The sequence below is a fragment of the Sceloporus undulatus genome, chromosome 7, assembly GCF_019175285.1.
Source record: "Sceloporus undulatus isolate JIND9_A2432 ecotype Alabama chromosome 7, SceUnd_v1.1, whole genome shotgun sequence".
Classification (NCBI taxonomy): domain Eukaryota; kingdom Metazoa; phylum Chordata; class Lepidosauria; order Squamata; family Phrynosomatidae; genus Sceloporus; species Sceloporus undulatus.
In genome coordinates this window covers 44,728,730-44,872,908 of record NC_056528.1, presented here as the reverse complement: position 1 = coordinate 44,872,908, position 144,179 = coordinate 44,728,730, and the positions used below count along the sequence as shown (strand labels likewise).

Here is a 144,179-nt window from a genome sequence, read left to right as displayed (position 1 = left end):
CTATTGGTATGGATTGTATTCTTGTGTTTGTTTTAAAATTAACAATTTCTTTAAAGAGCGTATCCTGCTGTTTGGGGAATCCCTTCTCTTTATTCAACAGGAGTCATCAGATCATATTAACCATGTTGTAAATCCTTAATTAAAGGCAAGCCATACGTGGATTTGATGCCTTTCAGCTTTGCGGCATGGAGCAATTTTTTTCCTTGGCCAACAGCCTCTTTCTCCACCAACAGGAGACTATCCAGGAGACTGCAATATTGCCCATTGAGAATCCCTTCCATATCTTTATACGCATAATGATAATAATAAATCCTGAAAAGCTGAGACAGAACTTGAGGCATGCTGGTATTAGTTGTTTTGGCCAGAGCTCCTTCTTGGCCAGGACTATAGATATTAAACTTTAAATTTTCATAATGTAATGCTTTTAATTGTTTGAACTAACGCAGAAGAACAAGCAGAACTACTATTTTAAGCAGACATATTCCAGAATTTATATACTGGGTTTAGGAAGGACAAAACCCTGTTCCTGAATCGGTCTCCGATCTGAATCGATGGGTTGATTCAACATCAGATTGTGGTTCCCACTACATTTGCCCCGATCGCATTTTCTGTCATGTAATCACATCAAAATAATCCACTTATGTTTTCCATTCATGAATGAATCGATTCAAAGTGATTTGGTTCCAGCCAGCCGAATGGGAAATTTGAATTGATTCCGATCTGCTTGTCGGTCACACTTGCACGGAATCGAGTTATCGAAAAAGAAGCCGAAAATATCAGCGTCAAAAAGACATGGTTTAAATGTGTCTAGAGCATGGCTCCCTTTCGGAATCACTTCAGTGATTTGGAATAAGTGGGAACCATGGTTGTTCAAACCGAATCACGATCCAGTTTAAAAGATAGTGGTAATGAGGCCCTGGTTCACCAAACATCCACATAGGCTGGCTGAGAGGGAACTACCAACTGATAATGCAGGCAGAGACAGTGAATTACAAGCAGCTAGAAAGCATCCTTGCCTGTGAAAGTCCATCAAGAGAAAGGTGTTGGTCAAGCAGTACAAGTCAAGGGAGGCAAGGTCAACACAGACCAAGGATCAAAGAAGCCAGGAAGTCTAAAGTAAGGAAATGCAGGAGTCTGGAAACAGGAATACTGGCCAGGAAACAGACAAACTCAGTTCTTAAATAGTCTGACACCACCTGGTTCTAATCAGTGCTGGCTTGCTGCTGCTTGGCCTGCAGCCGGGCTGAGCATCTTTGTGTTTATTCTTTTGTCTCGCCTCCTTGTTTGAGGACGTAAGACCCCAACAGTGTCCTCTGCCTCAACAACAGGTGAGTCTTGCCCTTGCCCTACTGGCTGAGGCTGCACTTCTGTAGGATGAGTTTGGCTGAGGCTCTTCAGGAGGGAAAGCTAGCTGTTCTGCAAGAGGGAGAGCTGCAGGCTGTTCCTGGTCTGGAAGACTTGCCTGGGTCCTCAGCTCCTCCTCAGACTTTTCCTCCAGGTCCAAGTCCTGCAACTCCTGGCCCATTACAGCTCCCTCCTCTTTTCTCCCTCCTATTGAGTTAAATGAGTGAAAACTTCTTTCTGGATCTTGGACTCACAACATAAGGGACTACATTAAAGGGTCACAGCATTAGGAAGGTTGAGAACCACTGATTTAATGAGACTTGAGAATCCACGGATTTTGGTATCCACAGGGGGTCCAGGAACCAAACCCCAGTGGATACCAAGGGCCAAACTGTATATGATTCTTGATAGAAGCAAGAGACGAGTGTAGGCAAGGATGAGAAGCAGGCAGCTGTCTTTCCATCTTAACTGATCAAAAGACCTGCCATGTTGGCATGCCTGTGTCTGCAAAAGGAAAGGTAGGGAAGGGAGGCAACCCAAAGTGACAAGATCCTTCAGATGAAGATGATTCACTGTCTTCCCCACCCAGCGCTCAAGGGGAGCTGCAGCTCTTGGCCTCCTTCCTACCTCTCCTTGGCTGATCAGGAGACAATGATAAACTGCACAGTGCCTGGCTCAGATCAGTTCATGATTGTCATTCCTAATTTCTCGACTTTATAAAAATTGTTCCCCAGACATAATTAGGTTTTGACTCCTATTTGAAGAAAGCTGAAACACAGCTCAAGGTGTGCCACTACCCAGATTAGAGAAGGAAGCATTTTCACAGATCAGGTCTGGCGTCGCTGCAGGGGCAAATAGCTATGGAGGGCACAACGGGGGCATTGGAATCCCAATAAGAATTCTGCCCATTAAGATCCAAGGTATGCTATGCCAGTTCCAGAACCCAGAAGATAGAATATGCCAATTGGTGGGGCAGTGGAAATGAGGGCATCACCCTTCAAAATAAGAATTCTACCTTTCACCAATTAAATTTTATTGCTTTCCCCAAATTCCTAGCATTGCAATAACTTTAAACTTCAGCCTAGCATTTAGAAATATAGTTGAAGCATCCAGATAAAGTTATCGAGGGAAAGCAAATATATGAGCTCTATGGGTGAACAATTTTCAGTTACTCAGATCCAAAACACACTGCAGCAATAATCAGTTTGAGACCACTTTAACTGCCCTGGCTCAATGCTACCGAATTCTGGGAACTGTGGTTTTGTGAGGCATTTAGCCTTGCGTGTCGAAGAGCTCTGGTGCCACAGCAAACTACAGTTCCCAGGATTCCCTAACACTGAGCCAGGGCAGTTAAAGCAGTGTCAAACTGGATTATTCCTGCAGTGTGTTTTGGCCTTCGGTCTCTGGTATGCTAGGAAAATTTCACCCAGGGCAAGCAAGATTCTTATTTTGGAGTCAGTGCCCTCATTTTGCAACCTCTGCCTGCAAGAGGTTACTGTGGAATGGTATTACTCTCTTATTACAACTCAGACAGAAGCAAATGTTTGGTTCATTAGTTAGTTGGATTGTTCTGCCTTTCCCCAAGTGAGATCAAGGTGAAAAAGAAGCACTTTTTCTTCACAACAACAATCTTGCCAGGTAGGACAGGCTGGTAGATCAACTGATCCACAGTCAACCTGTGAGATTCTTGACTCAGAGGGCACATGAACCTCTGAACTGGCGAATTCCAGTCTAGCCTCTTACCAACACATCATGCTGGATCTGAAATGTATGCCATTCCACTTCCACAAACAGGGCCATATATGTAGCAGCTTTGTGCTACTGGTCCACTTAGCTCAGCTTCTTTTAGTCCAAGTGGTAGTGGTTCTCTGGAAGGAGTTGAACTTGAACCTTGAGTTTCTGGGCTGCAAAGCTTGGGTTCAATCAGTGAACACCAGTCTCAGGACTGGCAAGAATGAAACAGTTGCCTCAGGCAGCAGTTAAACTGTGCACTCCTCAACCTGCCTTGTGCCCCCAAGGAGGGCACTATTCCACTGTTAGTACTGAAAGGTTCAGCTGCCAGTTCACTTGGCTTTTGCAAAGGGAGGAACAATATCCATCTTCTTCTTTGCCTCACACAGCAAAACAACTTGCTCCAGCCTTGCACAGCTCCTCTCCAGTAAAGACATAGACCTCTTTTCTTGCATGGTATGATCTTGTACACACAAAGCAAGAATCATGACCCAAGACTGGCCCACTCCAAGGTTTGCCTGATGGTGGAAGGACAAGAGGAAAGCAGCCAGCCATCTAGACCTCTCTTGGAAGGACGTTCCACAGCTTGGGAGGAACCAGATCAAATATATCCAAATAAGGGGGGAAATAAGAGAGGCGGGATGATCTAGTGGCTTGAGTGTTCGACTTCAGAAGGCCAAGGTTAAAAGCCCTGCTCAGCCATGGAAACCTACCTTGGGCAAGTCACATTCTCCCAGCCTTAGTGGAATGCAAAGGGCTGGGTGCTGAGCAATGATGCTGGACGTTATCAGACAAGGAAGAAACCACCCAAGAAAACCTCACAATAGATTCCCAGTAGGATCACCATCAGTCAGAAACAACTTGAAGGCACACAACACGAGGGAAATTTATTTCTCCAGTACAAGACACACCTATAAATTATTGTTCATGCTGTGAGAAACTCAGATAAGTTCCAAGTTCTGTCTCCAGCTATTTTCTGAAATTATTGGACTGAACTCAGGAGTAGCGTTTGCTCAATGCTCAGGGTGTGTGGACACAACGTAATGAAATCCGCAAATGGAGGAACATCATTTTTCACCAACATTAGCCAAATCAAAAACCTCTATTTTTGTCTTCTTTTAAAGAAAAAGTTGCCTAAAATCATGGCAAGCAAGTGGTTAGCTACGGTAAGGTAGTTTTTACCATAAGGGTGTGAACCCTGGTTCTGGCACAGCATGACTGACTTGTTGTTGTTGTTGTTGTTGTTGTTGTGTGCCTTCAAGTGGTTTCTGACTTATGGCGATCCTAAGGCAAACCTATCATGTGGTTTTCTTTGGCAAGGGTTGCCATTGCCATCCTCTGAGGCTGAGAGAGTGTGACTTATCAAGGTCACCCAATGGTTTTCATGGCAAAGCCGGGATCTGAACCCTGGTCTACAGAGTCATAGTCTAATCCTCAAATCACTGCACCACACTGGCTCTATGGCTGACCCTACCATCATGCAAAGTGAAGCATAGGTTGCAGAGTTGGATACCAGGAAGTTTTAATGTGTTTTTACTGCCAGTAAGAAATGCCTGAGAATTTTCTGTCTCCGGTGCCTTCCCCCTAAAATCAGCCTTGAAAACTGAGATTGGTGGGAAGGAGGTAATATCTGCTGCTTTGACTCAGGCAGGAAGCTATCTCAGGCCAGCCCTGCACCACAGCATCAGTTGTCTCTCAATTCACCAACTAAAACCTATTACTGTACTCAAATATCTGATAAAACAGGTTGAGTTTGTTAACAAGCATCATTACATCCTCCTGTCATGTAAATGTATAGCTTCTAATTGAATCTTCACCCATTCCTGTGACAGTTCTACACAATGTAATTCTTTTCATATCCTGAGGGTAGCCGCTGGGCTTCTCCTGCCCTTCCATGAAAGAACAGATCAGTAAAAGTATTCTGTTATGCCAGACATTCATTATTCTATTTCATTTTTCTGCTCTGGATGCCAATAATACCCCATCAGTTTGAATTTTCACACCGACCCAGCCCAAAACACCAATAAACGTATTTAGGCTTGATCTTCCATTGAGGTTAATTCTACGGTATCATCTACTTCCAAGAGGAATCCTTAGATTAACTGTAGCTGGTCTGCTGTGTAGTGGTATCAAAGTCTATTTTGAAGTCACAATGATCCCCATGGCCACATTTTGTGAAGCTAATGGATCTTAACTGCCCCTTTAAGACCAATTGCCCATTTAAAACCAATTGGACTAAGAGGGATGTTATAAGATATATTGGCAGAGAGCCTGCATCAAGAGATGAGCTCCAATGATGGAATTTAGTCATTGTGGCTGTGTCTCCTGATGCTATGCCCCCAGATCTACCTTTGAAGCCAGGCAACTTCCCAGCAGAAGGATTTCTGCAGCAATGGAGGGCTGGGTGCTGAAAAATGATGCTGGACGTTATCAGACAAGGGAAATTGGAAGTATAATCCAATGGCAATCTGAACGCAATCATGGGGTTTCACGTTATTGCGTGATAGACTACCACATGCAATTTCAGGCAATGGCAAGCTATTTTGGGGCAATGGGAAGTCAGTTCGAATGCAATTCGAATTCACATAAATTCGTTGAACTAGCGAATTCACGTGAATGCATTCTGGCCCCACCTTCTTTTCATTCAAAATTAAGAGAAATTCCTCCCGTGTGATAAACTCCGCTGTCAAAACCAGCAAGAGGCCAAATTCAGAAATCCAGGCTCCAGTAGTTAAAGCTCGGAAAACCTTTGTTAAGAAACTGTAGATCCAGTCCAATGATGTTCATTGTCAGAACTGACCAGCAAACGTTACAACTGTCTAATTAAACTACATGCAGTTTTAAATTTCTGGCAGACTTGATTCATATTCATTATAAACAGAGTTATGCACACTTTCCTATACTGCCCCTTGTCTTTTCACAGATGCAACCTTGGACAGGCTTGGATCATACCTGCCTCCCTTCCAGTTTTATCCCAGCACCTGGGTTTGAGATCACCACATCCTACCAAAACCATATTTGTCCTATCACGCATCACAACATTTGATCGCAGGCAAATTGTCTGTGCAACCTCTGACAGAAACCTCCATCTCTCTTCTAGCCATGAGATGCAATGTGACAGTCAATGGCTGCTATTATTTGCCGCATCACATCTCACTGCCAGGAGAGGGCTGGACGCATCACTGCTGAACACCTGATTCTCCAGCACTTTGGAAATACTTTAGGAAGGTGTGTGTGATGCCTGGCATCAAAGGAAGGGTTTGGGGGACACTTTTGGTCATCACAATGGTGCAATGACCATCCATGTGAATTCTAATAAGTCTATGTCACAAGAATGTAAATACTGAGACACTGTTTCTAAGCAGATCCCATATCCACCATATAACACCAGTGAAGATGCAGCTAAGATCAGAAGCAACAAGAAAGCAGGTTATAGAATTGACTTAGAGCAATATTTGGAAACACAATGAGACTGATTGTGAAGATACACGGATTGAACCAATTGTAAATGACAAAAGTTGTTTTTGTTTTTGTTTTAAGGTAATTTTTATCAATTTTTTTTAAAAAGCAGAAACAAAGAAGTCTCAATGGGTAGAAGATGGCATCATCATAATCATGGCTAGTCAAAAAATGCCAGCACTCTTAGACACTAGACTTCTGTTGATGGAACCTAGAATCGCATTGACTTTTTTTAGCTGCTGCGTCACACTGTTCACTCATATTCAACTTGTTGTCTACTCAGACTCCTAGATCCCTTTCACATCTACTGTTGTCAAGTCGGGTGTCTCCCATCTCTGCGTTTCATTTTTCCCCTCTCTCTCAGTGTAGTACAGTACCTTACATTTCTCCCTGCTGAAATTCATTTTGTTAGTTTTGGCCCATCCAATCTATTAAGATCATGTTGAATTTTGATCCTGTCCTCCTAATTTGGTATTATTCTGAACAACTGGATTGGATAACCTTGCCATTGGCCAGAGGTTCCCCATCTTTCTCTTCCACTTCAGTCCTTCTGACATCCTGGGAGACTGTGACTAGCCCAGGATTGCCCAACAAGCTTCATGACTGAGTAGGAATTTGAACTGGTGTCTCCAGCAGTACAATGACTATACCATGCTTTGGACCACAACTTTAATAATATTATTAACTTTGTTTTCTTTCCTTACTGAATGTCTTGAAATTCCATGTCAAAGTGTGAAGCTTTTGGGAGTGCCCTGCTGGCTCATCATGTTGTGAAATTGGGTGTGGATGGTTAGGAGTGGCTCCCCAAGGAATCCATTCACTTATTATTTTGCATCTGCACGTTTATTTATTTTGAGTGGGCAGAAGAAGAGGGGAGGAGGTTGTCGGGGTTGAGAAATCAATGAAGGATGTTTTTAATATATAGTATGTGTTATCTAATTATACTGGACTTTAATTCAGTTAACCTCATAGATAAAATAAACTAAAATTCAACCACATAGGTGAAGCCTACTGAGACATATTTCAATACATCTCTGGCTGCGCCCACATTGCAGAAATAATCGAGGTTGGCACCACTTTAACTGCCATAGCTCAATGCTATGGAACTCTGGAAACTAGTTTTGTGAGACATTTAGCCTTCTCTGTATGATATCTCTGGTGCCACAACAAACGACAGTTCCTGGAATTGCATAGTATTGGCCCATGGCAGTTAAAGTGGTGTCAACCTGGATTATTTCTTCAGTGCAGATGCAGCCTCTGATACACAGTACAGAATGGTTACTAATAGTAGATAAGGGGAATGTTGTAGATGTAGGATATCTTGATTTCAGAAAGGCCTTTGACAAGGTCCCCCATTATATTTCTTTCAAACAAGCTAGTAAAATGTGGGCTAAACAATGAGACTGTTAAGTGGATTTGTAATTGGTTGACCAACCAAACCCAAAGGGTACTTAACAATGGCTCCTCTTCATCCTGGACAGAAGTGACTAGCAGGGTGCCACAGGGTTCGGTTCTGGGCCCAGTACTATTCAACATCTTTATCAATGACTTGAATGATGGAATTGTTGGGAGTGTTTTGTGTCTTTCTGCATGGCAGGGGGTTGGACTGGAGGACCCTTGTGGTCTCTTCCAATTCTATGATTCCATGATTCTACTTTTTTGGAGGACGGCTCTCACACTTTAGAGGATTCTACTGAGCCAGCCACTCTGAGAGGTGCAGTCCACAAAAGGTAACTGCCAGAATGCTGTATCCTGTATGATCATTAATTATTACACAGCACTGTAACTATGGCGCTATGTAGTAGATTCTGGCCAGACCCGCCCAAAGCACACTTACTAGTAAGCGACCACTGGGATCAATGAGGGTCCATTTCTCTGTTATTTGAGAAGCATCTGCTTGATGTTCCCACTCACTCCCACGAGCGATCTCTGGTAGGACAGGCAGAAAAGGACCCCTGTTGCAAATTCCTCTTGTGCTGGATATTGTTCACATGAGGGATGGGAGCATCAGGCAACTAGCAGCAGCGTAGAGATCATGAATACACAGTCCTTATAAATATGAACTATAGGTTATATATTATGTAATTGTAAGTTACATATTCATCACTGTTCAACAGGATTCCCGCCAATGTTTCCAAGCTCTGATTTAGATAATCAGAGCAAAACTATTCGGGAGGTCAAAGATATAGCCATGTAAGTCTGAGATAAGGCAGGGATGCTGCCAGACTTCATTCTGACCCCTCAACACAGGCTAGCCACTGCAATCCCCACATGTCAGGCAGTCTTGTTGAGCCACTTTCACTTCATAGAATCGTTGAGTTGAAAGAGACCGCAAGGGCCATCCAGTCCAACTCCTCTTCTGCCATGCAGGAACTCTCAATCAAAGCATCTCTGATAGATGGCCATCCAGCCTCTGTTTAAAGACCTCCAAGGAAGGAGACTCCATCATCCCCAGATTAGAGCTCTGCTTCTGGACTGGTAAGGCTACAGCTTCCACTGCCTTTGCTCACCGGCAACCATCATTAAAAGTGGACTTGCCACTTCATTTCCATACACAACGGATTTTGAATTTGAATTGACAGTCTGACACACCAGTGGCATATATAGGTTCATCCCTGGCTTTCCATTCCACCAAATGCATCTGAGGAAGTAGACTGAAGTCTATGAAAGCTCATGCTGCTAACTTCTTTCTTTCAGTTAGTCTCAAAGGTGCTACAAGAGCTCTCTATATTCTGGCGATCCTAATTATGCACCCAAAACATGGACCGATTTCTATGTAATTAGTACATTTGCACTGAAAAAGAGATTTGACCTCATATTGATTCTGAATGTTCTTTCCCAAGATTTACCAGAGTGGAAAGTTAATCCTCATACATTTAATACATGGCTGGCTGGTGGTCCAGTGGTTAGGCAATGTGTTCTGATATGACCCTAGATTTAGGGCTTTTGCCAAGCCGTCTTGAAGTAAAGGGCCACAGGGTGTGTATAATGGAAATGAGGGCCAGCCTGGGAGAACATTGTGATAAACATCTGTATGCAACAGCAGCAGGATCAAAAGAAAATGTAGAAGCTGGAACAAGGAAGCCTAAGCTCACAAGTGGAATATCAGCTTGAACAAGCTGCAAACGTTAGTTCCCACAAGGTATGGATTGCATGATTGCACCGGTGGGAAGCTCAACCATACATTGATCACACAGCAGTTTAAAAGCTATTGGCTGGTCCCAACTAGAATAGACCCATTGAATCAATTGTTGAATGGTGAGTCCACATGTAGGTAAACCCCACTGATTCAATGGGTCTGCACTAGTTGGGGACTCACAGGAAGCTTTAGGCCAGTGACTGACTGTGGCACACATCTGAAAATGCTGCCAAACACCATTCTGCCATGTGGCTTGACAATGTTGAATCAACACATGAAGGACTAGTGACAAATTTTGAAGTCGTGCGGTATGAAAGAGGTGGTGTCAGTATTATTTCAGTACTAATTTTAGGAGATCATTCTTATCCCTTTGAACTTCATTTTGGCCCTGTTTTTCCAAAGGGTAGGTTTAGGTATAATTTCAGTTTGCGTCACTTCATGTTTGTTCTCCTTTTTAAAAAACCTTTTCTGTTGTGTCTGTCTGTCTGTCCTGATATGTGTTTTTTGGTTACATGCACAAAGTTAATCTTAGTATATAAGCAGCACATATGCATACTGGGCATTATTATTTAGCATTGCTGCTGTGTGCCTTCAAGTCACTTCCAACTTGTTGCAACCCTAAGATGGAGCCGAAGGGGTTTTCTTGGCAAGTTTCTTCTGAAGAAGAAACCACTTTCTTCCCATTGATATCTTCTGAGGCTGAGAGAGTGTGACTTACCCAAGTGGGTTTACATGGTCAGGTTAGGATTCGAACCCTGGTCTCCAGAGTCCAATGCTCAGGTGACTATATTGTGCTGGCTCTCTACACATGCGCATACCTTCCATCATTTCAAGATGAAAATATGTCTTTGCACAGTTCCAGGAGTATATCTGCAAGGAAAGCTCCTCCTAAATGACAGAACTCTTCCCTTCCTTTGCTTTTTACAAGGTGTATTTGTTCCTTTTACTTACCCCAAGAAGCAATTTAGAGTCACATATTATAGGATATTGTGTTCCAAAACTAGAAGAGCTGCAGCAGTTTCCTTTTGCCTGAGCCTACTCTCCTCTCTACTAAGTTAATTGAAATCAAAATACTTTTGTATTTTGAACTCAGTTTGCAACAAGTAAAGTAAGATAAGGAGAAAGGAGGGAAATGGGAGGAAGAGAGAGAAACCGAAACATGTTTACAGCAGTTGAAAAAGTGGGAACATATTGGATTATTAACCAGGATTAACCAGGGCTGTCTTTGCCAAACCTGGACAGTTGTAGGGTACAATCATTAGCAAACTGTAACTAGATTGAAGGAAACTTTAAATGTAAACTAGTTTATAAGGTTACTAGCTTGTAGTTTAGCTTGTCTGGATTAACATGTTTAATGCATCACTTAATCTGATTAAATTTAATTACATAAAGGTGGATAGTAGAAAGATGCATAAACTTACTTGCTTGTAATTTGTCACGGACAAGCCAAATTTCATGCACTTTTGAAGGGAAGGGGAGTTTAAGTCAAAACTACTTATTATTTGAAGGCAAACAAAAATCACTATTTTTCTGCAGTTCGCCAAATTAATCCTATCTAAGGAATCCCCCAAGTTTTCAGATTTCATGCATACAAAAGAAAAATCAAGGGCGGGGGAAGGATATCCATGCACAAACATTCAGATTTCTCAATGTCGATTTGGATTTGGATGCAAGTCAGATCGGAACGGGGATGGATTAGTCTGAATTGAATGAGAGACAAATGTGAATCGCCAAATCAGTGCATTGATTGAATTAGGAGGTCCTTAGATAGTCCCACTGGGTAGCAAACAACAGCAAAACCTGACAGGTAATGTAGATTTTGCTATTAATGGTTTAGACAGTATAACAACAGTATTCTGGAAAAGCCACTTTGAACAAGGACAAGTATATACATTCCAAATATTGATGCTTTGCAACTGTTCTCCATTAACACCATTTTCAAAAGCATGTCCAAGCCTCCTCCCATCTTCTCATTGACCCTGGCGCTTGGGGATTATAGGAATTATAGTCCAACACATCTGGGAATTACCCCATTGGAAAAGGCTGGATTAGACTGACGCTTCCCAAAGTAATGTAGTGCATACTTTCTGCCCTTAGAGAAAAAGGTTGGTTGATACTTGCATGCTGATGGTGTGAATGGATTTTGGCAACAGGTGGTTGGGCTACACTTGCATGAAGCCACCTCTTTGCAGAATTGTGTACACAGTTGTTGTAACCTACACACTATTGGTAGCTTGGCCAGTTTCATAGCAGGCTCACCTGGGATGGGAAAATATGTCAAGTATGTTTCTACTTCATGCCTGCATAACATTTCAAGGGAAGAAAGCAAGTTTATACTGGATCTTGCAAGCATAGCACCATATAAACCCATGGAGTCAGAGGGAAGAAGGAAGATAATGACACTCTTCTAATAGTTACGAAAAGTGTTGGTTTTATAATTTAAAGTAATGCTTTAGAAGTAGATATAGCAATAGTCGCATTCTGAAGAATCATTCAGGGAAGATGTAACCTCCAGGTCAGTATAACCCACATTTGATGCAGTCAGAAACACTTTGGCTATGTACAAGAAAATGCTTTGTAAAAGAAGATGGCTCCCTCTACTGGAATAACATTTTCATCTGTTCCTTTTGGGTTTTTTTTAAAAGGGCTTTTCTGCATTATAGATTTCTTCATGCAATAAAAGATGCATTTGTTTTTTGCTCATTTATTGCATTGGCATTTATTGCATTTTGTTCATTTGCACCACAGATTTCCTCCACTGATCTCCTTCCCAAATGCTCCAACTGCAACTGTCTGCCTGTTTTCCTCGCTTGTTTTGCAGAAATTTATCCTGTCTTGCAGAAATCTGTCATGGAACCATCCTTTTTCTACACCCTCCCAGTTATAATCCCCTACAGATAGCAGATGTGGCAAAATATTCTGTAACTATGCTCTAGTTTAACGCATTCAGTGAGATATACTGTGAGCCATTTCTGATTCCTTTGGTTGGTTTAAGAGCATTTGGTGAAAACAAAGGAGAGAGTAGCTGCTCCAACACTGTGCAACTCCCTCCTGCAAGAGGTTTTGTTGGCCCCCTTTCTACTCTCCTTTTATGCCTCCAGGTTTACAGTGCAAACATAAAAACCCCAAATAAACTACATTGTATATTGTTTTAATTGTACAGTATTTTCTTTTAACCTACACTGTAAACCAGCATGGGATAGTGGTTTGAGTATTAGAGGAGTTCTTTAGCAGACCAGGGTTTGAATCCTCACGCTGCAAAGGAAACCCATTGAGTGATCTTGAGCAAGTCACACTCTCTCCATCTTTGAGGAAGGCAATGGCAGGCCTCCTCTGAATAAACTCCACAACTGGTTTGCTGTAGAGTCTCCTGGGACTGTTTTTAAGATTTGAGGAATCAGCATTGACTGGAAAATTTTTATTCTTGCCAGTGCTTGCCCGGGGAGGAAAAATTACTCTTACAGTAATCCACGGATTCCTTATCCACTTATTCAATCATGGACGGTTTTGTAAATTTCAAAAAGCCAACCTTGATTTTGCCATTTTATATAAGGGACAGCATTTTACTATGCCATTGTATTTAATGGGATTTGAGCATCCATGGATCTTGGTCCTGGAACCAAACACCAGTGGATACCAAGGGTCCACTGTACCATCCATCTTCAACCAAGCATTCTCAAATATGAGCATTTTCCGAAGCACAATGTGTACTTAGAAAGGGCCTCCATGTTGTTAATTTTAGCTGTGTGCAAGTGCTGTAAGCTGCCTCGAGCCCTGAATTGGGATAAAGGTGAAATCCAAAGAAGTATAATAAACGTAACGGTAACAAAAAAGCAGTAACAAATTTGAAAGCAAGCCACCAATAGCTAAAGAAATGGAGTTTAGTTCAGTCTTGAAGTAGTCAGTGTATTTCAGCTCAGGATGGCTTAACCTGAGCCGCATTGTTACAGTTTAAAGTAAATCATAAGCCACAGGTGACAAAGTCAATGAAAAGGGAAGGAAAATGATAATATTTTGTGTTTCCCAGCAGGGGTCAGTAAAAGCGAATTTGAACAGAAACTAAAGACACAAAAGGACAGAGAAAAAATGAACTCTAAAAAGCAAAGCCATAATTGTATTCAGGAATGGACACTAGTTGAGCACTTAGAAATACAGTTTCACCATCCAAAGAAAAAGGGCAAGCAAAGAGACCAATTTATTGTTAATATTATTATTTTATGGGATTTATATTCTGCCTTTCTCCCAAAGAGAACATGAACTCAGTCAATGGAAGAGTTTTAGATGTGAACTATTTTTAACATCTCCTACTTTGCAATGCTAGAAATTTGTGGGCTGGAAGAAAAATTTCATTTGGGGGCAGAATTTTTCTTACCAGGTCAATCATTCTTCTTTGGGACATAGTGCCATAACCTTGTCCCCTGCAGCCCCAAGTGGGGCTGATAGGACTTGAAAATCAAAACGTTTGGAGGGCCGTAGGTTCCCCTCCCCAGACATAAGACAACCTGATGGCCCCTCTTCCAAGATGGATGCATCCTCTGAAGACAGACAACTCCCTTATTCCAGATTAACCAAAACAAATCCTCCACAGCTCTGTGCCAGGCCTACAAACATCTTTGGTTGATCAGTTACATCCACGAATTCCTTCCAGTCCATTCCCAGCCATTGCCTTCCAGTAGACTAGTCATTTGTTAGTCATTAGTTATGTGCCTTCAAGTCAACTCTGACTTATGGTGACCCCCACTGTTGGGTTTTCTTGGCAAGTGTGACACTTATGGGGTCTCCTTTTTCTGCTTCAGCTGAGCAGAATAAGACCTTCAGAGGTGCTGTTGTGGATGTTTAAAAAGCTGCAACATCATTGGGAGGGAAACTTCGTGCGATAATCTAGATCGTTTTGGACAAGATCACCAAAATAACCATATGCCTTGATGCTAGCTGGCTAAACATCTCTTAGCTACTCATGATGCAGATGGGATATGTAGCCCTTGATGTTCATAGGGATAGATAGGAGTCTGGACAATTTTGTCCAGTGCTAAGGTGGGACAGGAGGCCCCAAGCAGCCTTTTTAAGAGTCTATTGTCTCATGGTCACTTGAGGCTTTTATAACCTCTGCTGAGAAAGACCTCGATGGTTTGTGCCCTTCTCCCCAACTGGCCATTGGGCACTTGCTCTTTCCTTACCTCTGTGATGCTGATCCCTATTAAAATGTAACTTAACCTTTGTTACATGGAAAGAAGACTATTCCCAAGGCTGTGTTGCCCAGATAATGGGGTGCCCTTTATCACAGCAAGATTCAGTCAGAGGAGGTTTACCATTGTCTTCTTCTGAGACCGAGAGAGTGTAACCTGGTAGGTTTCTATGGCTGAACAAGGAATTTGCACCTTGGTCTTCAGTAGTCCTGGTCCAACACTCAAGCCACTGCACCAAGCTAGCTCTCATAGATGCATCACTGAAAAAGAGGATGCAATTTTGCATAACATTTGCTTGTGCTGATTTATAGGCAGAGTTGCCAGTTATTTAAAAAGAGTGATAATATATTAAATGAATACATATGTAAAATAGAAATAATTGCTGCATTTGTTGTAGAATTGTTACACAATACAGCTCTCTATAGCATGGGCTTTAAACCAGACACGGACACATGTTTTTTAGTACGCACAAACTGAATGGCAGCAAAATTCAGCGGTGACTTGTGATCCACATATTAATCCAGCCGCCATAAATCAAGTAAGCAAGAGCAGAAATATGTAAAGATCAGATACGTCAAGGATCCTTTGGCAAGGGGATGCTTCCCGATGTTGCCTAACATTTTATCAACAATCCTTCAAAGTCACATTTCAAAAGCTTCAAATATTTGAAGTCCCAATTTGAAGTGTTGCCACCAAGTGGTTTAAAATGTTATCTCAGCTGCAGAAGGGGCTTTCATTCACATTATTAATGTTTGGGTTCCCTGCCTTAAGCACTGTGGGAATGACAACTTCAGGTCAGTGAGAAAAATGAACAAGGTCCTGCCAACATTAAGAACCCTGACAGGCCAATCCTACTTTTCAAGTTCCATCTGCCCACTTTTTATCTCTCTCGACGTTGACATTGGAGCTTTAACGCCGAGGATGCAAACACTGGAGAAAAACAATGGAAAAGCTGAAACTTTCCAAAGGGGATATGGAGAATTTGAGATCAGAGTTCTTTTTCCCACTCTAAGGGGAAACTATTGTTGTTGTTGTGTGCCTTCAAGTTGTTTCCAACTTATGGTGACCCTATCATGGGGTTTTCTTGGCAGGTTTTTTCAGAGGCAGTGTGCCATTGCCATCCTCTGAGGTTGAGAGAGTGTGACTTGGTTCTCCAATGCGTTTCATGGCAAAGCCGAGATTCAAATCCTGGTCTCCAGAGTCACGGTCCAATGCTCAAACCACTACACCACACTGGTGGTCCTCTTCTGGACATGCTTCAGCTTCTCAACACTGAATTGAATTGTGTTGCCGAGAACTGAACACAAGATTCCAGGCATGGGCAGCAGAGAAGTATCCAGCTACAATGGGATTTTAGGCTGCATCAATAGAAGTGTAATGTCTAAATCAAGGGAAGTAACAATGTCACTCTATTCTGCTTTGGTCAGGCCTCACCGGGAATACTGTGTCCAGTTCTGGGCATTGCAATTCAAAAAGGATGTTGAGAAGCTGGAGCGTGTCCAGAGGAGGGCCACCAAAATGGTGAATGGTCTAGAAACCATGGCCTATGAGGAATGACTTAGGGAGCTGGGTATGTTTAGCCTGGAAAAGAGAAGGTTAAAAGGTGATATGATAACCTTGTTTAAATATTTGAAAGGATGTCATATTGAGGATGGAGCAAGCTTGTTCTCTGCTGCTGCAGAGAATAGGACCCGGAACATCCTGACAGCAAGAGATGTTCGACAGAGAAACACACTCCCCCAGAGAATGCTGGAGTCTGCTTCTTTGGAGATCTTTAAACAGAGGCTGGATGCCCATCTGTCAGGGGTACTGTGATTGTGAGTTCCTACTTGGCTGAATGGGGTTGGAATGGATGACCCTTGGGGGTATCTTCCAACTCTATGATTCTACAACCTTATAATTGAATGCACAGCAATGGCATTATCCTCCTGGACTTCAAAATTCCAATCTATACCAATTGTGTCTGTCTTTTCTATGGAAGAGCCATGTAGGTTGCAAGAGGCCAGTTCTGAAATGGCAGGAGTTGCTAGAATTCTATGCAAAGGGTCTCTTACATTTCTCCACCTGATTTGTGAGGAGAAAAATCAGGAGGCCAAGGAACATTTCTCCAGCTTTCTCCAAGTGGAAGAGACATTATCCAGCAGTTTTTCAGTGGCCAGCATTATCAACATAAAACAACAGTAGCCCAACTTACTTACTCTTTCTTTCCTTCCTTGTATCTCTCTCTCTCTTTCCTTTCCCATAACATGTGTACAAATGTGTTTTGCTGCTGCAGCTGGGCCACCATTTTGCATTTCCATAAGGCCCTGGACCCAGCGCCTTTCCACAACATTATCTGAGCAAGAAGGAATTGCATCTGCCACTTGAAAATATTTAGAGACTCTTCTGTAAAGAGGCCTTCGCTTTCTAGGGATGCGAGAAAAAAGAAACATTTCAGAAATATTGCCTTCTGAGAAATTTTGGCATGTTTCTGACTAGCTTCCATCTGTATTATTTTACATGAAGCTTAATTGCATGATAACTTTCCATTTCAATTTAGAGGGTTGGGTTTTTTTTTGTCTCAGAGCGAGCTTGGCTGCCTGTCAGTGCAGAGGATGGATGATACTCAGTGAATGAAGAAGCTGTTCAATAGTTCTTTTCATCTTCATCATTCACCAAGCGGTCTCCACATCTTATCATCCAATCCCTGGGCTGGCTATAGAACCCTTCATTTCCTTGCTGCTGTTTGAAAGATGCTCATCGTCACCATGGTGTCTGAATTAATGAGTTTATCTTCATAGTTTCCCCCTGCTTGCAAACAATGATTTCCCCTCCCAACCATAGCTTACAGATGGGAAAATTGAGAACTCAAAAGAGACCATATATGAATCCAAAAAGCCGAGAGCATGGGGATATTTTGGCTGATGCCCATTCTCAAGGCAGTCTTCAATAAACGTGTCTTCTTTCAGTTTTAGTTATCTGCGTTCTAGAAGACAGGATTGTAATCTATCTATCCATCTCTCTGTCATCTATCTATCCATCTATCTGATAGCCTGTCTTTCTCTCTTGATGGAATTTGAGGCATGGAAACCAGGTTTTACAGGAACCAGAACCAAGGGATAGAAGTTCCAGGAAACCAGATTTGTCTAACATTTAGTTAAATTTTCCAGAGTAATAGCTGTTACACAGAGAGTGTGCTTCCATGGCTGAGTGGGGATTTGAACCTTGGTCTCCAAAGTTTAGTCCAATGCTGCGTTGGGCTAAACTTTGGAGACCAAGGTTCAAATCCCTGCTCAGCCATGGAAGCACATCGGGTGATTTTGGGCAAGTCACATTCTCTCAGCCTCAGTGGAAGGCAAAAACAAACATCTTCTAAACATCTTCAGTTGAGAAAACCCTATGATAGGTTTGCCTTAGGGTCACTATAAGCTGGAAATGACTTGAAGGGATACCAAACACCAAAATAAGGTGACATTTAGTAGCTGCATCCTGCATTGTCCAAAGGGCTTGGTTAGAGTGCATCCAATGCCTCTTCCAACTCTTTGATTCTATTATTTGCTTATATCTGCTCTACTCTATCCCAATAGCAGTTGTGGAAAGGCTCATTAAACCAGTCTCTCTCTCTCTCTCTCTTCTTTATTACTCAGTAAGTGATGACCAAAAAGGATATGGTTTAGAGTACTGCTATTCAACATCAGTCTTGGATCAGTGCTAGTTTTCATGCCTCTACCTCAATGGGTAATTTTTTCCTTAAGATATTAATCACAGGAGTCCTATGTAATTACCAGGGAATATGTCCTACTCACAAGAATATACTGTCTTATCCTATGGATGGATGGCATTCTAGCCAAGGGTTATGAACATCAAAGTCCTTAATATTTTATTACATTTTTCAAAATCTTTGCATTACGTACCCGAGGAGTCAAAAAGTGATGACTTCTTAAAGGCATGCATCCAAAGAAACAAAGAAAGGAGCAGAATCAATTTGTTTGGCAATCCGGAGTCATAACAACTGATTAAATAACGGATCTCCTTTCCGTTAATGGATTTTTATTGCGGCCGCTCCCAAGCATTTAAGTGAATTAGATCGCCTGGTGGTTCACTCTTGGGTATTAATCCAGGCTAAATATTTGTCATAATTATGTAATAGAGATGTTGCAACAGTCATTACATGGCTTTGGGAATTAAATAAACACAATAAACCAATAGTCAGGTCTATAAAGTGATGTTAACACATCCTAACTCGACCCAACTTCTCGGTTGTTTATTTCTCATTTTGAAAACTGGGCTTTGGAAGGTGTAGACTTTTTGCCACATTTTTACTTTCCCCCCATAAATTTGAGATAACTAAGCAGAGCTCTACAATTTATCTCCTTGATACAGTCACTTTTTACATATGGCTAGCATGCAGAGAGCTATGTGCTACCGACCAGAGTTATTTTAACATAGACTAAATGCCATTTTTAGAGCACTGAAGTTATCGTGGACAGATAAAAAGACAAACAAATAGGTCCAAGAACAGATCCTTGATCCTCGTCTATCCTCTAGAATAAGATTGTCATCTAGAAGGAATAGGGACTCTCCAAAGTTATGGAATGGAATCCCTGCAAATTCCTTTTGTGTTCTTCCCTGATCTCTGCTTAGAAGATTGCCTGCACAGTAGCAGGAAAAAACAGCTGGAATCAAGTAAGAGACTTACTTGTCTTATGTGCGCGAGAAATAGAACTGAACAGCACTGCAATGTCTATATTCACCTAGGGGCTGTTGTAACATTACTACCTATAGGCATCCATTGCACAATGGAGTGACTCATGTGCCATGGCCCAGTGTGCAACAGGCCACCAGTGTGCATCTGGACACCAGCTAGAAAGTCCTGGAACAGAACAGATTGCCCAATGCACATCAGAAGTGCCCAGGTGGATCAGAAGAGCCCAATGCACATCAGACATGCCTGATGCATATTGGAGCACTCTTGCCGGTGCCCTAATGTGCATCTCCACAGTTTGCTAACAGGCTTTCCTTGCAGTTCTGCAACATAGCTAATGATTTGCAAAATTATGCAATGTAGACCATGAGGGAGAACCTTGGCCAACGTTTTTATCCCAGCAGTTGTCTGAAAAGGTCACTTGACAGTTTATCCTCAAAATATGATTGACCCTTTTTTTATGATGACCTCCTCTCTATGACATGGTATGATGCTACACTGAGGGCACTGGGGCTCCTGGCTCAACACAGTGTAGGAAAAAACTTGGGAAGAAAAGAAATAAACTGCATTATTGCTAGTGCTAATCCCACTTCTGAGAGAAATTTGGGGAATTTCACACCTTCTCTGACAAATTTAGTGGATTTCCCCCTCCAAATAAGTTGAGAAACATGAAAGAGAGTTTAGAGACACCAGCTGGGATTTTGTATTACTGTCTATATTGTGTAACTTTACACATAGCTTTACACTTCAGCACTCCCCAGCTAGTGTCCTGATGCACACTGGCTCCCCAACATACAGTAGTAGTGCATCATGTCAGTCCCTTGCTTGAATATAGACATTGCAAAACTGCTGACCTCTTTTTTCACAGAGATATAAGTGAAGTTATAAGTCCCACACTGAATACCAGCCACCATTAGTATTTATCCATTTCTTTATGGGCTGCTTCAGAAAGTGAAGGTGTTTCAAAGGTATTGCTGGAGTTATATCCAAAGAACATTTTGATTTTTAAAAGAATTTTTCTGGCAATTCCTGGCACAAGCTGCAACATTTTATTCACACCGTCATGTAGGTTTCTCTTTAATTCCAAAACACAGCAGGAAAAATGTCTCCTCCTCTTTCTCCCTCTCCCTAATTCTCTTAAAAATAGTTATTGGCGAAATAACACATGATCACTTTGTTCTTGTTCTGAGCCTTTATGTTGTTTCTGTCTTATGGTGACCCTAAGGCAAACCTATCACAGGGGTTTCTTGGCAAGATTTGTCAGAGGGGGTTTGCCACTGCCTTCCTCTGAGGTTGAGAGAATGTGACTTGCCCAAGATCTATGGCTGAGTGGAAATTCAAATCCTGGTCTCCAGAGTTGTGGCCCCAATATTCAAACCACACTGGCTATCAAAACTGGATGCAAAATGTAATTATAATTTTATCAGGGCTGGTAAATGCAAATCTTTGTAAACAGTCAAAAAAGCAAAACTTCCCATATATAATTTTAGAGAAATGTTAAACCACCACCCCACACACCTGCTCTGGTTGTGCTTGCAAACTTTCTTGCCTATCTAAGAGCCCGAGCAAGAAACTATACAGTTACACAGCTAGATAAATCATGCACCTCACCAACGGTGCAGTTTCAATATTCTGTTGGTATGCGCAGGACCTGAGAAGGACGTGTTGGTTTTTGTAACTTGCATCTATCACCGCAGCTCCTCTCTTTGCAGGACAGAGAAAAATGGTGCCACAGCAATTGAACATCCTCATTTCTATGCTGCGAGAGCTCATCTTCATTTCTAGGAATGTTCCCAGCTTTGGCGAGGTAGTTTTTCTTAGCAGAGACCATAAGTGAAGCCACAGATGACCTGGTGAGGACACTTCATCAAGGAAATCATGGCTCGCTCTCCGGGCTCCGTATAAGTGATGCCCAACTGTCTTCATATCCGATTAGAATGCTCTGGGAAAATGTGTCGAGGAACTCTTAATACCTTCAGCTTTGGATTTTCACTCCTCTCCTGTCACCCGTTGCGCCTTCTGATGGACGAGCATTTTATGGGCCCAATCCGCTCATAGCTCCATCTCTTGAGCCATAGGCAGCGGACACAGACTTGGAAATGTGGCTCTGCGGGGCTCAAAAGAGGAGAGAGAACAATGCAGAAGGACAAATAAAGGAGGGTAAAATGTTTAAAGGTTGTTTAGTGGGATAAAAAGTGAAGACAAAAGTCAACACAGCTATTTTAGGCTGCATCTGCACTGCAGAAACAATGCAATTTGACACTGTGTTAACTGCCATGGCTCAGTCCTATGGAATCCTAGGATTTGTTGTTTGTTTTGGCATTTGTGCTCTCTGACAGCGAAGGCTAAACAGCTCACAAAACTACAAATCCCAGAATTTCATAGCATCATCCCATGGCAAGTCTTTGAGAGCGGATTATTCTGTAGAAAGGGTGTTTGGCAATGTGCTACATTGTCTATAGCCGTCATGGTGTAGTGGTTTGAGTGTTGGACTAGGACTCTGGAGAATAGGGTTTGAATCCCAGTTCAGCCATATAAACCTATTTGGTGATCTCAGGCAAGTCACACTCTCTCAGCCTCAGAGGATGGCAACGGTAAAGCTGCTCTGAAGAAACTTGACAAGAAGACCCCTATGATAGTTTCGCCTTAGGGTTGTCATAAGTCAGAAACAATTTGAAGGCACACAACAACAATAAATATTGTCTATATTTGTTTTTCTTTTTTAATGGTCCTACTTTTAACTGTGTTTAGTTCTATTGATAGTTATGTTTTTAACTTTTGTATGTTATGAATGCTAAAGCCATATCTTTGCACTTTTGTAAACTGCCTCGACTGGGTGTGGTCAAGGTGGCCAAAAGTTATTATTGGGGAAGAACACACAAGTCAAGAGGCTTCAGTAGTTTGCTTTCGCCTAAGGCTTCTGGAAAGGGCAAGGTTTTGCTCCTTCCTTCCTCTCCTCTTCCCACTGCTGAGATAGCTGAGTGTAAACTACATCTATTTTATGTATTTATGCATTTATGTATTTTACTTTTGTACTGTGAACACAGTTTGCAGCCTTTGAAGTAAGCTGAGGACAACAAAGGAAAGTAGGAGGAGAGAGAAACTGGGACATTTTAATGCCTGCTAGAAAAGTGGGATGGCAGAGGATTCATTGGGACTGTCCCTGCCAAATCAAGACAGTTGGAGGATATCTGACACATAGCCACCCCAGGCCTATGGTTCGCCCTGCCCTCCAGGACCAAAGGTCTTTGTTCTTCTATCTAGCAAAACAATGACGAAAAACAGTTCAGCCAAACCCCATCGGCAGGCTGGACATATTTCTCATCCCTGGGACAAAGAAGCGAACGAGTGACACAACCATCTGGAGGGGGAGAACGAGGGAGAAGGCAACTCTGTAAAAATGAGATATACGCGTCTAAATAAAACATTGATGAATGAAGGCCCTGGAAGCTGAGATGAAAGTGAAGCAGTACAGACAGGTAAATCATCTTGATACTTATGTTAGCAGTGAAATTATGTTCCTCTACTTTTGGGGATGTTTCGTTTGGAAACCTCTTCTCAATTCTGCTGACAGCAAAGCAGGTGACGGAAAATCCTTCCAGTTTGGCTACTGACACACTGAGGGAGTATAGCTTATCCCATCACCCTTCTGAGTTTTTGATGCTGAGAAAGCAGACTCCAGAGCACAACCAGAAAAGAGGAGAGACATAAAAACCTACTGGTCTGTTTGTCATCGCATTCCCAAAGCTCTAATCATAGAATCATAGAAACGTAGAGTTGGAAGAGACCACTAGGGCCATCCAGTCCAACCCCATCCTGCCATGCAGGAACTCTCAATCAAAGCATCCTCGACAGATGGCCATCCAGCCTCTGCTTAAAGAACTCCAAGGAAGGAGACTCCACTACACTCCAAGGGAGTTTGTTCCACTGTCGAACAGCCCTTACTCTCAGGAAGTTCCTCCTAATGTTGAGGTGGAATCTCTTTTCCTGGAGCTTGCATCCATTGTTCCGGGTCCTGTTCTCTGGAGCAGCAGAAAACAAGCTTGCTCCCTCCTCAATATGACATCCCTTCAAATATTTAAACAGGGCTATCACATCACCTCTTAACCAGGCTAAACATCCCCACCTCCCTGAGACGTTCCTCATAGGGCATGGCTTCCAGACCCTTCACCATTTTAATCACCCTCCTTTGGACACGCTCTAGTTTCTCAATGTCCTTTTTGAGACCTTGTGGTCTTGAACATGAGTCAACAGCACGATGCGGCAGCTAACAAGGCCAATATGATTTTAGGCTGCATCAGTAGTACTATAGTGTCTAGATTAAGGAAGTAATAGTGCCCAGGCCATGTTGGCTGATGGATTTGGGCAGCTGTGATCCAAAAAATATGTTATTACCAAACTTTGTTCTCCCTAACTTTAACATCTCGCCTGTACTGTCTTGCTTTTCTCAGGCAGCTAGAACCTCTTGAATGAGGTAGAGGTTGACTACCAGCCAAAAGATGCCGCCAATGCAAACATTTTGAAAGGTTCTTTGGTGAGTCAACAGAACAGTCATGTACATAACGATACACTTTATTTCTGAATGGCTTGACAATGCACAGCAGCGCACCAGACCTGTCATGTTGTATCAAGGCACTTGGCTCATCCAGCAGAAAGCTGTGGATGACATCTCACAAAATCGGTTTACCATGGAATGAATGAGGAGCCAAACCAGAAAGCCATCCATCTAGCCTTCCATCCCTTTATTTATATCCTACTTTCCTCCCAGAGCAGGACAGAAAATTACAGTAAAAACACATGTATTTAAAAACTGAGATTAAAGTAGCTTTAAACAAACAGGAGAATTAGGACCATTTTAAAATCTTACTTTAAAACAAAGATTAAAAACAGTCTCTCTCTCTCTCGCTCCTGACTGATGCTGACCGTGTGGATGAGACATCTCCTAGCCCCTGTCTAAACTACAAATCCCAGGATTCTAGAGGATGCAGCCTTGACTCTTTCCATCCCAAAAAGGGAAGCAGGCTCAATCGGCTAGCTTGGCTCAGATACAGACAACTTGGTGCTCCTTTCCCTTTGAGCTGTTTCTATTCTAGTTTGATCATTAAAAGGATTTTTGACCTAAGACATGATGTCTCTTACTCTTCCCTCCCAATCCCTTTCTCCCGTTGTGTCTGGTCTTTTTGCTTTGTATGGTTGAGGCCGGAGACTGTCTTATTAATGATCTGTATCAGCTGTTTGTTTGAAATGGTTGCCTTGCTGCACTGTTCAGCTAAAAAAGACTCCATGAGAAAGAGCCCCTTGCTTTCTGAGACTCTTTTTCCCCACCAGTTGCATTTAATAACTGGTAGGTTTTGGTAATTGTCAAACTATTCCCTTCACCAAATGAAATGAGGAATTTTGTACAGGAGGTTCGGAAGCATGAGTGGACTTTGAATTGCATTGTCATTGCCTTAACAATCCTTACGTAAAATACAGTATAAATGGCAAAACATTGCATTGGTTATTGCAAGGTGTTCAGAACCCTCTATATAATGTCACAACCAACTATAATTTGGCACAGTCTATCACATTATACAGTACATGTCTGATGGCTTGGATATATTGCTCTCAAAATAAGATTGGAGTTGTAAAGAAAGCAGTAGGAAAAAATGGTTTTTCATACTGTAGAGCTTGGCAAATTTCTATAATCACTTAAAAACTAAGGAAGCTTGGCCTTTAGTTGCATTTCTTTTTGTCTCCCTCCTCCTTTATGGTTATTATTGCCTCATTATACAGTCATTTGTACAATGTTTTGGCAGACATTCACTGTTGCATAAATTAAAGTCACCGCATCTAGTTTTTGCCTACAGGTCTTTGATGAAAATACCAGGAACATTTTTATTTGAATGTCAAAGTTTGTCAACCATTAAACTGATTGATTTTTCATTATACAATTCAATAGGAGAGGCAATCTCCAGTCTGTATGCAACATTACACTGAGAGATATACTCATCTCTGAGGAAGAAGGAAAAAATTATCCTTCCTGCTTATGCTTTTTAAAAAATGATATTCTTGGCAGGGAAGAGCCACATGTTCCTAAACTATCTCTATACATGAATTGTTTTGTTAATATGCCCAAGACAGGTATGCTGCCGTAATTCAATTTTCATGAAAATAAATGAAAAGACATAACATAGCTGTAAAGTTTCACTTTAACAACTTTTCAATTGGCTTCATAGATAAGAGGATAAACAAGGGTTTCCTGAAACGGTTGGAGAAAGCAAGAGATGTGTGTGAGTGTGCATCAGAGAGAGACTCCTTCTATCCAGTTTCTGTATCTGAATTACCGAATGATAGATTATCAATATCTGGCTATTTGAAGGCCAACCTAAACATTACTTCAATATGAGGCATGAAATGATATACAGTTGCTCTTCCACATTTACGGCTTTGACTTTTGCAGATTTGTTTATTTGCAGTTTTGATTAATACTGTATGTTCTCTTTAGGAATCTCTAGGTCCTGCAACACAACTCTGCTGAAAGTCGATCATAGAGTTGTGCTGGAGAACCTAGATGTTCCTAGAGAAGACACTTCTCTAGGCATTTGTAGGTCCTCCACCACGATTCTATGATGAACTTCTGGCAGATGTTGACCACAGAATTACACTGAAGGACCTGGAGACTCCTAGAGAGGTGTTCTCCTAGATAAAAAGAATAGCAATTTTTTATTTCCAGTTTTCCACATTCACAAGGGTCCTTTACTCCTAACCCAAGCAAATGTGCAGGTCCCATTTTATAGTACCGTATTTTCCGGTGTATAAGACGACTTTTGAACCCTTTTAAATCTTGTCAAAAGTTGGGGGTCGTCTTATACGCCAGGTAAGCCTAGCTTCCTCAGGCTGGAAGAGAGCCCCATGGCCCAGCGTGCGCACCCGGCCTCCTCCTGCCTTCCCAGGCCTCCAAGAAGGCTGGAAGACAGCTCCATGGCCCAGCACATGCGCCAGGCCTCCTCCTGCCTTCCAGCGCTTTGGAGACCCGCTGGAGGCCTGGAGCTGCTGCGGGCCCAGCCTGCTCCTGCCTTCCCAGGCCTCAACAGAGGCCGGAAGAGAGCAGCGCAACCCGGCGTGTGCACCCAGCTTGCTCTGCAGCCTGGCGCGATCGCCACCGGCCTCCTCCCATCTTCCAGGGGTAGTCTTATATGGTAAGTATATAGCAAAGTCTATATTTTTACTTGAAAAGTTGGGGGGGGGTTGTCTTATACGCCCCGTCACCTTATATGCCAGAAAACACGGTAACTTGCATGCTCTTCAACATTTCACAGATGAAAACGGGAACACATGACCAAGGAACTTCAGTGTGTGGTCAAACCACCAAAAGTTATTAATGAAGAGCAGACAAGCCAGGAGAGGCTGCAGCAGTTTTCTTTTGCCTTAGATGGGAGGGAGGAGGAGAAACTGGGACGTTTTAAAAGTAGCTGAAAAAGTAGGATGGCAGAGGATCAATGAGGCTTTTCTCTGCCCATTTGGGACAGTCGGAGGGGTCTGTCTACATCTGTGACAAAATGGTTTCTAACAGTGAAAGGGTCAAAAAGTACTCCCCCATACCAGCGTTTGAGACTTACATCTAGAAATCAGCAGGACCCCTTCAGCAAGCCATGTTAGTTAACAACCTCCAAGGAACACCAAAATACAACCTGAGAAAATGAAAGCTTGTGACTACCATTGTCATTTTACTTGCATTTTCCCACCTGTATGGTTTTTTAACACCTTTACCTGATGAAGAAGCCAGTCTAGGTTTGAAAGCTTGCATCATGCATTTTGTGAATTTTGGTTGGTTGATTAAAGGTATCACTGTTTTGTGGATTTTGGATTTTATTGTACTTTGGCATGGCTACCCTTGAATATGTTTCCTGGAGAACAGGGTTCGATTCCCAGCTCAGCTATGGAGACCTGATCACCTTGGGTGAGTCACATACTCTCAGCCTCAGAAAACCCTATCATACATCTGCCTTTGGATAGCCATAAGTCAAATGACTCGAAGGCACACAACAACAACAACCACAACAAAGTGTCTTGGTAGAGTATTAGTGATAATAATATTTGTTTGTTTATTGGATTTATCTCTCATCTTTCCCACAAAGGCGACCCAAGGTGGTTTATTTGACTAGCCACCAAAAACCATAATATTAACATACAATTAAATAAATTATAATATTTAAACCCAACTGGATTAAATGCAGTTAAAAGGAGCAGAAGCACCGGAGCACAGCAACCAACTACAGTTCCCAGAATTCCATAGCAATGAGCCACGGCAGTTAAAATGGTGTCAAACTGGATTATTTCTGCAGTGCGGATGCAGCCCTGGGCAATAAGCCCAAGACACACACACAACCTAATTATTCACTGAGCAAAAACACACACCACACACACGACAACAACAACTATTACTACTGCTTAGCGGGTACAGATGGTAACAATTTGCTTGAACATGCTCAGTCCTTTACAAAGCTGAGAGAGAATATCGGGTTCCATTTAATTAAAAAATCACTTTTAATTAAATCTCACAGTCAGAAGTCCTTTGCAACAAAAAATTATGACTCCCATCATTATTTGCCCATAAATAGCCAACTCTGCAGATTAACACACAAAATGTTAATGACACGAACATTACGTTCTAATTAAACAATGAAGTAATACATACATTATGATTTGTTGGTCGAACATATGCCCAAGTGAGACGCATTTCAATAAAACGTCGCTCCATGTGAAAGCGTCCTTTTGCACGCTTCCTCCATCCCTCCTAAGAAAAGTGCTAACAAAAAAAATAGATACCTGCATCTACACTTTCAAACACAAAATGAAAATATACTGAGTAGGCGTTTGAAGGCGAGGCAGAATTGGCTTGCTAAACATCTGCCACAGTATATCATTACAGTGATATTTGGTTATCCACACTGGCAGTTGTTTGCATCTGTCTTCAGCTTATCTTGCTGTACCTATTTGCAGCATGGTATTGCAGTCTGAGCATTGGACTATGACTCTGGAGAGCAGAGTTCGAATCCCACTGGGTGACCTTGCACAAGTCGCACCCTCTCAGCTTCAGAGGACGGCAACGTCAGCAAACCCCCTCTGAACAAACTTGCCAAGGTTTGCCAGAGGATTGCCATAACTCAGAGCCAGCACAGCATAGTGGTCTGAGTGTTGGACTAGGACTCTGGGAGACCAGTGTTCAAATCCTTGCTTGGCCATGGAAACTCATTGGGTGCCCTTGGGCAAGTCCTACTCTTTTAGTCTCAGAAAAAGGCAAGCACAATTTTCTTGAGAACAAACTTGTGATAAGGTTACCTTATAACTGCCATAAATCAGAAATGATTTGAAGGCACACGAATAACAACAAATCTACATTGCCTTATGTGCATACGTATACACAATATTAATTCTATAATTTCCTTGAGTGAGGAACAATATTTTCTATTGAATTTATTTATTCTTCTCACTCATCTGAATCTGCTAATTGAAGCTCATCCAGTTTACAGTAAAAGGAAATATGGGCGCTTAAAATATAGCTGTAGAGACTCTATTCCCCCAAGTCAGCAAAGAATTCACAGATTTTTTATAACACACATATTAAAACAGAGTACTTAATTCATGATGGTTCCTTTCAAGAGACTTTTTCCCCCACTAAAGAAAAGGAGAGGCATTAATGAACAATTTTTTAGCTTTATTAACCTTGCTCCCTTTTCTAAGCCTATTATTTCATATATCATATCAGTTTCTCTAAGGGTACAAGCCAATCAGATGTGGATAAGGGTATGAAATAGGATATAAATGTACACCCCAGTTCACAAACCCTGTGTGCAAAACCCTGTTTGCAGACCAGGGCTCTGTTCAAACACAACAGGGATCTCTCTGTGTAACCTCCAGATACTGTCTGAGCCACTTTCCCATTTTCCATGGACCTATCTTCAGCACTAGTCACTATTGCCCTCTTTAACTCCTGGTTCCTCTCTACCCAACCTTCCACACCTTTCTTTCTGATAGCCTTCCTGAGGTTGCATTGATTTTTGTAAGTTTGCATGCACCTTTGCATGTTTCTAAATAAAATCTTTTGTTCACTGACACAGGAATGTTCTGCAGTGAGTACTGGTATACATAGGTGAAAAGATCCCCAAAGTTACCCTCCTCTTACAGACCTCCATCTGAGCTATAATTTCCTCCAAAATTCAAAGAGATGCTGACACTGCTGGTGGAGGACCCCTAACCTGCCCCCATATTTTTGAGTAACAAGGGCCACACAATTCCCAGTGATGGGGAGAACTCTGCCTTAATGCCTGGAGAGTTTGGGCCTATACAGACTGGGGGAAAGGGGCAGAAAGAGGATGCCCCTTTCTCACCCAGATTGTGGCCACACCAACCAAACGGCGCAGCAACGATGCGCCTGGAAAAAGGAACCGGAAAACGTGCCTCCTTTCTCTGCCACTGCCAACCTGGAGCAGCGCTGTGATGTCCCTTGTACACCACGCTGTTTGAACATGGCGCACGAGGCACAGCATCGTTGCACATGCCATCTGAACGGGTGCATGCCAAGATGGTGCCCAGATAGTGCGGTAGGACTCGGGAGCATGCTCCACTCTCCCAAGCCCTAAAATTAGCCCAGGTTGGCGCAAGGCACTAGTTTGTACTGGGCCTTACTCTCAGCAAGGAGTGACAACATCACAGTAAAACAGTGATTCCCAAACTCTGGCCCTCCAGGTGTTTTGGACTTTAACTCCCAGAAGCCTCAGCCATCTTGGTCAATGGTCTTGAGAAAGTCTAAACCACCTGAAAGGCCAGAATTTGGGGATCACTGGGCTAGATGGACCAGTGCTGTGATTTAATAATAGGCAGCTGTCTATTTTCCTGTGTTTCATGTTGCTGGACATCAAGTCTCAGCAGCCAGTATAGTCAGTTGCTGGTACCATGTTCTCCATCTATTCCAATTTGGTGAAGACAGTCCCAATTAATCCGTCATGCCACTTTTTCTGCTGCCTTTAAAACGTCCCAGTTTCTCTCTCCTCCTTCCAGTTTCCTCTCTTTTCAATTTACCTCAATTCCTGCAACCGATTTCAAAATGCAAAAGTAGTTCAACTAACTCAACAGAGGAAGAAGTGAAATCTTTCCCTTCCCAGACGGCTCAGGCAAAAGCAAACTCCTGCAGCCTTTCCTAGCCCATGTTTAATCAGCTTTATTAAAAGATATTGCCACCATGACCATATCTTGATGTTTCAAGGCTGCACCTGTCCCAGTTTTCATCTGTGAAATGTTGGGTGGTGGAGTATGCTGAAACTGTGAGAGTTTGTCCACCAGCATAGGGCAAAGTACAAGTTCCTCATGCCTGTGCTACATACCTTCAGATCTGTCTTTGCAGCCTGACGTTTAGAAACTGCCTCTTCTTTTAAAGAGAGAAGAAAAGTTCCTAAGAGGCTTAACCAAAATCCCCGATTCCATGTTAAAACAGCAAACTAGCACATCACTGAAAATGAAGACAAAGCCCCAATCAGGGTTTCTCAGACTTTTGAAGGCCATAAATGAGAGACAGAGAGAGACGGACAGACAGAGGGATCAAATCTATCCTGAGAAGCGTCTTTCTACTAAGTGCTTTCAGGCAAAGTCTTTGGAACTTGCTGGAGTATACACAGCTGGGTTTAATATTCATTCCGCATATTTCCCATCTTTTTCTTGCCAATATATGCAATGGGCATAGAATTTATTGTCTGCTCTGGTAATGACAACGAGAAGCATGGCTTTTTTATTATTATTATTAAAGTCTCCTTTGATCAGACCTCCCATGCAGTCAACAACAAACAGCATCTCCTTGACACTTCACTGTCAACTTTCTAAATCTCAAGTGCCACGGAGATTTACAACATTCCCGTGTGGCTTCCCAGCCTCATTCGGAAGAATCAAGCCTCCGTTTTCAGCCTCTGCCACCAGCCTGTAAATAAAGATAATAGTGGAACTGCTGCTCTCCCACCCAGCAGAACTTTATTGATAGATCTGCTTTTAGGCGCTCATAATTCCAGGAGGCTGGCAATAGTTTTTGAGGGACACCCCGGAACAAGTCTGAAAAACGGCCACAGTGAAATGAAACGCTCTCAGAAGTCCAACTGAAAATTAATTTAAATTAAATTAATAACAACCATGGCCTAGGCAAGAATGAAGGCCTAGCTGGGATGCTTACCTAAGCCAAAGATACTGTTTGCATTGGGCTCAAGTCATTTTGCTGCCTAAGTTAAAGGACAAGGTTGTGTCCTCTCTTGTCTCATGCACTGAAGCTGACCATCCTGGCAGAGGAAACTTGCTCCATCATGGAATTACAAAGGTCCTTGCCATGTCGATAATAATAATAATAATAATAATAATAAGTTTTATTTATATACCGCCCAATCAATGGGAATCCGAGCGGTTTACAACAGAGGGCATAATAGACAGTTCCCTGCCCTCAGGCTTACAATCTAAAAGACACGACACAAAAGGAGAAGGATAAGCCAGATTTTAAACTAGCTTTATTTTAGTGTACAGCCCTGCCTTCTAAGGACAATAAGTTATTTGTTAATTTTAATATTTATTTATAGTAAAGGCTCTCTGAACAGCTTATAATTATTGATATTTTTACTTAGACAGTTCCCTGCTCTCAGGCTCACAGTCTAAAAAGACACGACACAAACCTCGTAGGAACTGAATGACAAATCCTTTGTATCAATGCATGTAATAGTAAACCTATGTGTGGGGAGTGTTGGACTACAAATCTGGTTTGAAGCCAGGGTTTGAAACCAGTGGATGGTCTTGGACAAGTCACACTCTCTCAGCCTCAGAGGAAGGCAATGGCAAACCCCCTTTGAAGAAACCTTGCCATGATAGGTTGGCCCTAATATCACCATAAGTCAGAAACAACTTGAAGAAACATGACAGGTAGGAAGGTGGGTAGGTAGGTAGTGTTCCTCTCCTTCCTCTCACTCAGTTAACTGAGTGGAAACTACTTTTGCATTTTTAATTCAGTTTGCAGCAAATGAAGTAAGCTGCTGACAAAGGTGGAGGGGAGAGAAAGCAGGACATTTTAAAAGCAGCTGAAAATGTGGGAGAAATAGAGGCTGAATCAAAACAGTTTCTGCCAAATCAGGAAAGCTGGAAAGTACGATTTCATCATGTGCTTTTGCGGATATTAATCCATTTAAGGTGGATAAATAGCCACAAAAGCTCATGCTGAAATAAATCAATGAGTCCCATGGTTGATACTAAATCCCTTGTTCCCTCCACTCCATTTTCCATATTAAGCTGTGACAGATCAATGCAGCAATTTCTTTGGAAACTACTTGAAAGTCCTCACTGTTGTGAGCCATTGTAAAATGAAACATGGTGACCGGATTGCGAGAGAATGGGAACCGGCAAATGGTCATTTTCAGTGGAAGAAATTCCACTGTGGCTCTCCGGCCGCTTTGAAATCCCCTCATCCAGAGCATGGCAGATTTCTTTTAGGGGTCAATTCTGCCATTGACACAAGGAGAATTTACACATGCAAGTCCCATTACCATTAATGGGAGTTACCTACATAAATCCCTCCTTGCAATAATAGGAGGGAAAGGTCCAGTTAGTCTGCAGGCATCCCAGTTCTAATGATTACCTGTCAAATGGCCCAAAGCGCAACCGTTGTCAAAGGGGGACGGGGAGGGGAGAAAAAGCTAATGTAGCAGTTTTCTGTCTACAATGGTTTCCAAGAGATAGATGAACTATTACAGGCTGACAGAAGGCATGCCATGCTTGGAAAGTAAGACAGAATCCCAATGCATATTTTGAAGTGTGAATAAGGTTGTGCTATTCAACAGTCGTCAGCATTTTAACAGGTAGAAACAATCTTTGTCGGTAATGCAGCATTCACCTTTATTCATTTACAAATATGTGTAAACGTCTTATGATCTGAAGAGTTTGAAGGAGTATCCAACAGTAAGTAAAGCACTGTACTCTAAGTCAATACGCTGACTTAGAGTACAGTATTTACTTCATTCATGAACACACTGAAGGCTTGCAAAAATAGGCTTGTTTTCAACATGCACCTAAATATAATAATAATAAAAACATTGGAGCATGTCAGTATCAGAACAAAGAATATTCCGCACAGTGGAATACCTTTGGGCTACAATGGGATAGATGTCTTGAGTCGAGACACCTAGAACCGGACTGGACTTCAGAATCCGTAGGGTTTCAACATTTCTTTTGTAGCGTTGCAACATTTCCTTTGACCAATTTGTTTCTTCAAAGCCTCTTTTGATCTATTTTTAAAGTGCCATGTTCTCTAAGAAAATTGCATGTGTTTAATTTGAAGGCATATGCTGTGACCCCTTAATACAGTTTAGATTTGAGATTTACATCCAGAACTATCATTCCCCTCATATTGAGATATATTGCGCAACTGAATCAGATTAAAATACATGCTTGAGATTCATCTCTTTATTTGTTTTCCTGGTGTTTTCTTCCCCCTCTCTGAATAATTAATTTCAACATAGTACTTAAAATCTATAGATGACAAGTGCCTTTTACAGAAAGCATCTCTAGTAACAGAGAAGGAAATAACTCTGAGATGCATCAGTCAGGACTAGTGCTTAAGTAAGCTTATGCCAATTGAATCGACAAAAGCTCAGCGAATTAATCTACTAAAGCTACAATCCTATACACACTTACCTGGGATGAAGCAGACATGCATCTTTGGATGGCATTAACCTTTGAAAACCGGCTGAAGGATGCTGCCCGTCATAATTTCCTTAACTGAATGGGAATCCTAATAAATCCACGTCCCCGTTGCCTTCTTCTTCCTAAGAACAAGTTTTAAAAATGGGGTACAGCCAATGTGTAACTCACCTAAAAGACTGAACCCTCATCTGAAGACTAACAGTTTAATAAACAGAAGTTTATTTTAGAGGGTTTTATTTTAAATCCAAACCTATCAAATCACTTCCAAGCAGGATAAAAAGGTGTGAATATTGAATGAGCCCCAAGGTGCTTGAAGGATAACACTGCCGCTCGTTTAAAAATTCAATTAACCTTATCTTTCTCAAACTTGATTAATAATCCTATAGATGAATTACTAGGGTTTTTTTTTTCTTTCAAAAAACCAGATCATCTTTGGAATATATCCTCTCCAACATGCCTTATTTTTCTCCCCATCCTCTCCAGGCAAGTCTCGCTCTTCTTTCGGAATGGTTGAATTATGAAATTCAGAGAGGAAGAAGAAAAAAGAAACCATACCATTTTGATCCATTGATTCTGGGGACAGGAAAGATCATGCGATTCTGATCTGGAATGAGGTGCAAAGCAAACCAGTGGGTGCTCAACTATCACCATGTGTGATATTCTCATAAGGCAAGTGAACAAGGAATGGAAGATGATGGTGCTTTGTAGACATTCAGCGCAGTGTAAAATCAATAGTATGCATCCTTTGTCCACTCTGGAAAATTGAGTGCTGAATATTAGACTGTTAAAATTTTACACTGGCATGGACACCACATAACATCTGTGCCGCAGGCATTTCATAATATGGATGCCATTTGTAGCTAGACCATCCTGGTGTTGGACTCCATCTTGCATCATTCTTGACCCCGGCCAGCATGTGCAACATGTCTGGAGGGCGCCAGGTTGGGGAAGGTGAAGCTAGGCCAAGAAAAACCTGGATGGAAATGAGAGCAGAAGTAGGGTAGACAACCATCCATCCCCTCCTTGAGGAACAACATGTGGCTGGCATGAGGTTTTCTAGGGAAGGGAACTCTTCCCATCATCTTGTGGTCCTGATACAGGTTAGTTATTATAGGATCAAAGTTGGAAGAGACCACAAGGTCCATTTACTCCAACCCCGTGTCATGCAGCAAGAGACAACTAAAGCACTCCTGAAAGATACCCATCCAGGCTGTTTCAAGACCTCCAAAGAAGGGAAGTCCACCTCCCTCCAATTCAGTCTATTTCACTGCTGAATAATTCTCTCAGTAAAGTTCTTTCTAATGCTTAGGTGGAATCTCTTTTCTTGTGATTTGTTCTAGTCTCTAGGGAATACTAGTCTCTAGCCCCAGCAGAGTTCTAGTTGTGTTCTAATCTTTGGAGCAGCAGAAAACAATCTCACTCTATCTTCTACATCGCATATCCTTCAGATACTTAAGTAATATTCAGAATACAGTCAGCTTTCTACATTTGCCGCTTTGACTTTTGCGGATTTGATTAACATGCTCTCTATATCTAAGAATCTCTAGGTCCTCCAGAGCAACTCTGCTGCAGGTTGACCAGAGAGGAGCTCTGGAGGACCTAGAGATCACTAGAGAGAACTAGACAAGGCCATTTGTAGGTCCTCCAGTTTGATTCTATGCTCAACCTCTCGCAGATGTTGACTACAGAGTTGTGCTGGAAGACCTTGTGAGATGTTATCTCAATTAAAAAAAATGTGTTTTTTATTTGTGGTTTTTCCATATTTACAGGAGTCTTGTGCTCTTAACCCCAGCAAATGTAGAGGGCCCACTGTATATATTGTATACAATCTTGTCCATGCTAAAAATACCCAGCTCCCTAAGTTGTATCTCATAAGGCTTGGTTTCTAGACCAATGATCATCTAGGTCTTCTACAGGACACTTTCCACCTTGTCAATATCTTTATGTAATTGTGGTGACCAGAACAAGACACAGTATGCCAGGTGGTCTAACCAAAGCTGAATAGAGTGGCACTACGACTTTCCTCCATCTAGACACTATCCTCCTATTGACACTCTTAGAAGTGGCAGTGGAGAAAACACAACCAATGGGATTTGATGGTAGGAGTAGATGAGTTGGACCACCCATTGGGGAGTTGCACGTCAAGTGATGTAGAGGGTCTTCAGGTCAAAGGATGTGCATTTGTGATTGAGAGCAACTGAGCAGCATAAAATAAGGCAAGAAGACAATTTCAACTTCTCTCATTCATGTACAACTTTGGTTGTAAAAAGTAGAAAAAATAATCTGGATTTTAAAAACCACCACCAGCAGCCATTCACTTTATATAAACCAGAGAAAGCACTGATGAACTCAAGCACTGATAAAGGTAACTCAGAATGGAGTTGACTTCTGTTAACCTCGGTGCACTGTTTTACCTCCATGCTTCCAATATTTGAAATAACAAAACAGAGTACAGGAATGAGCGCATGCATGTGCCAAGACATCATCCTGCTTCCACCTTCACAGCTATAACAAATCACTGAAATTATCTTGCAAGCAAACTTTTAATTTTCGTACAGCAGCAGTCATTTCCAAATTAAAAAAAATAAATAGAAAGAAAATGTCCAGGTAGAATTCTTGTTGCTAAAAGGTCTTGAGAACATTTAGACTCCTGTATTGATTTTGTAAACATTCAGATATAATGGAGCTACATTCATGCTTTCTGATTTATGCATAGGAACAGCAAAAGCAAATGAAAAGAGGCTGCTTCTCCGTTATCAACCATAAACAACAGCTTAATTGCAAGCATCACAGGAAAGCATGACATAAAAGCCAAAATGGATTTCAGACACAATGTTTGCATGGATACATTGTTTACCAGTGATACAGGCACACTTGTTTTATTATGCTGCAGAAATTTGTCATGTTTATATAGAACAAATTGTCTTTTGAGGCTCAAAGTCATCACTGAGGGAGACGCACACTGAACAGCTGAACTGTGGGAGCCAAGATTTAGCCATCTCCCTCGCAAATGGTAGATTGATCATTAATGGCATTATGTTTTATACTGAGCAGATGCATTTTACAACTTTGGCACAGCAAACTGGATTGTAGCTGAATTGTTATCTGGGTTTCACACAACAAAAATTGAGCCCTGCAACCTGAATTTGCCCATTAGACTCTATTTCCAAGATCTTTCACAATAGTGTATCTACACTATAGTTATAACAGTTTGATAATGGCTTTAACTGTCTTTAATCCTAGAATTCTACTCAGAATTCAACATTCCTCATCAAATGACTAATTCCTAGATTTTATAGGATGGAGCCAAGGCAGTAAAAACGGTATCAAACTACTACAAACTGTGCAGTATTGATAAATTCTCTATCAACTACAATGCATTATTGAAATGTTATCCATGTTATCCTTGGGTAAGATTCTTGCTCTCAGCCTTAGCTCTCTATCTGTAAAATGGGAATAGCAAGCTACCAAAGCAAAATCTCGTAGCTAGCAAACAAGACTGGAAAAGGCTGTTAAACCGTTATCCATTTTGACTTATCTATTCACATTTTATGACTCTCTAGCATGGAAACATTTTCTGTTCTTTTCTATGACATACACTCCTTTCATTCTTTGAAATGGTTCTTCATTGATAATTAAAAAGGCCAATTGACAGCAGATTTGTGACACTCCAGTGTAGGGATGGAATAATAGAGCCCTCCAGAGGTTTTTTGACTGCATCTACCAGCAGCCCTCAACAGTATGACTGATGGTAAGGAATGCTGGGCGATGAAGTCCAACACCTTCTGAAAGGCTTCAGGATTCTGACCCTTGTGATCAAGAGAGAGAATAATGGACAAGGCTATTTGGAAAAGAGCAGGTGCGAATCTTAATGGCTGAAGGCAAGCCCTCCATAGCCTGTCTCAATCTGCATCCCATGACTTTCTCCTATAGGTATGTAAATACTTTCAGCTGGATGCTGTAAAGATAAAAGCCTATTTTCCAGCCCAGGGTCAGCATCATACAACATTATAGAGTTGGAAGAGACCACAAGGGCCAATCCCCTGCCATGTAGAAAGACACAGTCAAAGCACTCCCAACATCCATCCAGCTTCTGATTAAAAACCACCAAAGGAGGAGACTCCACCACACTCTGAGATTCCACTGTTGAACAACTCTTACCACCAGGAAGCTCTTCTCAGTGTTGAGGTGGGATCTCTTTTCCTGTAGTTTGAATTCACTGCTCCGTGTCCCAGTCTATGGAGCAGCAGAAAACAAGCTTGCTCCATCCTTAATGACATCCCTTCAAATATTTAAACATGGCTATCATGTCACCCTTTAACCTTCTCCTCTCCAGGTTAAACATACCCAACTCTCTAAGCCGCTCATCATAGGGCATGGTTTCCAGATCTTTCCCCATGTTGGTTGCCCTCCTTGGACACACTCCAGCTTGTCAATATCCTTCTTGAAAGGCTTCAGAACTCCAGGGAGATGGTGTGAATACCTCAAGGAGCTGCACTGCTTTTGTTGTGAGGGCCGTACATGTACCCCTGCTATTGCACCACCACAACTCAGTTTTCAGGGTACTGAGAAAAATAACAAGAAGACAGCTAGAAGTTAAAAGCACCAAGACAGAGTATTCAGCTAAATTAAAAAGGATCTCAAGACACTTGTGAAGAATGGGAGGGGGCAAACTTTGGTTTGGGTCCTTTCAACTTTGAAGCTAACTCTGCTGCAGCCCCAAAATTGAAAGCCTAGTTGTCACAGACAGATTTAATGGGGCAATGTGTATCTGTGCACGCAGTGCCCTCAAAGGGATGCCTCCACAACACAACCCACCCTCCACAGCCACAGTCCCAACACCATGGCCAATATTTGGCTAGTTTCATTCCTCACGAATGAAAAGTCTTTGCATATTTGTTCCACATCGTGTCCTTCTGCTTATAAATCCATATTTATGAGCTGTAGTTACAAGTTTTTTTTTGACAAACAGTCCTTATTAAAAATGCATTTCAAATTATCCTCAATTTTAGATGTATCTGCCAAGAATAAGAGCAAAGTGAACTCTTTTCAGCTTAGTTTCTTCATTTAATTTTTTTTAAAGACAGTCACTCAAATGCTGATTCATTTGTAAAACTGTTATCTTAATCTTAAGATTTATACTTTTGAAAATTCACTTTATCCCTGAGGCCCTTTCCAACTTTATGATTCTATGATCCTTCCCCATAGGAGTGCAGGAACAGTGCCTGGAGGGATAACCATAAGACCTGATAGAACAGCTTTCTTCTTTATGCGCTTGGCACATGTGCAGGAAGTACATCAGGATCATCTGAGAAATGGGAAGACTACATTCATGTCAGGACCACATCCTATTTTTTTATTTGGCATTCCTAGCTAGTATGCAATTTGACCAGTCAGAAGGGTGACTGGCGATATGGCCGCACACTAGAATTGTTAAGAGTGCATGGAGCAGGCGAACAAAGAAGGTAAAGAACTGGGTTCTTCAGTTACGGGGAGATCCTGCCACAAAGATTGCAGTAGCACAGGCTATTAGTCACTCAGAATTTCAAGGAATAACCAGGTACAGTGTTTCTTAAACCATAAATATGAGTGATAAATATAGTCAAATTCTTCAATAAGATTAAAGGAGCGAGTCTTTACATTCTAAAGAGCTACCAGACAAACATTTCCAAGAAGGCAAGAATATCTATTTTATTGTATATTTCTAGCAAGCATATGACAGCGGAGCTTCAAAGCCACTTCTGTGACATTCTGCACAGCAAGCCAAAGAAAATGGAATAGTACCTGAATTCTTTCCTTCTGATGAAGATCTTCTGTGAGATCAACTAAAACCAGAATGCTGTTGGCCACTGCCTGCCCTCTAATCCACCCAAGTTGTTTTCTGAGAATGCAATTGGGGGTTTAATATCACTTTTAAAAGAAAATCAATCCAAACAAACCAAACAAACCATTGTGCTGCTGTTGAATTCAGTAAACCGCATGGAATGGGGGAACCTATTTACAAAACAGTAACATATATTTCCATGAGAAATAAACCAAGCATGTATTACATCTCAGCATGTGATGGTAGACAAAATCCTGTCCCATTTCAACTCATCTTTGTAATGTTCCAATGGAACCATATGACAAACTGTTGGTTATTCTTCTGAAATGACTGAACCTTAGTCAGAGTCTATCATGACTTGGATATAGTTATGGCCTTATCATCAATTCATTCCTCAGGGGGCCCTTCCTTCTCTTCGATGTTCTTCTCAGGTATATTCTCTGGCTTGTCTTCTGGTGGATTACCAAATCCAGGATCCTCTGGTTGAGAACCATCTCCATCATAGATTATATCTTCTGGATTTGGAGGTGGTGGGCAGAATTCTTCCTTGGGGAACATCTCTTGAAAAATAGCTTCAGCCTATTTGGAAGGTGGAGAAGGGTGGGAAAGAAAGAAAGAAAGATGCATTTGCTTAGTGGTTGAAGCCACAAACCAATCCACATCTACAAAGGAACCTCCACAAGGAACAGAAGTACAGGCCATGGTTACTTATATGCATCTAGCAGCCAGAGGGCTTGTCAGGAGTAAATATATCCTCTTGCAGGGTGCATATGGATATAAATTTTATTCTTTGCATTCTAATAAATGTGGTATTTCATGTCTTATTCCTGTTACTGATGTCACAGTCTACCAGGGTTACAGGCAGGAGTTTTGAAGCTCCAGTGATTCAGATCCAAGAATCTAGGAATCAAGGGCAATTATTTCTTGCCGTAGTCATACTGTCACAGCCTTACTCCTATTATTAGTTCTGACTAGAGGACAGCCATTGAATCAGATTGCACTGATGTGTGCTGTGAGTCAGCATTCAACAATTGATTCAGTAGAGCTACTCTGTTTGAAACTAACCCACAGGATTTCAGCCATGATCTTTCTGTTCACTCTGCCTTTCCCCCCCAAACTCAAGGCAGTTTATATATAAAAATAAGTACAACCCAGTGAAAAAAAAATCTGAAAAAAAAAACATCTTTAAAATAATATTAAACAACTAATAACAACAAAAACAATTTACAACACACAGGGTGGGGTATAAATACTGTAAATAAATGAATAATAAATAAAAGTTAGGTGTTATGCATTCATCCTATGCATCCTATCTTCTTACATGGAATTCAAGGTGACATATATGGGGTTCCCAAAAGGTCTCCTTTCCACGTACTAATCTGATGTATCACATGCCTTTAGATCACATCCTGGGAACCAGGAATTTTCATTCCTTTCCAAACAACTGCACAATAATATTACTAGCCTTTGCACTTCATACCTGCTTGTTATAATTCTTTAAACACCAAGGAAAACAGAGTAGTTTTGCATATTTTTGTCAATCTAAAGGTTTAGAGACTATAGAAAAGCACCATAGACACAATGTCACCAAAGCTGAGCATTTTTAAGCCCCCGGGATCTGAAAGGAAGAGATAGACAAAGGCTGTGCAGCATTCACAAGCAATGTAACATGTACAGTTTCACTTTGACAGCTGGCTACAAGTGTATAAAAGCATTTTAAGCCATGTCCCTCAGTCTGGGCATGCAAGGATAACTTTCTCAACTGCTGAAGCTCAGAAGGGAACAGTAACCATTAATTTTTAAATGACTCAGGCTACAGAGAATATATGCAAGAATTTAAAGCAGCTGCAGTTTTTTTTAAACAGACATTATCAATGGGCTTTTTAAGAAGAACAGCTGAGACAGCCCAAACTCTCACATCTGATCTGTATTTTCAAAGGCTAATAGTAGTCTTAATTTTGTTTTACAAGGCAATAATTTGCCAGTTAAGAGGATAAAAGAAGATCAAAGACTTCTAGGAAGCATAAGGCTTCTATGATATTAATAAATGATTTACAAAAAAAGTACAATAGCTTGAGGCAGCTGAAGTGGAATAGAGATGCATTTATTTCTAAAGAGGGGCTGGTATTAAGAAACCTTCCTTGGATTAGCTTGGAGCATTTCCTGGGGTGTGGGGCTTTTTTTTCCTCCCAGGAAAAGCATTTTTCTTGGGTGCGGGGAAGGTAATTTCTCTGGGAGCTTGGAAAAATTACCTTTCCATGCCTATCTGCATTCTGCCCACAAACTTTAACTGAGACTGGGGTACAGGAGCTCACCTCTTCTAGGACTCTTGAGGGCTGGCCTTCTGTCCTCTCCTCTTGGATTTTTAACTGTGCCCTTTCTTCATTTGGGTTTCAGTCAGTACAATGGCTTTAGTTACGATAAATGGGCCAGAATAAAGTATTGAGGCAGCAACACAGTGCAGATGATGGGAGTGCATCTCTTCCCATGGATAGTCCATGGGGAATGGACTTTCCCCACTCTGTCCAAGGGGACCATAGAAAGGTAAACCGTTGTCTGGGAATTAGAAAAATTACTCGTTCTGCTCAAGTTGTACAGCCTCTGAAAGAGTTGTTGTGTGGTCTAGATCAATACTTCTCAGACGATCTGATGTGGTGGCTGGCAATTATTTTGTTCTAAAGTGCCAGGAATTGGCACCATATTTGTGCCTATTATTTAGTTCCTGGAAACCTGCCAACAGCACCAGTCCGCACCAGTCCAGAAACCAGAATATTATAGAGCACTGGTTTAGATCAGGGTGGGAAAAGTGTGGGCTGTATGTGACCCCAACCCCCTTTTTCACACCCTCAAGCCCTCTGATCTTACCCAAAGCTGCCATATCTCCCAAGAGGTTAGAGTGGACGTTGCAACTTCCCCTTTAAGATGGCAACTGAGCAAATGACACCAAGAGAAGTTGTCCTGTCTCTTCTTGCGAGGCCTTGTGACATCCAAGTGCATTATACCAATGGCATTAAGAGCTGTGGGGCATCTCCATTAAATAGACAGTGGAGTTACTAATGGGCTGCACTGTTAAGAATTATGCTGAAGCCAAATCCAGAGAAGACAGGTGGTGTCTCATTGAAATAGTTTTTTGTCTATTTGTTCTGGATGGAGTTTTTGCTGCTCTCTTTTAAGGGTTAGACTTGCAGCTTCAGAACTTTTAAAAGATCCAGACCTTAACCCTGTCTGTGCAGAAGGTATCTGTGTGTCCAAAATTCCTTTTCTCAACTTTGTTTAGTGAGCTAGTGGTATTTAGACCTGCAGTCAATTGTATATGGAGACAAATTCAAGATGTTTGTGTTGACTATATACTTTCCTGCTTGGCTCAGGATCATGACACTTGATGGAGCACATTTTCCTTATGTCCCTGGCTGGATTTTTAAAAGAGATAAATTGTTTTTATAGATTCTGGGACTTGGAAAACTGACAGCTACTTAGAAGAAGAATTTAACAACAATGTCAAAGTGGATCAGAAGCACTTTGCTAGCATCGTTCCCCCTGTTACCAATGTTCAGTCAAGAGCTGAAAAATCTGAGATTTCCTTACCTGTTTGACTGCACAGTCATTCCCCAAAGCACTATCTGGCCCAGAACAAACATAGATATTGGAGGGTAAGTTGTCATATGAAGCCCTGTTTATATCAGATGAGTCTTTCATGTTGAAATAGACTGACCAGAGAATCTGAGGCTTTTGTCCTTCTCCTGCTCCTTTATCTCCTGAAATGATGAAAAAACCATTCGACTTATTAGTGTTCAGTTGCAAATTAGTCTTGTACAATCCAATGAAAGCGTTTAAAAAACAAACCATCTAATGTCAGGCCTTAGGATTTTCGAAGTGCTGATGCCCAGAGTATAGAATTGCCTCTGGATATATTTGCTTGGTACTGTATCTATTTCTGCTTGTTTCAGAGTCAAATTAAAACTACCACAATTTGAATTCTAAAACTGCCAATGTCATACTTATACTTTTTTTTAATAAATCCTTGGTGCAACCACATTTCGAATGACTAGGTACAGTTCAGTTTACCTGAAGCTAAAAAGGATATTGAAGAGGTGGAAAAGGGCAGAAGAGGGCACCCATCATGCCCAAGGGAGTGGAGAAATGTATCTATAAGAAAGAGCTTCAATTTTGGGAGCTGTTTAGCCTGGAAAAAGGTGAGTAAGGAGAGGCATGACAGAGGTGTATAGAATTATACACAATGCAGCGAAAGTAGATAAGGGAAAGCTTTTCTCCCTTTCTTACAATATTAGAATCTGGGGTCATCCGCTGAAACTAAATAGGAGATTCAGGACAGATAAAAGGAAGCACTTCTTCACACAGCACAGAGTTAAATGGTAGAATTCATAGTTAGAAGGTGACTGCCAACGTGGATGGATTTTAAAAAGGACTGGACGAATTCATGGGGAATGAGGCCATCTTACTAAACTGGGTGGCTACATATCACTTCCAGTATCTGAGGCAGCGTATCTCTGGGTATTAGCTGCCAGGGACTGCAAGATGGAGGGTGCAGTTGCCCTCAGGTCCTGCTGGTGAGCTTATTTATTTATTTAGAGTATTTATACCCTGCTCTTCAGCCACAAAGACTCTCAGAGCAGCTTACAGATTGTTTATTTGACAGTTCCCTGCCCTCAGATTTACAATCTAAAAACAAAGAAGTTTCCATTGGGCAAATGATTGACCACAATGCAAACAATAATAGAATCACAGAGCTGGAAGAAACCACAAGGGTCATCCTGTCCAACCCCATTCTGCCATGCAGGAACTCACAATCAAAAGCACCCCTGACAGATGGCCATCCAGCCTCTGTTTTAAAACCTGCAAAGAAGGAGACTCCATCATACTCCAAGGGAATGTGGACTAAATATGCTTGTGGTCTGATCCAACACGACTCCTATGTTCGTATGCAGTGGGCCGTTGGTATGTGTCGGGTTTGGTTCTACCAGGGTTTGATTCCAGAATTCCCACGGATATCAAAATCTGTGGATGCTCAAGTCCCATTCAATACAATGGCATAGTGAAATAGTGTCACTTATGTAAAACAGCAAAATCAAGGTTTGTTTTTTGGAACCATGAATAGCTGAATTTGAGGATAAAAAATCCGTGGATATGGAGGATGGCGCATAATTAAATAAGTTCAAGGTGCTGGAATTGACCATGAAGGCCCTGCCTAGACAGTTTAGGATTAGTCTATCTGAGGCAGTCCCTTCTTTGAAATGCTTTTATGAAACTGTGAAGGTTATCCTTCAAAGGCTCTTCTCTGGGTACCAACAACCACCCACATATGGTCATTTCAGATGGTCATTGACTGCAATGAAATGATTGATTGACTGTTCCCCAAACACAAGGATACTAGAGGTAGCTACCAAGAACTATCTACCCATATGACTGCCTTCTGTGGGGAGGTCCACCCAGCATCCTCATTACATTTTTATAGATGTTAGGCTCAGACCTTCATCTTCCAGCAGGTGTTTAATTTTAATTTGTTGCTTTTATTATTGGTCTCATTGCTGGTTTTAAAAATGGTTAAATTGGCTGACTTATTGTTCTGGTTGTTTTAATACAGTGTTTTGGGTGTTGCTATTTTAAATTATTCTGAAACATCTTAAGGGTATCTGCCATTTGTGTGGTATGTAAATCTACTATGTAAGTAAATAAAAAATATGATCAAACTGGGTTTCAGCCCTCAGTGTGTGTGCTGTCAACTTTTTCTTTGTTAATCTTTCCCTCCATATTGTTTTGTTTCATGCTGGTGGCAGAAAGATGTGGTGCTTGACTTTATGGAAGGAGTTCTTTTTAAAACGTTATTAAAAGTTCCTACTGCTCATATTTAAAAAAAAGTTACCTCTTCTTCATTTAGTCAGGAAAATGAATAGAGTCCTCTTCCTTCAGGTGACTTTGCTTCTCTGACCTGCCATGGCCCAGTGCTCACTTTATCTGGTGATTCATTTTCAATAACTCCAACAGTATTTGTTCTGACATTTTAATTAAAATACGACCACTACCTCATCTTGATGATAAAAAGGCCTATGTGTCAGTGAAAACTAGCTTCTCAGTGCCTCAATGCACCTGAGGACCCTTCTGATCACAGAGTTCCTCCAAAAGAATTTCAGGCAGCTTCCAAACAATACATCACTTCAAAACTAGATCACTTTAAGCATTAAGATTAATGTTAAGAAAGGAAAAAAAGCAAGAGAGGACAAGGGAACACTAAGCGGCACTCTAACCACTTTTTCCTATTTTTCAGATCTTTACAACATCACTTTTTTAAAAAGGTAAATTACAGGAGATATATTTGGAGCAACAGCAAATGGATTTTCAGCATTTATACGAAAGGTCTCTCTGGTCTGCTAATGGAAGAATAAAGCCTGCCTAAATAAAAACCGGAGATTATAGCTTGACCTACAGTATTGTTATTCTGTATGATGGAGAGTCCATGAAACTCCCAAACAATACCTCTTCATATGAAACTGAGCCGGTACAATTCTCACTAGAGGCCTGGAGAACATCCAAAATACACAGAATCCAAGTTCTTATCTGATGCAATCAGATGTATCACATGCATTTCCAACTTTGGATTTCCTATCCTTGGGGACGAACCATTACAGCTGGTGAATATGGATAATTTTAATTCCTAATATTAACAACAGTGGGTTTATTATTAATTTTAATGACTGGCTGTTTTATTTTTGTTACTGTTCCTTTTAACTGCTTTTAATCCAATTGTGACTTAAGATTTTTGGTGGTTAATCAAGTAAGCCACCTTTGGTCCCCCTTTTGTGCGAAAGATGGGATATAAATCAAATAGTCAAGCAATTCTTATTATTACTAATATGTTATGAAAGCACTGGAGAAATGCTAATTAATGTTAATATTATTATCGTTAACCAGGCCTAGCCCCAGAGGAAGATGAAAGGCCCTCCCTCCATCTTCATTGCTACCAACCTGGCCTTGGAGGGAAAGAAGAACCAGCAGTATCTGCTGGACTTGATCCCTTTCCCCAATTGCCATCCCCTTCTCCTTTTGTGTCATCTCTTTTTAGATTGTAAGCCGGAGGGCAGGGAACTGTCAAATTAACAATCGGTAAAACACTCTGAGAGCCTTTGCTTTCATCCTACCTAGGAAGGTGAATATTCCTTTATCTTCAAACTAACTTTCTGAACTCTGCTGGACACTAAAGGCTCCTCAGTGGGAATGTTGTGGGATTTTGTTTGAATCACTACCTGCTTATTATTCTAGATATCTTAGGAAATGTCTTCCTCCCAAAGGAGTTGAGAGCTACCAATGAGCCACATCTGGGAATCCTCCATTACAGATAGGTTGCCATAAGGAACAGGGTGCTTCCTGTTCTTTGATACTCTTTCCCATTGGAGATTTGCAAGGCAATTTTCCCCACTGTTTTTGAAAGGCGAAAATGTACCTTTTTAAAAATGCACCTTCAGAAAAGAAAATTAAGCATACTAATGTTTGCTACTGTTTTTCCTATTTGCATTAAGGGACTCTCTTCAGATAATAGAGAAGTAAGATTTTAGAAGTTTGGTTACCCATGAAACTCGGGACATGGCTACCTGTGGCACTCAGACGAGAGGCAGTGAGGCTCGGAAAGAGGATTATGACCGGTGCTTTTTAAAAAAACGTTCCATGTACATCATATAAAGAGTGGAAGATGAGTTACTGTAGGGTAGGACTACGGAAAACAGGATGAAATAGACTAATGACTGCTATGAGGGCCATTATGGTTCTGCTAACTTGTTGCTAAAATGAGAGCGAACAGTCACATCTAACTGCAATCATGCCACAGTAAATAGAGAGTGACAAACAGATAAGCAGGCGGGGGCTTTTAACCCAGCTTCTGACACCGACTGGGTATCAATCACCTTGGAAAGAGGAAAAGAGGAGTTGAAAGGGAAGACTGTGAAATGGTTTGATGTGTTTGATTTTTAATTTTATTTTAAATCCTTTACCTGTTTCTGTGGCTTCACTGAATAACTGCTCCACAGCAGGCTCTAAGTCTTCTTTAGCAGTTTTAACAGAAGAACAAGTTAAATGAACTAAATCTGTCAAAATTACAGAACAGAAAAGCAGTTAGGATGACTGACAACCTAAGCCTATATATTAAATATTGTTAAAGTGGACTATAATGCACTTTGGATGGGAAAGGGCAGAGCGAGAAATCCCAGTTAATATGCATCTAATCCTTAAAATATCTAGAATTATAAAATAAAACCTAATTAGGTACAAAATTTGGACACAATCATCGCAATATACAGTGGTCCCTTGGTCCCTCAGTAGGGCCAACCTGACATTTAGTGAATGAAGTATCTTGGGGTAACAGGAAGAACTGTCTAAAGGGAAAATACATCTATGGTAAGTCAGTATCTCCCCTTTCTTGTTTATCAGGCTACAGCAAGACAAAATCTGCTTCATTCCAAGTGGTTCAAAATGCTAACTCTCAGAACTCCACAACACTTGCCATTAAGATTTATTCTCCATCACATGGCAATCCTGTGACATTATCCTGCCAGTCTTCTTTTGGGGTGGAAATGAGCCAGTTTCTTGGGATAAGAGCTCTCAAGAACAATAACAGTGTGTGATAAACCTACTCATTACATGGGGGGGGGGGGGGAACCCATGGTCATGTGAATCCACCCTGAACTACATTTAAAATTGCACAGAGCATTGTAATTTAAAAGCACTTCCATCCCAGGTGACAACAATTAAAACAAGCCCCAGCAACAACTGAAATCAACTCAAGAGTAAAATTTCTTAACCACTATTTCAGCCATTAATATGGAAAATTAATCTTTCCTTTAAAAAAAAAAGACCTTCCATGAATAAAGTGAAAAATGAGGTATTTCTCTTATTTCCAATAAGAAAGTCTAAGCCAGGGGGAAATGTTTTGAAAATTAAGCCTAGCTAAAGTTGCCACAATGAAAACTAGAGACAGCTTCTATACCTTTAATAGGTGTGTAGGAAAGGGAATTTCAGGAGGAGTTGCTTGTTATCTGCTTGCATGACAATTAACACCTGCCAAAATTCTCTCTTCTGCAAAATTGCAGCTGGTCTGCCATATCTATGGATTCTTTATCTACAGATTCAACCACCCACAGCTTAAAAATATTATAAAAAGATAAAAATTCCAAAATGATTTGGGGGTCACCATTTTACTGTGACACTGTATATAGTGAGACATGAGCATCCATGGATTTTGGTACCCATGAAGGACCCTGGAACAAAACCCCAGCGGATAACAAGGGCCAACTGTATAAAAGGTATAGAAACCATCTTCATGTTTTAGTCTGGCAGCCCTAGGTCTGGCTACTGCCATCCCATGCTGTATCAATGTCCAGGCCAAACTACTATTATGTGTTGCACATGGGACAGACTTTGAAGTCTATTCAGAAGCTAGAATTAGCTTAGTATGGATGCTATTGTGGAAAATTTTGATGGAGATGTATTAGTCAGGACATATGTCACCACTTTTAACATGACTTCATTGGCATCCTGTCCCTGTCTGGGTAAAGTGCTAAGTAAGAGCTATCACCCTTCAAGCTTTACATGCCTCTCAATCTAGGTATTAAAAAAACCTCCAGGCAGATAGCAACTGGAAAAAGGATTTCTCTGTGATTATACCCCAAAGATGGGAATGCTTTCCTCTAAGGCAACGTGTCTAGAATCCATTTTAATAGGTTTAGGTGACAGTCCATAATATTTTTAAAAATTATATTGTCTTTACTTATATTGATCTTTTAAATTGTGGGCCGTTCAGAGTCCCAATTTTGAGGGGAAGGGGGGGCAAAGCAAGATATTATTATTATTAGTAGTAGTAGTATTAGTATTAGATAATAAATATTTTTCATTGTCTTCACTAACCATTTTACATGACAGGCAGGGGAAAAACAAGACCAAAAAAAAACTGAGTAGACTTTGACCGCAATCCAAAATCAACCCAAACCCTTGACATTAGGCGTCATTTCTTTTTCTTTTTAAAACTATTTTAACAATTTCATTGGTTGGTTTTCGGTTTGTGTTTTTAGAGAATGTATTTTAAAGTTTAACTCTTATCGTTTTCTATAAACTATTCCTCCAATGTGTCCTGAGAATTTTTAGTTATAAAAAGATGGGAACGAAAAGTTTCAAACATATAAATAAGCAAATAAATCAGTGGGAGAGGAGAAGGAAATAGAGAAGAAAGTGATAGATTTTGTTGTCATGCAATGTATTTTCTGTTCAAACCACCATCATTAAATTCCACTTTCCAGTTACCTGATGAACTCTGAATTGACTATTATGGGTCAAAGTCTGACTGGTGCATATTTTAAAAATTGTATTTAATTGACTTGGCCCTAGCTGCATCAGTTACCAGCGGTTGCCAAGTTCTGTCTCTGAGTTGTTCTTCCAGCATGGCAAAGACAACAAATATGCTTTAACAATTCCATCATTATGGCTTCATTGTACAGAGTAAAGAGAAGGGGTTTGGTTACCCATGGCTGATTATGTGGCTGTTATCTATGTTGCGTGATCCAAGATAAGATGTAACCAAGGTCAGATGGGAATGGGACCCAAGAACAGATATATTTGCCTACTCAGAATTACAGAAAATGTAAGATCAGTCAACGGCCTTTTTCATGACAGGCGGAAAAACCAACACACACACACATACACAAAACTGAATACACTTTGACCACAATCCAGATACAATTATAGTGCTAATTTAATTCTGTTAATATGCTGGTTTTGAAGTTATAACCCTTGACAGCCTGGGGCCCAATTATCTTATGGAATCTCAACCCCATATAGGTCCATCAACACAAGACCTTCCCAAGAAGTCCTATTTAAGATTCTGTTTCAAAGCAAGACAGGGCTAGCTTCCATAAAACCGGATCTTCTTGGTGGCAACCCCAACGCTCTGGAATACTATTCCAATAGAAAGAGAAGACTAAAGTATCTGTCTTGGTTATAAGGGGGAGAAATCATATTAACGTATTGCTTGCATTAGGCCAGTCTAAAATGTCCCTTCTAGTTTATTTAAGAAAAGTCTTATGCTAATATGGATGTTCTTAGCAACATAAACCCATCTTCTTCCCAGTTCTCTTTTTAGAAACCAATTGCAATTTCATAAAACCTTGGACTATTGATCTGGTGCTTTGTACTTTTCTATTTCCCCCTCTCCATTGTTTGACTGATGCTTTCATCTGTTTAATACTGCTCTTTGATACTGTTTTAGTTTTTCCATGCTGATGTGAAAAATGCACAAAGACAACATATTTAAAATAAACAGAGACCTGAGAGAATGCTTAGAATTATGGGGGTAGGGAGATTTTTACAAGTCCTTAATGAAATCTACCAATCCCATGACTGACTTATCACATACATAAGCACCTCAAGACATCTTTTAAAACCCTCAAAATGAAACAAAACAAAACACATTAGCAAAGCAAGCCACCATTAAATGTAAAGATCCAGGCCTACTCCAAGCCTCCTGTAATTTGAAAATTAAAATAACTATGGCAAATAACATTAGTAGGATTTAACTTTTCCTGACAGCTATAGCCTTTATTTAGAGTTTAGTTTCACCTAATGTTCATTCTACTCCTAACATTTTCAAGGAAAAACAACAACAGCACCAATGATTCCACCGTAAGAGCATTTAAAAAAAAAAAAGCCACATATTTTTCAAATCTAGGATGGCTGGTTCTATGTAGAAAGGTTGGTGGGGAAAATATATGGTTACCAGAATCCCCAACCAGCTTAGCAAGTGACCAGGCTGAAATGAAGCATCTCAAAATAAGCACGTAAATGTCTGGATGGGGAAGAAAATGTCTCTGGTCAGGGATGGACAAGGAGGCTTCTGCTTTCTTCCAAAATAAATTTGGATCCCTTCAATTACCCTACTGGACAATGAAATCCTTCTATTTCTATTATGTTGGATGCAGCCATTCAAAGTAAAACCATTCCCATCTCACCTCGCAAAGGGGGAATAAAGAAGGAAAGTTTAATTTGCACATTAGAACGTACCTACAGTACATCCAGCAGTATCCCCTTTACACTTATTCACCCTTTTTTCTAAACCGGAAGGGACACAACCAGCATCACAAGGCTACAGGGCTGAGTTACCTGTCTCATGTTCTTCCATGAACAAGTGACACTGGCTGGGATCATGAGCATCCCAGTTCCGCCTTCATGATCTCAAATGGCAAGAGATGCCACCAGGATAGTGATGTTGTTAGTACAGCTTTGCAAATAGTCTCAATGTAATTACTAGCTGGCAAAAATGTTTGGTAGTCTGCCAATGGAGGGGAGAGATGGAGAAATCTGTGCCCTTTGCAGCAGCCGCCTGCATTTTTATCCTGGATGCAGAGGAAGGACTCCCACCCTTTCTCTGATAGTCTGCTCATTCACCTGCACAGAGTTCCTTATGACAAGATTATCTTTAAATTTCAAGGCTACGTTAGCATTTACTGCAATACATGGGGGACAGAGCACAAGATAATGGCTAAATGGACCTCTCCTGTCTTCCAAGGAACTGGCATTGGTGGTATTGGAACTGGTACTTCCAAAGCAAGAACTACAAAGGTGAGTGAGAAAAATGGGGGCACCATGCTGCTCATCCGGTCACAGAAAATAAAGTGGTAGCAGTCGCGACAACTATTCCTGTTTGACTTCTCTCAATACCCTGCCACTAAAATATATCCTAAGGAACAACTCAAGTGTATGAACTCCAAGGCCTGGTGGGTATTTGACTACAGTAATCTCTCAGAGTTTGGGGAAGTTACATTTAGTGACCACAACTTCCAGAACCCTCCAGCAACGTGGTTGAGAGACTCTGGTACTTGCAATCCAAAGCAAGAACTTTCCCAAACTCTCCTATTCAAACTGAATGCTATGCTCATGACAGTAAAACTACAGCCACATGTGTTAAGTGCAAGCAACTTGCCCGTAAAATGGAAGGCTATATTAACTTGTTGGGGGGGGGGAATATTTTGAAAGTAGTCGTAACCAGATGGGGCAAACAGGGCACAAAGGAATGTGATGGGGTTTACCCTCCATTTGGCAATGCAGCTGCTTACTTATTCACTAGAATAAAAGCAGAGCATTAAAATCTCACAGATTGGGGCTTCCTGTGGTGCCTTATAATAGAGTTTTTAAAGATTCAGATAACCATCTGTCATTTTAATGAATGAGCATTTGCCGTCCAATTGACCTGAAGTGTAAATACATAATTATAACCTTTCTACAAAAGCTTATTAAAGTTATTTTTAATAACGATGCACAGAAAACAACAACAACAACCCTACAACTGTGCAAGCAGCAACGACAGTGGCTTCTCAAACTAAAGGAAAACTTTCCAGATTGCAGTGTTTGTGCTGGGCCTCATTTTAAAATAAATGGTTCCATTCATGGGTTTTCTGAGTCAGGACAGCGTGGGAAATTCACATTGTGTCTCTAAGCTCCTGATACCAAGTCAGAGTCCCGCTGCTGCCTGCCACCAAGGACCACTGACACAAGTCCGCAACCAGAGACGGCTTAACAAAGGGCTGGAGTCAAGCCTGAGGGGAGGACTGTCAGTCTCTGCAAACATATACAGGACAGCACATCTGCTGAAAGATATGAAGCTTGAAGCTCATCTTCCATATCAATGTTTGCCACAATGAACAAGCACACTGGAATAGGGACTTTCTTTGCCTCAGTCCGGTTCAGTTGCAGACAAAAACGTGGTCCAGACCTTTGCTTGGGTCTTGTGAAACAGGGTCTTAATGTACACAGGAGAATTCAGAAAGAAACTGGGCAGATATTTCTAGAGTAAGCAGTAGCATCCAGCAGAAGTACATTGTAAAATAAATCAATCCCACAATAAACCAAATGAGGGTTGCAAATTTTCACTACTTTGTCCTCACATGCTAGAATGGACAACTGCAGCAGTTTTTCCTGTAGTATGTCAGAAGAGAATGAATATTCCTCTGATATAGTCTTCCCATATTTCTATATTCCAAACTGTGGTGGAGGGATTGTTCTGCCTAGTAAAACATGTGAGGTTTCAACATGGAAAAAAAATTCCTGCACAGGAAAAGGTCTTCTGCACAGAATAGTGGGTTTTTCTCCTGCATAGGCTTCTTCTGTACAGGAAACTGTTTTCTGCACAGAATTTTAATATGCATGCAAAAATAAAATTAAAATAAAATAAAATCACATGTGTTTTTCTAAACAAAGTAATTCCTTCCCAACATTCCAGAATGTCAGGATGTTATTGTTTCTAATTTATCGCGACCAGATAATAGGAATTTCTTGGCAACATTTGTTCAGAGAGAGTTTGCCCTTGCCCTTCTTTGAGGCTGAGATAGTATGGCTTCCCCATGGCTGAGCAGGAATTTGAACCTGGGTCTCCAGAGTCACAGTACAACACTCAAGCCGTACTAGTAAGAAAATTCATCCTAATGAGGTTTCATGACCATTTGGAAACCTGTTTTTTGACCTGGGAACATGTAATAATGGATATTTGTTCCATTCTTAGACCACTATTAATCAAATTGGTACTTTAAAATTTCCCCAGAAAATGTGCTCATTTTATACATGCCTCTCAGTTTTCCCAGACTTCAACGTATCCATTTACATTTATTCTCCCTGAGAAAGATTTGTTCATTTTCTAAATAATCAGCATTTTAAAAACTACATTAATATGCATTTTATTTCTTCAAATTATTATTCTTTGGTTGCAACTCCCAGCATTCCTCATCACTGATTATTTTGGCTAAATATTCCCACTTTTGCTCCACATATATCCATTTTCCTTGTCTATTGATTAAATATACTGTAAGTAACTAGGTGGCTGACCAGTGAGACTCAGCATAATGAATAAGACTAACATTCTTCAGTTTAACAGTTTGGCTTATGAATCACAGTAACAACTTAGTGGCCAACACTAAGTGACAACCTTGGCTTCTAGGTTTTATTTCAAACCCCATATATGCAATGGAGGCTCAACCAAACCAAGTTGAACCTATCTCAGTTTGATCATTACTTTATTTACATTAACCTTTCTAGCAGCAAACTCAGATAGCTAAAAACACACAGGATTAGGCCAAAACAGGGCCATCAAGACACAAGTATGAGGTTTCAGCATACTTGTGAAAACTATAAAATTCACCAAAACAGAACTAATCTCTCTTGTTTAAAAAAATTCAATATTTTTTTCCTTTGATGGAGATCCTTCCCTGCAGAAAGCTCACTGAGGACTGAAGCTGCCCAGTAATCCCAGTACAAAAAAGAAATATCAGAAAACAGAACTGGGAATTCGAAGGCTTTCATGGCCAGCATCCATAGTTTTTTGTGGGTTTTTCGGGCTATGTGGCCATGTTCTAGCAGAGTTTCTTTCTGACGTTTAGCCAGCATCTGTGGCTGGCATCTTCAGAGAAATGGGAATGATGGGTAGCATATGCAGAAGGATTATGTGGCTATATTTTTAAGCAACTTTTAAATAATACAGATTATTAAACATATGTAGACTACAATGCGGTACACTATTTATAGTACGTTAATATCCCAATGTAAAATCAAGTTGAATGTACATAAGATAAGACCACATCTACCGTAGATTCCACTTAAAGATTATTATTTGGTCTTTTACACTATCCTTCTAGGATCCATGGTCTAATTGTTTGCACTGCTGCTTAGTTTCAAGATTTTAAAAATCAATCAAATTATTCCACTGTGGTATTCAAATCCCAGCCTCCCACTTAACATTTCTATTACTATTGTTGCAAGCACAGCATAAGCACAATGGCCTGAGACTGCATGACATCCCAGCACAATGCATACTGTTGCGATGACAGCCTCTCACAGAGTAGTGTTCACTTTATTCCTCACTGTTAGTTGCCAAATCAGGAATTTGTAAGGCTGAGATATTAGCTGCACCACCGTCAACTTTTTAAGTCTATCACACATAGAATGTTTGCTTGTAAATGTTCAGTTAACGACGGGAGGCAAATGCACAGTTATTACATTATTTTGGAAAGTATTTGTTCAACGTTTTAAAATCTGTATTTAAATGCTAATCTTTTAAAAACAGCAACAACACAACAAACAATCACAGAACCTTGTAAAAACGTGATTTCTCCATCAGAATGTCTCAAGCCGCCTTTCTCCAGAAAGAACTTTGTTAATCTGAAAAGTATGTACTTCATAGTTTTTAAAACTCTGTACAAAAATCAAAGTTTTACTGCTGTAATGACAAGATTCCATTTCCTTTAATCAATCTGATGTAAACATCTATATTAATCTCATGTATTGATCTCGTATTCTACTTTCAGCCAGATCTTCAGTTTGGGCTCAACAGTAATAGATGGGAGGCTATGGAGAGTGGTGCAAAGAAGAGACTACACCAGTGGGCAACTGTACCCTTCCAGGTGTTGTTGGACTACAACTTCCATAGTCTCTTACCACTGGAGACACTTCCTAGAGCTGTAAACAAAAGCACTTAGAGAGAAACAACGGAACACCTGCACACACAGAGGAATTGACGGCAGCAGGTTATAGTGGCCACTCATCCTTGAATGTGTGTGTAATGTGTGCCTAGATATTAGCATCTCCTTTTCACACCAGTATAAGCTACCAAATATGCCTGGTTGCAGTTTTATGTTTCTATGGGTTAGTGATGTAGGGTATTCTTCTTTCTTACTGAGAGTAGCAAAGTATTTATGATGAATGGTTCTAGCAAGGTTAGATCAATTCAAATGAGAAAGGAGAGTCAAAAGATACTTCAGCCACTACCTTTCTTGCTTTACACAGAACAGAAGAACAAAGTCAAAGCAACAAGTACTCACATGTGTTTTTCATGCATGTCATGGCTGAAGAACAGAGTTCTATGAGGCAAATGGGTGGCTGACCTAATTTTATAGGTGGGATGGTCAAAATGGAAATCTAGAAAGAAGAAAGAATGGATTACCTGGGGAGCCCATCTAGTACATTTGGACGTGCAATGATACAAGAACTTTTGGGTCTCTCTAGCATGTTTTTCAAATTTCAAACTAATGTTTGCCAAAACACCACTGAGAACATGCAGCTTTTTTTATTTAACCCCAGCAGGATTTGCCCCCGATGCATAATGGGACACAATGGCATTGCTATTATGCATACTGGTAAAACTCTTCATTTCCTTTTCATTTTAATCAGTTTTAAAGGAGACAAAAGCATGACCAACTTAATCTGGGTCCAATCCACAAATTGTACTTGTTCTCAAGTGTTAGATTCATTTGTCAAGCAATTATCTTTGGTGGTCATTTGTTTGAATCCTAAGTATTTGAATATTAAAATCTTCCTGTTGCAAATAGCAGCTGTTCAAGGGGAATTACTAATCAGTATTGAATAGAGGGTCTCACCTGTTGATCTGAGCCTGATTTCAGTATTGATCCATCAGTAATGAGAATTGCTCGGGAGATTTGCCTGTAAGTAAATAAAGTACATATGAGCCACAATGAAACAAAAAAAGAGGGAAGCCATATGGACTCAGACTTTTTCAAAAAGCAATACTATTTATTATGAGAAGCTAATATTTCATTCTTACTAGCCTTGCGAGGGATCTCTGGTCCCCCTCATGCTTTTGCCTGAGCTGATGAGATTCCTTGAGAAGAGATTCCACCTCAATACTAGGATGAACCTCCTGACAGTAAGAGTTGTTCGAAGGTGGAACACGCTCCCTCGAAGTATGTTGTAATCTCCTTCCTTGAAGGTTTTAAAACAGAGTCTGGATGGCCATCTATCGAGGATGCTTTGACTGTGTATTCCTGCATAGCAGTGAGTTGGTCTGGATGGTCATGGAGGTCTCTTCCAACTTTATGATTCTATGAACTTGTGACCACCATCCATTCTTGGCAACACAAAGGGACATTAAGGCATGTGAAATGAGAGAGTTGGAGTACATAGTCTCCAACATCTGACAGATACAAGCCAGGATATGTGTACCCAGGCAACACCAGAGTGTGAGCAAGATGCCAAAAGGTATTACCGAGAAATAATATATGAACAAGAAGAGGCTGCAGTGCTTCTCTCCTCCTCCTCCTGCTGAATTAATTGAGTGCAAACTATTTTTGCAGTTTGGAGTCAGTTTGCAGCAACTGAAATAAACTGAGGACAAAGGGGTAAGTAGGAGGAGAATAGAAAAACTGGGACATTTTAAAATCAGATGAAAAAGTGGAACAGAGGGTTAAATGGGACTATCCCAGCCAAATCAGACATTTGGAGAATATACTGAATGGGAGATATCTCAAGAGCAATTAAAGAAGCTGGTTGTTAATAACAAAATCCAACACTGTTAAAATATAATCCAAGCAGTAGCACTGTTAGGTTTGAAGAGGGCTGGATGAAGCCATGCAGGATACAGAATGTTATCCTACCAATACTCATTTAGAGATGGAGTCAGCATGTCACTATGTTCATTTTTCTTAAAAGTAATTTCCAAAGCTCTGTCATATTTTCTTGTTAACCTACCATGCACGGAAAGAAGCAGCTAAAGAGTACCAATTCCTGTTTCATCTCATCAAAATAATGTGTGAAGCTGCCCCAAGTTCAAGTGAAAACTTAACTTTCTGTGAACTGAGACACTGAAGTGAAAGTAAAAGGAAGGGGGATGGATCACACTTCTAATTACCTTGTTTTGGTTATACTGCCTTGTGAAGCATCTAGTATTGGCCATTGAGAGAAAGGGAGACAGGAGACTGGGCCAAATAGACCATTGGCTTGACCCTCAGCAGCACTATGGCAGCCTTTTAATGTTCTTAAACCACTATTAACAGGCTAATAATTGCCTCAGCAAAGGTTAATGGTCTAAATGAAGCAAAGTCAGGGAGCAGGGCTGAGGTGGGAGTGTGGGTGTAAAATACAGGATGATCCATGCATCAAGACACATCCGAGATATTCTCCTGGGCTACTTGTCCTGCATCGGAACAAGGACACAGAAGCCACAAAGAACACTGATGTGATATAAAAAGACAATGATACACAAGGGAGGGAGGTGACAGATATAGGATCTTGATTGGAAAAACAACAGATGACTATTCCCTGGTTACATTCCTCACAAAATACTGGTATTTGTTTCCTCTCCAGGTAAGAGAAAATTGGGTTTTGAACTTAGAGAACCAAACCAGATGATATGTGGGAGATTGGATTTCCTGATGTCTTTTTCAAAGTTGAAAACCAGCTGCCAAAAAGGGTGGAGGAGAGAGTATTTAACCTTTCTACCACTCAGTTTCACTGGCTGAAATTGCAGGCATGTACACACGGCAATAGCCTCACTGAGAGGGGGAAAGACAGCTATGCTATGAATATTTACCTCATCACCTTAAATCACATCCCCACTCAAAGCAGAGCGAAGAGCAGCCCAGAGAAAGCTATGTGTATGTACGTCTATCTGGGGAAATGGCATGTGGAAAAGACAGGGAAAGACGGGGTTCAACTGCCTTCCATTTCCCCAGTGTTGCTCTGCACTTTGCTTATGATTTGAGAAAGACATCAGGATGCTAATCACCTATGTTATGTCTTGGCTCAGCTCCAACCTTTGTGTGAACACTCAAATACAAGCTGAGTCTCATGTGATGTGGCCTTATCCACATGCAGTTCCCTTACAGCAGTGCTATTGCAAGCAGGGATCTGTGGACCAGTGCTGGCCCCTAAGCCATTGGCTGCTGGTCCATGGCAAATTTCCAGGAAAGAAAGAAATAACTGCACCCAATGGACACCAATTTAGTACCAGTCACTGGTACACTGGAAAAGAATAACTGCCATTCCCCCACATAAGATAGCATGAGAAGAACTGCCTTAGAGGATGAAAGAGAATTTAATATTGTAATTGACTTTACAAGAGCTCAGCAAAGTTACTGTTTGGACCACAATGCCCAGAATCCCCCAGCTAGCATAGCAAAAGTACCAGAAGTGGGAATTGTGAGGATCATAGTATTAAAAAAGGAACATTGTCCAGCCAGCAGACACCACCTGGTTCTTTCAATACAATTGTGTCTGACTTTCAAAGGTGAAGACAGCACATAACACAGAGGGAAGTGCCACATCTCACATGAGTACCAGTGGAAGGAACGGAATTGCCAGTGCTTACACTGCACTAATTTTACCACAATCCAAATGGCTGAATGTGAGAACTGCTGAGACAGGATGGGCAGCTGAAATCTTTATGGGTGACAGAAAGGCATAAACACAATTTTATTTATTAAGCTGCAATCCTAGATTCAACCCTGTCGATCTCAACAAACTACACTGACTTCTGGTAAATGATGATGATGACGATGCTTCCGTGTGGACACCAACAAGAGATGCTGTTAGTTATTCCCCCCTCCTTCCTTGATACCTACCTGTAAGACACATGTGCACATATTTCCTCTGAAAGGTAACTGTCTTCCACAACAAAGTAGTTGGCACTTATTCTCTGACCAAAATGATCTATAACAGCTTTACACCTTTTAAAAAAGAAGACAAAAAGACATGGCATAATTAGCAAAATGTCATTTTACTATTAGTCATATTTATGAAGAGCCCGTCTTCCCACTGCCTAAAGCAAGAGGAGAAGCTTTGAGAGAAAGACAAATAGGCTCTATGGATAGCAGCACAGATTGCACAAAGCATCTGGTGTTACTCTTCACAGAACCAGGAAAGTCCAAATACCTGGCTCTGGTGTTGAGGTGTACAGGGAGGCCAACTTGTCACAACAAACACAGACATCTGCCCAGGGCACCCAACACACAAGGCCTTCTTCCAAGGATCCCTTAAAGCAAAGTATTTGGAGTAGGACCAACTCTAAAAACCTGCATGCCAATTGTTACTCTATTGCAAGTCTACATGCGTGCCGTCATCAGTGAAGGCTCCTTTCTGGATTCTTCCCTCATTTGAGATAAGGTGAAGGCCAAATGGTGAGACTCCCTTCTAGTGACCCAACATCTGTGGTGGCTCTGCCAAGCGACAATAATTTTGATCATCTAGGTCTTGGAAGTTTTTAAAACATTCTATTATACATATGCCATTTGCAGTTTATACTTTTAATTATGTTTTGTGTAATTCTGTACCCTTCTTCTTGTAACCTTCACTGTCTGAAAGAAGAGTGGAACATGAACACAGAAATACAAAAGAGACACATAACAAAATGTTGCAGTGGGGAACATAGGCAGGCAGGGCCCTCCTCTTCTATTCCAATTTGCATCCCACTCAAGTTTTCTATTTTTCTTCCCTAGTCTATCAGCAGTCGTGGTCAGTGAACAATTTCTGTCCTCGGCACAGTGTTTTCCGTTCCTTCCCTAACCTTTCTTTCTCGTGATTTCTTGTATCGCTGCACACTTCAAATGGTGCTGAGATCTCCCTCTTGTGTCTGGCTTGTGCTCTTTTCGCTACATAAGCAAATGTAATCATTAAAACAAATTATATTAGTTAAAGGTAATGTAAATGGAGCTGAATGGAAAACTGAAGACACGCAGGGCATCTATGTGGCTTGCAATGCAAAAGTATTCTTCTTATTTACCCACGCCAATCTGGATTCATTCTGAAGTTGCTCCCATTCAAACGCTGCTAACAAAACAAGCTGATCCAGCTGGCACGGAGCGTATCTAATTATAACCTTTGCTATTGTTTGTGAAACAATTTCTCCCCTCTCTCTGAACATTCTGGTGGGAGGGGGGAAAAGGTTGATTAAATGTCACATTGAGCATTCAAAAGGAAGCTCTCTCTCTCACACCACACTAAGCAGACAACTCGCTTTTTATTATTATTTTCCTGACTTGTTATGGCTAGCACTCAGCCGTTTGTTAAGCTCTTGCCCCAAAACCAGAGGCAGAGAGAGAAAGCGAGGGAATGCACACATGCCTTTTAATACCAGTTTCTACTTTTCCGTCAAAAAAAGGATGATCAGCAGAAGACTTCTTTCAAGTGCCATGTTCAAATAAGGAAAACACTTATGCAATGACATTATCAGGTCTCTGTCATCTGATATGTGTTAGGACAATGAATCACACAGAACCCTCCATTGACCTTCTTCAATGTGTCTAGATAAAAGGATGAAAATTAGAATCCATCTCCTTGCCAAGTGCCACCAGTTATAAATGTACTTTATAGGGCTCATTATCCAAACTAATGGACTAAGGGCGACATCCTTGAAATGGACTTACCAGCACTGACAAAGCCAGTATGCAATATTTCAGGAAAGATATGTAAATTACAGTGTTTGCTATATCTTTTTTTTATTATGGAAATATAAATTTACATTTGTCACATCTTTTCAGTTGGGGCCGGGACTGTTTCACTGAAAACGCACTTAAAACTGTACTCCAAGTAAAACACGAGCAATTATTTTTAATGTAACTCCCACTCAAAATATACAGATGTAAATTAAAATACCTTAAATCTTATCAAGTGAAGCTGCATAAGCAAGATCTACATGGCATAAAGGAACAGTGAGGCAAAATTAAAAAAGGAAAGGAAGCTAATAGGGAGGGAAATTCAATTTTCATTCCCCTAAAGGCAAAAGTCATGAAGAGATTCTCATTTGTGAAGAAAGCTGACAACAAATTTGATGGCTATCCAAAAGCATTAGGAAAAAAACTTCTTATTTTAACTAAAAGAGGTATGTGTCTGTAAATTTTGCTTTTCTTCAGTTTCCCCCCTCAGCATTCTTTTTTTCAAGATATAAAAGCAGAAAACACACTTGGTGGAGGACATAAACATCATCTATAACAATTCAGAGCTCTGTGACTTGGAGAGATAAATATGAGATGGAGACACTTAAGTCTATCCAGCAACTATATGCCTGACTCAACAGTTTCTTATGACCATGGAAACTCCAACACTGAAAGCTGCCTTACCCTGTCTGAGTCAAATCATTGGCCCAGATAGTTCAGCACTGTCTGCCCCAGCATCCCCCAACTTGATGTTCTCCACATGTGTTAAACTAGAGCTTCCTGGAATCCCAACTAGCTGGCTGGGGATCATGGGAGTTGTAGTCCAGTGCATCTTGGGGATCATGGGAGAACAGAGCATCACTGTTACTTCCCTCAACCTAGATACCACATTCCTATTGATGCAGTTTAGGATCATATTGGCTTTTTTAGCTGTTGCCATCATATTGCTGACTTGTGTTCAGCCTGTAGTCCACTAAGACTTCTAGATCCCTTCCACATGTACTGTTGTCAAGCCAAGCGTCACCCATCCTATATCTGAGTCTTGCCTTTTTTCTGTCTAAGTGTAGTATGTTACATTTTTCCCTCTTGAAATTCAACTTATTAGTTTGGGCCTGATTCTCTAATCTGTTAAGGTCATTTTGAATTCTGATCCTATTTGTTCTGGGGTATTAGCCATCCCTGATAATTTGGTGTCATCTGCAATTCGATAACCATAAGTGTACTTGGACTACACTGACTGGCAGAGGATCTCCAGAGTTTTGGAGAAGGAGCTTCTCTTATCCCTACCTGGATATGTTTGAGATTGCACCTGGAACATTTTGCGTGCATATCAGATGCTCTCTAATGCTTCCCAGTGCACCCAGCAAAGGCTTTCACTCTCAAGTCAACTGATTGCATTTGCGTGTGTACACTGTATTCCTGTCTTCATGTTTATTGTTTATTACTGTAGATTAATATGCCAACATGGTCAAAGTAATTTGGATGTAGGTTCCCATCAAAGGCATGTAAATATGGTAAAAGAGAATAATGTATACAGTTCTTCACTCATTAGTTTTACACTGCTCTCTGTAAAGGAAAGAAATTGAGGTTTTAAAACATGTGAATGTAGGAGAAAGTGAAACTGATAGAACTCTCCTTCTCTTGTACTTGTACATGTCTTACATGTGTCTGCATCTGAGGACGTAGACTGAATCTAAAAATGCTTATGCTAAAACTTCTTTCTCTCAATTAGCCTCAAAACTTCTTCTTTATTTATTAAATGAGGGACTGGTTTCTATTTGATGGCATAAAACCCTGTATAATATTATTTGTGGCAAGCTGCACTGAATCTTTTTATATCCTATTCAGTGCTATTCACTTGGATAATTAAGTAAAACGTTTTGCTCAACCCCCCATTTCCTTCTCTTTCTGCTTCCTATTTTCCCCATCCATCCTTTTTACCCACACCCTTTTAATTATCTACTTAAGGTAAGATAGGTGCACAAAAGAATTGGCTTGTTAGATATTTGACTGAACATGCCACAGATTGAATTTGGGAACACTGGGTCTTTCATGCAAGTCATGTGCTCTGCCACTGGTATTTGTAGATCACAGTTCTTGATTGGCAGTGAGAAAGCAGAAAGTATGCAAGGAATGATTCAGTTGTGCAGAAAATTTGTCTCAGAGACTCAAAAATTTCAGTTAAGAATTTTTCACTATTGATTTGCTGACTAATCTTTGTAGCTATCCGCTTATTGCTTTATTTCTGATGGATCTGTGCTATGAAGCTGAAATTAAATAAGCAAATAAAAATAAATAAACAAACATTCCTTATTAAGCTTTAAAAAATGAGACATTGGAAGAATGATTTTAATATTGGAAGGAATGGAGACAGAAAAAGAGATAATGAGACCTTGTGATTTGGGAGAGTCTTTCCCAACCTGACGGTTCTATGATGTGTTGGACTCTCACTTTTCCCTGGCAATAATCCTATAATAGGCTTTTTCAATCAGGAAAAAAGTCTGTGTTGGAGTAAGGCAATGTTAAAAGGATTTAAAAAAAAAAAGACATATTGATGAAGACAACAACAAAATGGCTTCCCTAAGGTCAGCGCTGAAAACCTCTCTGCCATCTTCTATAGGTCTCATATTTTGGCCCAACAGTGACTGAGACATTAATGAATTAATTAACAATAACTTATTCAATTAAATTATTTAAATAATAGTGTTTGTAGTAGTGAATTAACAATTTCCAATTTCCAACATTTAACAGTATTGAATCAATTTGATACTTGCTATTCCAAGGTCTAAGATGTTTTTTAAACATGATTTTTAGAAATGCCATTTCTGTGATTTAGTTACTAGCAAGGGATGCTTTCAGTTCATACAGGTATATGCTAGTATTTTTTGGTCTACCCTTTTGCCTGGGATTTAGCCCTGGGAATGTGTCTGAAATTGAATTTTAGACTTGCAATATGCAATAAATGATTATTGCTGAGGGACTGTGAAGCTAAACATAATTCATGGGTTGGTCTTGCTTAATAAGAGAACAATACAGCAAGAGTGTCTTGTAGCATATCAAAAAGTCTTTAAAGAGCATTTCACCCTATGTTCAGTCCAGGTAGAAAACTTACCAAAACTTTTTTGTGGCACCTGTAATACTAACCAGTGTTATTTGGTGTTAAGTTTTCATATACTACAGCCCAAAGTTAGATTTTACTAACGTGATATTTGATGATTTTAATTTGTTGCCTGCTTATTTTTTATCTAATTCTATCTTGTATTATTATCTCTTTTTTATATGTATTTTGTAGAATGTAAGCCATTGGCAGGTTTCATTTTTATCGATTTTATTGTTTGTATGTACAGTGCTATGTAAATCTACAGCGCTATATAAATAAAGTATAATAATAATAATAATGATGATAATAATAATATTTCACTAAATAAAATATGTTAGCATTTAAAGTGCCACAAGACCCTTTGCTATTTTTACAATAGCTACCTTCCTGGAAATTTATGCAGACAATTGTTGCAATGCTCACTCAGATGTGTGGATTCAGTAGCAACAAAACTAGAGCCGATTTTGTTCCAACTTTACGAAGTTGCCCAGAGGCCTGATACTGTTGTAAAAAGAATTCATCCTAGGGTAAGAGGGCAGCATAGTTTATGACAACAATCTACCTAAAAACTCATTAAAGTCCTTTCTCTTAGAGTGACATGCATTATCAGCAAAGATTAATCTGATGAGTCTTTAGGTGAGCTTCATTTTTAAAAATGCAATAACAGAGGGCTTTGTTGTCATCTGATGAAAATCAATTAGAGTAGGTAAGGCCACAAGGAAAACTAACATCACTCATCACCAGACCCCCGGCAACTGAAATGATTTGTCTTCCAAGCTTGGATGATCAGGAGGCTGCAGTAATATCGCAGGGAAATTAATTTAGTTTCTATATTCTAAACCCACTTTCCTTGTTCTGGAGGACCTATACACAAATTACTTTTAATCAAGGTTGATGTGTTATTAATACCAAGGAAGATCTTTGAAGAACCATTTTTAAAAAATTGACTCCGGCATTTTTCATCTTGTGGTTTCATGTATTTAAAGAGGAGAAAAGGTTATTTCTTGCAGTCCTTACCTTCTCGTTTCTTTGTCCACAACAAGGCACTGGACAGAGTGGCGGAGGCAATAGATACCACCAAATACAGCACACATCCTAAAGTTAAAAACACATCCCAAAGTTAAAAACAAAAACAAATGAGGAATTATATTTAATGGATTTCAATTCTATTTGCCATTTTTCTGTTAAACAAGGCAGATGAAAATCATTTATTTAAAACTATAAAACAACAAAGCAGGAAAGGTATCTAAAAAAGCCATCGATTAAGGCTCTCCCCAGATGAACTCCACAATTAACACCATCAGTATTTTTGGGTGTCACTTTAAACCAGGAATCCTGGTTTAATAAATCATGATGTGAATAAACAAAGCCACTGGCATGTGCTGCTAAGTAAATATGCATAAAAACTGCATTGCAAGAGTCAATTTACATCTCATCTGACTTCTTTTTTTAAAAAAGGAACTCAGTGTGACAATACAGGTCAATTAACCATAAAAACCTATTAGATCAGAAACAATTTTTGTCACATCATCTCACTTAAAAAGCTATTTTATTAAACAAAAAGAGAACTTTCACTGGGAGAGTGCTAAAGTGATGCTGGCTCCTTGCTAACCATGTTTAACAGAAGTGGGTACCAATCCTGCCCAGCATGTTCATTCTTCTGCAGCCCTCCCCTTCTTTGGGAGCTTTTGTCTCTCTACCTTAACTGTGGTTAAATGTTTGTTGTCACATTTGTCAAGGCTATCCAGGACACAATGTTTCACCCACAATCAGAAACATACTTCAAATGGCATATCAGAAGGCAATAAAAGTAAATACTAATAGTATGTATTATTATGGTATGAAATTTAAGTCCCAAGACTGGGACTCAAGGAGGCTTATACATTAACAAAGATTACAATTAAATACATACAAAAACCATATTAAAATTGAATTAAACTAAGAATCAAATTAAAAACATACAGAAAAGGGTAGGAGCAGCCTCTAAAAGGCCTTCTCTCATGTTTCCATCAACCGTACCTGTGAAGCTGGAAGGTCTAAGATAAGGGCTTCCCTGTGGACCTCAGAGTCCAGGCAGATGTATATTTGGAGATATGGCCTATCAGATAGCCTGGACCTGAGCCATATAGGGCTTTATAGGCCATGACCACTACTTTGAATTGTGCCTGGCAATAAATTTGCAGGTAGTGGGGCTATTTTAACAGGGCATTGTATGATCTCTATAACCAGTCCCAATTAATACTCTTTGTACCAAATGAAGTTTTCAAACACTCTTCAAATGCAGCCCCACATAGATCATATTACAGTTTTCCAAATGGCATGTAAAGAAGGCATGTGTCACTGTAGCCAGGTAGGATGTCTCCAGGAATGGGTGCAGTTGACACACAAGTTTTAAATGTGCAAAGACACTCCTGGTCACCTGCAGAAACCTGGGCTTCCACGTTCAAGGTTGAGTCCATGAGTGTACCTCTTCCAAGGGATGCTGTATCTCTATTCCCTGATCTGCCTATCAACAGACCAGGACTACCTCTGTTTTGTCTAGATCCAGCTTCAATTTGTTTGCCCTTACCCAAACCATTACTGATGTCAAAGATCAGTTTAGAACAGAATCAGCATTCTTGGAGTAAGGTGGAAAAGAGAAACAGTTGGGTATCATCAGCATACTGGTGACACCAAAACGTAAACTTCTGGAAATCCTCTTCCAGTGGTTTCACGAAGATATTAAATAGCAAGAGGGAAAGTTCTGAGCCCCGAGGGATCCCACAAACCAATGAACAGGGAGTCAAACAAGAGGCCCCAGGCACTACCTTCTGTGTTCTCCTCTTTAGAGAGTAATGGGGTCTTCAGGTCTCATCCCAGAAAGGAAGCTCAAATGAATACGATGAGTGGTACTGAAAATCGCAGAACCAGGTCCATCAGAACCAATAGCAACACACTCCCCATCTAGTTCATGGTGTAAGTCATCCACCAAGGAAACCAACACTGTCTCCATCGCATAATCAAACCCAAAACCAGACTGAAATGCATCAAACCAATCTTGTTCCATCCAGAAATCCTTGGAGCTAGGAGGCAACCACACATGCTATTACCTTGCCCAAAATCTATCACTGGCTGATAGTTATCCATTACACAGGGATCCATGAAAAGTTGTTTTCAACAAAGGCCTCACAACTTCTTTTTTTAGGCATGTTGGAACCCTGCCTTGTTGTAAGGAGGTATTGACAACTCCCTTCATTCCTTTTTAATAAATCAAGAAGGGCAGGGATCTAATAGACATGCAGTGACTCTCACTTCTCCCAGGATCCTGTCCACATCCTCAGACTATACAGATGGAAAAGAATCCATTCTTATTGGACAACCAGGGGCCAAGGTGAAATCCTCTAGGACTGTATCTACTATGGCATCCAAGTCAGAAAAGACCTGAGCAATATTATCTGTGCAAAGTTTTAATGGCAGGTCTACATTTTCCTCTTAGGAGCCATAATGTAACAGACTTTGGACCACTAGTGTATATATAAATACTGGTCTGATGTCAATATTTAAACATACATGCAATAAATAGTCCCAGATATTAGTCAATCATTAAGTTGTCATATAGATCATAAAGCCTAGTTTGCACATAGGGTCTCTAGCTGGTTGTCTTGAAAAATGCTACAGTCCAATTCCTCCTGCAGCACCAGAGATGGATAAGGAAGCTGTTAGCATATCTTTTTGGTGCAGAAAAGAGACTTAGAATCATAGAATCATAGAGTTGGAAGAGACCGCAAGTGCCATCCAGTCCAACCTCCTGCCATGCAGGAAATCTCAATCAAAGCATCCCTGACAGATGGCCATCCAGCCTCCGTTTGAAGACCTCCAAGGAAGGAGATTCCACTACACTCCAAGGAAAGAGTGTGTTTCACTGTTGAACAGCCTTTACTGTCAGGAAGTTCCTCCTAATGTTGAGCTGGAATCTCTTTTCCTGCAGTTTGCATCCATTGCTCTGGGTCCTAGTCTCTGGAGCAGCAGAAAGCAAGCTAGCTCCCTCCTCAATATGACATCCCTTCAAGTATTTAAATTTCAAGTACAGCCTGTTGAGAGGACTGGAATGGGACTATGTAGCCAAGCACAGCACCTGTCAGATCCAACAAACATAGTATCTTTCAGCTTTTATTTATTTATTTGTCCCATTTGTCCTCACTCAAAACAGTGTACGCAGTTTTCTCCTCCCCTGTTTTTGTCCTCACAACAACCCAGTGAGGTAGATTGTGCTGAGAAATAGCAGTTGGCCCAAGGTCAGCCACTGAGCTTCAGCAGTAAAGCAGAACCTGAACTTGGATTTCCAAACTCCTAGTATAATAGTCTACCATGAACAGAAGAGACGAATCCTGCTCCCTATGATTTTTCTGGAGTACAGTGGTACCTCGGGTTACGAAATTAATTCGTTCCGCCGCCGCTTTCGTAACCCGAAAAGCCTTCGCAAGCTGAAAACCCATAGGCGCTAATGGGGAAAAGCCGAGATTTCGTGTGAAATAGCGCCGAAAAGCACCAAAAATTTTTTCGTAACCCGAAAAAACCTTCGTAACCCGGAACAGTTATTTCCTATGGGATTTTTTCGTATCCCGGAAATTTCGTAACGTGGGTATTTCGTATCCCGGGGTACCACTGTACTATTTTTTTTAATGAAGCTGAGCAGTCATCTTAACTTCATATACTGACTAAACGAAACAAAATCTCCAGGCATGAGTCTACTAACCTTAAGGCAGAGCATTAGGCCTCGGCATCTTCTCCTTGTTCATATTTAGCTGCTATTCCCTCTGCGCCTTTTAATGCTGCCTCTTTTGATGCATCAGGTGGAGTCATATACACAGTATCTGTATATAAAACATGGTACTGCAAAAGCCTAGGTACCATGCAAGAATAATATTTTTGCTCTATTCTTTAGCACCAAAATCCAGCTGCCTTTACGCTTTCCCAGCTTGATAACAGTATGCTTACGCAACTACTTCCCCATCCATGTGCCTATAGCTTGACAACAAAAATCAGATCCATTCACAAGCGATAAAAGACAATGGCAGATGCCTGAGTGTTGCCTTTGTGTGTGTGTTTTTAATAAAAGGTTCTCTCTCAATTTAAAGAAAGGTCATCAAATGCAAAAACTCAGTGAGTTAAAAGCTATGAAGAAATACGCAAGGGAGAACACCAGAGAAATCGAGAAGCGTTGAAACCAAGAGGAAGTCCAAATGTTTTTCTTAACGAAAATAAAATAAAAAGAGTAAATATTTTCAAAGGTAGATCAATTAGACTTGTTTGTTTGCATAACTGCAGACAGGGCGCTTTGCAATTCAACATATCAAGCTAAACAGACATATTTATTAGATAAATGTTTGTCAGGAAGGATAAAACACCAAATGATGATCTAACAACAACAGGAGAAACAACACATGGCCACTTTTTCAATTAATTTAGTCTGAAAGGATTTTTTTCTGCTGCATCCAGCTGAATCAATAAATTGAACTTGTATTTTTTAATTTGAATTTTTTAACAACAGGGCTTTAAAGAAAGCAGATCAAGTTGCTGAAGCTGAGAATCGAAATTAAGCAAGCAGTTGCTACTGCTTCTGTAACCAGACCAACCTCAGCTCAGGCCACCTACCATGAGGACTCTGGGAGCTACAGTCCAAAAAGGTAACTTTCCCAAGCTCTAACCAAACTCCTACTACTTCTATCAAGCCATTCTAATCTAAGGGTCGGGCAATTTGTGGCCCTTCAGACACTGTTAGATTGCAACTCCAATCAGGTCTGGTTGCCATAGCTGCTGTTGAGGTATGATGGGACTTGCAGTCCAAGAAAAAAATCCCCCTTCACTCCTGTAGTCATTATTTGGATCTCCAGTGGATCTCCACTTGTAATAAAGACATCTAATAGAGCATCATGTTGGTTGGTTGTATGGCGCACAGATTTGGCTGCACAGTGGGCAGTTTGACAGCAAGGTATCCTCCACTGGGACCAACCACCACCACTTCTGCCAGAACAACCTCCATGAATGTCCTTTTTACCTGTCTACATTAAATGAAGTAAGATAGCAAGAAGGGAAAAATTGGTCTGTATGGGAACAACTGTCAAAAGACTCCTCTCCTTATGGCCAATCTGCTTGGTCATCATAGCTGTGATGGAACATTATCTAAGAACAAGTACTTGATTTTGCTTATTTTCTGCTTCCAGCCCTAAGCATTTTGCTATTTCTATCATTTCTTTTTGATGCTTGGAAAAGGGGGTTTTGTGAACAACCCCTCCCAGAATCCCCTCACCTGCACAGCCATGCCGCTAGGGGATTCTGAGAGTCATTGCCCCCAAATAAGCAATTTTTCAAAGCTCTGTGTATGTTTGAAGACATGCTATTACACTAAACAGTAGACCACCCTGAGCGCCTTGTCAGTAGGTAAGTACAACAAGTCTGTAAAACAGATAGAAGATGCCATTTGGAATTAATTCTCCAATGTTCTTTATGGGACGGGAAAGAAACTGAAATCTATATGAAAAGCCATCATGCCAATAAGATGATTATTTTTTCCTTGATCTGTTACATTATTTGTGTGTATCTGAGATGATTTGGCTGGAAACCAAGGTACAAGGTAACTCTGATACTATTAACCCTAAACGACAGACGTTTAAACTGATACTCCTCTAATTAACTAGCTACTGTCTCTGCCAATAATTCAGGTTTCGCTGAAAGATCGCGCCTGCTCTGCACTCCGTTTCAACTTTGCCCTGCTGACATCAAACTGCATTACAGCTAAATTAACAGTTGTGAAAATTTTCGGCCTATTAGTCCCACCCTTCCCCCCCATCATCTCTAGCCTTTAAATGCCATTTCAATTCCTATCAAAGCAAAGAATCGGCAGCTGCAATTTCAAATACAGCTGCAAAACAATGGAGCCCATTAATAGCTGAACTTTTGACAGCACATTCACAATGATTTATGAGTTTGTATATAATTTGATTATTCTATTAATTCTACTGATTACTGCTGGAGCTAATACAGTGAAGGTCACTCCCTAAAATAAATCTTCATTACATTTCACAGAAAAGTAACTTCCTCCAACTGGTTGTTTTCTTTAATTAAAACAGTAATGTTACATGGAAGGAAAGAGGCGTCGGGGTTGCGGCATCTGTTGCTACAGGAGGACTACCGAACTGTGATGTGATAGTCTTGGATCCAAGCACTTTGTGTGTGTGGAGAATGCAGCTGTCTCTTTATCAGACATTTAATGTCCCAACAATTAGAAAACACTATCTCACTGTAATATGAGCATTAAAATATAGGAGCATTAAACATGTTAAATATCCAAGCCTCTGAACTAGCTCAGAGCGAGACAGGTGAAATCTTCATCAGCATTTGTATGGCATTTTGCACAGCACTGTCCATGCACTAATCTAGCCACAATCCTTGCAACAACCAGGTACAGTAGTCTTCTCCATTAACATTTGTAAGGCACTTTGTACAGCACTGGCCATGTATTATCTAGCCACAATCCTTACAACAGCCACGTAAGACTGTCTTCTCCATTATGATGACCTTTACATATGTAAAATTATGACTTCGAATATCTCAAGCCAGCATGGCCACTGACATCTGTTGTAAGGTATTATCATCCCCCGCGCTGTAGATACCCTGTATTGTAGATATTCCACAAAGTCCTACTCAGCCACCTCATCATGTATGGACGTTACTCTGGGTTCATGAAAGCTCTTCCAGAAGAGCACAAGATCTGGCAGTTTTTACCAAGCTGGCAAGACTTTGAGCATAGTCCTTGTGACAGATTACACGTCTGTTGTCCAAGTATAGGAATGCAGTGGCTTAGTGGTTAAGATGCCAATTCTGACGATCAGAAGACTGAAATGTTGGCACTTTAAGGCCCGAGTGCTGCATGATGGAGTGAGCTCCTGTCACTAGTCCCAGATTCTGATAACCTAGCAGTTTAAATGCATGGAAATGCAAGTAAATAAATAGGTGCCACTTCGGTGGAAAGGTAACAATATTCGGTGCAGTCATGCTGGCCACATGACCACCAAAGCAGTCCTTGGACAACGTTGGCTCTTTGGCTTAGTAACAGAGATGAGCACCGCTTCCTACTAGACATTCATGTCAAGGGACTACGTTTACCTTTACCTTTTTGTCCAAGTATGAGGCTACCTAAGTAGAGATGTTTGCTGCCAGAGGACTATCCACCAGATTACAAACTCACCATGGCAATTGTGTATGGGGTAGTTGTATTCTACAGCAGTAGCGGGAGGGACTACCCTGTCAATGAAATTATGGATTTTCAAGAAAAATGACAGCCAAGGGAACAGAGGCTGAAAGCAAGTGGCTTTCCTAGGAATATCTAGGAAATTCACGGTAGAGATCAGGTTTGAACTGCAGCCTTCTTGATTCACATTTTAGGACCAAACAAAAATAAAACAGCCCTGCAACCCTTTCTGCAGCCCTGCACTCATTTCATGAATAGGCCTATAACCAATGCAATCATCTTCTGGATCAGGCACAGGGCATTCATTCAATATATTTAAAACAAGCATGCAGTATGTGCATTCCTCCCCAACTCAGTGGCTACTTTAAAACAAAACAAAACCCCGAAGCATCCCAAAATGGATGTTTTGCATGAAATTATTTAGCTGCTAAACAAGAGATTGGGAAATGCCACGCTCCGAAAGGACTTTGTATGCTTAGGAGGAATGCTTCTACACAAAGGTTATTTTCAAATTAAAAGTCTTGTCCTGTCAAAACTTGAGAAATAATATGGGCAAGGACACAAAAGCATTCCATAGCTTTATTAACGACAGCGCTCACTGATCTGTGAATAACCTGAGAAAAAAAAATGAAGATTATTGAGTTACTTTACCAATCTATCCATCCATCACTGGAGAACAGGCCTCAGAAGTGATGGATTATCTCACCTCACTGATGTTTGTCCCAAAGTAAAGGTTCTCTCCTCAAGAGAAAGAAAGCTGGGGGGGGGGGGGGGAGAGGGCGGAGAGGACAAAAGCAACCAACTACAAACCCAGTGACACCATCCACTCCTTCCCTTCTCTTTCAATGCCAATATAAAACACACACACACAATCCAGAAATGTTTAATTTAAACAATTTGTTTCAGTGTTGTACTGAGCTGGTATAAAAATGAAAGGCTACCCAAAAGTTAGAAAGCTGCAAACGTAAGAAGCTACTTGATGTCAGTCCAGATTATACTCTGAAAGGCAGTGGCTCTAGAAGTTTCTCTCCACACATTTTAACTGGAGATGCCATGGACTGCAACTTTTCCATGCAAACAATGTGCTTTGCATGGTTTCACTACTCCCTTTATAAACTATGGGTAACCATTCCTGGCATTTCTAGTGAAGTCACACAAGAGTGAAGTTCTTATCCCCATAAAATGGAGATTAATTTTAAGTTTATTTATTTCATTTATATGCTACATTTCTCTCAGAATGGTACCCAAGGTGGCTTCTGGAGAACATAAATTAAACAAACATAATTCATATTGATGAATATTTATCTCCTTCTCTGGGATCAAGCAAAAATGAAAGACAAAACTGGGTTGATCACCATACAGAAGCATCTTGATCCAGATTTTTGTACAATATCAATACTGAACTATTGGACAACATCTAACTCAGCAGCTTCAAGCAGATTTAAATCTGCAAGGCCTGGCCTACATATAAATGCACCCAACTGTCCTAATTTGGAAGAGACATCCCAATTAATTCTCTGTCATCTCACTTTTTCAGTTGTTTTTAAAACGTCCCTGTCTCTCTTCTCCTTCTTCCACTTCTCCCCTTCATCCTCATCTACTTCCATTGCTGCAAACTGAGTACAAGTACAAAAGTAGTTTGTACACAACTCAGCAGAGGTGAGAAGAACAGAAGAGGAAGATACCCTTTCCCAGTAAGATTGCCAATGCAAACTCCCACAGCCTCTCCTAGCTTGTGTTCGTCCTCATTAATAATTTTTGCCATCCTGACCACACTCTAATGTTGTTTGGCCACATGTGTTCCAGCTCTCATAACATTCAAAAGTCGGAGGGTATGCATATGTTATTGGAAAAGGCTAGTGAAAAGTACACAAAAGATCACAAGGATGGCAGAAGTCTGTGGTGCCACTACAAAAAAATCCCTACCCATGGCAGTTCCCTTGGTATCCTGTCAAGCCTGACTGCGTTAACTGGCCAGGATGCATAAGGAGTGAGTGTGCACATGGTCGGTATTACTTCCCCAAGAAGTCTATTTAGTTATCTCTAGGGCATAGTCTAAACAGCTGTATTCCCAACAGCTGGATGTGAGTGATTTGGTTGTGAGTGATGTGGTTCACAAGGACTTTGTAAACAAGTCTCAGGGGGCTTCTGAGATACCGTTCCCTGGGGAGAGGCAAGGTATAAAAGTCCTGGACCATGTGGAAAAGCTGCACTAGCTAGCACTGAGTAGATGCAGTTTACATGTCATGAAGTGTTTTCAATTTAAGTTTGGTTGGATTTCCAATGAGTTTTCCACTGCCACTTTAACCACTGTCTCATTCAAGTCATTGTGGTAAGCCACAGAGCCAAAGGAGCTCGCCTAAGTGGGAAAAGGGCACTTGGGAGTGATCATGTAGCCACCTAGGTCATCCCCCAATTCCAATTATTTTGGATGTAATGATTAGTTTTTTCAATCATGTTCAAATGGATTTGTTTAGAATTCATTGATAATTTCACACAAGCATCCCCTTTTATGGGAAAAATCAAGCACAGCTTGCCACAGTGATTAGCCTTCCAATAAACAATAAAGGCAGAACCCTGAAATTGATATTTACATTGATCAGGGTTTCTTTCCATTAAAATAAAAGAGGAGGGAGTAAACTAGTTTATTTAAACTCACTTATAAGGAAGGTTAGGTTAAGGAGGAGATTTACAAATCTCAGCTGAATGAGGATTGGAAGCCTTGACTCCTTGGTCCAAACCTACATTACTCTCATCTCCTACTCATAAACAAACATGGGTTACTAACACCTTACCCCAACCTACTCAAGAAGAAGCCACATATTGTGGCTGTTATCCCAAAGTGGACAAATTTGAGAAAGTAGATCTATGATCTCAAAGTGTAATATGAACCTTTCTAAATCCACTACGAACTTCTATTATTATTATTATTATTATTATTATTATTATTATTATTAACCTTTATTTATAAAGCGCTGTAAGTTTACTAGTCTTCTGTATCCTGTGTCTGGTATGCAAAATGGCTTTTAATCGCTGTTTATCAGGATTTTCATGATGTTTAAATGGGGCCGTCTAGTATTAAGTTGTTGATTAACATCTGCATGTTGTAAATTCAAAAATGTATGAAAATAGAGGACTCTTGTTCTTAACAGATAGCAACATGAAAAACATTTACACATCTGGTTAAAGGGTTTCTACTTATATGTATCACTTTTTGAAATGGTAAAAGAAATTCCCCAAATGACCTTATTTGACAATAACTTTTGTTATTTCTTAATCTGTTATTTGACAATAGCAAATAAATATTGTTATAAAAATATGTAAAAAGTGTTTTAAAAAGTATTTGTGTCACTGATGTTGACAGTGATTTTAAGTAATATCTCTTTTTTATATATACAAAAAGTACTTTCTTATAAAAAGTAATGAGTAATTACTTTTAATGAGTTAATTCTATTCACTGGATCTTGCAAAACAGCCATTCCATATAGAAATGGCTATACGTAGTTAAAATACATACACAATTACATACATCTATATCTGTATCTATTTTAAAGGTTCAACTAAGGTTAAAAGGCAAAATACCAAAAGACACCCAAATAAACTACTTTGGGGTAAATCTAGAGCTTCGAATGTTACTCCAAAAACTGTTAGTATTAGCTGTTATTTTCAAAACATATACACTATCTTTGTATTATTTATTTATTAGTAACATGTTAGCAATACGTAACTGACAAATTATTTTAAATTATTTGTCAATATGTGAAAAACTGCCTCAAATGGGTAACATCCTCCCGAAAGGAGACCGTTTAAAGTAATACATACATGCTACTCATTATATCCCCCAAGTACTGCATTAGTAGTAATGTTAAAATGGAAGGAGTAGGGAGAGAAGACATTATTTCCCAAATACAACGTTACTCCCAAGCTCGAGCTAAATCCAATAGTAATTCTACTTAGAATACATCCACTGAAATCCATGGGACTTTAGGTGTGATTTACAAGTCCCATTTGTTTTAGTGGGTTTGTCCTGGTCATAATTAATCTTGGGTTTAGCCCATTGCTTTTTTGTTGCATAAATCTCTTTCTGGTTACATCCACATAGAAAAAAATGTGAATGTTCATGTGTTGGAAGTTATATAGCAAGAAGAAAAACAAAAGCCAATCTGCTCATGGCTAGTTAGAAATAAAGGCTGGTCTTATTCACTCAAGGGACTGCCATAGTTCTATAGAACAGTGCAGAGTTTATGCAGAATTCATTCAGAATGCAAGGATATGACTTACAAATGTCTTTGAATCATTCACATAAATATGCATGCATGCCATTTATAACAGTAGCCTTGATGAGAACACACAGGGTAACTGACTGCAAGGAACGCTTAAGAGGGTTACATTAAAACAGAATATGAAGAGGTGGTTAGAAATCACAGGACAAGTGACACCTTATTCTGATAACCTGGCGATAAAAATTGTAGGGTATGATATATAGATAGGGATGTTACCACTTTGTAGACTGACTGAACAATATTCCCAGAAGTCTTAAAACACTTCTCAGCAAAAACAATACACAAAGGGGCAAACAAAGTCCTACATTCAGAATATAAGATGAGTAAAAGTTAGAATCTTTAAAAGAAGGAAGCAGCTATCTCCTAACTTTGTTGGGCACATAGTGAGAGAGTGTTTGCAGCAGTGTTCGTTTTAGCATAAAGCCGTTAATCTTAACTAGATTTAATTTGTAATTATTTTCTTCTTGCTACATCTGTTCTCAGTTGCTGGCATTCTTGAGCTGCTTGATAAGGGTCTACTTTAGCTATCCCTGAGCCCCATTTCTGGCGCTCCAATGAGCACATGGCAGCCACTGCTGTAACTGCCCAACATGTTCCTCCATGGTGTATCTCTCTAATGTGGAGCAGCTAGAATAGTAGCTCCATCATATCTTGGTAACATCTTCCTTTCATTCCAACTGACACTGCTAATGCCTCTGAGCAGCCAGGCACAGCCCCAACATGCCTTGGCCCCAGTGGTTGCTGAGACATGGTCTGCCTATTCCAATTGCCATTGCTGTAGCCTCTCAGGGAAAACAGAGCAAGACAGGCACAGATTCATCATGCCTTGACACCATTGGCTGTTGAGAGAACCCCTCTCCATTCCAGTTGCCACCATTGTGGCCTCTGAAGGAAAGAAGAGTAGTCTGCTGCTCTCAATCCCATCATCCCCCAGTACCATACCCCCTTTTCTTATGTGTCCTGCCTTTTCCGATTGTAAGATCAAGGGCATGGAACTGTCAAATTAATAATTTGTAAGCTGCTGTTGGAAGCTTTTTGGCTAAACAGTAAGGTATAAATGCTAAAAATAAAATAATAATATAACTAGTAGCAACCTGGTACCCATTGAAGGAACTCTGCTATTGCCACTATCACTATTCACCTCTTTCAATTTTCCACTGCCAAAAATAACATGAAAATGACTGCATGTTTTAAAAAATCCCACCAGATTACTCAGTATTCCCAGTTGAATGCTATCAATATCAGCAGTTGCATAAATAACAACAACAACAATAGTGATAGTCTCTGCTTACTACCACCACAATGATAGCAATAGTCTCTGCTTACCGGCAAAAGCACTGTGGAATCTCCCCTTGGCCATACAAAGGAAATAAGAAGGGTGTATTGCCATAACGGCCAAGGCACTGCAGGAACTTCTGGGTTGCCTTCAGCCCATCTATGGTGTAGCAAGTGTCCTCTGGGACCATTGCGATGGAATGCAAGATGAAGTGTTGCAAGTTGGGAGTCAGTTTCTGGGTTTTTAAATAGTCTGAAAATTTACACTCCTTCTGAGCTGTTTTTCAGAGAAGAAAAATCATGACTTAGTAATTACAGATAAATATCCATTTAAAAAACAACACCTGCCAACCAATTAATTTAGAAACCCAAAATGTGAAAACTGGAAAGACACAGTCATGCAAGAACATGTCAAGGATAGTGTTAATCAGATTTTAGGCTTCAGGCATCTCTCTCTCTACTCTAATAGACAGCAGGGTGACGTAGATCCTCATCTTGCCCACTCCAAGGTAAGAATGTACAATTATTCCCATTCAGATGTTTTTTGACCTACAACTCCCAGTAGCCTAAACCACCAGAACCAACATGGGAGATAATAGGAGCTGCTCTTCAAAATTATCTGTGGCCCATCCTTGCTCTAAGGCTTAGAATCTATGCACATACCTACAGAACTCATAAATGTCCAAAGGCTTCACCTATCAGTCTGAATGGCCAGAACAGCTCCACATGTGATACTGTTTAAAGTGAATGGGAAATCTATACAGGTGGAACCTATGCAAATCTGAAATAATGTGGAGATCTAAAACTGGACTCAATATGGAACTTTGTTCTTATTGTTGCTCTCTTACTGGAGGTTGAACATCCTTGCTAAACTTTCTTAGGAAGTGGCTTCTCCACGCAAAGATATCTGTACTAAAGCCAAACTATTCTCTAAGGGTTTTCAGCCACGAAGTTCTAAAGAACATCTGAAGAAATTCTCCAGACAAAGACATCAAAATTTAACAATGAAATCAGTGTTATCAAAGGAAAGGACACGCAAAATATGGGATTCTGCTATTTAATAAGAGACACAAACCTTGATATTCATCAGGATGCTGTTCAAAATCTAGGCAAAATGTCAGAAATCTCATCAGCATTCTCTTTTCCACCATTGTCAATTGTTTGCTATTGAAGACATCAGCTCTGGAACATGGCACCTGCAACAAAGTTTGGATGTCCTCATCATTCAATCCAAATAGGTAGGGGGATAGTCATTTGTCTGTTTCACAGAATGTAGGTGTGTGTCTGTTACTTTTTAAAAGATACTTCATTTCAGGTAATTTAAAATGGGATTTTTCAAACTGTTTGAGACAATATCAAAGAACAGACCATGGGATTATTCAACTATATTCAAGCTTCCCATTTTACTGGTACCAGTGCCATCAATTCTCTCTCACAAGGTTTTGCTCCTCAATTTTTAATCCTAAAACACACCAGTTAGCATTAAATCATGGCCAAGGGATTTGGATTCAAAGACTGTACATAAGGAAATGACTAGATCCAACCCACAACGAACTTTTAACGGCAGCTACAAAAGATGGTTGGAAATTTGCACCAGAAAGGAAAGGCGCTTGGGGAGAGAATGGTAAATCTAGATTCTCAGACATTACCAGTCAACAGTATATTATATTTATGTTAGCTAATTCAGAGTCTTCTCAAGATATCAGACTTTTAAAAATCCATAGTATACTCTGTACACATGGGTAACACAAGCACTCCCTTACTGGATGGACTAAGTGAGAGTGAATTCAGCATCTTCAAGGGCTAATTAAACTACACAGTTTTTGAGTAATTGGATGGAGCCTCCACTCTTCAAGGCTTTCACTACCAAAGAACATCTTTCAGACCTTTCGCTGGCTCTGTGAACTTTCCAAGTTTAAAATCAATACAAAATTTCCCATTTCTCTGCCCTGAGGCATCATTAAAATAGTCACATTTGTCTCCTTTTGGCCTTTCCCCCGCCCACATAATAAGCTATTCATATACTATTCTTATTGACAATTGCTTGATCTTGGATGCTATAGTGGAGCTTCAGTTTTAATTGGCCTTGCTCAAGGATAGACAACTGTCCTTCAGGACATCAACTCTTGTCTTCTATTTTACTTTACCTTTTCTTATCTCCCTGTTCTCACATCAATACATGTAAAACCTCTGCTGACTATATACTTCGGCTGGAACCCTGTTGGCACATAACATTATATCATCAGATGCACCTTCTCCTCTTTCATGCCATGCTGGCTAAGGTATGCAGTCAAAATCTGCCACCTCAGAGCAGGCTGTTCTGCACTGCTTTACTTATTTCAAGATCCAACCACATTGGATCTGAAAGAATAAATTATAGTATACTCTTGCCCTTAAAACCAGAATTTGAACCCGGTTTAAAGGGCAAAAACAAATCTGGAAGCAGAGGCAAGCAAAATACTTGCCTGAACAAGGGAAGAACTGGATGCCCAAGAGAGAGAGAGAGAGAGACTGAGACTATGCTTTGGGCCTTTGCCCTTCATCAGGGGGTCAACAATGATGGGCACTTGCTACAGTTCATGTCGCTATCTGTTCACTTGCCATTCCCATGTAAGCAAGCAATAGCAAAAATAAGGATATGGGACAGTATCCTCTGTTTAAAGTTCGCTCTCCCTCAGGGCAGTTGTTCTGATTAAGCCCAGAGGGAAAATGAGTAGAAAAGAAAGGGGTTCGTTTGAAAAAGACATCCTACTAATAGCATCTTGCTCAAAAGCACCACAGAATCTCATTTTGTATTGAATTTGACAAAGAAGAAAAACCACAGTCTGCTCATTATGTTCAATCGAGCCCATTACCTACAAGGTAGTATAAATAGTGCCACAATTTATAAATGTTGAAAAGCTACCTAATGCTATCACTGCACTCAGGAATGAAAGAAGACTCTGCAAATATACAAATGCGAAGAAAGAAAACCAACATTTGCACAAAATGTTTGCTCTTTCAGATGGGTCACAAGCTCAACTTGTGCAGTTCAGTCCATTGGAGTACCTGTTCCACTCTCCCTTCTCGAAATGCAAGTATCCGGGTGACATTTTTGAACTCAGCATATCGACTAACATTTGACTTAATCAGGAGGTCGATCAACAATCCTCGAGAATACAGTAACTGTACAAAAGAAAAACACATATCTATATTTTATCTTACTTATAATTACCATTTTTTCTTCCTTGATAGCTTTTTTGGCAAGCAATACACACTTCAAGACTGCAAAGTACTTTGCATATGTGTCATTTAACTGATAACAGCAATGCTATTCCTACATCTTGCTCCTTCTAATAATGAAATATGGTGAGGAGTGCATGCAGATTAGCCAAAACAGGACCATCAAAAACAAGAGAAGACTGTTCACATATTTAGAAGAAGTCTGAGGTTTACTAAAATCTTCACTGAAAAATCTTTAGTAAGTTAATACCCTGGTAAACAGCCACGGAAGACTGAACAATGTCGATATCTGTAGACTATAGGGGTACCTTTAGAAAAGAAAAATGGAATACTAGTGGTTGGAAGGTACTTAGTACCCTTCCTGGGGAAGTTAGACTAGTCCCCATCTTGTTGTCTTTCCACCATCAGGCAAACACCTTTCAATTCAGGTAGGCCTTCAGTAACTAACTGGGTTTAAATGGAGGTGCTGCTTTTAAAAATGTGTTTATGACATTTTAAATTAACAGGTAACTTGGCATTTATAACTTGCTTTGTTTTATTAAGATGTTTTAACGTGTTGTAAATCACCTTATGCCCCAACGTAAAAGGCTGTGATATAAGTAAATATTAAACAAGATTAGAAGACCTTTATTTTTAGACACCTTTTCTCATTATTTCTGGCCAATGAGCAAAGCAAATAGAAGCTAAGAGAATGATGGAGATGCTAGAAAGAAGAACATGGAAGGTCATGCATACTAGGTTCCAGTCAAAACTCAGCCAGGAAATTTTTAAAAACCAAAAAAACTAAGACAAATTGCCAGATAGGCACACATTTTGACAGCCTTACATTTATTGTGATAACAGATAGTCGGCATGCAGTCAGTGAAGATATGCAGCCATTGACTTCATATGCAGCCCCTCCATACAAAAAAAGGATGCTCCAAATCCTCCTTTCACAGATGCATAAGCATCAAGCACTTCCAGTAGCAGAGCATTTCCTTCAGGCAACTTTAGGAAGTGCTGGTCTAGAAAACCACTTCATTATCGGGAAGGGATACAGCAAGAAACTGGAAGGAGCATGTGTAGCTGGGCCATGTACCAAAGAGAAATCAAGAAAGACAGTAAAACATGCCAGTTCAGTCCAGCTGCAAGTAAGGATCATGGAAACCTGAAAATATAGGTAAGAAATCTCTGGCCCTCTAGCTATTTTGGATTATGCAAGCAATTAACATATTTGATGACCTGCAGCACATTATGCCCCATATTATTCAATAGCAGCATATGCACACTGATGGCTTAATAAAGGAATGTCACCACCCAACTAATAATCTAGGTCACCACCATCTGCATTTTTCCCACCCATCTATGGGCCCAGAACTAAACCCACATGGATGAGAAGAGTTTACTATAACTCCTACAGCCCCTTATCACTGACTATGCTGGTAGGCGTTCTAGGACTTCTAGGATATGAAGTCCCAAGGCCCTTCATCACAGAGAAAGAGCACTCTAGGCTTAATACATTTTCAAAATGAATTACACAGAGGCAAAGAAGACACTCTGGTGAGAGCTAAAATATATCTTGGAACCAAATTTGATAAGGAGGTTTATGAAGATTCTTGTGGGAGCTCTATAAAACTATCCAATGAAAGAGGAATGTACTGCTCCTTGCAGCAGTACATATATGCAATGCTTTCCAGAGATTTCAGACTTGGATGTACTATTTCCAAAATATCCTTTATACGTGTCCAACAAGTGCTCTATTTTTCAGTCCCCAGACTTAACTACTGTCCTTATTTTTTTCCAATATCCCAGAAAGCAGAGTGCTCACAATGGTTACAAGTTGAAACCATAAAATTTAATCTTCTAACACCTTTCCTCACTTTGTATAAGCTACAAATTTATTACACATTCTTAGAAGGACATGAATGTAAAACCCACAGCACAAGATGGATGACCTAACTTTAAAAAGCAATGCTCCACTGGAGAAAGTTACTTATGCGATGCCATCATTCTCAAAGTCTTTGCAGCCAAGAGAATATAACTTTGCAAGGATTAGGAAGAGACAGGTGTGTTTGTCCATCAGAGCACAGCTGTGTCCTGTCCTGTTCTAGAGTGGGGAACTCACAGGATATGATAGATCAAAACTAGCTAGAGGTGCAGAACCATGAAGAGCTCCATTTACTTTGACAAAGTTAGGACTTTTCTCATGCTAGAAGCATGTCACCCCCCTACCTCCTCTCCAAAATCTGCCAATTTCCTGTGGAGTCTGTGATGGTGGCAGGACTGAGACAAAGCCTTCTCCTGGAGATCTTAGGATGCTTTCTGGTTGGTATGAGGAGATATGGTTTTTTAGAAAATCTGGACCAAAGCCATATAGCGCTTTATAGGTCATGACCATCACTTTGAAATATACATGGACCATGTGATCATGTGGCCAGCATGACTGCACCGAACATTGTTACCTTCCCACTAAAGTGGTACCTATTTATTTACTTGTGCTTTCGAATGGCTGGGTTGGCATAAGCTGGGGCTAGTGATGGGCGATCATTCCATCACATGGTGCTTGAGTCTCGAACTGCTGACCTGCCAACCTTGCAATCGTCAGAGTTGGCATCTTAACTGCTGAGCCACCAAGTTCCCTCTGTGGGAAATTCAAACTCAAAGCCTCTCTGCTCAGACAGAACTCTGGATCTTAGCTACCGCTTACTACTGCTACCGTATATACTATACTAGCTATATACAGTCGGCCCTTCTTATACACTGATTTATTATACACGAATTCAAACATCCACAGTTTGAAAATGTTCCCAAAAAGTATAAATTTCAAATATCAGACCTTGATTTTCCATTTTTTTTAATAAGGAACATCATTTTGCTATGTCATTATATTTAATGGGACTTGAGCATCCACAGATTTTGTTATCCACGGGGGATCTTGGAACCAAACCCCAATGTATAACAAGGGTCCACTGTATTTGTAACTATCCAGCTTCATACAGAAAACATGCCACCATAATATTTCTCATCCTATGTACCATGTTGTACTGTATTGGTTTTCCCAATTATAACCCCTTTGGCTGTCACTTTTCCAGTTCTTTAGAAAAACATCACACTAAAATGAACAACTGTAGAATGGTATTCTTAAATATATTTAAAAAAAACAAAGTAAGAGAAGCATCTAACCCCCCCCCCCAATCCTTAAACCATGATTATGAAAAGCATTGTTTTCAAAGGGAAGGCTCAAGAACCATCTTGTTAAAGACTTAAGATTGGCGATAGGGCCAAAGAACAAAATGTTCTGATATTTTTGCCTTGTCTCATTGTTTTTTTAAAAAGGGCATATCCTTTAAGAACTGCAAAATATTCTTTTGTAAACTGACCAATGCCCTTTACAGAGCAATATATAGAGTCCTGCTATTATCATAATCTTGTTTAGCCTTCAAAGTTTCTAAAGTGATTTTTAAATGGAACAAATAAGATGCTTTCAAAAAAGTAAAGGAACTTCCTACCTTGGAAATTAAATCAATATTAAATCGTCTCCCTTCTTTAACAATTTGGGAATAAGTAATTTTCCATGGTTCAACTGATGTTTCAGTCATAGATGCAGATTCACTGTTTTCTGTTTCCGACACCAACTGATCAGGTGTTGCACTGTCACAGCATTTCTCTCTTGGTGAGGTTTCTTCTACACTATCTTTGTCAGCTGTACAGTGTGGATCATACTGTGCAACACTTTTGGAGCATGTTTCTTCACCTTTAGCCTCCAATGAATGATCCTCAGAAGGAAGAGTCTCCTTGTCATCATCCAATGTAGCAAAGACTTCCTCCACAACCTCACTAGAAGCAGAAATAACCAAGGCAGACATTTTTGGCAATGCACCAGCTTCTTCCACATCTTCAGATGAATCCTGACTGATTTTTAGAAGAGAAGGACAGAGAAAATTAGTGCCCAAAAACGTCCAGCTTATTAGACACAAACAGCCACTTCACCAATTTTCAAGATGCTGTAAATGATATGCTGACCTTGCCTTATCAATATAAACACAGTGTATATGTATGTAACAATGAAAACTGGCTATCCACATGTAAAGCCCACTCCAAGTCACTAATCAGATGAACCATTGCAATTGGAATATTCACAAACAACTCAGGTAAGGAGGGTTTGTCAACAACAAAATGTTAAGACACAACACGGCTTTAGTGAAAACTACTTGTTCATACAACAGAAGAATACTGCCTTGTAAGAACTATGGACAGGAGGGGTTGTGAAATGAGCAAAAAGGCAAGATATTAAAATATAATTAGAAAGGTTTTTTTAAGTAATCAGAGAGAAAAGCACAATATATTTTCATCTTCATTGGCCCCATCCATGGCCTTCAAATGAAACTTAATGAAGGCATGCTTTAAATCTTGCTGTTATGCCCATTAATCCTCTGACTACCTGTCATGATAAAGGTAAAGCAGGTTGAAAGAGCGAGGTCAGCACATGTAACAAGTCCTGGGCATCTTCCTTTTTCCTTAATGGCAAAATCCTTAACATTCTCTCTCTAAGGCTGCACTCCACCTTTAAGCTCATCTTTCTTTTTCATCTTCAACTTCAATGAAACCTACCTCTACAACTAATACTTTGAACTTGGGTTTTCAGTTTATGCTACCAACAGAGATGAATCAAATCAGTGTCATTATTAATGGGGGCGGGGAAGAGGAGTTCGGGCAACAATTTTGCATTATCTTTTTATCTCTTAACCAGATAGCCATTAATCATCCAAGCAAATGTTTTAAGCTTAGCTGACAACTAATGAACTGTGATTTCAAAGGTGATCTGAAATGAAACAGCAGTAAAAGTTCAGTAGCTATCATTATAAAAGGCAGAATTCCCTTCACTGCTAGCAATAAAAGCAACTTCATTTTCAGGTCCTCTTATGTCCATCTCTGATGTAATTAGTAGCCCAACTGTATTTACCAGAGAGACTTCTGCATGGGATAGGGCAAAATAAAGGTTGTATCATTGCTTGCCTCTGGTCAAATCCATATTTTTTTCAACCAAAGGTACTACTGTGGGCCTTAACAACTCACGAGCTTCCCATCCCAGAAGTCAACCGCTACCTATGGACAATTGTGTCCTGTATTATTCTATAGTGGTGATATGAATGTGCATGCTTCACTGGAGGCACATTCACATTACTATCACTGAAAAAGGTGGAGTACAAACATCCGTGTTTTTTTGGCATCCATGGAGGGGAGCTGGAACTGAACCTTCGCCAATATGGAGGACCCACTGTGATAACAAAATATTGGAGCTAGCAGCTTTGTATTATCAAGTCAACACTATGATCAGGTGGACATTTTTAAATGCAGTGTAAGGGTGAAGGTGTGGAGGACTGGATTACACCGCTGTGAGTTTAAGAACCACCACACATGCATATTATGCACAGGTGAAGCAGTAGGAGAAGCCATTGCTGGACTCGTTTGAAGCCACCCAACATAAAAAAGAAAGAATTTCTCCCATCCTTTCCAAAATGCATGTGTGCAGGAGAAAAATTAGAATGTTATTCTCCTTAAAGAGGGTCAATATTGCTCTAATATCACTGCTATGGTATGGCAGAAGTGGGACTCATGCAGCCCTCCACTGCTTGGATTGCAACTCCCAGGATTCCTCATCACTGGCTATGCTAGTGCTAAGGCTGTTGGGAGTTGTAGTACAACCACCTCTGGAAGACTATAAGACTCCTACCCATGATATATAAGTGTCACTTTGTGCACACCTCCTTGACACTGAACAACCATGAACAAAATGTTGTGAGGCAGGTTGGGTAAAGGGACAGTCCCAAGGTCAAGCAGTGGGCTTTATGGTAAACAGAGGATTGAACCCAGGCCCCAAGACCTAAATCTACCATTCCCATCCAGAGCTAGAGGACCTCCAGATGTTGCCCTACAGTCCTAAACAGGCTTGCCATTGGTGAAGGATGTTTCCATTAGTATTTCAACATCCTCTGAAAAGAACATGAAGCTAGATACCACTAAATTAGTTCATGGGAAGCATTGAAACATCATTAAGATGGAATGCTAAGTGTGCTTCCATTAATAACTTCTACTGAAATCAATAGGACTTATTTCTCTTGTATCAAGACCTTTCTCTACAGGATCACAGTAATATGAAAAATTAACTGTGTATCTTTACAGCTAATATTTTAAAATACCAATTTCAATGGACCAAAGGAAAAAAAATCCAGCTAATCCTTCTGAATTTAGACTATTAAACTGAGATATTCCAAGCCACTTTTAACAACCTCCAGAATATATCTTGCACAAAACATCAATTTTAAATAGAACAACTGTGACTATAAAAACTAGAGTAAGAAGGGGGGGGGGGAATCACTCAAGTTTAAATCTTTGTGCAGGCAGGGATATTTTTTCCCTGCGTCTCTTTTGGTAATACTAATTCGCAAAAAGAATACATCTGCAGCACAAATTGTGGTGTAAATTCTGAACATTATCTAGCGTCATTCATTAATTAATGGTACTAACAAAAGAATCTCTCAAAGCCAATGCGTCTTATTAATGCCTCGTAACAACCACCCCTTCCGATAGGTCAAAAGAAAAATTGCCAAGCAGCTGGTTAATTTATGCAGCACAGGTGTTCACTATTTATTTTTCAGCCATTTGCCTTTTTTTCAATACCGCTTGTTGCGGAGATGGTATTCTTCCCCTTTGATGGATGCACTTTGTTCTGTGGCCATTCATTTCAGCTTTGCACACTATATTACCACTGCTACCCAGCTGTTTTTATTCTCTCAAAATAAATGTTTCATGGCAACTTCATAGAAGTTCAGGGAAGTCAAACAACAATGGCAAAAAAATGAACTGAAAGTATAGACCACAGAAAGGCCTGGGATGAGCTCTTGCTTGAACATTTAGTTGCTTAAAAGAACTACTATTAAATTTATTTATTTATTTAGAGTATTTGTATCCGCACTTCCACCACAAAGGCTCTCAGAGTGGCTTACAGATTGTTAATTTGACAGTTCCCTGCCCTCAGTATAAAATGTAAAAAGACATACAAGGTGAAGGGAATGGCAGTGTAGAAGGGGGCTGTGTATTCCTGCAATGCAAGGGGTTGGACTGGGTGGCCCTTGCGGTCAATTCCAATTCTAGATTCTCTGAAGTCAAGATATACTAAAAACGTAATTCAAATAATATTCTTTCAAGGCAAAGTGCTGGTTTAGATGAAACAGCCAAGCCAAGGTTTGAAGGGTGCTGCTGTAGAGCTGAGGAAGGTGCAAAAAACAGGCAACCAAAATTATCAAGGGACTGGGAAAAATTCCCTAAGAAAAGATTAGAATGTTCAAAGCTGTTTGTTTTAAAGATGAGTAAGAAAGAAACATGACAGAAGAGCATAAAAGAGAAGATCCTACATTGTGTATAGTTCCCCATGTGAAGCTCTACATCCTCCCACCTCCTGATAGCTGTCAAGAGGTTGAAGGGCCCCCGGTGCTGATGCTTGCTGGTGAGAAGGAGGAGGAAAGAGGTGATTCAGACCACAGAGAAACAGCTGGTATCAACACAATCAGCAGAAAGGGGAAGAAATAAGGATACATCTCCTTTTCCTTCCCCCAGGAGCCCAGACCAGCCAGATCTTCATGGAAACCGGATTTAACAGCTGCTGGCTGGTGGAAGGTTTCTGGATAAGGTGTAAAAGCAAGTGCATAGCTCGGTGTGCCCAGTCCTAAAAAAGGGACTTATGCATGTATAGGTCACTCAGAGGATGCTAGCCTATGTGTGATAGGGAGAAAGTGGATACAGACAGGTTTTCTTCCTCTTATTATAATTATCATCATCCAATGAGGATGAGGGATAGGAACTTCATAAATGACAAATGAAAATATAGATGTCCATACAACACAGTTTAAGTAAGGAATATGTTACCACAATATGTAGCGATAGGCTAACAACTTAGATAAATTTACAGAGCTTAGAAGTAATGAATTGTAAGTAACACAGCTGTCTGTAACAAGCTACATTTCTGGTAAAGCACATTTGAAAACTAACATAACAAGCAGGAACAAAATCACATTGTTGGTGTGGTGACTATTCTACAATTTCTCCTCTCCCACTGTAAAAAATGTTTAAAACTTAACCTAGAATGAGATAAGACAACATTGTTTGCAAAAAGCAAACAATTTGCAAAAGGCAAACAAATGAGTAGCATTTTCCAGTTACATTCTGAAGTTACTTTTAAAGGGCATTTTTCAGGTTTTATATCAGAGCATTTCTGAAGCTGACTTTGGCTGAAGTTATGTGTTCTAGGCTCTTCTCTCCAATATCCAATGGAGGAAAGGAGAGGCCTCACCACTATCATGGTGATAACAGAAGACTCATGTCACTGTTATTTCAACCATCTCTCATTGCAAATATATCCCTTCTCTTCCTCCACACAAAATTAGGTGCAAACAACTATGCAGTTACCTGGCATAGCAGAAGTCTTCAACATTTCGAATAGTTTGGTCTACTTTGTTAAGAGGAATGCCTTCTTCATTTTCAAGGATCAGCTCTTTCCAGGCAGTGTTTTCCCCACATGGTTCAGCTCTTTCCTTGAATGAACAACCAAAAAGGAAACTAGATTTATGTTTTTTTAAAGTCTTCTAAAAATATACAAACAGTACTCTACATTTTAGTATTCTACAGTTGCCCCAGCCAACATAGGCAACGGTGATGGAATATGGTGGAATAGTCCATCAGCCAGACTCCGTGTCCTGTGCTCATCCATATGCTTAGTCCTCGCTGGGGAATTTTTATACCTTCTTTATGTTTTTTTTTCTTTTTTAAAAAACTTTTGCAGATTGGAGGGTATTCCTGGTCTGCTGATATCCTCCCTTTGTATACGGATAGCACTGTCTTGGCCATACAAGGATCTGCTGCTAACGTTTTTGATGCTTATGTACACCCATTATTATTACAGATTTTCTTCTGGCATGGAGAGATCTACTGGACATCAGATCATGATAGGTGTTATCAAGCTGCTGAAGTCTACTAGTATAGCTGCCATGGTAGAATCCATATCTGTCATCTGAGGACCAACCTGGGCTATATCCAGAGAAATTCATTACCAGATGATGACCACAACAGCTGTGAACACAACAATGGTGATCTGGATCAGTGTGGAGACTGCTAAGACCAATGAAGTCATGGGTTTTCAAAGTGTTCAAATTATGAACAATTATAAGCTAATATTCACTGAATGACACTAGCAAAGTGAAAGACAAAAACATAACAAAACAATATAAAGTAATGACAAAACGCTGAGATAAAACTTACTTTGTTCTCTTTTATCCAGGACAATAATCCAGAGAAACTAAAACTTGCCCAGTTTCCTCCATAGTAATTCCTCCTGTTAGGGGGAAAACATGAGGGAGGGAGGGAGAAGAATCAACTCAACTAACATTCTTTATTGCAAGAATTCGGTTACAGTTATTTTAATGATGTACACAGCTTGTGCAAGAATAAACCAGTTCCAAACAAGTAAAATCTGGAGCTTCCCATTTTAAACATACATAGCACTAGTAGAACTAGTAGATTCCTGAAATATGTATGCAGGCCTCTGACTGCAATCCTCATATAGCATCCTATAGAACTAAATCCAACCACAGAAGCAGCAGGAGATTTTTAATACACACACACACACACACACACACACACACACAAGGTCCTGCCACTCATTGGGCTTCTAAAAGTGATTGTCTTCTTGAGATACATACAGGTAATCCAATACCTTGTACAATTCAAGATTTTCAGGATAGCTTTCACCAACAACCTCTGTAGATTTGGTGGCTAATGGAAAGCTGTAATGGGAGGCTTGCTCTACCAAAAAGTCTCCAATTTGGAAACAATGGGTAACTTTCCCTGACTGTCATATGGTAGTCTTTGTCATTGTTATCAACCCTCGAGTCGCTCTCGACCAATGGCGACCTTGTAGATGAGACATCTCCAAGACTCCCTATCCTCCTGTTCAAGTCCTGCAAATTCATACCCGTGACCTGTTGAGTTGAGTTTCCATTATAGAAATTATATTCAGCTTTCCATAAAGCGGTCCAAGGAACTATGTTATAGAAGGTCTTTCAACCTTCACACAGGTGCATACTGGAGTTGTTTGAGCAGATCACACTCTCAAAGAGCCAAAGAAACCTCAGTTTAGCCAAAGATACTGATTCTCTGTGCAACATCTCTCCAGGCCAGGGAAAGGGCAGGAAGAATCCCAAAAGAGAAGAGAAGGCAAAGGGGAGATTCCATATTTCCAAATCTCAGAAGTTAGTATAAACCATGTTAAAGGTTAAGGCAGTCCCTTCTCCAAGATACCCTCACTTGGTGGTTTCCAAAAGGTTTCTGAAATTATTTTCTCATTCTAAAAGGTCGAAATGCTTATCCTAATGCTTCACCACTTGCCCTAAGAGATTTTTGGTCATATGTTTCAATCTTTGGTCTTGTCTATCAGCAGAACGTAGTGTCTGCAAGAACTTCTCTAGAAATGAATTTGACAACCTGATCTCCAAACCAGTTTGATTCTGTTTATTTTTAAATCAACTACTGTTACAACAAACCACAATTCCTTAAGCCTGAACATGATGGAGAACCGTGATTAGTTCTAAAGCAAAAGGTAAAGCTGTTGATCTCTTCATGCAAATGAAAGAGGTGAGGGCACACACCTACCAAAATCACATGCAGGCTGATCCCCTTCTATATTAACTATGGCTTAGCATTATACCTAAATCTAGGCTCTGTCTTCCAAGAAGCAGAGACCTTTGTATCTTTCTCGACCAAAAAATGGGTTATTGATACAAGCATCACGGCAGGCTTGCAGGTGGAAATTCTATTTCTTGTGTGAAAATCAATTAGAAAAGCTGCCTCTTTCGAAGCTGCAACAGCCCTGAAAAAATTAATCAACGCTGCTGATGTCAGGGAAGAAGTTGCTGATGCTTCATGATTTCTCCAGAGAGCAGGCTGCAAGTGTCTTTTCTCTATTTGATCTCTTGGAGCAGTGGGGAACAATCTCCTGCCATCAGAACAAGTTGCCTCTCACATCTGCCATATCAATTTTAAGAACAAGAATGTAAGAGGACTTCTTCCTCCAATCTTAAAAACTTGTACTAAACATGAAACTGAAGCACTTATTAGACTATTATTTTCCCTCAATTTAATCCAAAATGTATATTAACCAAAGCATTTGTGCATTTCAGGATTTTTAAAATTATTTAAAATTAGTACTGAGGGTCTGAACTACTGCTATTTCCATTAAATTCAGCAACACTTCTACTGAATCCTGTGGCTTTCCCCAGAATTGTTGGCCTCTTACTCTTGCATGCTCTCTTCTTTGCACCCTAAAACCAATTGGAGGGCTGCAAGAAGAAAGGAAGGAAAAAAATCTCAATTCTGCTAGCAGTGGATACAAAAATACACCACTAAAAATCCGGTCTAATCCAGCATCCTATTTTCAAAAGTAGTCTGCTAGAAAGATGGGTCTGGTAAGCATTTCATTATTTGATTTCTATTTCATCCTTCTTCCAAAAAAATGAATCCAAGGCTACTCACAATAATATAAGATAAAGGCACACAATTAAAACACAAAACTAGATCATCTATCAAAACAGAATTAAATTAGATGCACCATATAAAGCAATTAAAACACATCACTAAGAAAGGTACAGCATCCCAATGGTAGAGGTACTGTCTTCTACAGCAAACCAAACAGCAGAACACAAAGAAGCAGACTTGAATGCAAACATCTTCACTTATTGGCAGAAGGACAACTGAGAGCAAGGCAGCCTATTCTGCTTTGGAAGGGAGTCTGGGAACAATCACTGAGAAGGTCCTCTATCAAATCCCCTCCAGAAGGATGGTAGAATGGATGGCCTCCCCTCCAGAGCTAGGTCACACTCATTGGAGAATACAGTCCTTCAGATATAACATTCCATCTCTTCCTCTCACTCTTCAAGCAAATGATAATCAGTAACTAAATGGAGGTTCCACTGAGCTTTACCAGTCAACAGATGTTGATAAATTCATGAAGGATATGTCTGTACTAATGACAGATGAGGTAACAGCTATTTGGGCAAAAAACCTGCCACGCTGGTTCTGAGTCCTACCACTTTCACAGGCACATTTGGTGGAGACACATCTGGCTAAATTCCCCCATACACACTAGAATGAAATCATGAAGACACCAGAAAATCCCCACATTTGGTGCCATAGCAGTGGGACAAGTGGAGGTCCCCATGTTTGCTGGTAGTGGTGGGAATGTCCTTGTAGGACATTCATTTATTCCACAATATGGCACAATATGTGCTACTATATTGTGGAATGAGTGAATGCCCCTACAAGGGACATAGAGATGGTCATTTGAGAAGGGAAATTTAAAAGCTCCAACGTTGGAGTGAAACATGCTTATAGGTAAGCCTGGATTCTAGTCATTATTTATTTTGGTCCCATTGTGCTACTCAAATAAAGAGCAAATAGAAATACAAAAAGACATTCCTTCCAAGAGTAAATGATGTATTTTTGTTGTTTTTGTTAATTGTTCAGTCCTCTCAACTATCCTTTAGTATTTCATAAAGGCACCTTTAATGAAGTTTTCATAAAGCCCAAATTTAAATCAATTAATTTAAATCAATTAAAAAGGCAATTAACAGTTCTTGAAACTGACTGAGCTTCTTTCTTTGTTTTGATTTATACACCACCTTTCATCCAAAACTGGGACAGAAGGCAGCTCACAACAAGATTTAATGAAAAGGATAGAGATAAAAAACACCAAACTTACGAAACACAATTAAATTATACATAATAGCAAAACATAATTGGATTAAAAGCAATTTAAATGCATATCAATTTTTTAAAAGTATAGCACCTACCTGTTAAAAGCCTCTTGTAAAGAAGCTTATTCTTTTTTACTGTGACAAAACTGAATTTTAGCCTCAAATGCAAAATGGGCAACTTGAAGAAATAAAATATATTATTTTTCTCATCTCTTTGGCTAATGCAATTAGAATTAATGGAAAACCAAAAGTACATTCCACCAAAATAGGAAGCGAGGGTGAGGACGGAGGCCAGTCACTGGGAAGAAAGATCTTCATGCATAAACAAATTGATTTCACAACTATACTCAATTCTCAACTTTTGCAACTTCAAGTTTAAAGTCAATGCCAAGCCAGCATTCTGAATTGCAAATGACTTTTCTAAATCACTTAGCATCCATCCTTGAAATTTCACACGTCAACAGCTCATTAATATCTACAGTAAATGTAGCTCTCTGAAAAAGAACCACAGATTTTTCTTTTAACATTTTATTGAGACAGATAGCTAGCACCCAGAAATAGAGCCCCCCTTCAATTACAATTTGGCAGAAGCTAACTTTGGTTTTAAAACATGACTACAGGAATTTATGACCAGGCTGCAATGGAAGTGACTATTTTGAATAAGATTAGCTGCTCTTGATGGGGGATGCTTGGACAGTGTTTATAAATCAACAGAGGTGCTACTCAGTGGTTTATAATGGTCCACTTCAGGCCATCTACCATCATCACATAAGCGGTATATTATGATAAACGCAAAACAGTAGTGGGAGATTAAAAGTAATAAGATCCACCCAGGGTAATGAATCCAGGCAGCACTGGCACACACAAAGTACTTCAAAAGTTTCATTTGACTCTCAGTTTCTTCCGCCCCCCACTCCGTATGTTTTCTATCTAACTCCTATCAGAAAGGGAAAGATTTAAAGTTTACACAGCACTGTAAAGGAGCAGATTTACAAGTGTGTCCAATATTCGGTCTCTCCATCTCATACACACTATTCATCTAAGTGTTCTGCACAGGATTTATGGATTTAAATTTTGAGGAACAAATCCAAGAGGTAGTTTTCACCTTTTATTTACTTAAATTTCAGTTTTATTTATTGCTGCGGTAGAACAATTCCTTGTTTGTAAATGCTCCTAGAAGCAACAACGGCCATGTTAAATTAAAGAGGGGGATGCTGTTTTTACACATTTCATCCTTGAGAACTCAGGCACATGGCAGCTAAAATGGAGGGAAGCACACATCCAAAGTTGTACTGTAGTCCAGCAGACGTGATATTTTTTATAAAACCCAAAATGACCAATACAATAGACAATTTGTTGTTGGGTGCCTTCAAGTGATTTCCCACTTATAGTTACTCTAAGGCAAACCTATCACCTTTGTTGACTTTAAGAGCCAGCATGGTGTAGTGGTTTGGGTCTCTGACTATGACTCTGGAGACCAGGATTTGAACTCCTGTTCAGCTAATGAAACCCACTGGTCGACCTCAGACAAGTCATGTTCTCTCAGCCTCAGTGGAAGGCAAAGGCATGTTCTCCCTGAACAAGAAAACCCCATGATAGGTTTGCCATAAGTCAGAAACAAGTTGAAGGCACACAATAACAATAGAGAAACATTGACATTTTAACCATTTTAAATGCATCGGACTGCATGTGGCAAACAGTTTTAAATGCATTGGACGGCATGTGAACATTTGTTGTGTAGACTATAGGTATTATTATGCTGCCTCGTTTTCTCAACAACAGAAGCAACATTTCCCAAAGATAGTATTTGCCCAAACAAACAAGAAATGACAGACATTACAGTGGGCCCTTGATATCTGCTGGGGTTTGGTCCCTTATATAACATGGAAATATCAAGGTTTGTGTGTGTGTGTGTGTGTGTGTGTAAACATGGCTAGATCAGGCCACAGATGCTTAAATCTGTGGATGTTTAAAACTGTACTAGAAACTTTCAAACTTGAAAGAGTGCAATTCTAGTCATGTTTACCAAAGACAATTTAGCTCAATGGGATTTGCAAACAAATGTGTTTAGGACTGTATAAAATGTATTTAACTTGCATCAAAAATATATAACTTGTATCAACGTACACATCACATCCAAAATACATGAAAGACTAAACTTACGAATCCACATGGAGAACTCTCTGGCCACTTCTTGAGCATGCTGCCGCAATGATAGATTCAGGCAAGCCTGCAAGAGATTTTAAAATAGTTATTAAAGAGCTTATTTATTTCTTTTATTTGTTTAATTTATATCTCCACTTTTCTCTCAGTTTGGGTGTCGAGGAGGTTTATAGCATAAGTCAAAATAAAAGCATTTACAAGTATTTAAAAAAGGGATTAAATAACAAAAATAACAAAAGAACGATAGTTTTTTGTGGGTTTTTCGGGCTATGTGGCCGTGTTCAGGAAGAGTTTATTCCTGACCTTTTGCCTGCATCTATGGCAGATGTAAGCAAAACGTCAGGAATAAACTCTTCCAGAACACAGCCACATAGCCTGAAAAACCCACAAAAAGCTATGGATGCCAGCCATGAAAGTCTTCAACTTCTCAGGTGTTTGCTCCTCTGAGCCTCTGAGTCCCAGTTTTGGGGAAAGAGTGGGATACAAATAAATATAATAATAACAACCAGCAGCAGCACCCTGAATAGCATCTGGAAAGGGAACAATACCCAGTGAAGCTTTTGCAACACAGGAATCATACTGTAACCAGTCTGGCCACAGCTGAAGTTTCCAAATTATTTCCAAAGGCAGCCCACATAGAGTATGTTCAAAACACCTGTCACATTTTCCCAGGCCACATAAAATAGGATGTACAGTAATATACCAAGCATTTTGAAGATGGGAACCTTTAAAACCAGTAGAACCATTCTGGTTTTATATTTCTCTGATACCTCAACTATTAATTCTTTCTATTCAACCAAAAACGCTTACTGCTGAGCAATAATAAGAACTGCATTGCCAAAGAAGACCACAGGTCCACAACTGTTGGATTCAGCTTCCCTTTTCTAACAGTGGCTGATAGGATGACAGGGAATCACCATTTTTGGCTAGTCTAGAAAACCAAACCAGATGTTCTGGCTTTCTGGTTTCTCCTCCTCTCCACCAGTTTGGCCAATATGTGACAGATGCAAATAGCTGCCAGGGAAGCTACCTGAAAGGTAAGGGATGCCTCTTTAGTCTTTTACACTTGAGACACCTGGTACACTGGCGACAGCACTGCAAAACAACATCCAGCTCGCTTTCTAAGATTGCATCTGACAAAGAAAGGATTGCTATGCAACTGCTGCAACCTCTCTGCAACCTCAAGGATGGGAGGAAAGAGTGATCCTTCATCTCTCTTACAAGTGTAGAAAAGGAGTTGGATGAGAACATGGAAGCCTGTCCACAAAGGCAATATAGAAGATGGTGTTGCTGTGGCAAGGGTTGAGAGGCCAATGCAGCCATTAAAAGGCTCTACCTTTAGCTACTCCAGCTGCCCTACATGAACAGAGCAAGCTGGGCTTGTTGGTTTAGTCCTGATCCTTTCAGGATTCTGGCAGCTCAGGTCGGGTCCTACAAAGACTTTGGCGGCAGGACTCCAGAGTTCCCATCTTGTGACAACTTACACCGGTGGACCCTTACATCTGGAGCATCTTAGATCAGTTCCATTCTCTCATACTTCAAAGGGTTGCTGAGAAAATGTAATAGGGAGGAGGAGACCTATGTCCACCATTTTAAACTCAGCTAGAGAAAATACAGGATATACGTTTGACAAATAATTCACATAAACCCCTTACATTAAGGAGAAAAAGCTCTATACACAGGAGCTTGGTCTTCTAGCTAACACTTCCAGAATAAACTTTTATACTGATCTGCAGCAAAATCTATGCCCACTTGCGGCTGGTTGGTTTTGCTTCTACGCCACACAGAAGGTGAAACCAAAGCTGTCTATCACATCAGATCATAAAGGAGACCCAGCTGATAGCCTTGCGGATGGGTTTTCTGCAAGATCAGCAAAATGACTCTGTAACAAGATCAGGAATTGGTATGAACTCAGGAAGCATTTTAATATATTTCATATCTTCTGGTGCCCTTAAGGTAGAAATTCAGACTTTCAGCAACTTTTTCGTCATTTTTAAGGCCTACCTGTTTGACAGATAGTGGTAGATTTAATCTCAACTGGCAAAACAGGAGCGAAAACTTATGAAGCTTCAATGCTGATCGCCAGCATCTCTGACTGCTTCATTGTGATAGAACACCATGTAAGACTTGGTTTTACGTTGCAGAGAAGGGGGAGTAAAAGAAAACTATACTAAGAGTAGATGGAAGTGCTCCCTCTCCCCTTTTGCTTAGCAGACAATTCTGGAGGCATTGGGAGTTTCATATCATTGGCTCAGATTTTCTTTTAACCATATTTCAAACTTACACGAAGTATCCCCACTTCTATGAGCCAATTATCATACTGATTTCTTTCAGGAGATGGTACTTGGCCAAAGTTTCTAGCCACTTTGGTTGACACATTGCTGGTCTCCCCGAATGGCGCATTACAACAAACAATGAATGTATTTTATGCTTGTTTGGCTAAGCAAGCCTTTCTAATGCCTTTAAATCTGTAAGTAATGCATACAAAAAAAATTAAAAATCACCATCCGTAATCAAATAATGACATTACTTTCACTACCTTTCATCCACAAATCCCTAGGAACTATTTTGCAGGCTTAACACACAGGCTTTTTGCTCTCAGGATTGAAAGCAATATTAATAAATTTTTAGCAGGTATTATCCTGGAAATGAATATTGAATGTAATGGGGATAAAAACCGGGCAAAGCCACGGTTCCAACGACCTTATAAAAGATAAAGCATGTCCCAAGCGGCAATTTGAACAATGGAAAAAATTGGCTTAAAAGAAGACTAGGGAATGTGTGGCCCTCAAATGTTGTTGGACTGCAACTCTCAGCATCCCTCATTATTGGCAATACTTGCTTAGTGATGAAAGTTGCAGTCCAATATATCTGCAAGTCGCACATTCCCCATACAGTACCTGATTTATGACATTAAAAAAATAAGTTCTGAACATTTGGTGCCAAAAAGTGAGGTTCCACATTCTCAGATGTTTCAAAAAGAGTAGAATTGACCAAGATATTGCTAGCGTAGTTTAAAGAACAAACTATGGGAGAGCATGCTGCCTGCCAAAAACACAACCACTAAAGCCTCATCCTGTGATGCTTCCTGAATTGGTGTTCCCCAAGGGACCAACCATCTTTAAACTAACAACATCATGCTCTTTAGGATGGTGAATGCAGAGGGGAGAAACTATCAGAGACAATAAAGAGCTATTTGGCCCAGTGGGATGTAAAATGTGATGGAAATGAGCCCTATGGCCCCAAGAAGACATTTTGGGCTATTTGGGGACAAAAAACTTTGGGAAAATTTCACAAACAGTTGGCCTTCCATATTTGTGGCTTTGGCCTTTGCAGATTTGATCATTTGTGGTTTTGATTGATATGTTCTCTGTAGGAATCTCTGTGTCCTCCAGTGCAACTCTGCCAGAAGTTGACCATAGAGTTGTGCTGGAGGTCCTAGAAGTTCCTAGAGAAAACACTTATCTAGGCATTTGCAGGTCTTCCAGCATGATTCTGTAATCACCTTCTGGCAGATGTTGACCATAGAGTTGCACTGGGGGACCTGGAGACTCCTAAAGATGCATTCTCTAACGTAAAAAGAAAGGTTTTGTTTTTAATTTGGTTTTCCCCCCACATTCATGGTAGTCCTTCATTCCTAACCCCAGCGAATGTGGAGGGACCACTGTATTACTTTTTTTAATGCCTATGGGGCCCATAGGGGTTCCAATCATGGTAGAATTGCCCTAAACCAGTGATATCCAAACTCTGGCCCTCCAGGTGCTTTGGACTTCATCTCCCAGAAGCCCCAGCCACCTTGGCCAATAGTCTGGGATTCTGGGAGATGGAGTCCAAAACACCTGGAGGGCCAGAGTTTGGACATCACTGCCCAAAACACTGCTGGAGTGCATTAGGGACATTTGACAAAAACAGGTATTTAAGTGCATTAGGGACATTTGACAAAAACAGGTATTTAAACACAAAACTGAAAAAAATTGTTGACTGCTGTGGTCCTCAGGCCACAATTTAACCCACATCTAGTCTAAAATATTCCCCAGCTATTAAAACATTTAAGGGTCCTCTTTGTTGTTGTTCTTCTTCTTCCCCTTTGGAGGAGAGAGTTAAAATCAAGTTTCCCAACATTTCATTTTGCAACTCTTCTCTCTAATCTCTGTTCAGTTTTCCACAATACATTTAAAAAAAAACCACACATATTCGTATCTGGAATTGATTTTTCTTAACAACATACTTACATAAGATAAACATAAAATAAAGTACTACCACCACTCCCGGCATATCAAACAATAAATAATAGATCCCCCTGACAGGACTTTGATGACTGGGCAAAGCCCAAATGCTTTCAGCCAAAATCATATGGAGCCATAAATCACTCTTTATTTTATAGAATATTTCAAAATGGATTCCTGCTTTCTACCTTGAAAGTCATTTCATGTGTTATTTATAACTAGCGAAGACCAGAAAGAGAAAGGAGGGGGGAAATTGCATAGAACCAGAAAATTTACAATGACTGGGTTTTGGTTTTTTTGGTATTTTAAAAAAATATGAAGAATAATTTCTTTTTCTTTATGGAAAAGAACAGGGAGAGAGAAAAATTACTAGAACTAATGCCAGTGAGAACATGAACATCTTCCAGAAGAGAATAGGTATTATTCCATAACTTAAAAGCAGGTAAGAAACAGAGCCTTGCAGACAGATTTCAAGGCAGATGCACAAACTGAAAACCAAACTCAAAGCAAGGCAAACGCTCCAAAGTCAAAACTCTCCCTTTCTGCATCTGTCAAGCTTAGTTAGGGTAGCCAACATCATGCACAGAAACTAATAAGTCAACTCACAATTTGGGCTTGGTGGTCTGTTTTGCTTTACAATCATTTAATTTGGTATTAAGAACTATCTTCTGATCGGTTTGGGTACTCCTTTACATGCTGAAACTGCAGCTAAGAGAAATAAGTTGTTGCAAAAACATCTCACTCCTTCCCTGTCCTTTTGATTTATGCACAGTTAAAATCAGACAACCTCAGAGCGCCCAAGTTTTGATTGGCAAACGTCAATAAAATATGGCAGGGGGAATCTGGCCAATGAAATTTGCTTTTGATGAATGGACTAGTGAATAAAATACATTTTAAAAAACCAGTGTAAACTTGAAGAAGGAAGCACCAAATATATTAGTCCTCTGTGTAGGTGCTTGATTCCAGTCCCCAAATTAAAAACTTAAAGACTAGCTCTGCATTTAGAAGACAGCCAGCATGGGTTTCCCAAAAACAAGTCATGCCAGACTGGTCTAATAACTCTTGCTTCCCCTCTGTATTTTGATAAAGCTTGATGGATTAAGGGAATGCTGTGAATAGAATATGTCTTGATTTTACCAAGTGTTTTGGTAACATATTCCAAACTATTGTGGGAGGCACATGGTAAATGTGGACTAAACAATGCTACTGCTAGATGGATTTGTAGCTGCTTCATAGGCACAGCCCCAAAGGTGCTCACCAATATATTCCCTAACATCCTGAAGACAGGTGACAAGTAGGATGTCACAGGATTCTGTTCTGGGCCTAACATTAACATGTTTATAAATGATGTGGATGAAAGGAAAAGAGAGAAAACCTGTCAAATTTGCACATGCCATCAAACTAGGAGAGTAGCTAACACCCATGATGATAGAAGTAGCACTCACAATTGTTTGTTTAGATTAGAAAGCTGGACCAAAATAAAGAACCTGAATTTCAGCAGGAAAAAACTGAAGTTCAACATCTGGGCACGAAAAATCAGATGTACAAATAAATGATGGATGACAGCTAGCTTTATAGCAGTATATGTGAAAATAGCAAAGGATTTCAGTATACCAAGAGTAAACATGAGTCAACAGGGCAATGCAACACCAGAAAGGAAGGAAGGAAGGAAGGAAGGATGGGATGTAGGAAGCAAAGAAGGAGAAAACAAGCCAGCAAGCAAGCTAATGCTCTTCTATGCTCCATCAACATTACTGGACAATAGTGTCCAGTAACAATACCATTCTATTCTGCTTTTGTCAAACATCACCTGGAGTACTGTTTTCACTTTTGAGCACCACCATTTATGAAAGATATCAAAAGCTGGAACAAGCCCAGGGTTCAAATTACAAAAAAAAAAAGGAGATTCTGATCCCCCAAAAAGTTCTTCAACAGTCAAAAAGACTACCTCAGAACATGATAGACTCTCCATTGTTTTTTGTGGCCATGTTCTAGAAGAGTTTATTCCTGACGTTTTGCCAGCACCTGTGGCTGGCATCTTCAGAGAATGCTGGCATGGAAGAGAGTGGGGTATATATACTGTGTGACCCTAGGTTGGGAAGAGAGATTTACCTGTTAACACTGAAATTCTGGAGCATGCCAACTACTATCAGGTCAGAATGCACAGGGAAGCCACTGAAATCCACAAACAGACAACTTCAACAAGAAAGAAGAAACTCTTAAAGGGAACAAAGTTGGATGCCAGTCCTGAAAAACAACAAAATTAAGACCCAGCAAAATGCAAATGAAAAGCACCCAGGGTCAGGGTTTTTCCCCAGGAGACAATGGATCACTAATTAAACAGACACAAATCCTCCTTTCATATCCTCCCACCCTGAGGCCTTGCCATTCAACAACAGAACAATACACAGCTTAACATGTAAATCATTCTTCCCAACCTAGGGTCACATAGTATATATACATACCTCATACCTTCTCTTCCATGCCAGCATTCTCTGAAGATGCCAGCCACAGATGCTGGCGAAACATCAGGAATAAACTCTTCTAGAACATAACCCCCAAAAACCACAAAAAAAACGACGGATGCTGGCTGTGAAAGCCTTCAACTTCCAACTTGGACTGGGTGGATGGTCATCTGTCAGACAACTTTAGCTGTGGATTTCCTGCACTGGCAGGAGATTAAACTAAATGATCTCTGGGATCTCCTCCAACGCTACAGTTCTATGACTTTATGGATGCAATCCACCATCCATCAAACATTGTCAATACAAATCTTTCGGCATCTCAAGCTAACATGATTCCTGGGGTTTCCTGTGTCAACTTATAGTAAAGCAGCCAAGTGAGGCTGCTTGAAGATGAGCATCCTTGTTCTCATTCACACTGCCCAGCAAAGGCATGGATGAAAATATAGTCAATTCTGACAATACTCGTCATAGGAGTTTATCACACTAATTTCGGGATTAAAGAGAGATTAAAGCACATTTAAAGCATCCCACAAATAAAGCGAAAATGGTGAGTCATTGTGTGAATGATCATCACAAGCAATTATGTAGAGAAAGTGACATCAGAAATGCACTGTCTCTGAAATCCTGAAGGTAAAAAGATGTGCATTAATGCTTTTTTGTGGCCATTTTAATGGCAGGTTTTGTGTGACGTTGTGTGAAACCATTTTGCATAATTATGCGATTTCCCCAGGATATCCACAGGATAAACTCCTGATCTCCTTCACGTGATAAACTCCATATTGATGTTGTTATTATGTTACAGGTTAAAAGTGGCCATTCATAGACCCATTAAATCAGTTAACAGTTACACAAATATTATTATTATTATTATAAATCAATTAACAGTTACACAATTATTATTATAAATCAATTAACATTACACAATTATTATTATTATTATTATTATTATAAATCAATTAACAGTTACACAAACATTATTATAATAATAATTAATATTATATTTTTGGTTATCATTATTGCTATTATTGTTAATACAATATTGATATCACTATTCTAATTATTAGACGATGGGAATGATGCTACATGTTAGAAGTGGGACCCATTCACAGACCCATTAAACCAATTAACAGTTACACTATTATTATTATTATTATTATTATTATTATATTGTAGTTATCATTAGTCTTATAATTGTTACTATAATATTGATATTATTATTACCATTCAACAGGAATGATGTTACACGTTAAAAGCGGTCATTCACCAACCCATTAAATCGATTAATGGTTTTTATGACAAATATTGTTTTTATGACATTACAATTATCATTATTGTTCTTACAATACTGATATGATTATTATTATTATTAGACAATGGGAATGAGGTTACGCATTAAAAGTAGCCATTCACAGACCCATTAAATCAATTAATGGTTACACAAATATTATTATTATTATATTGTAGTTATAATTACTGTTATTACAATATTGATATTATTATTACATGTTAAAAGTGACCATTCACAGACCCCTTAAATCGATTCAAGGCGACACAGATATCTTGGCCGTGTTAAATGATAACAAGAAACCATATTCTGGTTAAACTATTAAAAATGAGGGGGGAAAGACAGATAAAATCAAGCTCCATGCCCTTTTCCCCACTATTTGTGGCTCATAATACCTTAACGCTTCCATTCCCAACCTTCTTGCCTTCTAAAGTGGCTCTATTCCCCCTTTGGCCCATTCACACGTTACGCAGACGCGTGTCTTCCCTCCCAACTCACCCGTTCCTATGACCACCACATCAAACTCCGAAGGGAGATTGTCCGCCATTTTGAAAAGGGGAACCCGTCGCTGTCGGTCACGTGACGACGCTACGTCAACTCCTGGCGGAAGTGAGTCTGTCAGCGAGCGCTCTTCAACGAACGAAGGCAAGGAGGGAGGGAGGGCGGACGTGACGTCAACCGCAGTGCATTCTGGATGCTGTAGTTTTTTGCGGTTGGACAGAGACCTGGCCCCTGAGGCCCTTTTGTAGTAGCATCTTTGGGACAAACACAGCTTGTTGTTGTTGTTTGTGTTGTTGCTGTTGTTGTGTGCTTTCAAGTCGACTTGTGCTGGGATTTCAGCTATTGCTTAATACTATCCTCTGAGGCTGAGAGAGTGTGACTTGTCCAAGGTCACCTTGGGTTTCCATAATAATAATAATAATAATAATAATAATAATAATAATAATAATAATAATAATAATAATAATAATAAATCACTGTAAATTTACACAGCGCTGTACATAAAATCAATAAAAATAGATAAAATAAAACCTGCCTATTTTGTACATTCTATGAAAATAATAATAATAATAATAATAATAAATTTATTTATATCCCACTTCTCCCTACGGATTGAGGCGGGTTACAGCAACACAAATACATCAATAAAAATACATAATACATAAATAAACAACACTACACGATCCTGTATTGTAAATAATTATATATATGTCTCTGTGTGTGTGTGTGTGTGTTAATACATGTTAACATCCAGTAATAATAATAACAACAACAACAACAACAACAACAATTTGTGTGTGTGTGTATTGTGTGGCTTCAGGTCATTTCTAACTTATGGCAACCCTATTGTGGATTTCAGAAAGGGTTTCCCATTGCCATCCTCTGAGGCTGAGAGAATGTGACTTGCCCAAATGTCACCCAGTGGGTTTCTACATTAATTAATTAATCAATTAATAAGAGTAATAATAATAATATTGTGTGTGTGTGTGCCTTCAAGTCATTTCTGACTTATGGTGGCCCTGTAATGGGATTTCGGAGGAGAGGGGTTGCCGTTGCTATCCTCTCCAAGGGGCTACAAGATCTCTCTACATATTGATTCCACAGACTAACATGGCTATATCTTTGAATTCTGGTTTTATATATATGTTATAAAAAAGTGAAGCATCACTCTGTGTCAGACCAAAGCTCCATTTGGTCCAGTGTTTCTCCTCCAGAATCAGTGGTAGATTGCCTCTGAAGAGGGAGGCTCTACCTAATTGCTGTTTTACAGAAAGATTCATTCCAAGCCTTTTTAGGACTCACTTCTTAGGCTGTGAAAGTGGTGTAAACACATATCAGGAAAGGCAGCTCTTGCTCCTTACACCCTACTGGACCTCTTGACCTGTCTTCTCTTTGTCTTTATTTAATTAATGAATTAATTAATTTCTATGCAGCCTTTCTCCTAGAAATGGACCCAAGGCGGCTCTTGCCTAACTTTGTGCCTCCACGCTTGCTGCATACACTTGTATTCATTATTCATTCGTTCATTCATTCATTCATTCATTCAGAGAATTTATACTCTGCTCTTCTGCCAGAGCGGCTTACAGATTATTAATTAGACAGTTCCCTGCCCTCAGGCTTACAGTCTAAAAAAGACATGGCACAAAAGGAGAAGGGAATGGCAGCGAGGAAGGGGATCAAGTCCAGCAGATCATAGAATCATAGGAGTTTATCACACGGGGGCAATTAGAAGTATAAATGGTGATTAACCCATGGTTTGTTGTTGTTATGCACCCGCGAGTCGTTCTCGACCCATGGCAACCCTGTAGATGAGATATCTCCAAGACTCCCTATGCTCCACTGTGCTGCTCAGGTCCTGCAAATTCATACCCATGACCTCCTTAATAGAGTCCCATCTGTTCGGAAACTGTTGGCAGCATTTGTAGCCCACAAGGACACCTTTTGGGGGAATATTTGCCCTGATGGTGAGACCTGGACAGGGCATACATGGATGACCCAGAGACCGAGAATCATTCCACAGAATGGTGGGCCTCCACTTCCCCTAAAGTAAAAGCAGAAAGAAAGAAAGTCCACATGCTAGATCAGTGATTGAGTGCCCAAACTGCAACTGCAAAGTGCCACATTCCTCTGGCTTTCTAGGGACTAACTCTGTGATGGGGCAACAGCGCGCATGCCCATAGAAAGGGCTCTGAGTGCACCCTCTGGCACCCGTGCCATAGGTTCACCACCACTGTGCTAGATAATAATAATAATAATTATTATTATTATTATTATTATTATTATTATTTATAACCGCCTTTCCCTGTGTTGGATCAAGGCGGGTAGCAGCATATAAAAAGAGAAAACAATAATATCAAAAGTATTTGACTTGGTCCGAAGAGAAACAATTTAGGCACACGGAGAGTGAAATTAGGGGATCAATTTGGGAAGGCCTGCCAGAAGAGATCTGTTTTTATTGCCTTCTTAAAGGCCTCGAAAGATGTTAGTTGGCGGATCTCATCCGGCAGATCGTTCCAGATTTTTGGAGCAGCAGCAGCAAATGTCCTCTGGAAAGTAGTTAGTCTAGTTCTCTGTGACTGTAGTAGGTTCTTCCCAGAAGACCTGAGAGTGCGGGAAGGATTGTATGGGAGGAGGTGTTCTCTCAGGTAAGCTGGACCCAGGCCATGTAGGGCTTTATAGGTAATAACCAAAACCGTATACCACCAACAGGGCCACACCTCCCCTGTCGATGCGCAGACGGAGATCATTGACCAAGGCGACCATGGCAGTCTCCAAGAATAAACTTTATTAAAGAGACCACGAATATGAGTTTGCAGGAGCTCGGCAGAGCAGCAGAGGACAGCGGGGCCTGGACATGTCTCATCCATAGGGTCTCCATGGGTCGAGATCGATGTGAAGGCAGTTAACAACAACAAAGAAATAAAAGTCTTATTGCATGAGAAAACAAAGTGGAGCTGGAGCCGGAGAGGAGTGGCTTTTTCCATACCTCACCGCATGACATGGTAGCGCTTCAGTTTTCTTTCCATGGGAGATGGTAGTAAAAGCCGCTATTCTCTGATTCCATTTCCACTTTCTTTTCTCATGCGATAAGGCTCTAAATAAAGCTCTTCAAGTCCAAGGCCTAGCATTCTAAAATAAATTCCAGAAGAAGCCCTGTTTAATCATTTGACTCTGTCCTTATGTTTTAGTAAGCGTCTTACACAAGGGAAGGTCTCCCTGGAGAAAAGGTAGGCCTTGCCAGGAATAGGATGTTGCGGTAAGTGCGACTTTGCAAACCTGGGCCTCCGAAATGTGTGCAAGGATATATCCAAGTATTAACACCTGACATCAAGAGGGGGTAATAACCTGACTGGCAGCCCATTAACGCCTTGTTATAAGCCCCTTGCTTATTCAGAAGAGGGAGGGATTTGCGAGGACTGAAAACCACTAATGGAAACCAGAGACCGTTTCGACCTTCAGGGACACGCTAGATGCTGTGAAGTTAAATGTATCGTCTCGGTGGAATGCCGAAACTAAGCCTCCGAGACAGAAAATCTGAGTTGAATTTAATTTCAAAATAGGATATTGTGTAAGGGGCAGCCCAAATGATTGGGGCTAGAGAAACTCGCCTACAAGGAAAAATTAGAACCCGTGTGCCTCTTTTGCTCTGAAAGTGGCAACCAGACCTGAAGCCTTGCGTGTCGATACTGGAAGCAAATCTCATTGAAGTTAACAGAGAACAGAAATGTACTCTAAGGGAATGGCATGATAAGAGGTGTGTAAAATTGTGCATGATCTGGAGAAAGGAGACATAACATTTCCTCCCTTTGCTGTAAAACTGGAACCTGGGATAATCCAATAAAGTTTCATGGTGTGAAATCAGGGACAGTTAAAGGGAAAATGCCTTATAGTTACTTCACAGCGGATTGTTAAACTGCAAGGCATTCGCTCCCACAAGATGTAATAGGACTTTTGCTAACAAAATAACAACAAGTCGGTTGGCTTTGAAAAGGAATGAGACGAATTCATGGAGGATAAGGACATCAGTAGCTGTTAGTCGTGATGACTACTGTATATATAAATATCTCCTTTAATATCAACATGTTTTTAAGGTTTGTTTTTAATGAATTTTAATATTGTTAATGTCTGTTTTAATTTTATAACTTGCTTATTTGCTTTTTAAATCTTATATTTATACTTGTATTCATGTTTTTGTATAGTTTTAAATTTGTATTATTATAAATATGTTGTTAGCTGACTTGAGTCCCATTATTGGGGGAAAGGTGGGATATAAATGAATTAAATAGTGGTAATATCAGAGGGATGTCTGTGGGTTTTCCATAGGTGTTTTATTTGCCCCACATGAAAAGAATGCTGGAATAGTTTTTACAATATAAAACACTATTAAAAAATAAGAAGCACAAAATGTGTTCAAATTTATACCTTCTTATAGAGTGCATGGGTCTGTCTAAATACCCTGAAGGCACCAGATCCTGTTTGATCTTGGAAGCTACACAGGGTCAGCCCTGGTTAGTACTTGGATGGGAGACCTCCAACCAGCTGCTGTAGACTAAATCTCAGAGGAAAGCAATGGCAAAACCACCTCTGAGTATTCCTTGCCTAAGAAAAACCCTATGACATTAATGGGATCACTGTAAATCAACAAGTGACTTGAAGGTACATACACACGCAGTCCGTAGATACAGTATGTTAAAATATAAAGATGACAAAGTGCTAATGAAGTGGTTGAGTTCAAATACATGGTGTCTTTGGTGGCAGTGGTTGTTCAAAGGTGGTGGTGTCCAGTAGTGGACCTCTAGGAATAAGTGTCTTGCTTGTTGTTGTTGTTGTTGTTAGCTGCCCTCGAGTCGGTTCTGACTCATGGCGACCTTGTGGATAAGACATCTCCAAGAATTCCTATCCTCCGCTGCATTCTTGCCCAGATCCTGCAAGCCCTTGCCCACACACACCTTTATTGAGTCTATCCATCTGGTTTGTGGTCTTCCTCTCTTTCTCCCACTTTCTACCTTTCCTAGCATTATTGTTTGTTCTAGTGCCTTCTCATTATGTGGCCATAGTATGATAGTCTCAACTTGATCACGTTTGCTTCCAAGGACAGCCCTGGTCTGATCTGTTCAAGAACCCATTTCTTTGTCGTCTTGTCCTAAGTACTCTTCTCCAGCACCACATCTCAAATGAGTTGATTTTCTTTCTGTCTGCTTCCTTTACTATCTTTACTAGTCAGGATACTCCATGCCTCTGTAGTATCCTGGCCCTTCACATGTCCTGTTCTGCCCCCATTTCCTTGGCTGCCATTTCTGAGCTGCCTTGGCTGTCTGCACCTGGCACCGCTGGTGCCACTGCAAGTCACTTACTTCTGAGGTGCCAAGTAACAGTCATGTGCTGGGTGCCTCGATCTAATCTCAGAATAAGCGATCCATGGCAGCAGCAGATGTGTCAGGTGGCCCAGTGGGATGCCCATGCAAACAACCACCACGGATCTTCCTGGAAGATCTGGAGCATGCGGTAAGGTTATTAAATTTGTATTAACCTTCTGGTGCAGAATTTGCCAGACATCATCCGGACTGTGCACACTAAGCCAGCATTTGAGCCACATGTTGTCCGAATGAGACCATGCCAGGTGGACAGGACTTTTGGCCCATGCAGAGAAGTCCAGGGTCTCACACAAGAATCATGAAGACATCCCCATATTTGGTGACAAAGTAGTGAGAGAAGAAGAGTTCTGCATAAGGCTCTCTTGTTCAAAAACGTGGTTAGGCTACACTGCACCATTGCATAGCAGGCCCACTTGTTACTTGATGCAAACTAAGAGTGGTGTAGTCTCCTAAAGGCAAACGTGGTTATCTTTGCAGAAAATGCCATGTTTGAAAAGGTTGGGATTTGTTCTGTGTGCTTTTCCAAAGTTACTGTGTGATACAAAGTATACAAAGCGGAAATTATTTCACCGTCAGCATGTCCCTGTTTCCAAAGTCCCAGAATATTTATCCTAGCAGAGCATGCGATTGGAGGACTGACTCTCCAAGCTCCTGTTAAGTTCATTCATAAGGTGGCAATCAATGCAATCTTGTTTCATGATGATAGTCATTAGTCATTGAACCAGAAACCTTTCATAGCACCAACTGAGTTGGCCAAATGTTTATCTAGGTTTCTTAACAGCAGGATTTGTTGATTTTCTATTGTGGTGAACTATTTGCTGGTAGAAATGGCACCGAATGGTGAAAACCTATTAGAGAAAGGGACGGGGGGAGCTCCGTGCATTAATAATTTTTTATGGGAATGGCATGGCCCTTTAGAAAAATGTCTTACAGAGTTTCTCCCCCTCTTTAGCTATTTAATTGCAGTGTCATAGTAACAGAAAGGAGCATACCCAATTCTGCACAGCTGAATAAGCGCATTCAATAAAGAAGATTTAACAGAGTAAATCAAACACTGGATTAAACATTTTCTGCATAACAGACCACAAAATGGGCATTCATTTTACCAATAGATCCTCGGCATTAGAAACAAATAGAAGTGCCCACCAACATAATTAAACAGCACATTCAATGGTGCGACTGAAGAATTTTTCTTACATTTTATTGAACCAGCGCCCCAGTCAATTACAATTGGCTAAATGCGTTCAAGAACGAGCAAGATTAAATGCAAAAAGTCTAGTCATTTGCATTCAATAAATTAATTTGTTTTCTTTTGTACTTTTTTTTAATCAGCAAAAATTGGGACTCATTTGTAATCCGGGAATGGCATTTGAACAAATGAGCCATTTAGTGCAATTAATTAATATATGTGAAAGGAGAGAGAGAGAGAGAAAAAATAAAACATGCAAATTGGGATTTAGTACTCCGTTTTTAATTTCCCCCCCCTTACTTTACACTCTGTCTATAGAAGTGATTTCTCATTATTGTGATTGCTTTGAGTGAAATAAAGAAATCAGGAAAACAATCACAGGACACGATTTTGAGGTTTGTGCATGCCTTTCAGTTCAGACACTAATAAGTCTCTGTTTATCATCACCATTATTGTACATGGAATAATGTTTAGCACTGCCATGCTTCATGTCTCTCTGAATTGGGTAAATATATTTGCCTCCATTTAAGTCTGGGGGAATAAAATTACACAGTCACTCTGCAGACGATTTTGCAATTGTGCTTCTGGATAATAATCAGTCAATTTCATTGTTGCGCCCAGTTTTCTACAAACAAACATAAGATGTGACAGCACAGTCCTCTGTATGTTTACTCAGAAGGAAGACCAACTATGATGAACGGATCTTAGAAATGGAGCCTTCATTATGAATAAACATGTTTTAAAATATAAACAGGCCATACAAGTTTATAGCTATCAGGGCATCAAAGCAGCTATTGTTTGCTGGTAATAAAGCTGCAATCCAATGCATATAAAGGGTACCTCCCATTGTTTTGCTTCACTCAGGGCAGGCTGAGTTCACTGGTTAATGTTCTTCCTTTTCACCGATCAATTAACCAGTTAAATTTAAAACGTGCAAATTTTCATTTAAAGGCCCTTTTCAGAAATGCCCTGATAGAAAGTCTTAGTTCCGTGTCATGCGCAAACATGCTGCGTTTTAAAAAATAAAAACACACACCCCAGCGAACCCACTCATTGCCCAATGAAAGGCAAGTTTTCTTTTATGGCTTCCAGGAGACATGTGAAACAGGCAAGTGCCGTGACCTTCTTCAGTTTGCTGATGATTTATGAGGCAACAAGTGGTGACCATGGCTCCTTTCTTGCAGTCTGCTAAAAAATTTCAGCCATGATATAAAAGCACAACAGCTAGTTAATATTGGTGCAGCCAAAATAGGGATGCTTCACTCATTCACAGATAACTCCTCTTCATAAGACACCACTACTACTCAGCATAAGATGTGCATCATTATGTTTTTATATCTATATAATATACAGCAATATATTCAAGTATGGGTAATTTGAGGTACAGTGAAATTATTTGCTTGTTTGCTTAGTGGCATCTCCCTGACTTTTTAAAGATAAAACAGGATAGTCTTACGTATAATTCCTTTGTCTCTGAGCAAGGGCTGCAGGATGCATCTCTCTCTTTCTTGCACACTTGTGTGTGCCTGAATGTATTCACAAACATAAATGCACACAGCATTTATGTAACACTTATGGATCATTGGCTTCGTCCAATGGGTCGAGAACCCTTAAAGTGGAGCTGTTCATATTAAGCCAAATTCATAGTTTATTTTGAATGTCTGTTATACAGTTGTATAACAGAATGCATTGATGGAATTTTTGGTTATATATTTGCATAACATTTTTGGTAAAAATAATAATAATATTTGTCATATTTTATTTTTAACAATTGTTTTTGTTAAACTGCTGTCAAGCAAACTTTGACTTATGGCAACCTTATGAATGAGAGCCCTCCAAGTCACTCTATCTTCATCTGTCCTGCTCAGGTCTTGCAGACGCCAGAATGAGAAAACACACTGGTCACCAGTTACGCTCTTTCTCATATAGTGAAATACAATGGGGCCCTTAGTATCCACTGGGGTTTGGTTCCAGGACCCCATGTGGATACCAAAGTCTGTGGATGCTCAAGCTTCATTAAATGCAATGGTATATCAAATAGCATACATAAAATGGCAAAAACAAGGTTTGCTTTTTGGAATTGATATTTAAAAAGAATATATATTCAAGCTATGGATGGTTGAATCCATGGATAAAGAATCCATTGATATAGAGGCCTTACTGTATATTGTGATTCTATTTAAGCTGTTCTAATTATTTTCTCATTTCCACTTATAGAAACTTGTTAAGAAGACTCCTTGGTAAGTTTGCCATAGAGTTGCCATAAGTCAGAAATGACTGGAAGGCACACAACAACAACAACAACAACAACAACAAGATAAATGAACCTGGTGATCAGTTTCCAAAGGAGACAAGTAATCTGGAAAGGAACCTAAGCCTCTAATTCATTGTTTATACTGAGCAGAAAGTTAGGACTTTATAGGTCTCAGAGACAAGGTACTAAAGACGTTGGAGATTATCACACAGGGATAGGATAAGGACAGGATTGCTCACCCATCCTTATCCTATCTTTGACTGTGATCCTGCAAAGGTCTTTCAGATTGCAGTGCTATTGTCCCGTCATTGAAGCAGCATTGCATTAAAGCGAACTCCCGTTAATGCAAAAATGTCAGGCAATGCTGCTTCAATGATGGGACAATAGCACTGCAATCTGAAAGACTTTCACAGGATCACAGATTCTATGATTCTATGATGGGACAATGATGGGATCTGCATGACGTCATTTGAAAGCCTTTTGCCCAATCGCAGTCAATCACACTTTCCAGATGGGATAATGTCAGGATAAGTGTGACATCATATGAAAATCTCATGATCACACTATGAGAATGGAAAAAGTAAAAGACAAGGACATTTTGTCCCCTGTCTGATAATCTCCAAATTTAAATAATCTCATGGTTTAAAACAACCCTCCCTGATACTGTACACCATTGGCTTATTTTTAAAAGTTCAACATAAAGTCTCACCTATTCTGGAATTCCGAAATACACCAAAAACCAAAATGTTTTTCATGGGTGGCTGAGATAGTGACACTTTGGCTTTCATGCACCAAATTATTTAAACTATTCTATAGAATTGCTTTCAGGCTATGTGTATAAGGTATATATGAAACCTAAATGAATTTTGTGTTTAGACTTGGGTACCATCTTAAAGTGAGTCCCATTATGTATGTATATGCAAACATAAGCATTTCAAAATCAAATAAATAAATCCAAAATCCAAAACACATCTGGTGCCATGAATTTCGGATAAGGGAGGCTCAACCTGTAAAACATCTTACCTGTGGATCAAGTCCTGATCTCAGCAAACCCAGCGTCCAAAGGAAATAGTGCAGTATATATGTCTGTTTCTCTTGGAATAATTGACAGCTCAGCCTGGCCCTTTCGTGTCCTACCAGTCACCTTACCCACATATTACTATTCCAGACCATCTTTTCCGCAGGAAGACAGCATGTTTTTCAATGACATCCCCTTCAGAAATGGCAAGGAGGGAAGCCACAGATAGAAAATGAAATTGTCTGAGAAGTACGACGTTCTTCAGAGGGTATGTAAAAGTTGGGCCATAAATCAAGGCTAGCGAACGGGGATAATTCACACATCTTGATTTATTAGTATAAGTATTGCCGTACTATTAATAAGTATTACTCTACTATTTTATTCCATTTTCAATGACAGATTGATATATTTCAGGATTGTCCAAATCACCTGTAATAATACAGGCAGTGGGTTAAGGGGAAGCCAGTCCACTCTTGAAGCGTCCAAGAAAGAGAAAATTACTTTGGAAACACAGCAAAAAGAAAGCAAGCACTGTTAATGGAGACCTCCTCTGCTGTCACTTCAACAACTGAAGTCCTATGAGGATATATAACATTATTAGAATTGTGAAACACGTAGCATTTCTACTTATTAATTAAATAGATATACTCCCCCAAAGTGATGATGATGATGATGATGATGATGATGATGATAATAATAATAATAATAATAATAATAATAATGCATTTATATCCCGCCGTTCTGGATGGATCAAGACGGCTTCCAATATGAATAAAATACATAGTAAAGAATAAGATAAAAGTACAGAATAAAACCTATGATACCTCCCTCCAGCACAATAACTTAAAATTCCCAATAAACAATACAGTAATAAAATGATATCCAATAATACAATGACAGCAGAACGAGGGGACGCAGAGGTTCGTTTATTATTGGATATCATTTTATCCTGGGATTGTTTATTGGGAATATTAAGTTGTTGTGTTGGAGGGAGGGATCGTGGGTTTATAGTAACAGTAACGTATAGGAACAGACAAAGGAAGCTGGTTGATTCTACTGTCAAAAGGTTAAGACATTAAGGTGTTCAAAGCCAGCAGTCAAAGTGTGAAAGTGAAGTTGAAATGCCTGTGACAGCCACATAACATATAATTTGGGGACTGAAGGAAAAGTTAATTCAGACTCTCTTTATTTGGGGAGGGAAAGCCGCCTTGAGTCCCTGTACAAGGGGGAAGGTGGGATATAAATAAATAAAATAATAAAATGAAATAAAATAATAATAATAATAATAATAATAACCTCATTTTGCCCCTCCTATATAATTCCCTCCCCAAATAAGGAGAGCCAGTTTTCTAGTTTTGCAGAGAGGGAGACGCTGAAAATGGTTCACACCTAGAACTCTTTTATTTGCTGTGTTTGGTTTTAAAAAATCTTTCTGCCCCAACCAGGGCTGCCAATCAGGACTACTGTCAATCTGTATATGATGTACGAAGTTTGTGTCCATCAAACCATTGGAAGGCAAAGGTGTCACTATCTGAACCACCCATGAAAACGGTTTCGGCTTTTGGAGTATTTCGAGTTTCAGAACTCCAGATAAGGGCAACACAACCTGTACTATTAGTTATTTTACTCCTGTTATCACTGTCTGCAGCAAGAGAAGTTTCCATCTTGCCTAAAAGAGGTTGTGATGAATCATTACTTTTTTTAAAGTCCTTGAATCCCCACCATGATGAAGACTTACAGGCCAATCTCGAATATTCCTTTATTGAGCAAGATCCTACAGCGTATGGTAGCTTCCCAGCTCCAGGGATTCCTGGATAGAACAGATTCCTTAGATCCATTTCATTCTGGCTTCAGGCTTGGTTCTGAGATGGAGACAGCTTGGTGGATCATCTATTCAGGAAAGTGGATAGGGGTGTGTGTACCCCTTTGGGGTCTTTGAATCTCTCAATACCATCCACCATGGTTTCCTTGTGGGCTGCTTCGATGGGAAGGGATTCAGAAACTGCAATGGTTCTAGTCATTCCTGGATAGGTAAATTCACTCAGAAGTTGGTGTTGGGGTGCTCCTATTTGATGCCCTGGTTGTTGGCCTATGGGGTAACTCAGGACTCAGTTATGTCCCCGTGTTATTTAAAAGATACAGTACATGAAATCTCATGCAGAGTCATTCAAAAGTCATCCAGGATTCAGGGCCACCAATATGCTCATGACATCCAACTCTATTTGTTCTTTCTATCTTATTATTATTATTATTATTATTATTATTATTATTATTTCTATCTGATTCCAAGGAAGCTGTCTTGGTACTGAAGCAATGTCTGTGTCTGCAATGGACTGGATGAAGACAAACAAATTGAAACTCAGTCCAGATAAAACAAATGTGCTCCAGTTGAAAGACAGATCAGGGAATCCCTGACAGATCAGGCTACACATCCCCTGAAATCTCAGGCTCACAACTCAGCTGTACCCCTGGACTCATGCCCTGGTTTCAGTGGCAGCCAGTCTACATTTGCATAGTTACAACTAGAGCAGGATTTGAATCCCAGTTTGGTTATGTGAACGCACTGGGTGACTTTGGGCAAGTCACAGTCTCTCAGCTTCAGAGGATGCCAATGGCAACCCCGCTTTGAATAAACTTGCCAAGAAAACCCTGTGATAGCTTTGCCTTAGGGTCACTGTAAGCAGGGAAGAACTTGAAGGCACACAACAATAAGAAGATAAATTAATCTGGTGGTCAGCTTCCAAAGGAGACAAGTAATCTGTAAAGGAAACTAAACCATTCAGCAGCCTTTCCTTTCCTTGAGAACCCAGATCTGGCTATGGTAACCTTGAGCAAGTGACACTCTCTCAGCCTCAGAGGAAGGCAATGGAAAACCTCATCTGAATGAGTCTTGTCAGGAAAATTTGTGATAATGTCACCTTAACATAAGTTGGAAATGACTTGAACTCATACAACAACAAATCTGTGTGGTATAAAGAAATGTTTCAAATTACATATTTTAAATCTTGCAGGATCATAACCTTTAAAAGAAAGAAAAACACTGGTATTGCCGAAGAGATGGCATTGTTCATGTTCATGGAAGAACATGCTATGGGTCTTAAAAAAATCTGTCAACAGAATGGTGGTCATAAAATTTCAGTTCATGGAAATAAAAGCCGGCTCGGGGAGAATCTATTTCATCTCAAAAATCCAAACATGAGGAAAAGAGAGAGCCCTGAATTTGTTAATCTTCCAAAAGTTCTGAAACTGCTAAAAAGCTCCTTCAGAAAATGCACCATAAATATCATCATACAATTAAAAAGGTTTAAGGTGATCCATAAAGCCAAGTGAATTGATGTCTCTCATATGCAGTATTTTAACTTGGGCTTCAAGAGAGAAACCATAAACAAAAAGCTATAAAGGCATCAGGGAAAAAATGGGTTCCTCTAAGCTCAGACTCTTGCAAAGAAGCTTATCTTACAGCCACAACAATAGTTTTTGTACTCTGGGTAGAAAATGTATGCAGTTTTGCAGGTAGGGTACCTTGCAAAATGTGGCACAGCTTGGAAGTAGCTATATTCCCAATAACTAAGGTGTGCGTGTTGTGTATCTTGAAGTATTTTTGACTTATGGCGACCCTATCATGGGGTTTTCTTGGCACACATTTGTGTGTCCCTTGATATATACCCCACATACTTCATGCCACCACCCTCTGAAGATGCCAGCCACAGATGCAGGTGAAACGTCAAGAATAAACTCTTGCAGAATACAGCCACATAGCCTGGAAAACCCACATAAAACTATGGAAGCCAGTCGTGAAAGCCTTCGACTTCATGCCTAGAATAGTGTTTTATCTAGGAACTTGTAGGTCCTCCAGCACAACTCTATGGTCAGCTCCTGGAAGAGTTGCACCGGAGGACCTAGAGATTTCTAGAGAGAACATATTAAGCAAAACAGCAAATAATCAAAGCCGCAAAAGTCAAAGTGTGGAGGGCCAACTGTACATGCACTTTGATTGTAATTTTCTCCATTTGGTCCCACTGCCATGGCTCAGTGCTATGGAATTCTGGGATCTGTAGCTATGTGAGCTATTTAGCCTTCTCTGTAAGAGACCTCTGGTGCTTCACAAAACTACATATCCCAGGATTCTTTAGGATGGAGCCATGACAGTTAAAGCAGTGACAAACTGCATGATTTCTGTAGTGCAGATTCAGCCCAAGTCTGGGAAAACGGTGTGATATAAATATAGGGATGGATGGAGGTCAAGATGTCTTGGGCCAGCTTTCTCAATGGGAAATAAATATATTTATTTTGGGTCTGTGCACTTTTTTCCTTGCTTTTTAAAAAATCTTTGTTGTTTTAGAACCTTTCTGCTTGTGACAAATGGATGCAAGAAAAGAAGTTAGTTGCTGTTAAAATGGCATGGTTATAATCCTGTGCGTGCTTTTTTTAGAGCAGTCCCATTGAGCTCAGTGAGAAGTTACTTCTGAGTAAAGTACATCGGATTGGGATTGTATTTTGGCAGACCTCCTGTGACTTTCTTAATACCTTTGTAGGAAGGCTTTCAAAAGAGAGTAAGAGAACAGGGAAAGTGGCTTACAATGGATACAGGCCTACTAGAAAAATGAATTCTCAATTTTGTATTTGTATGAAAGCAAACGTGGCGAATTATCTGAAGATGATTATAATTGCCATTGTCATCAACGTAATCATCATCATTAGTTTTGTAAATCTAAGTGGCTGATTCAAGATGAAATTTGTTGGGTTTTTAAAAAATAAAACAAATTGCATGCCATTGTGATGTTTTTGTATAGCAAGGTGCTTGGGGCTGGTACATGCCTTCTTCAGCCTCTGAACTTTGCACAATGCAGCTGTCATTTCTTAACAAGCTTTTTAAAAAAACACCTAACAATGGATTCTATTGTTATTATTTTAAAAATGCACTTCGTAGCTTCATTTCTGTACACGGGTTTAAAATGGCACAGATCCCAGTAGGCAGACAATAAGGTTGTGAGATGGAAAAACAGGGCAGTGCTCCTTTATCTTTAATAAGTTGCTAAAAGAGGACATTTCAGCAGATGCTGCAAGCTCCAGCTGCCCAAATGCCCTCTTCCACACATTAAAAATACAGGAACCCTACTTTTTACTTAGCAATTTCAGGAGATATTGATGGGATGGTGTCCTTGATTCCAGTATTAAGGATATACCAACTAGGTGACAGTGGGCAAGGCACATTCTCTCAGCCTCAGAGGATAGAAGAAACTTGCCAAGAAAACCCCATGATAGCTTTGCCTTAGGGTCACCATAAGTTGCACATGACTTGAAGGCACACAACAACAACAACAACAACAACAACAACAATCTATGGACTATAAGGTTGACCATTCCATCTCTAGCCCTATTCAGTTCAGAATATAGTTAAAACCAATGTGGGAAGAACCCTTTGTATGTGTTAAAGCTTTCCCCATGAACCACAATGGGACCTTTCCAGGCGTCTGGACCGCTTGGATGTTCTCCATACGTAGAGGGGCTTCTCCCCTTCGGACTGCTGCAAGGAGAGCAATGGTGAAGAAAGTGGGTCTAGCAGACACTCTCTCTTTGTTTGTAGATTTTTGCTATACTCTATTTCCCAGGGAAATGCTTATATCTTTTCAGTAGTAAGTCCTGTTGGTTTCAAAGGGAGCTTGCTCCACAGTTAAATGAGTATTTGGTTTGTATCCTAGATTCCATGGTGCATGGTGGGGTTTTCATCTGAGCCAACATGGCACAGGAATGCACAGTTGCTCAATTGCTCCAGTTCATCTAGCAAATATTGGGTGTTACTTTGTGATTTGTGAGGATGTAAGGGCCAAGGCATAGTGCTTTGAGAGTTGGACGACAACTCTGGAGACCAGGATTCAATTCCCACCAGCTTGGCCATGTAAACCCACTGGGTGACCTTAGGTAAGTCACATGCTCTCAGCTTCAGGGGATGGCAATGGCAAACCTCCTCTGCACAAATCCTGCCAAGAAAACTTTATGCCTTAGGGTTGCCATAAGTGGGAAAAGACTTGAAGGCACACCGCCACCACCACCCTGGGTTTAAATACTATAAAGGCCCCCAGATCCTGTCTGATCTTGGAAGATGTTGTTATATTTTTTTATATCCCACCTTTCTCCAGATATAGGGACTCAAGGCAGCTAACAACAATTTTTATACAAATCAAATAAAAAAGCAATACAAAATCATTAAGAAATGTAAAGTTTAAAAAACAGTGATAAATTAATAAGTCTCGAGTGAATATTCAGGAATATCAGATGCAGCAAACCCTATTACTTGTCCTTGCTTTTGGTTCACTGACGCTCACATTAAGCACTTTCCCCATGTCCAGCTCACTTTCAGTATTTCAGCTCCACTTCATGTTGCTTTCTATGGACTCCACCCATTCAACCTGTGTAACCAGAGCATGGCATATTTCCCTGCCTGTAGACCTTGTCCCTTATCACAGGTTCCATATTTGCTGTCTACATGCAACAGGCTGGTAATGCTATCAGTAGTATAGTAGGCCCTTGGTATCTGCTGGGGTTTGGTTCCAGGACCCCTTGTGGATACCAAAATCCATGGATGCTCAAGTCCCATTATATGTAACACGACTTGATGACCTTGTCAAACCTTTGCCTTTACAGTAAGATGGTGCACCTTATATAAAATAGCAAAATCAAGCTTTGCTTTTTGGAATTTTTATTTATTGTAATTTCAAGCTGTGGTTACTTGAATCCATGGATAAAGACTCTGCGGCTATGGCAGGCCGACTGTAAAATAAACAGTTATAACAATTTTCATCTCCTTAAGAGGCAGATGTTTTGTAAAACTGGTGGGTCCTAACAAACCTTTCCAGACCAAGGTGGTCCCCTCATTTTGCATTGCAACAGGGATAGCCTACATCCATATACTGTTGCTAGGAAGTACATTTTATTTCACTCTTTCCCATCCCCATGCAGCTAAGCTGAGAAGGAAAGTGGCACATGACATCTTCCTTGCAAACTCCAAAGTTCTGCTGCTTCAACTCTGCAACATTTGCAAACCATGATTTGACTGGATTGTTGGAGACTGGCAACAAATTCTTGCCCTTTATTCGTGCTTCCCAACAAGTTCTTCATTTTTCAAGCTAATTATCCCTGCTTTCATTTATTACAAATCTATCCCCAAAAAGGAATGTGGACCCAAGGCAAGTTATGACATAATTAAAAACACAGATTAAGAACAAATTAAAAATAGATAAAACAATCAAACCGTTACCGTCATTACATTAATCAAGCAATTGCATTGCCACAATAATCAATAAAGCAGCTTAAAAGGTGGATTTTAAGTGAAGTCTCTTCACACCTTCCTAAATGCGGAGAGCATAGCTCCTGTCTCCTTTCCTTGCCCTAGCTTTTGACTTTTTTACTCCGCCAGTTGACAATTAGTCTTCTACAGCAACTAGTCACTCTCAGTCCTCGCTGGACCATTTTAGAGGAGTTGGCTTCCATGGATGTTTGTGTTTCAATGTAAGTAAGAGGAGTGTGTCTTGAAACCTTCAAGGTTCTCTCAAGCATTCTCTCTATCTCTGTGTTGTGTGTCTTCAAGTCACTTCTGACATATGATGACCCTAAGGTAAAGCTAGCATGGGGTTTTCTTGCCAAGATTTGTTCAGAAGAGGTTTGCCATTGCCTGCTGCTGAGGCTGAGAGCATGTAACTTGCTCAAAGTCACCAAGAGGGTTTCATGGTTGAACTGGGTATTGAACCGGGAATCAAAAACACTTCTGGTCCCAAGCATTTCAGATAAGGGAGATTCAGATTGCAGGTGGTGGCGGTGGGCTGTTTTAGGAACTGCCCCATCACCCTAACCACTTTAATCCAGTGCGACATGCACATCTCTATTCAAAAGATGGGATGGGGGCTTCCATTTTTGTTTTACTCATTCCCTTCCCCACACAACTGCCACCGAAGGCACTTACCTCAATATGCCTAAAACCATTTCATCTAACTGTCCTGATATGTCAGGGACAGTCCCGATTAATCCTCCGTTGCACCACTTTTTCAGTTGCTTTCAAAATGCCCCAGTTTCTCTCTCCTCTTCCCACATTCCCCCCTTTGTCTTCAGTTTACTACATTTGCTGCAAACTGGATTCAAAGTGCGAAAGTAGTTAATATTCCATTAAACTCAGCAGAGGGAAGAAGAGAGGGCAGAATCTTGCCCTTCCCAGGCGGCTCAGACAAAAGCAAACTGCCGCAGTCTCTTCTAACTTGTGTACTTTTTAACCACTCATTAATAACTTTTGTCCTCTAGACCACATTTGGATGTTGCTAGGACAAATGTGTCCTGATTTTTTTGGGTTTTTTTGTCTATGAAATGTTGGTTTGTACAGCATTGGGCCTGGTTACCTAACATGTCTCATTTGAAAGGAAGATGGAAGATATTCTGTAATATTTAACAGTGTGTGGGAAGAGAAACTTTCCTGCACTGGGCCTGGATATTACAACAGGAATGACTTAAGTCCACAAACTTCTTCTGTATTTAAAGTAGGATGCTGCCACAGTGGTAGCAACAGGACACGTTTTTGCAGGAGATTTCGGGGGAATTCATGGATTGTTTCTATGTTCGGAAGAAGAAAGCAAGCAGTGCATTCTCGTACCACTAGATGGTAGTGCTTTCAGGCCAGGGCTTTCTCAAATCCAGCCACACATCTCTATGAAGTGAAAGGATTGTATTGGAACTGGCTCTCTTGTGAAGAAGGACGATGAATCATAGGCCCCATACAGACAAGGCAAAATAAAGCTGCTTTGGGTCACTTTGGAGGTTTGCTTTTTAAATGATGCATGCGTCCTAAGAGTCCAGAAGCTGTGCCAAAGCTGCGCTCCAGTCCTTAAGACTGAAATGTGGCTTTGGAGCGGCTTCCGGACACTTAGGACACATGCATCATTTAAACAGCATACCTCCAAAGTGACCCGAAGCAGCTTTATTTTGGCCTGTCTGTATGGGGCCTTAGAGATCATTTGGTCATGTTCCAGTCAGAGAGAATTGCCTTTGGAACTGTGGGACAAGTTTTTAAAAAGCATAACCATTGTTCAAAGTTTAATATTCATTTTTAAAAGCACTGGATCACAACTCCGGAGACTCAAGGTTTGAGTCCCTGCTTGGCCATGGAAACCCACCAGGTGACCTTGGGCAAGTCACACTCTCTCAGCCCCAGAGGAAGGCTAAGCCCAAGGACTTCTGAACAACTCCTACCAAGAAAACTCCAAGAGAGGAAGGCGTTTGAATTGATCAAAATGATTTATCAAATTAAATACATGTGTGTGCACTTGTGCACCTTCAAGTCACTCCCATGAATTTCATAGGGTTTTTTAAGGCAAGGAATTACTCAGAGGTGGTTTTGCCGCTTCCTTCTCTGAAACAGAGCCTACAGCACCTGGGATGCGTTGGTGGTCTCCCATCGAACTACTAGCCAGGGCTGACCCTGCTTAGCTTCCAAGATAAGACTGGAGATCTTGTGCCTGTAGGGTATTAAGGCCATCAGATTGAATATGACTTTTATTTTATTCTTTGCCTATTTGGTAAAATAATAAAAATAAAGTGTGGGTGGAGAGGGAAGAGGATGCTTATCAGAAGACAAATCCCTGAACTACAATAATCTGGAACTGGAACGGGGTCACTACTCCCGCCCACACAGTTAATAAAGGAAAATGCAAATATATTCCAGCTTGTGCCAAAGTTACTGGAGGCAAGGGCAGAGAAACAGAGGCCTTTTCGCACTCTACCATTATAGCACTTAGGCTAAATCTTCACTGCAGAAATAATGCAGTTTGACAATGCTTTAATTGCCATGGCTTGATCCTATGGAATTCTTAGGTCTGTAGTTTTGTGAGATGTGTAGCCTTCGCTGTGAGAGAGCCGTGGTGCCAAAACAAAGAATGGAGCCACAGCAGTTAAAGCCATGTCAAGCTGCATTAAATCTGCAGTGCAGATTCAGCTCCAGATCCACTTTAATTGCCCTGGTGTCATCCTATGGTATTCTGGGATTCGTAGCTTTTTTGGGGGGGGGGTAAATTAGACTTCTCTGTCAGAGAGCTCTGGGCCATAACAAACTACAGTTCCCAGGATTCCCTAGCACTGAGCACAGTTAAAGTGGTCTCAAACTGGATTATTTCTTCAGCGTGTTTTGGACCTAAATTACAATGATATTGCACAAAGAGTGACCTTATTCCCCTTTAGATTATTATATAGATTATTAGATTATATAATTAAACTAAAGTTCTGCGTGATTCTAAGTGATTATTAAGACCAGTATGAACGGTATGAACATTAAGATTAATATGAATCAGATGAATATTATGTTCAGTTTGAACGATTTACACTTAACAATACAAGGTTAGTTGCTATAAGGGGATGCATTCACATTGGGGGCAAAAACTATAAACAGGTTTAAAAATGTATTGGTTGTAAACGTAAGGTATGTGAATATAAATATAAAACATATAAAGTACTATATAATGATATTGATAAAAGGGATACATAAAAGCAAACAGATATCTTAGAGAGGAAGGAAGTCAGATGTGTATGTATTAGATGTGTATGTAATAGCAAGTAGGAAGATGTGATGTCAGTCAAGAGAGGGCAATAGTAGGGAGCGATAGTGGATGGTAGAGGATTAGTAAATGCTATATGTGGAGGGTTTAGAGTATATGTAGGTGGATTTATAGTAGTTACACATTAGTTATTATAACATGGGATGGGTTCCAGGTAACTAGCTATGTGTCTCTGCTCTCCTATTGATGGCTGATTTCAGAAGCGCACACTGAGATCCTCTGCAACATTATCCTTGTTGGGAATGCAAGTTCTTTTTCTTCCTGCCATCTCCCCAACTCCTCTTGCTTAACTCTGCTATAGCTGCTGATCACAAAAAACACCCCTATCTAATACTTAATAAGGAATACCACATCTTTGAGCCATTAGAAACAGATGTCACTGCATTACTTCACTGCTGATGTATGTAATAGAACTGACACACTAATTAATTTAATGCAGTACAAAAGTACTGATTCTTTATCACGGCTGACAATAAAATTAAGAAAACATTCAATTACAATCAGGGCAATTCATTATTTATTGATTTTGTATTGTGGACGTATTAATACAAGGTATTGAATTATAAATTTTTTTAAAAGGTTATCATTTTTCTATTGGCAGCCTAGTCTTTGATACCTGTTTGTCTGGCTCTCTCCTCCCCTGTGTCTCTTTGTGTATGTTTGACAGAGAGACAAAGAGAAAGAGAAACAGAGATAGAGAGGAGAGAGTATGTGTGCTCTCACACACATGAATAAGTATATACATGTAGATCATGTTTCAAGTTGGGCCCTCCACATTTGCTGGGATTAGGGTTGCAGGACCACAATGAAAGTGGGGAAAAGGCAAATAAAAACTACCTTTTTAAGCCAAGAAAACACCTCTCTAGCAATCTCTGCATCCTCCAGTGCCAACATCTAGCAGAGGTTGACCAAAGAATTGTACTGGAGGACCTACAAATGCCCCAGAAGTGTTTTCTCTTTAGGTCTTCCAGTGTGATTCTATGGTCAACTTCTGGCAGAGTCATGCTGGAGGACTTAGAGATGAATGTATCAATCAAATCCACAAATAATCGAATCTACGAAAGCCAAATGAAAGCTAGAATGGTATTGCGAACCCCATCACACTGTTGCCTTATGTTTAACTGATGACCCACTAAGACCCCTAGATCATTTATGCATGCACTGCTGTGAACCAGGTGCCATACAAACCACATTTCTGCATTTCGCTTTTCCTGTAGTATTTTACATTTCTCCCTCTTGAGCTTTGTTTTGCTAGCTTTGGCAGAACTTTCCAACCCGATAAGGGCATTTTGAATCTCAATTCCGTCTTCTGGGGTGTTAGCTAACCCTTCTAACTTGGTGTCACTTGCAAATGAGATAAACATTGCATCACTCAAGATGCTTATAAAGATGGTGAGCAACCAACAAGCCTAGGAAGAAACCCTGAAGCACCCCAAGAATAACTTCTCCAAGAGGAAGAGGAACCACTGGTGAGCCCTTTTGGGTTCAGTTGGTTAACCAGTTACAAGTACACTAACAATGATCTGGTCCATATTTAACCAGCTTTTTTTTGCAATAATATCATGAGCTTCCTTGACTGAGTCTATCCATCTGGAATATGGTATTCCTCTTTTCCTACAGCCTTCCACTTTATTGTCTTTTCTGGTGAGTGATGTCTTCTAATGATGTGGCCAAAGTCTGTCAGTTTAGTAATCTTGGCTGCTAGGGAGAGTTCAGACCTGACTTGCTCTAGGACCCATTTATTTGTCTTTTTAGCAATCCATGGTATCCATCGAACTCTTGTCCAGTGCCACATTTCAAATGAGGCGATTTTCTTCCTATCAGCATCACTATCCAACATCCACAGCCCATCCAAGTACTGGTCTTCTTATGATTTCTTGACTGCAGTCTCCATTGGCAAGTTGATATCACAATCTAAACCCCTTCTCAAGATGGAGGACATCTAAGGTTGCCAAAAGGTCACTATTCAGAACAGGGAGAGGGAGCCTGTGGTCTTCTGGATCAGTGCTGTGCCAAGTGATGGGACCTGAAGTAATTCTGGTTCCTGAGCCATTGACTACTTGTCCCTGGCAAGTTTCCAGAAGAGAAATAAAAAATTGTAGCCAATGGGCATAGATAAGGTCCAAAACACACTGCAGAAATAATCCAGTATGAGACTGCTTTAGCTGCCCTGGATCAGTGCTAAGGATTAGTGGAAATTGTAGTTTATTTTGGCACCAAAGCGCTCTGATAGAGAAGGTTAAATGTCTCACAAAACTACAGTTCCCCAAACTCTCTAGCATTGAGCCTGGGCAGTTAAAAAGTGGCCTAAAACAAGATTATTTCTGCAGTGTTTTGGACCACATTGGACTCCCACATCAGATACTCTGAGCAGCATTGGTCCAGAGGGTATTGGACTGCAATTCCCTTATGGCTGACGACTGGCTATGCCAGCTGGGGATGATGGTATTGGAGTCAAACGCGTCTACTCCACCATCTTCCTTCCTGTCCCCATTCCCCCATTTCGGAACAGAACAATGTGAAAAGATAACACAGTATTTTAAAGACATCAGAATATTAGATAATGTGCCTTGAGAGTCCTTTGTTTCATCTTGCAAAATTACAGGGAATAATCCCATGGAGTGAAGTAGTTAGCTTGTCTACGCTCAGGTGAGCCGGGCCATCTCTTGGTATTAATTTACAAACCTTGAGCCTTTCCTTAGCCTAAGTGCGCTTCTCTTCTCCATGGATAGGCGCCTCTCAAGGGTACCATTTTTACTACAGCCTTTATGATTTTATATTGCTTCATGCCACTCTAACATGCACAGGAGCGCGGAGGGGGTCGGTTGATGCGCAAGGCTTCATCTGGCCTTGCAAAAACTCAGCCTTATTTAGAAATATATTTAGCTTATGGAAGGCATTAAAGTCAAACGGGGAGAAAAAAAAATCCCAGAGCGTGGAATTTTATAGTCTCATTAATCTGGAAGCAAAAAATTCCTTGAAAGGGAGGGAAGGAAGGAAAACAACAACAATGCAAAACCTATAAATCAGATTTATATTTCCTGCTTGAAGACCTTTGTATGTTTCTTCTTGTTTGTAGTGGAGGGGACAAACCTTAAAAGTGGACAGAATGAAAGAACTGGGATTAAACTGCTTCAGATAACAGTTTCTCTGGGTGGTCTGAGAATATGCTGTCCCTTAGCTCCAGTCCTTTCTCTGGAGTATTAAGGCATCTGTGGCCTACCTCGGTGGGTTGTTGTAAAGATGAATGGCTGGGATGTACATGTATTACAAGTATTTATATCCTATTTTCCCACTAACTGAAAGGAATCACACAAAATGTGTGTGTGTGTGTGTTGTGTGCCTTCAAATTGTTTATGACTTATGGCAACCCTAAATCGGAAGGATTTGTTCAGAGGAGGTTTGCCATTGCCTTCTCCTGAAGCTGAGAGAGTGTGACTTGCCTAGAGTTACCCAGTGGGTTTCATGGCTAAGCTGGGAATTGATCCTTGGTCTCCAGAGTTGCGGTCCAACACTCAAACCAATAAGACACACTGACTTGTTGTACTATTTCAAACAAAATTGATACCATGTATATATGCGTGTGTGTGTGTGTATATATATCTTTTTAAAATGTGTTTTATTCTTTTAATAACTATCTGTTTGAATATTGTAATCATCTAATTCCTTTTTAATGTACTTTCCCCCCTATGTTTTTGATTGTACTTTTTTTTAATGTTGTGAAGCCTCTCTGAGTCCCAGTTCTGGGGAAAAAGCGGGATACTACTACTACTACTACTACTACTACTAAATTTGGGTTGGCATGGGGAGAGTGTTCAAAAGAGAATCAGAGACTTGCTGGATGAGACCAAAGGTCTATCTGCTCCAGTATCCTATTTGTCAGAAAGGCCAACCAGATGCTGATGGTGGAACATGAATGCAACAGCGTTCGCTATGGCTCCCACATCAGTAGGTGGCGAATCCAGGCCACGAGTGGCTTTAAAACAGCTATCTAATGGGGTAGAATTCAAAGATATAGCTGTGTTAGTCTGTAGAATCAGTATGTAGAGAGATCTTGTAGCACCTTTGAGACCGACTGAAAGAAAGAAATTGGCAGCATCTGAGGAAGTAGACTGAAGTCTACAAAGGCTCATGCTGCCAATTTTGTTTTTTCAGTTAGCCTCAAAGGTGCTATCTAATGTGTCAGACCTCTTTAGGGAACATGTTCAGCACCTTGGAGAACTCCCTTAGAGCATGGAATAGATGCATCAACCTGTTGACTTGGCACTCATCAGCCACTGTTGAGTAACACCCTTCCAATTGTGGTACCCACATCCACTGACAACCACAGACATGGTGCCCCTGACATGGCAATGCCCATGATGGTTGGGGGATTTGGAGGGGTGTAAGTCAAAAAACCCTTCCAAGCTCAGCAATAGCCATCACACTTAATACTATGATCCATAAATGTATGTAACCCCCTTTGAAAGCAGTTTAACCTGGGGGCTATGGTATTCCCCATGTTCTACGTCTGGTTGTGAAAGCTGGGCAGTGAAGAAAGCTGATAGGAAGAAATCAACTCATCTGAGATGGAGGAGAGTTCTATGGATACAGTTGGCTGCTAAAGAGACAAATCAATGAGTCTTAGAGTAATTTTCCCATCTCATTCCTTCAAGCGTCCACTGCTTTCTGGAGCGGCCTCTGCCTTGTTTTAACAAGGGTTTAATATTTAATGGTATTTTATTGTGGAGGGGTGGGTTTGGCAGGGTTGGGATACAATGATGATAACAGTTTTATTGTGTGTTAAGGGTGTTTTATTATTGTTAGCCCCCTTGATCTGCTTGGAGAGGCCGGATACAAATAAATATTATTATTACTATTATTAGAGCAAATCAAACCCTGGGCCTCATTCCCACTACCTTTTAAACGGATTGTGAATCGGTTCGAACCGACCATGCTCTAGACCCATTTAACCCGCGTCTTTTTGAACCACAAGCAGATCGGAATCGATTCAGATTTCCCCTTTGGCCAGCTGGAACCGAATCATTTTAAATCAATTCACTGGTAAATGGGAACCACAAGCGGGTTATTTTGGAGGAAAAAAATGCGATTGGGGCAAATGTAGTGGAAACCATGCTCAGTTGTCAAATCAATCCATCAATTCGGATCACACACCAATTTATCTGCAAGTGGGAATGAGGCCCTGAACTTTCCCTAGAAGCCAAGATGACTAAACTGAGACTGTCATACTTTGGACACATCATGAGAAGACATGACTTACTATGACAATAATGCTTGGTAGGATAGAAAGCAGTAGAAAAAGAGGAAGACTACACTGAGTGCAAGGAAGCCATGGCTCTATGGCTGCAAGACCTGAGCAGAGCAGTTGCTGATACAGACATGGAGATCTCTCATAAGTCAGAGTCAACTTGACAGCAGTTCACAAAAACTATGTTGGCCATCACCGCATCATATGGTAGCATCTTCCATAGCTTGATGACACACAGTCTGGACAAGCAATCTTTCTCTTATCAGCCCAGAATACCATTCAGCTTCAGGGGCTGACCTCAGGTTCTGGTGTTATGAGAGAGCACCTTCCCTTTCCATCTTCCTGAAACCATTTTCCTGATGTGCTAAATAGTAGCGCTACTGAACAGTGGTGGTTCCTGGACTGGTTCCAGACCTAGAAGCATCTTCTTCTGGCCCCTGGCGAGTTTCCTTGGGCTGCATCCACATTAGAGAAATAACCTGATTTGGCATTGCTTTAACTCTTTCTGGCTCAAGGCTATGGAATTCTGGGAGTTGGAGTTTGTTTTGCCTACAACAAACTCCCAGAATTCCATAGCCTTGAACCAGGGCAGTTAAAGCTGTGCCAAACCAGATTATTTCTCCAGTATGGATGCAGCCAGAGTCAAAGTCGCATCAAACTGGATTATTTCGGTAGTGTGAATGCAGTCTTTGACCCGGGTTCAATTCCCTGCTCAGCCATGGAAACCCACTGGGTGGCCTTGGGCAAGTCACACTCTCTCAGCCTCAAGGGAAGGCAATGGCAAACCTCCCCTGAACAAATCTTGCCAAGAAAACCCCAGGAGAGGGTCACCTTCAGGTGGCCACAAGTCGAAAGGACTTGAAACACAGACACGGGTTTTTTCTTGGCCAGTTTCTTCAGGGAAAGGAGTTGCCTTGCCATCCTTGAGGATTGAGAGAGTGGGACTTGCCCAGATTATCTCAATGGGTCTCCACAACTCTATATCAGGGGTTTTCTTTCTCAGCGCGTGTCTCCTCGGAGCCCTTGCCTTTCTCCCTCTGAGGCTGAGAGAGGTGTGACTCGGTCACTGCCCAGCCGGGATCCAAACCCTCCTCTTGCAGACGCAGCCCAACATCACCCCCAATTCCAACCCCCAGTGCCCCCAAAAGAGAGAGAGAGAGGGAAAGAGAGGGGGGAGAAAGAAAAGAGAGAAGAAGGATATACAGTATATATATATAATATATAGAGACGAGAGAGAGAGCAGAGAAGAAGAGAAGAAAGAAAGAAGAAAGAAAGAAGAGAAAGAAAGAAGAGAAGAAAGAGAGAAAGAAGAAAGAAAGAGAGAAAGAGAAGAAAGAAATAGAGAGAGAGGAGAAGAGAGAAGAAGGAGAAGGAAAGGAAAGAAAGAAGGAGGAAGAAGATGTAAGGAGGAAGTAGGAAAAGAAAAAAGAAGAAGAGAGGGATGGAGGAGAGTAGAGAGAGAAGAAGGAAGAGAAGGAAGAATAAGAAGAGGAAGGGAACGAAAGCAAGAAAGAACGAGAAAGGAAGAGAAGCCCCCAGCCCTGGCGGCGCGAAGGGGGCGGCGAAGGGGGCGTGGCTCCCTCCCCAAAGGTCCCACCCCTCCCTCTGGTCGGGCCCCCTTGCCTTTGATTGGCTCCTTGTCCGGGCGGCCCCTCCCCTTCGCCTTAAAGAGGGGCGGGCCTGGGCGGGGGGGGTCGAGGAGGAGTCCGAGGCTTCTCTTCTCCATCCCTCTTCCTTCCTCGGCTGGGCTCTCTGTCTCTCTCTTTCTTCCCTCCGCCTGCGCGGCGGGGCGCTGGCTCTCTCTCTCCCTCTTTCCCTGGGCGGGACTCCACTTCGGGGCTCCAAAGTGGAGCCGGCCCGGCGGAGGCGGCTGGGGGGCTGCTCTCCTTCCCCTCCCCTCCGGCTGCTCCCCGAGGGCGCCCCGGCAGCATGGCTGTCTCCTCGCCCCTCCTCCTGCCCCTCCACCTCTTCCAACGCCAGCAAGCAGCAGCAGCGCACCACCGCACCAACACCGCCCGCCCCAACGCCCCCAACCCAACACCACCACCAACAACAACCCCAGCAGCAACCCAGGAGCCCCTCTCTTCCGGACGGAGCCCCTTCTTCCCCCCGGACTCTCCCCTCCTGGGCAGCCCCGGCATGCAGGGCTTCGGCGGCGGAGGGGGCTCTGGGGGCCCCGGGGCCCCGGGGAGTGCAAGATGGTGGAGCTGCACGGGGTGGCAGGTGGCCTCCTTCCTGGGTGGAGGGCCAGGAGCTGATCTGCCTGCCGCAGGTCTTCGAGCTCTTCCTGAAGCACTGGTCGGGGGCCTCCACACCGTCTACAACCAACTCAAGCGCCTGGAGATCGCGCCCGTCGTCTGCACCGTCGAGCAGGTGCGCGTCCTCCGCGGCCTCGGCGCCATCCAGCCCGGCGTCAACCGATGCAAACCATCACCAGGAAGGACTTCGAGACCCTCTACACGACTGCACCAACGCCAGGTCAGCAGCGCCCCCTGGGCCCTCGGGGGTCAGCCCCACTGCCCTCCACCCCCCTTGGCAAGCCTGGCATGGCTCCAGGGGCAAGGAAGAAGAGGGGGGCAGCAGGTGCCCCTCCCTCAGGGTTGCCTTTGCCCCCAAACTGAGAGGAGAAAGAGAAGTCTGGGCTCACCCCCCTTTCCCCATTGGCCCCCTCGGAGGCTCCAAGGTTCAGGTGCCCCCCCAACTCCCCTCCTGAGAAGAGAAAGGAACAACCCCCACTCGACTCCTTCCCCCATTGGCACCCTTTCAAGGCTCCAGGGTTCAGCTTGGCAGCGGGTGCTTCTTCAAAGTGCTTCTGCCTCCCCCCAACTCCCTCCCTGAGAGGAGAAAGAAGTTGTTGGGGGCTCATTTGCCCCAGCTCCCTTCCTTTCCCCATTGGCACCCTTTGAAGGCTCTAGGGTCAAGAAAGAGAGGATAGGGTTGGCAGCAGGTGCCTTTCAGGTTGCTTCTGCCCCCCCTCCTTTCCTGAGAGGAGAAAGAAAGTGTGGGGCTCACCCTCCAACTCAACTCCTTTCCCCAGTGACAACCTTTCAAGGCCTGGAGGGTTCAGTTTGGCAGCAGGTGCCCTTCATAGAATCATAGAGTTGGAAGAGACCACAAAGGTCATCCAGTCCAACCTCTTGCTATGCAGGAAGAGGAAGAGGTGGGACTCGAACCCAGAGCCATGGGATCAGAGGGCAAGCCTCTTAACCTCTGGGCCATCCAGAGTGGTTTCTGCCCCTCTAACCCCCTTCCTGAGGGGAGGAGGAAACTTCCAGGTTGCCAGCAGGTGCCCCTCAAGGTTGTGCTCCTTCCCTTACTCCCATCCCGAGGGTGAAGAGGAACTATGGGGCTCACCCACCTCCCAAACTTCCCACAGTGGCACCCTTTGAAGACTCTAGGGTAAAGAAAGAGAGATCAAGTTGGCAGCAGGCGCTTCTCAGGGTTGCCTCTACCCCACTCCCATCCTGAGGGAAGAGAGAAACCCCACATTCACCCCCTTTGCCCACTTGGCAAAGAGGGGTCAGGTTGGCAGCAGTGCCCCTAAGGGTTGCTTCTGCCCCCCTCACATCCTGAAGGGAGATGAACTTTGGGGTTAACTCCCCAAAAGACTTTCCCCAGTGGCATTGCTTTCAAGGCTCTGTGGCTAAGAAAGAGGGGTCAGGTTGCCCCTCAGGCTTGCTTTGCCCCTACTCCCATCCTGAGTGGGGAGAGAAATTGGGGGGGGGGGTTCACCCCCAAACTCACCCCTTTCCCCCACTGGAACCCTTTAAGGCTCCAGGGCCAAGAAAGAAGGAACCTTAAAGGGTGCCACTAGTGAAAGTTTTTTGAGGGTGAGCCCCACAGTTTGTCTCCCTTCAGGATAGGAGTGGGTTGGAAATCAACCCCGAGGGACCCTGGCCTAGCAACCTGACCCCTTCTCTTTACCCTGGAACCTTCAAAGGGTGTCAATTGGGAAAGGAGGTGAGTCTTTTTGGGCGGGTGAGCCCCACAGTTTCTTTCTCCCCTCAGTATGTAACCCTGAAGGACACCTACTGCCAACCTGACCCCAGTTTCCTGGCCCTGGAGCCTTCAAGGGTCCAATAAGGAAAGGAGGGGAGTCCTTCCCCCACTGGCACCACTTTCCAGGGCAAAAAAAGAGGGCCAAGTTGGGCTCTAAGTACTTGATCTGTTGGGGTTTGGCTCACAACCCTTCCCTCTTGGGTGGGACATGCTTTTGTTTTGTTTAGGAAATGTGTGGGTCCCTCTCTGGGTGTCTCCAAGCATCCATTGAAAGTCTGAAGGGGGTCTTTCCCACGTGTCTTGAAGACCCCATTTAGAAGCACTTTGTGTTTAGTTACAGGAGGGGTGTTAGTCCAACTTTTTGTCTCCACTGTTTACGTTTAAGATGGCGTGTGTACTGGAAAAATCAAAGACGGGGCGATACAGGGTTGAGTCTTCCTTGTCTGCAATTTGAAAACACTCCCCCCAAATGGAACCTCTCCCATAGGTGCTGAGAGATAGGTGACACCATTCGAGGCTCACAGAGGTGGTTTTATGGGCAAAGGTATTGCAAAACGTTTCATGCGTGTGTATCATGTGCCTCCGAGTTAATTTGCTTGATGCACCAAAGTATTAAAAAGTATTGTATCGGAAGTACAATATCTTCCGGCGATGTGCCTATGAAATGTAACGTGAATTTTGTGCTTAGACTTGGGTCCCATCTCCCACATTTTCTCATGAGGGATGTGCGTGAAAATACAGGTATGGAGGGAAATAGGATGCAATGTGAAGCATACTGAGTGAGGAAAAGGTTCAGAGGCTTCTTTGCCTTTTGTTGTGAGATGGGGCAACTTGGGAACAACTTCCAAACAAACTTTCAGAGAGCTGCAACCGGAGGCAAAGTCAATTTGGAGTTGGGTCTGGATTGACGCTGACTGGATCAGCCACAGTGGGAATGGGCAACCTTTACGTCTGGACTTTAAAACTGATTTTAATTTGAAGGATGTGATGCTGCATGTTCTTAGGTTCTCTCCATGTAAGCTCTGTTGTGTAAAGGCCAGTTCTCACATTGCATTAGAGAATTGCTCTCTCTTCAGATACCTGTAGGAAATAATCCTAGGGCATGCTCAGTTTTGAATTTTTGGGGAGGGTTTCGTTATGAAACACAAGTCATGTTTTGATATGAAAGTGAAATGTGCAAAAAGAAATACAAGTGTTGATTACAGTATGCGTTCATGACTGTGGCAGTTAAGCGCAGATGCCTTCCAAGTTGCATTGTTTGGAACCAATGGAGCTTGTTTTTCCAAACAAGTATGTTTTAGGAGTAGGGCATCTTAGTGAGCTTGATCGGAAAGTTCAAAGGAAAGCGCTCCTTGGGAAACAGGTTCAATATTCAGGGACAGCTGACTGCCTTTTAACAGCACAGTTAAAGTAAGTTGCATTGAGTTCAGTTGCATTTATTTTCAGGTAAGTATGTCTAAAGCTGCAGCCTAGAATGAATCTTGATGGGGGAATATTAGTCCAGGAAAAAGAACCCTGGATACATTTTATTTTTCCAGTATTCCTCCTACTGGTTGTGGCATTACATCCTTCCTTTTTAAAATGAGTAAGACTTTTATTCCAGTTTTGTTTTGATCAGATGTATCAGAAAGTCGGAATGGGCAGAAAGCAAGACAGATGGATTTGGCCACCCTTATTTTTATTACACCCCCCCCCCCAAATGTTTGTCCTGTCACTCTCTGTATCATGTGTATTACATTGCACAAGATCTTTCCTCTGTATTTTGTGCATCGTGTCCGATGGTATTTTGTGCATTGTGTCCTACGTTGGACAAAGTTGTTGGCCTCTTAGGTGCTCAAAGACCTGGAATCATCCTTCAGCCCAGTTTAATCTACTTCTTTAGGGAAACTGTCGAGCAAGCCATGAGTATTTTAGTTTTTGTTCATAGTTGTCGATGAGCCAAAAGAGCACCAGATGCTCTCCTTGCCTTTGAGGTTGCATATATGCCCCAACGCTGGCCGGTTTGAGAAAACCAGAGCATGTAATTTGAGGTTTGCTAGACTGAAATTTGAGGATGTGGCTCCCATAAGCAAAAAATCTCTGCCGGGGTTTGCCAGACCAGCTCTGCCTTCCTAGACCCCCATATGGTCGCCTGGAGTCATTGACCCTAAACCTCAGAAGATGAATGGGCTTCTCTCCTCATTAGGATGCTCTTTGCCCGAAGGGGGTTGGGGCCTGAATGAGATTATGCAAAAGAGGCCAAGAAGTGTGTGTTGCAACTTTTCCGAACTGAGATGGGGGAGTTCTCTGGATGCTAAAACCTTTGAGATCTTCATGTTAGGGATTATCTGGCCTGCTTCTCTGGAAAGGAAGAACAACTGTTCTGTTCGCTGATGAAAAGAGAAGGACAGTATTTATAGAAATAAATGAGGTTGGCAGTTTTTTGGTTAGTGCAGTTTTTGTAGCCTTTTTTGAAATCATGAACCTCAATGAAAGGCTATATGAATCTTAGTTTAAACCCTAAGCATCTGCACCTCCTTTAATGATTTTTTGGTTACACTTTTCTTATAGGTGAAAGTTCTCATTGCATCACTTTACTTAGTTCCTATCATTGTATCAGTTCTGAGCTGGGAATTAAACTTGTGAAGGAGAAGCAGTAAATATTGTATTGTCTCTTGCAGCAATATTACTGCTCCCTCCTCTCAAGTTTTATTCCCAACTCAGAAATGATAACAGTGATACAAACTAAGTAAACTAAGAAATGGTACAATGAGAAGTTTCACCTAGGCTTTAGTGGGATGTGGGGAACACTGTGAGATATGGATCCAAGAATAGAAGAGAGTTTATAAGACTGATGGTTTTGTCTTACCTCTGGAGCAATTTTAGCTAGCCCAGTTATTTAGCGCATGTTGCTCTGTCATTGCCTTTGGAAATAGAGACTGTTAACCGTTGTCCTGGAGAGCATTAACAGCTTCTCCACATTTTGTTGTTGCTGTGTGCCTTCAAGTTGTTCCTGACTTATGGCAACCCTAAGGATGACCTTATCATAGTTGGGTTTTTTTTTTGGGGGGGGGCATGTTTTTTCATAGGTTTTTTTTGCTATTGCCATCCTCTGAGGCTGAGAGAGTGTGACTTGCTCAAGGTCACCCAGTGGGTTTACACGGCCGAGTTGGGATTCGAACCCTGGTCTCCAGAGTCATTGTCCAGCACTCAAAGCACTCCACCATGTTGGTTGAATTCTCCAACTTAAATGCGTAGCAATGTGGGCAAAGATACGATAGCTAAGTTTATGTAAAGATTTGTTTAATCAAAGGTGTTACCAGTATATGCATTGCGTAACTTTTTGATTGTCTGCATTCCTTGGTTTTATATGTCAAAATCAGCAATTCTATGTGTCCTGATGAACAAGTAAGATATGGAGAGCTAAGTCTCCAACAGTCTACAAACTGGACCGTTGGGTAATTTGTCAGGATCCCTCACCTCCCTGTCTTCATATATACAGTATAAAACCGAATCTGCATTTATTTATTCATAACACTTTTAAATTGCCCACTAACCAGAGACCTCTAGGTCTTGTGCAGATATAAAAACACATCAGTAACACTTTGGAAAACAATGATACTTTTGCAAGTATGAAAGTCGATTATTTAGAAAAGAGTGTGGCTTATTGATTGGGTTGCAGCACAAATGCTTTGCAACTTTTTCCTCTGCGAGAGTTCTGCTGTTGGTTCATGTTTTTCCTGAGAACATGTTGGGCGAATGTCTTGATCTTACGCACACAGAAGGTGCAATGCAAAACAGCCTGCATTAATCATTTGCTGAGGAAGCCTTATCTTTCGAAAGTCAGCGGCATTATTTCTTGAACGCCGCATGTTAATTGTTGATTTGGCAACAGGTACACTTTTAGAGGTGCTAAGAGCCTTTGGTTCATTTCCATTGTACGGTCTTTAGCTGTCTCCTTTTCCTTTTTTACCGATTCATCCTGTGCAAAATGCTGTTAGGAATAATTTAGGTTTGTCTGTGACAGAACTGTTTCTCAACTTGAGGCTGTCAGTTTGTACACACAATGTGAGATCCAAATAAGATGGGAACAGATTGCTCAGGAGCGTACATCGTCTCAGATCTGCATATTGATTCACTAGCTTTTATTTAGCATGCGGAGTCTAATGTACAGCTGCTTTTAAATGGAGTGATTTTAAAATTATGCAGATATCGTGGGCACCCGCCGTGTTCCAGTTCAAACCATGTTTGAAACTGAGGTGACTTTTAAATGCAATTTGTGATGAAGGGGGGATTTCTGTTTAAAGTAAATCTACCATCTGCTGAGTGAATCTCAAGTTTGTGGGTAGTTCTTAAATAGTTCTTTGGATCCAGTTCATGGCTACTGCTGTTGGGTGCCTTTAGGTTGTTTCTGACTTATGGCAACCCTAAAAAGTGAACCTATCTTAGGATTTTCTTGGCAAGCTTTGTCCAGAGGGGTTTGCCCTTGCCTCTCTATGAGGCTGAGAGAGTATAACTTGCACAAGGTCTCCCAGGGCATTTCCATGGTTGAATGAGGATTTGAACCCTGGTCTCCTGAGTCATAAAATGCAGTATTCAAACCACTACGCCACTACTATAGCTGGCCCCTTAGAAGTTGCCTTGCAAATCATATTTCTCTTCTGTGTCTGAGTAAGTTTTAACATAGAATGTAAAAGTAAAGGAATTCAACTGGGCATCTCGAAAGTAAGATATACCCACAAGGAAAGAGAAAGAAAGAAAGAAAGAAAGAAAGAAAGAAAGAAAGAAAGATGCTGGCAAAACGTCAGGAATAAACTCTTCTAGAACATGGCCATATAGCCTGAAAAACCCACAAAAAACTGGAGAGAGAACTAGATGGACCTATATATATAAGTATCACCTTTCAGACTATGCTATAGCACATGATTTTGAGGACTACTCCTCACATCATCAGATGCATAGGGTTTTTGGAGGGTGGATGGGAATTTTAGATGGTAAGTCCGGAGAAAAATTAAATGCAGAATAAACTGTCAGAAAGAGCTGTTAGAGGAATGCGATGCAATAAAGATACTAAGTGGGAGGAAGCTTCTTCTTTTCTTAATAGTAGGAAGAAGCAAAAAACCTACGTCGTAAGTTTAAAAGTTATACAGGATTATCTAGGAGTAAACCTCACTGAACTCAGTGGGATTTTTGAATGTGCGTGTATTGGATTGTGCTTCCGTAATTGTATTTCTTCCACTTAGGATACAGCTAGCAGCTAATTCTCGGTGCTTTTCAGTTCTTTTATTTAACTGATCCCTTATCTGGTAAAAACGATCTTGTGGTGATAATTATCAGTGTTTGTGCAACAAACCACTGCACCCCCCGCCATTCTTGGAAAATTAAACCAAACCGCCACAGTTTTATAATATTCCTCCCGCTGTGTAACGTTTATCATCTATTTTGTCATGACTAGCAGACGAAACAGTTCCGTTTGTCAAAACACACCTATTCAGGATTTGGATTCCAAATCTGTGATGGCTGAATGCGAAGGGTATATATAGATTGTGTGCATTGGAATTCTCTGTTCGTTGTGTCAACATTTCTTAATTAGTCCGGCGCATGTGAGTTGAATTAAACAGTGCCCTCTTGCATTGTGGCCCAACTATAGTTACGCTCCAGCACCTGGAACATGAAATGATCAAGAGACGATGATGTCTTCATGTATCTGGGATACATTTTTGCATACGCCTTGTTCCAAAAATATGGCATGGTAATTATACCCTGCGCTGCTGAATTTCTCTTCATGGGATGGGGAAAGGAAAGTCATATGGAGATTTAAAAACTGATCTGGTGTTATCATGCCAACTTGACCTGTTAGGAAATGTTAGCCTGCATATGCGCCGATATGTTTCTATATTATGTGCATGTAGGCAGCTTTGAAGGATGGCGATTATATTAATTTTTAGTATATAAAAACATTGTTACAAAGGGCTACTGAATTTTGCTGATCAAGAAGCCATTTTGCTTTATGATCTCTTTATGGGTAATATCAGGAGCACTTTAAGGTTGCAATCCTAAATCCGCTTACCTGCAAAAAATATGCCTCAGTAAAGTTACATCTGAGTAGAGAAGTGTATTTATTGCATGGTAAAAGTCTTCACACCTCCATACTACGTCTTCAATCAACTGGAAATTGGTTAAAAATGTTTAAAGCATTACGGTTCAAAAGCTTGCAATCTGAAGCATACTTATTTCCAGTAATTTGGACTTTAAAGCAAACGTGTCCAAGACTGAGCTGAAAGAAATTCTGGCTGATCATTATTAAAACAATTTTCAAACAACGATCCCAGCCAAATCATAACTTTTTGTTTGTTCATTGTTGTTTATATATCTCCAGGATACGAAGAATTTTACCATCTGCTGGGTGTGTTGCTATGAAATGTTGATCAGATGTAAATTATTTTCACACGAGGAAAGAAAAAAATACATCCCAGGGAAGATTGTAAATGACTGAGTGAGGTTTTTGAAAGTTCCTTAGTCTCTCATTTAAACTTGGTTCTTCAGTGATGAAGAGACATTCTATCAAAAGTGAAGGTGGGCAGTATACAACTTTTGTTTCTGGTTCCAGTACAGTATCTCTTTAAAATGAGCCCCATAAAGTCTGTAGTTGCAGTTTTATACTGTATTGGAAGAGCAATGTCAAAGTTATCATTAAGGCACTCAGCTTATATACCACTACAGTTTTCAGTGCGCATATTGATCTTCAGTGCCCACTTACATAAACCATGCTACTTTTTTCCTGTTTAAGTTATTCACTTGGTGTCAGTGTTGGACACTTTACCCAAAACTGTTCTTTGAGGACATGATAGGAATTTGTGGGACTTGAGCGTGGAAATTATTTATTAACTTTATAGTTTCTAAGTGTATATGAGGTTGGTTGTATTCCCATCTTCTGGTGTAGTGGCTAAGAAGGCTCAGATTGAAATCGTGCAGGATGACAAATTTATTTTTTGAGCTTTTGGCAACCACTATTACCTTGGTCTTTCCCTCTTATTTGCAGAAAGAGATCTTTACCTTACAGCAGTGGTCAGATTATTGGGCAAAGGGTAAAAGAACCCTTCATGACTTCCAAAAATCCATCCCTTAGTTTGTCTCCATTTTTTATAACATCTTTACAGTTACTGAGTAACCATAACTGCAAATGGTCCATGGGGATGCGCTGTGTCCTCCCCAGAATTTAAGCAACGCCTTGTGTTTATTTGGTAAGACTTAACATATAAAAAGTACCCTGAGCATTTAGCATGTGGCATATAAATACTTAATGTTCATTAAAAAAAGAAAAGAAATATAAGATGCTAGCACTATGTGTGTTGCTTTGCTTACTCTGAGAAGATTCACTGAGCGTCCTGAGATTTACTGCCTACTAAGTTGACTTAGGATTCCTGACAGAGCATCTAGGCTGGTGAGAATATTTCCCACCCTCTTAAAACCAGTGATGAATAATTTATACAGTTTCAGAGTTGTTGTTAGTGTGTGTGTGTGTTTAATAATTGTTCCCCACTTGTTTGCCTTTAGTTCTCTCAATGCCTTGCTGTTTATGTGCAGCAAAATCTAATCTGAAGGGAGTGTGATTGTTTAAAAAATCTTGTCATTTCTGAGAGCACTAGATTTCTCCAGCTGCGGAATAAATGCTTTTCCCCTGAAAGGAGAGGAAACGTTTGTACGTTTGTGTTACACATTTTGAGTCCTCATAAAAGCAGTTTGTTCACAAACACGCTCTCACCTCCCCCGTCCAAGTCCCCCATTAAACCTCATTTGTAGCTCCTGGAGCCGAATCAAAATAATTAGGCATTAAGGATATTGTTGCTGCGTATTCAAAAGGTCTTTGGAAGCGTTTTCTTCCCTCTGTGTCCCCCCTCTCCTCCTTTTCAGCATCTCAACCTGCAGAAGAACTCTTCAGCATCACTTCAAAACCCACAGTTCTGAAAAGACGAGGGATCAAAATGCACGCACTTTTAAACTCATTGGCTCTGGCAAGGGGAAATTGAGCATTTGCACCCAATAAGCCTGATTGTGGAGCCGCATGCAAATTGTGTGTTGATTTATCTCCTTTTTCTCCCCCTGCTTTTTTCCATTTGAATTGATCTTGCATTAATTTTGCCAAGCATCTCTGTGAGGCTGCAGATGTTGCCCTGTGTTTAATAAATCAACGAGACGGATCCGAATGAATCACTTCAGATGGATTCTCTGCTCGGTTTGATGTCTAGATGTTATTCTTAGCTTGTTATCGTGACAGATGCATTAATGTTCCCATACACTGCCAGCAGTGTCAAAGAGATTGAAGCTTTTAAAGTGCTGCTAACCTCTCCCCTACCCTTCTCTCTTTCTCTCTGTATCCAGGTTTAGTAAAGGGGGAAAAAGCTGACTCCGAAACTAAAATTGCTTTCTAGAAAGAGGGGAAAACCATAAACTTAACCAAAAAAACATTCCTGGGTGGGGATTAATCTCCCAACAAGCCTGTAAGAAGAGAGTTAAATTTGTATAATATTGTTCTGGATAATGGTTAACAGGGATGGAAATCAATATATAAAACTAAGAATAGCACAAGGTCTTTTAATAGTATAACCATTTTCTCTGCATTAATATTTCATTATACAAAGAGGAAAAAAAAAGATTGGCAGGAGAAGTAAGATAAGACTATATTGAAAATGTTGTTACAAATAGTGCCAGACGGATTGTGTA

The 144,179-nt window shown here is 40.6% G+C and overlaps 2 protein-coding genes across 6 annotated transcripts in view; one reads left to right on the top strand and one right to left on the bottom strand.

Moving 5' to 3' along the window:
* Window positions 1-39,911: 39,911 nt before the first annotated feature.
* Window positions 39,912-105,904, bottom strand: CHM (CHM Rab escort protein). Of its 2 annotated transcripts, XM_042479551.1 has the most exons (15): window positions 105,799-105,904; window positions 97,325-97,391; window positions 91,674-91,746; window positions 90,825-90,949; window positions 85,868-86,270; window positions 82,206-82,322; window positions 80,233-80,353; window positions 79,209-79,434; window positions 66,387-66,464; window positions 60,461-60,565; window positions 57,482-57,545; window positions 56,927-57,023; window positions 48,071-48,163; window positions 43,656-43,825; window positions 39,912-40,649 (listed from the first exon to the last, which is right to left on the bottom strand). In XM_042479551.1, the coding sequence occupies exons 1-15, from the start codon at window positions 105,845-105,847 to the stop codon at window positions 40,458-40,460; spliced, it is 1,980 nt and encodes a 659-aa protein (XP_042335485.1). In that variant the 5' UTR covers window positions 105,848-105,904; the 3' UTR covers window positions 39,912-40,457. The 2 variants fall into 2 exon arrangements, with proteins under 2 accessions (XP_042335485.1, XP_042335486.1); XM_042479552.1 differs by lacking the exons at window positions 39,912-40,649; window positions 43,656-43,825; window positions 48,071-48,163; ... (6 more) ...; window positions 82,206-82,322; window positions 85,868-86,270 and having other exon boundaries at window positions 90,821-90,949.
* A 17,207-nt stretch (window positions 105,905-123,111) lies between these two features.
* DACH2 (dachshund family transcription factor 2) overlaps window positions 123,112-144,179 on the top strand; it is a 321,363-nt gene continuing 300,295 nt past the window's right edge. For 2 of the 4 annotated variants that reach the window (XM_042480324.1, XM_042480323.1), the window contains exon 1: window positions 123,112-123,146. In XM_042480324.1, the coding sequence (XP_042336258.1) occupies window positions 123,127-123,146 (20 nt within the window). In that variant the 5' untranslated portion in view covers window positions 123,112-123,126. Of the gene's footprint in view, window positions 123,147-133,847; window positions 133,956-144,179 lie in introns of those variants that run through there. The other 2 variants (XM_042480325.1, XM_042480326.1) reach the window with 1 other exon arrangement.

Bases quoted from the DNA above. Each gene is read 5' to 3' on its own strand.
- CHM (XM_042479551.1), bottom strand. From the start codon at position 105,847: ATGGCGGACAATCTCCCTTCGGAGTTTGATGTGGTGGTCATAGGAACG. The intron at 79,435-80,232 runs GTTTGTGTCTCT...TCTGAAAAACAG, and splicing joins GCATCCTGATGAATATCAAG to CTCAGAAGGAGTGTAAATTT. The intron at 60,566-66,386 runs GTAAGGACTGCA...CTTTTTTAAAAG, and splicing joins GTGGACAAAGAAACGAGAAG to GTGTAAAGCTGTTATAGATC.